This window comes from Suncus etruscus, chromosome 14 (assembly GCF_024139225.1).
Source record: "Suncus etruscus isolate mSunEtr1 chromosome 14, mSunEtr1.pri.cur, whole genome shotgun sequence".
NCBI classification, from domain to species: Eukaryota; Metazoa; Chordata; class Mammalia; order Eulipotyphla; family Soricidae; genus Suncus; species Suncus etruscus.
In genome coordinates this window covers 49304005-49448183 of record NC_064861.1, presented here as the reverse complement: position 1 = coordinate 49448183, position 144179 = coordinate 49304005, and positions in this window count along the sequence as shown.

Below are 144179 nucleotides of genomic sequence, written 5' to 3'. Positions count from 1 at the left end.
TTAAAGTTGTTTTGGGGCTTTGTGTTCTAGTTTTACAAAATCTTATCTTAGAGGGCACTTGAGCACACAAGGCAGTTCTGTGTCATTATTATCTCCTAGTGAACATTGTTTTCTGAGTTTAATTCCTCTTCTGCATGTGCCAGACATGGCCTTCTTCCCTTTTGCTCACAAAGTTGTGATAACTCCCAATGTTGACTTTATGCCTGTTTTGCAGGAAAGCTCTTTGCAGACACAAGGAGGTGTTGGACATATTTCCCAGTTCTAATCCCATTTCCAGTTCAAATGGAAAGGCACTTGGATGCACTCGTTTTCAATCCTGACTAGCCAAGCTCACAACTCCCAGTGGATGATATAGCCTCTGACTCCCAACAGGATTATACTCTTCTCTTCTGCATTGCAGGAGACTCCTATTTCTACTTTGTCTCCCTATATCCCTTGGTTCCTCATTTCAGCAACTATGGCCCCATGTACTTGCACTATAAAAACATACCAGGAAAGCATTATTTGTTGAGTGAGTGGAACCACTTACTATCAGAAGAACAAGCAGGAACATTTTAAGATAGAGCTTTTCCATGCAAATTTCATTTGATTCTTTTTTCTCACACTCCTAAGAAGCTTCCCCATAAGGTAGGTTCCTTTCACTGTAGCGGACTCTTCCACTATATTGTTGTGCTATTGCTATGTTGTGTTGGGAATTTTACTGGGCCATGCTCTCAGAATATTTTTTGTTCTTACTTCCTCATGGATCACACATGCTTTCAGGCCTTTTCTGGCTCCAATTCTACCCCCAGAAAGCCCTTTTCTCCACACCCATCATGTGGAACCCTTGGAAATATCCTTTTCTTTCTTCCAGGCTCATGTAAATGTTATCTGCGCTACTCCTGCAATTTTTCTCTTCGGTTCAGATGTTTCTCTGTGCCATACATCAGTGACACAACTTATGTTGAGTTTTACAACATTGGCTACATGGGTCTGGGTCAGTTACTGTCTTACTCAATGATATGGTGATGTACATACTGGAAATGGTGTTAGATACTAAATTGAGCATCTGAGTGTTCCTTGAACAAGTCCTGATTGGATTGTCAATGATTGAGGTCATTTCTGATTGTGGTGTCAGCAGCTTGTCCTGAAGCAAAAATCTTCATGCCCTTGGGATCAAGCCTTGGTACACTGACTTTGAGTCTACTGAGGTGAAAGGTGTCACCAGGAAGGCCCCACCTCTTCATTTGGCCAGTCAGTAACTGAGATCTAGTCAGTAGTATCAGTGCCTGTGTGGGTGGGTGGGTGGGGGAGTAAGAGTCTACGGATGCCTTGAAATACTATCTAAAAGGCCTTGAAATGCTGCCGCCCAGAGTTGAGTAGACGCTAAAAAGCCTCACTCACTGGTTATGCTTATGGTTGGTCTTATTGACCTCACTTTTTCCCAGTCACTAAATCAATAACATGGGAGCCATGTTAGTGTTCCTTTGTGAAGGTTGCCTTGGTGCCAGCACAGGGAGATGGAACACGGAGAAATTAATTCTATCAACACATTAGTGGTGGCTTTACTGTGATCTGTAAAAAGGATTCTGAAGATATCTGGGTTCAGCGGGCGGGGAAAATGTCTACTACGTAAGAAGTGGAAGGTGGTGGCTGGCAGGCCATGTATTTGCTGGCTGACTTTAGGCACAGAAAAAGGAAAGACTTTACTGTCACAGGAGATACATTTGAAAGTTTCTAAATAGGCTCTGAGTTTAATTCTAAGTAGCACCCAAAGTCCTTTCTTATCCCTCATAGTAAATAAACACTGTCAGAGCATGGACTCATATACTGAACATCTTGTATATGTGCCAAGCACACTTACACAGACAAATCTCTCAATCCCTGACCCACCTTTTGTTTCTACTTTTAAGCCCTTGGCCAACTTTCTTGGAATGTGGTGGGGAGAGGAAATGGTTAAGCATCTCCAGAGGCCCCTAGGCCCATTTTGCAAATGAGCATTTCTGTGTTAATAGAACATTTAAGGAAAACTGCTCACTGTCAATTGATTGTATAAATATTTCATCTGGAGCGAGTGGCAGCAAGGAAGATCTCTAGAGGTCTTTCCTGAGAGTGTGGTGGGGGAGAAAAAAAGGGTGCTACTGGGGAAGAAATAAGACACAATGGGGAGTTCCCCACACTTGATCCCACGTAAAAAATGGTTCCTTCGCCTCTGTGCGATCTGAAGCCGGGGTGTTGAAATCCATAATGGAATGAGTAAATTTGGGCCGCATAAATTTGTCTGCCTTCCCCAGGAATCCCGCCGGCCGCCCAGCTAGATTAATGGCCAGGAGCCTCGCACATAATGAAGTGTGCTACCCTGGCACCCGCTCATGAATTTATTATGGTGTCCACAATTGGGCTGCATGGCGGAGACATCTTTATAAATCCTGCATTTAGCGCGGCCAAGATGAGCACTTCACTCCTAATGGGATGCCTGATTTATCACCAGGGGCCCTGCTCCTCAGCTAGGCCCCTCCCCGGCACTTCTGGAAGGAAATACAGGTCATCTCACTGATGGAAATGAAATGTGAAGGTAATTAGAGAATGCCAAATGGAGATGGGGCAGGGGCATGGCGCACACTTTAAATTTGTTGGTCATCCTTTTCCTTTGAGCAATTATATCAGGCTGATTTATTTTTACAGTTCATAATCACTTAACTACCTGTGGCTGGAAAGTTTTTTTTTTTTCTTTAACCTCAAGCTTTGGAATCAAAGACAGGCTTTTGATTTCTCTTTCAGAGGACAGTCAAAGGGGAATTCAGTCAAGGGCTCAGCATTGCTGAGCTGTTTTGTAGCCTGAGTAGGTGACTTTTGGGAGGCCCTAGCCAACTCTCTCTTGGGGGTACCCCGTTGTGTAGCACTCTGGCAGGTTCTTGACAACATAATGATTCACTTTTCCTGGAAAGTCATAGGGACTAAGACATAACAGGTGAAAGGACAGAATAGGGGATGTTGGGGCACAGGCCACACAATGGGGCACAGGCTCTAATCCTGGTTCCACCCTTTTCTAGCCAGCTAGTTTAACACATCACCTTTACTTGTCTAAGCCTTAGCATATACATCTAAAAAGCATTTCCCTAAGGCTGATATGAGTTTATATCAGAAAATGTTTGCAAATGCATAGCATTGTCCCAAACCCTGTGGATCCAACCTGGCAATATTAGATACTATTATCTAATATTAGATAAATATTAAGTTATTAGCCATCTACTCCCTTCAATTAGAAGAATCCTTATTAAGTTTGAGAATTAGCTAGGGATGTGACTGTACACTTAAGGCTCCGCTTTGTCACCAGGTCTCTCTGTTAGTGTAGAAGGTGATGTACGAAAGAGCATTTTACCACCACAGAGTTGGAGAAATGAGGAGAGACTGCCCAATCGACAGAAACAGAGAAGTGTTCTGAACTTGAGTAGTATTTTGTAGGTGCCATAGTAGGGAAGATTTTCTGAAAAAGAGAGTAAGGCCTTTGCCTTCCATGGAGAAGGTCAGTGGTTCAAATCCCGGCATCCTATATGGTCCCCCGAGCCAGCCAGGAGCGGTTTCTGAGCAAAGAGCCAGGAGTAACCCCTGAGCCCTGCTGGGTGTGACCCAAAACCAAAACCAAAAACAAAAAAAGAGAGTTCTTATACTTACGTATCCATTAGAGTGTTCATGACACTTTTGTTTGTAGAAACTTATTTTATCTACACAAAAATATTTTGGGAGGTGCTCTTCTGATTACTCTTCTAATGGTGCTTGAGGAACCATTTGCAGTACTGGGGATTGAGCTGGGATCAGCCACATAAAGAGGCAAGTGCTATCTTTTCTTTCTGACCTTTCCCCAACCACCTGTGTGCTGAGTTATTTACAGGCGAGGTGCTAGGGAACAGAGAAGGAGAATGGCTCTCAGAACAAACACAGAACTCCATGAGCTAGAAGCAGAACATGCTGATCTGCCTGAATCGTGGCAAGGAAGAGGCTTCATATCAACTGGGGCACACATTGCTATATACTATTAAACATATTAATTTAAAATCATACTGATTTCTCAATTAATAAAAATTTAATAACTAAGAATAGTTTGGAGATGCAAGCCACTGGGTGATATGGTATATGCTTGTGCATATACCTGCTTGTGCAGGAATAATAAGGTGTTTTTGTTTTTGTTTTTCTTTTTGTGCCACACCCAGTGACCTTCAGGAGTTACTCCTAGCTCTGCACTCAGAAATTACTCTTGGATCATATGGGATGCCTGAGATCGAACCTGGGTTGATCACTGCATGGCAAACACCCTACCTGCTGTACTGTATCACTCCATACCCGTGATATAATGTTTTAAATATTTTTCTCTTCATTTTGGTTTTAAAGAGTTATTGTTATGGTACATATTTTTATTTAGTTCATTATTAACTTCAATTAATTGCTGTTCCTAGCATGTCTTGTATGCATCTCAACGCCTTTTGATTATTTTTTGTGGAAAATTCTCAATCATCATGGTTTGATAATTTTTTTTTCCTTTTTTCTTACTTTATTGCTTTTGGAATGTTTCTGAACTAGATATCTTCTTCCTAAATACCTTCCAGTTCATCAGTTCTCTTTTTAGCTATGCCTAATTCTAGTTTTCTGTTAAATACATTTAAAAAATTCTTAATGTCAGTTATTGTATTTACCAAAAAGAGAGCTTCTATTGGTTTATTTGATGTGGAATCTAGGTTACTATTTAAACTCTCCATTTATTAATTTTACTTTAAAACAGGAAGCACAACCATTTAAAATTCCATGTTATAAACTTCAAATCTTGATTACCAATGGGTCTGTACTTGGTTATTTCTTACTCTTTTGGTCTTGTTTCATAGAATATCCAGTAATTTTTAAAAATCTAGTACCATGAATCACAAAATTATTCATAATTAGGTTTCACACAGATGATGCTTTAAAACTAATCCCTTTACCAGCATCCACTTTCTTCTACCAGTGTCTCTAGTTTTCCTCCTATCTACTAGCCTATCTCTATAGCAAGCACTTTTGTTTGTTTGTTTTTGGAGAGGTATACCAAACAATACTCAGGGGTTACTCCTGGCTCTGCCATCAGAAATCACCGTTGGTGGACTTGGAGTACTATATGGGATACTAGGGATAAACCCAGGTCAGCTGTATGTAAGGAAAATACCCTATCTGCTGTACTAGCACTCCAGCTCCAATGACAGACACTTTTAAAATAAATTGAAGCACTGTGGTTTACATTATAGCTACTTATAAGTTTTTTTGCATAGCACTTCACAACTTTCTAACACCCTCTCATCCTCCCAAGTGACCACTTCTGCTCACCATTGTCATAGTGTTCCCTACCTTCCTACTCTCCAGTGACAACTTCTTACTTAAGATCAGTTCTCATGTCCTTTTATATTGTTGTTGCTGATGCTATTATCTTTGGGTATTTGTTATTGCCCTACTATGTTTCTTATAGTCTGCATATGAGAGAGCTCAAACTGTATTGGTTTCCTTCTCTCTGAATGTGAAAGCTGTGTGGAACTGAGGCTAAGGGAGTAGTCCTGAAGATTCAGTTAATATCAGGTTTCAGATAAAGACTTTAGAGAGAAAATCTTGAGGATGCTCAATGAGTTCAAAGAAATAATGGTGAAAGTAGTCTTTAAAGCACAAGACTGTATGAGAGAAGAAATGTCCAGTGATTTTTGTTGTTGTTGTTGTTGTTGTTGTTGAACGTTTGGGTATTATATGTTTTACATTTTTGCATAGACCTGTTGCTATTTGGGTTTACTTTTTGGCAGTCAATTAAATAGGACAAGTTACCTGCATCCAATAAGGTACTGAGAAGCCTTAATTCTAGCCTACAGCCCCAGTGTCACCTTCTGGAAAGACAGTAGACAGGTCAGATTCATCCCAATGAATTTATCATCTTTTTGGGATTCTGAGACTTCAAGTTTTGGTCACTTTGAAGCCTTCAAATAGAATTTTAAAAAGTTCCTATTCAATTTTCTACTCCCATGGAAGGGTGCTTTGATAAAAAAAAATATACATAGCCAAAAGTAAAGAGATCTGACTTCCTTTTACATAATTGTGCAGTTTTTCTTTTCACAGTTTGGTGCTAATTGTTTGTTATGGGGGCACACCCAATATGTTCAGAGGTTGCTCCTAGCTCTGCACTCAGGAATTACCCCCAATGGGTTCGGGAGACCACATAGGCCCTGCAGGGGTCTCAAACTCAATTTACTTGGGGGCCATAGGGGGCAAAGTCAGGGTGATCCTTGAGTGCAAAGTCAGTAGTAAGCCTTGAACATTGAGGGGTGTGACCCAAACAACTAAAACAAAACAAAACAAAACAAAAAAAGATTTCTCTAGGGCAGGGCCACAATATGTTGTATGGAGGGCCGCAAATGGCCCTCGGGCCTCGAGTTTGAGACCCCTGATAGGGGATCCAACCCAGGTTTATCTTGTGCAAGGCAAATGACCTACCCACTCTACTATTGCTAATTTTTATTGCGATCTATGCTCATAGTAACTGAATATAATTGGTACGTATAATAATAACTATGCTTATTTTTACCTATTTCTTGATTTTTATCTTTTTTGAGGGTTGGACCACACTTAACAATGGTCAGGAATTACTACTGGTTCTACACTCAGGAATTATTTCTGGCAGTGCTTCAGGGACCATATGGGATGCCAACAATTGAACCTAGGTCTGCTGCATGTAAGATAAATGTCCTTACTGCTTTACTATTGTTCTGGCCCTATTTTTGTCTTTTGGGGCCACACCTGATAGTCCTCAGAGCCTAATCCTCCCCTAGTGCTCAAAAGTGACCCCTGGTGGTGCTGAGGAGGGGTGCATGTTTAGTGCCAGAGATTTGAACCAGGGTCATGGCCACAGCAGCCATATGCAGTAACAGTACGTTGAAAAGCAAATACTCAGCCCCACATAGCCTTTAGATGACTGAGCTCTGGCTGGCAGCTGACAGCAACCTCAAGAGACACGAAACAGAGCCAGTCTGCTTAGCCCCACTGGGTGCCAGACTCCAGTCTCTGTGTGCCATGGTACATGTTTGCTGTCTTCAGCAGCTCAATTCTGGGGGGATTTGTTAAACAGTAATGGATAATTGATGCAAAGAAGGTTTACAAGAGTCACACACTCATAGGATATGGCTGAGTGGAATTAATTTGGACAAATAAGACAAAATCTATTTGTGGAGAGAAAATCAGTCTAAACATTTCCACTTAAAAATCAGTTTCTGTGTTTCCAAGGACTGACTCAGAGGAGAAGGAAGGGGAAGAATCAAATACTAAAGTCTGAGCTTCCTCACAGTGATTCCTTAAGACCTTTTCTTCCAGGACTACAATCTCCTGAGATTCAACCTTGGCTGGCAGACAATAGGCTAACGGTAACTTCGGTGCTGTGATTACAAAGAATGGCTTTTTACTGGGAATCTGTGTGAGTTTAGAAGACCTCTAGATAAAGTGTGACCAACACTCTGATTCCAGGCTTGTAAGGTTCTCATCAAAGAATTTAGCCTCGCCGTTGCCAAACCTAGGAGCAATGCAAAGTGTGGATTATATCTGCAGTTTACACTACGGTGTTCGGTCAGGGACATAGAGGGTGTGGAAGTTCATCAAGAAATGCCTTCCTGATTTGAAATCAGAAACGATGCTGACAGGCAGAGGGTTTATTTTTGTCCCACATCCAATTCTGTGCTGAATAATGTTGACTATCAAGATATCCAGATTCCCTGGGATCAGTTGGTATTAATATCTCCATTTGCAAATTCTGTGAGTTCTTCAGTGACACGCTGGAGAGAGCAGCTCCACTGCAAGCTCTATCTGCAGCAAGGCTGCCTGGCAGTGCAGTTAATGATTTGGTGGTCCTGGGGGAATTAAAACTTGGTATCCCACATCTTGAGAGTTGTAGAGCTTTCTAAAAATTGCAGTTTTATAAATAGCTGAAACTGTGCTTTAAAAAGAATTTTAAGTGAAATGTTTGAGAACTCTCTGAAGGGTTTATATTAAATCCAGAAGACAGGCAAATTCCCCAAATTGGCAACTTACTTAAGGACCTCTAGCTTCACATTATTTTTATTGATCCAAAATGACCCTAGTTAGAGGGCTTTATCCTTCTTTTAAAGCACTAGAAGTAACTAGGTTATAAATATTCATAGACACACAGGTATATGGCATTATGTAGGCATACATATAAACAAAACATAGATGTTTATACTTGAGGCATTAATACATGAGTATACATACATGCTATTACATATGAACTTATGTATGTACATTTGGTATCTATAGCATTTAAGAAAAGACAAGGTGATATTTTGGGTGTGCATAATAGCATTGGTGAACACATGATATTTCATGTATATAAAATTCTTTGATAATATATGTATATAACAGGATTTACAAGTTACAGTGTTTAAGTTAAACCTTGTTTTTCTGTTGAATTTTCACTCTGTATTTGGTGAGAATCACTTCTCTAAGGAAGCCAGAGAGCTTTGATGTCATGCCTCTGCTCTGAAAGTCTTGTTCAATTGTACCTAGGTCTCTTGTCTAAGAAATGACTCAGATGGAAGGGACTGTTTCATCTTCAGCACCACTGACACTTGAGGTTAGATGGGCCTTTGATGTGGGGCTGTTCACACCTTGGTGGACAATTAGCAGCACCGTTAGTCCCTATCCATCATTCCAGGAACATTCCTGCTTAACTTCCCCTTCAGCCTCTCTGTGTCATGATAAAAATGTCTCCATTTATGGGTGAGAGAGGTTGTATAGCAGGTAGGCGCTTGTTTTGTACATGACCATCCCTAGTTTGAGTCCCTACACTTCATATAGTTTTTGAGCACTATCAAGAGAGTGAACACAGAGTGAGCACAGGAGTAAATCCTGACCACCACTGGATGTGTTACAAGAAACAAAACCAAACAATGAAAAAGAAAAAGCAAAGCTTTTGGCACATAACTGCTTTTCTTTTTTTTTTTTTTTTTTTTTTTTTTTTTTTTTGGTTTTTGGGCCACACCCAGTAACGCTCAGGGGTTACTCCTGTGCTCAGAAGTTGCTCCTGGCTTGGGGGACCATATGGGACACCGGGGGATCGAACCGCGGTCCGTCCAAGGCTAGCGCAGGCAAGGCAGGCACCTTACCTTTAGCGCCACCGCCCGGGCCCCATAACTGCTTTTCTTGAAAGGATTTTCCTTCTTCTCTTAGGTCTCTGCTGCCTTGGCACTCATTACTCAGGAATCATTTGCTTTTTAAGCAGAAAAAATTTGTTGAATTCTAGATTGCAGTAGATATATTCTAGAAATGAAAACTTTTTAAAAAATGACAGCTTTAGAAATAGATTAACTAAGACCCAGAGGGCGTCCCATAGGCCAGGGGATAGAATTTGCATTTCCATCTGATTGACAACTGTTCCCATCCTCTCTGTGTCATACATACAAAAGCACACAAATGTATATGCACACATATATAAACATACATATGCACACACTCACATAACACACACACACACACACACACACACACACACACACGCACACATAAACACACCCTTCCACCACTTTCCCCGTCTCAAGGAATCTGTAGGGACCAGAACTAACACCAATTCAAGGCAAGAAGGGAGGCGCTGTTTCATTGACTAATCAAATACACATAAAAGCTCTTTCTGAACTATAATTACGTTTGTTCGCTCTTTGGGTTGATTTATTTTTTATTTTAATTGTCAGCCCTGCTCCACCATGATGCTAATAGAAATGTTATTGCAGCCAATATGCGCTAAAATGATGTCTAAAGATTATTAATGAGAGCAATAAGAAGGTGTCTTCATAATAAGTCAGCATTAACGGAGTAATTCATTTTACCTGATGTAATTGGATTGTAGCGTTTCAATAGCCTGGGACTTCCTCCTAATTGGGATTAGCTGCAGTTTCCTCCTTTTAGGAGAACATTTAACTCTTCCTCTTCTCCTTTCCAGTTTTTTTTATGAAGTAATTAAATGTGAACTGTTGGGCATTTCTGGAAAAGGAGCCAAGGTCTGAGTAGATGCTGGCACAGATGGGAGGGAAGTTGAAGGCTCTGCTGATTGGGGCTGAAAACTTTGTCCTCCCCCTTCCTTTGCAAGCTTTCCTCTTTCTCCTCTTTCATCAACATCTCCCTCCATCTTATTCTTTTTCCCCCATCTTATTCTTCCTCCACCCCCTGTTCCTCCTTCCCCCTCCTTCCCTTTTCTTTCCTACTCTTTCTTTTTTTCTTATCCTTTTCCTACACCTCTCCCCTACATTCTTAGTCCTGTTCTTATTTTCCACCACTTCTGTTCTCCTCCACATCTTTCTCTTCAGTTTTCTCAGCTCCTCCTCTTCTCTTTCCAATCTCCAGGATTCTTTTTCTCTCTTTATCTCTCTTTCTCTTCATGAATGGTTCTGCTTCTTATGTTTCAGGGCATAGCAGTGAGACTGGCATCTTGCTGAGGGGACAAGGCTTACAGGCAGCCACCTGGAAACACGCCACCTACATAATCAAACCATCAAGCCTAGTAGATCACTGTGCTTCCTACCCTAATGGTAGATGTGGATTAGAATTATGTGCACAGGAAATCATCATTAATAATATTGTTAATCATAGAACCTTAATAAAATAATTAAAAATATTATACAACAACAAAAGTAAAACAGATTCTCTAGAATTAAGGAAACAAAAACCACATAGTCAAAGTCTTGTATAATGTGTCAGATACACTTTTGGCTTTGATGGAACCAAGTCAGAATCAGGACAGAGTACAAATACCTCTGTACCCCAGGCTCCTCATTGAATAATATGGGTGAGAGGCTACTGCAACATCTTTGTCCTTTCATCACCATTCTCTTCTTTACTATACAAAAATCTATATCCCCACTGACTTTCTTCCACCATGTCCTATACATATTAATGTCCTATACCTGGTTATGTTTATTGGATGTTATTGTTATGCACACACATTTCCCCCTCATAAAGATGAATGATCTTCCTGAAAAGCTATGTGTAGACTCTTACATCAACTTAAATTTACATAAAACTACTCCTTTCTTGTTTTTGTTTTTTTTTGGCCACACCTAATGATGCTCAGAGGTTATTCCTGGCTCTGCACAGAGGAATCACTCATGGCAACTCAGAGAAATCATATGGGAATCCAAGAATCTACCCCAGGTTGGCTCCTCGCAAGGCAAGCATCCTGCTCATTGTGCTATTGCTCTGGCCCCACTTCTCCTAAAGTTTGTGCTACATCGTAAGTAAGCAAGCCGGATTAGCTGTCCAATTTACAAGTTGTTTCCCAACCTGTCAAGTCCTTTGATTCTATTCAGGAGTTCCTGTGATCTTTGAACATCATCTGGGAAGAAAAACTTTATTTCCAGAAACTGCTGGACTCCGGAATTGTCATCAGGCACTTTGCATTGACGATTATATTTAAGTGCTCTGATTTTAGGAAGGAAGATCCTCTAGATCTTCATTTTTCAGAAGAGGAAATCAAAGCTTAGAAACTATTTAATTATCCTGCCATACCCTCTACTCAGGGAGCCAAGAACATTCAGAAAGATTTCCCAAACATTATGGTACAGGAAAAGATCTTAGAAGGTGTGAGGGCAGAGGAATTTTATTAAATGATTATGTATAAACTTAATGTGAGTTAGGTAAATGAAAGAGGAAAAATAAACTAGCACATTAGATATTTTCAATGTAGATTCATTTATGTGTGAAAGAGGATCAGTAAAAGGAAGGACATTATGTAAATATTATGTATGATATACCATAAATGGGCAAATTTCTAATCTGTGGAGACATTAGAATGTGCTGGAATTTGATTTCTTTCTTGGATCAATCCTGTTCTTAGTCATAAACAAGAAAAAGTAAAAGCAGAAATAAACAAATTGGTCTCCAGAAAATGAAGAAAACCCTATACACTGCAAAAAAAAAAAAAAAAAAAAAAAACGAGACCTAAAATAAACACCATCCCACTGTTTGGGAGGAAACATTTGTGCACTATTCATCAGATGAAGGGCTAGTATCCAAGATATTTGATATACTCACAAAGCTAAAAAGGTGGGGGAGGGGGAATATGGGGCATTGGTGGTGGGAAGGTTGCACTATTGAAGAGGGTTGTACATTTTATGACAGAAACCCAACTACAAACATATTTTTAACTATGATGTTTAAATAAAGATATTATCAGATGTAAAAAAAAATAAAGCTACTGAAAACTAGGTAGAGGAGATGAAAAATATCTTAAAGATAAAAAAGATTTGTCTCCCCTCCAGGGCATCCATAATGCTGCTCTGACACAAACATGCGCCAGTTCTAAATTGATAACCTGACAACGCGGAAATGGGAACAACTTAATCTAAGAGCAAGTTGTCCTTCCTCACCAGCCAACAATAAGATAAAATCAAGACATGTCACCCTTTGATCTGAGCAAAAACCAAGATCGCTATCTACAGATGACTGGTTGTTACAACCAGGACTGGACAGTACACATCCCAGGACCACCACCACCACCAACAACAAAAAGCTCTAGCCTAGCTTTTGGTCTAGGTCTAGGATCTGTTCAACAAACAAGATCTCCAATTCCAAAGGTCGGACTGAGACAATGGCAACTGAACGGGTCTTCCGGAAACATAACGAAAGACTCTATCTCAGGTTCCATCCTAGGAGAAGCATAATGACCAAGACCACCAACTACAGAAGATGGATTAAAACGACACTGAAAAAGCAGAACTGCTAGAACCACAAAGAAAGACTTCATCATAAGCTCCATTCCTTGAGCTGTACAGACACCAAGATCTCTAGATACAGAGGTCTGATTTTACCATACATGACAAAGCAGAAGTCTCCCATACACCACAAAAGCACCCAGGGGAGAGTAAATGATCATGCAAGGAGTCTATAGTTAATATAGTATACTTTAGGGGTGGAGAAACCCTGTATCTCCTAGGCCAAGAGAATTCCCTCTATAATATCCCCAATAGTTACTGTGCCTATGCAGGGGGAAAAAAAAAAGCACAAAATAATCATTTTATCCACATATATATTTATTGCTTGAGTGATTTTTTTGACTTTTATTTTGGTGTAGATATTGAAGTTGATGTCTCCAATTTTATTTTATTTTATTTTATTTTTTCTTTCTCTTTTTTTTTTTTTTTTTTGCACTCCAGCATGGTTTGATTTCAGGACCAAGACTATTGTGTGGCGCTTGACTTTATTGCTGTAGTGCTCAGTGGATATTTAATTTGATATTTCTTACTGTATTGTTGTGGTGTTTCAATTACCTTTTTTCATGTCCTCTCTCAAACTGAGGTTGAAAGCCTCTAGAAGGACTCCGCCCATTTTCAGCTTTTTTTAATTTTTTTAAATTTATTTATTTATTTTTACCCCATTCTATTGCTTTTCTTTCCTTCAAACAAAACTCAAATTATCTAGCTCCGCCTCTCAAATAGAGGGGAAACAAGGGAGGATACCAGGATCAAACAGATATGTGATCACTAATAGTAAGCTAGACAAAGAGGGGACCACCTACTCTAGCAACCCGGGGGGGGGGGGTGATATGGGTTGCAGGAAGGGAATGGGATGGAGGAGCACAAATTTGGTGTTGGGTATTCCCCTGATTCAATGTTAATATGTACCTAAAATACTACTGTGAAAGATATGTAAGCCAATATGATCAAAATAAAATTTAAAAAATAAATTAAAAATATCCAAAGCAAAAAAGATTTGTCAATAACAGGCATATGAACAATGTTTATTATTACCATTTATCAGGTAAATTAAAATGACAATGAGGGATCACATCACACCAAGAAAATGGTCTATAGCAGAAGGATCAGAGACATTAAATGTTGGCTTAGATCTGGTAAAAAATCTTTTCACTGCTGGTGGATTGTTACCTGTTTCATCCACTTTGGAAAATGGTATAGATAGTTCTGATAAAATAACAAATAAGGCTTGTATATGATTCTGTGACTGCATTCTGAAACATCTATTCCCCAAAAACAAAAACATTATTTTAAAATTATATATACACACACCTATGTTCATGCAGCATTATTTAGAATAATCATTAACTAGAAGCCAGTGTTTTACCACAGATGAGTAGAAAAAAATTGTGGCATATATACATGATGGAAGACTACTAATCTATGAGAACAAAAACCAAAATTGTGGTTTTCTGTAACTTGGGGTGGAATTGGGTGGTACCATACTATGTGAAGTGATTTAGAAAGTAAAAGACAAATATTGATGATACATAAGAGTATACATTAAACAAGAAAGAGATTAGATAATCCCTAGAAGAAGCAAGTTCTGAGGCCTGATGAATAGAACTGAGAAGTGAGGAGGCTAATGTGGTTGGGGATGGGGCACTATTGGGACAGATATGGAGGGATTGAAGTTGTAGCCCACAGGTATAAAATAATGATCTCAATATTATGCTGTTATGCAACCCCAATACATTTCAACTAAAATAGACATACAAATAAGACATTTACTGATAATAATAGAGAATTTATTTTAAAACTACAAAAGCAAATATACAGCCATCTGCAAAAGAAGTCAACAGTACCAGATTTAAGGAGTGATTGGAAAACACTATCTGTACCTTTGTGGCAGCTCTGTGGTCAGGGACAAGGCCTTCATGCCACCAAAGATGGTCAGGCAATACTCCACAAGCAGTAAAGCTCACAGCAGCAGCTCCTCAGACTGATAAAAAAATTCATATCGGGCCAGAGAGATAGCATAGAGGTACGGTGTTTGCCTATCATGCATAAGGACAGTGGTTTGAATCCCAGCATCCCATATGGTCCCCTGTGCCTGCCAGGGTGATTTCTGAGCATAGAGCCAGGAGTAACCCCCAAGTGCTGCCAGGTGTTAACCAAAAACCAAAAAAAAAATTCATATCATCATAATTGTCACTATCATCATCACCACCATCTTATCTTTTTAAATTAAGATTCTGTGGCTTATAATCTACTAATGGTTTCTCACAGGCCTAATTCCAAGACTGTACACATCACCAGTGTACTTCCTCCTTCCCCCAAGGGCCCCAAGGCCTCTCTGCCTTCCCAACCCCTACTCACAAATCAATTGTGTGGATCAGGTTTTCCCATTGCATTAATTGACTTTAAACCTTTGTTGCTATTTTGCTATGTAAATTTAAGTCCCATATAGAAAAGATCATTCTGTATCTGTCTCTTTCCTTTTGACTAACTTTACTCAGCATACCTCTAGTTCCATCTGTGTCGCTATAAATTATATGATTTTGTTCTTTCTTAGAAATACATAGTTTTCAATTATGTGTATGTGTCTATATACCACAACTTCTTGATCTATTTGTAGTTGGGCATTTAGTGTTTCCATATATTTGATATTGTACTAAGTCCAGCAATGACCATAGATGTGTATGAATTCATTTACATTATTGTTCTTGTGTTTTGGATATAGATGCCAAGAAAGTCACCACCATATCTTGACAGCAGTCAACATGTACAGAGTGGGCATGAATGCCAGACACAGATCTGATGTGCATTAAATTAGTTTTCATCTTAGACTTGTGTGCCAGGCTTCCTGGAAAGTACAGCTGGCACTTAGAGAAGTACCATGTCCTCTCTGGGCTTTGCAGCTATTTTCTGGAAAGAGCTAGAGAGCAAATATTTCTTTTTTTTAATATATTTTTATTTAAGTAACATGATCATAGTTGGGTTACGATCATAACCAGAACACTCCCCTTTCATCAGTGTAACATTACGCCTTCCCCCTTCCCATCCCCTGCCTGTATTCGAGACAGGCATTCTACTACAGTTATTTCAGATGTGGGTGCTATAGGATTGCCACAGTCAACATGGAGTCAGGTGGCCATTTCCGTGTTCCAATAAAGCTTTATTAGCAAAACAGTTTGGCTGAATTGGCCCAAGAGTCCCTGAACCCTTAATTCAGGCTCATTGGCCCATGTGTGGTGTTATCTAAAGTTTCATGTTCTATTTTCCTGGTAAACAGTTCTCTCCCCTGAGCACCCTTCAGGGTCCTCTAAATAAATTTGCATTTCCCTGACCTCAACATTTAGGAATTCTTCAGAAGAATGAGAAGACTCATCAAAATCAACAAGCCAATGTTCCATCCCAATTCCCTAGTTGCTGGCTGTTTTGTAGGTGCACTCAGGTGCTGATCCTTCAGTCTACTTGCTGGAGTCAGAGGTCAGAGGTCAGGACCCAGAGGCCATTTCTAAGAGATCCTTCCAGCTGTGTCTTGCCTGGGTTGGTCATGAAGCCTGAGTCTCAGCTACACTCTGCCCTGGACTCATGCTGCCTTTCTGAGTTTGTCAGCAGTAAGGCTCCTTGCTCTGACTAGACTGATTCAGCATTGGTCTGTCAGTCAGCACAGCTGGCCAACAGGACAGCACACATAGGGTGGCTGACACAGCAGACAGATCTTTTCACAAGTTTAGAGGCTTGATGTGGAAGCCACGGTGTTGGCATTAGAGGGTTCTTGGAGGCGGCCTCTTTCTCTGGCTTGCAGATGGTCGCTTTCCCCCAGTGTCCTCACAGGGCCTTCTCTGAGAGCACAAAATCCTGGATTTTCTGTGTCCACATCCTCTCTTCTTATGAGGATGATAGTCAGATTTGATGATTTCCCCTCTAAATATAGATATGGGGATGGAGGTAGTCATAGTTCAGGCCACAGCAACCTGGTCCATTCTAAAACCCTCTTGAAAACTATGGACCCCAGGGGGAGTAGAGCCTTCCACCCCTGTCTCATGTTGCCTTTTCATCTATGACATCACCTGTGCTTAGAGATCTTGTTCCCCATGGTAACTGAAGCAAGGATATACCACCCTTCACCCAAACACCTCCTCTAAGCTCTCACCTTTTACTTCAGCCCAACATCTTCCCTGGGATTTGGATCCAGGAGAGGGAATCTAGACCTGTCTTTTTGCCTTTGATTTTAGAACAATATTTTAGGTGAGAACATTTAGAGTTAGTGGGCCTGGCTTCCAATCCCATAAGAATCTTACATTTCTAATAGCTTCAGTTCACTTATCTATAAAATAGGAGAGAAGTTACAACTACTCCAAAGTTTGGAGTAGAAAATATATGTATTTTTGCTGGTGTTTTGTTTTGTTTTGTGGTCACACCTAGTGGTGGTCAGGGCTTACTCCCACCTGTGTTTGTGGAACATGGGATTCTGGGAATCAAACCCTTACACAGGTCCACTGCATACAAGGTAAGTGCCTTATCAACTGTATTAGCATGCCAGCCTCCTAAATTCATATGCAACTAGTGGGTAAAATTATGACACTGACGTATCAGTTTCTGTAGATGCACATAAGTGCCCTTATGTATGGCTCAGAGGCTGAGAGTCTGGTATAGGAAACCCACCAAAGTGAAGAGCAAAATCCTGACCTCTGGATCCTGCTCACAAGGCCTATTGGGGACTCTTCTTCCCTCCTCACTATCCTCCCAGAGGAAACATCGCCTCATCCCACATCCCTGGGGTCATGTTGGCTTGATGGATATTTTTAAAGGTGGAGAGGTAGAATATAATAATGTTGATTTTAGTTTTTGGCTGCACCATACCCAGTAATGCTGCTACCATTCCTGGTTTAGTGCCTAGGAATCAAATCTGATGGTGCTTGGGAGAACATGTATGCCTGAGATCAGAGTAAGTATGCCTGCATGTGAAGCCTATTCTCCAGCTGGGTTGAGTTCTCTCCCTAATCCTGACCTAATATTTTAAAATATTATTTTCATTTCCTTCTAATGTTCCAGATACAAGGCAAGTATGGTATGACAGAGACTTGAACTAGAGTGCTTAATTCTTGTCCTCCAGAGTGTCTTGTTGGGCAGTTGCTTATCATATGTGAACATGCTGGTAAACTAAATTCAATCTGGGCTAAGCTTTCAACTACCTCTTGTCTGAGAAATCTGCTTTTCCTCCTCAAGCCCAGTTTACTCATATGTCTACAGGGATCATATTAGAAACTAACATGAGGGGTAAATAAGATGGTTTGTAAAAAATGCCTAAGAGTTCACACCTGATAGATAGTAAATAAGGTAAGTCAAAACATCTACTCTGAGCTTGATTGCATCAATTAAGAGGCCAAGATGTTATGTACCACGCAAAGAAGCTCAGTTTTTAAATGCCTGTTGACACATGCATGTGCGCTCTCTCTTTTTTCTCTCTCTCATTCTCTCTCTCACACACGCACATGCACACACACACACACACACACACACACACACACAAACACATAAGAGTTAGAAACTCTGACCTAGTAGGAGAGAAAATTAAAACAGTTCAAATGCCACATGTGGGTTTGGATCTAAAGGCTCAACTTTGGGTCCTTGTATCTCCTGCTCTGGAGGTGGGCAGAGTGACGAAAGTGACGAAAGCATTTCTTGGAGGCCATGCATGTGGAGGACAGAGGAAGCTGGTCTGTCTCCTCGGCCTGCATTTGGGTAGAAAAACAGGAATTAGTGTCTGGGACCATTAAGATGCCAGGAAGAATTCTCTGCCAGGCCAGAGCTGGGTCCTTTCCAAAAGCCACTTGCAAAGACAGCAGGAGAATGTGGTGGTCAAAAGCCAGCTCTTGTGTCGGCAGAAGGGGACTCTGCTTCTTCCCTTTCCACCAGCCTAGGGGACCAGTGAGGTTCTCTGAGCTCTGGCCATGGAGGGGACAGGGCAGTAGGTTATCTCTGGGTCTCCATTCTGAGAAGAGGCCCTTCCTTCAGGGTTGAGGCAGGGTCAGCAGTGTCTGGGCCGGGAGAACATAGAAGGAAGTGGTGTCCCCGCTCCCTTGCCGGCCCCCCTTTCTGCCACAGCTGTGAGGCTGAGCCTCAGATTGCCCGCTATTGATCCCCCCTCCCATAATGAACTGTAACAACAACCCCATTACTCTGCGCTTGCCCATTGGCTAAGGATAATATAAAATTAGCCAGCGCGCATGGAGCCTCTCAGGATCGATTTCCCTACTCAGATTACTTGTTACAAAAGAATAGAGCTGTCTCCCCTGTAATTGAACAAGTTAACTCCTTGTCTCATAAAATGTAAGCCAGTATTGATTGGTTGTTGTGGCATACAGAGGGGGGCTGGCAAGGAGTGGGGGGCACCTAATGTAGGATGCTTCTCTGCTTCCCCCACCTCCTGTTGCCAATCCCCTTTGGCTTTAGAAGTTGGGGTATTCTTGTTCTGAACAATAAGGAGGAGGAAAGGGTCACTGAACCCCACTGTAAGACCTCCACCCCATAATTCACACACCTAGTGTGTTTATGCCAGTTAGGACACCAGGGATTTTTAATTTACAGACAGGATTCAAATCCTAACAAATGCTCATCATGTGACCACAGGCCAGATCCTGACCACCTGAGGTTCCATTGATGGAGAAAGAAGCAGGAAGCACCCTAGAAGAGAATTTAGTCATTATGAGTGATCTCATGAGACTAGGCATCCTAGGCTGGGTCGTCACTAAAGTTAGAAGGTAGTTGGTGCCTTTACTTTTGGATTAATGTGTGTTAGTTTTAAAAGCATAAAGAAAAGTATCAGAAAGGAAGATTGGCTCAAGTAGCCAGAATGACCAAAAAAAAAAAAAAAAACAGGCTAAGTTACATCCCCAGATCCACATCATTCTCCAAGGACCAAGGAGCTGAGTAGCCCCCAAATCAGAAGCATGTGAATGCATACAAACACATGCACACACACACACAAATACACACACCATATTCATACACAATTTTCAATAGGCTGGGAAAGCAGATTCTTTAGTAGATACTCTGGTTCCAAATATCTTTCCCAATGTTCACCTGTAGACAGACCACTAGTGCCATGATGGGCCAGATTCTGCCAGCATAGCTTGACACTTGGAGCATTATGACTATGCCAATCCAACAAAGAAGGTGTCCTGGCTGGCCACACACTCACCAGCCCCACTTATTCTGCCCATCACCTGCAATCTGTGACCAAAGAGACTGCCACCTGGCTAACCAAGGCTTTGTTATTGGGGTTGGGGGGTCACTTCTGGAGTCCTACACATCAACCAGCTTTGGCAAATGGTGTGTGTTTACGGTGCTAATGTCTTACTAACTTTGGCTGCTGTGACAAAGAGATAAAGAAGGGGATAAAGAAGGGGGCAGGAGGTAGTGCAGAAAAGAAAACAGCAGCCTCAGAGCCTAGTCTGGATACCTAGACATAGAAAACAGTCTCCATACAGAATGGGCCTGCGTGTGGATATCTGTGGCTACCTCTACAGCTGGAAGACAAACAAGCATTCTGGAACTCTGTTGGTCAGGCAGCTGGGGAGTTTGTTCTAGTAACAGAGATGTTAATAACTTCAGCTCCTGGTGTGGAGTTTGCTTTTTAGAGGCTGACTCAATTCTCAACTACGGGCCAGAATCTCTTGCAGAAACCAGTATCTTTTGCTTAACTGCCTTCCAATGAATGCATGGGCAGCAGATGTGGAGATAGGCTCTGTTCCTGTAGTAAGAATTTTGTTTCTTGTTGGTTTGATTTTTGTTACTTGGGTTAAACATGGCAGTGCTCAGGGCCTACTCCCAGCTCTCTACAAGAAGTTGCGGGTTGGTTCTGGTTGTGTTTGGGGTCAGAGCCTCAATTTTCGGAATGATAACTACACACTTTATCCCACTGAGTTTTCTCTTTGGGCTGGAAAAGAAGTACTCTGTCCCACCCCGAAATATGCCCCAAGCAGGGTATGATGTCTTCAGACATCATCCAGTGAGCAGATAAAAATCTCATTATCAGACAAAGAGCTTGGGTTTAAAATACAGGAGGTACAAATTTTATATTTGAGACCACTTGCCTCCATTGCCTGTCCTGATGAGAAAACAAGACAGGTGAAAGAGCTGGTTTTAGAAGCCAGCAGATGGTTGCCCTATCTCCTGGGTTATGGGTCATTGTGGTTCTTGATGGTCGTGGCAGGCCAGATTTGTGTCTTAGAAGCTGAGGAGTTTTTCTGCTCTGCTTTAGAGATGGCAGAATATTTTTCTATGAAAAATTAAAATAATCCCAAAACACAAAAAAATGAAAATAATAGTAACCCCCTATTTTGTTACCTATTTTTTTTTCATTTAGCCTTACACTTGGCACCTTTTTTGATCTCTGAATGTACATTCAAAACCATCTTTTGTGAAAATGATGCAGACAATGTTTTCCAAGTTGCTGCTTGTACCTTACTGGTAGATTTGGATGTCAAGTGAATAGGTCAATATTGATATTTGAAGATAGGTAAAATAGAATCTGGTGATGTGGTTCAGTGGTAAAAGGCCTGAATATTGCAATCCCACACCACTGTTGTGGTTTCATAAGTGTATCAACAGCAAAGAGCATCACATCCAGGTATGCAAATCTCAGACATCACAACAATCAAAGAAAGCGTAAAACTAGAATAAATAAATCAGAAAAGAATAACATCATATAGAGTAGAAAGATATTAACTCATATTGCACATTAAAGATTTTAAAATAAGATTGTGTTGTTAAATGTATCAGTATATATGGGGATATGAGGTTGTATGCATTTCTTTTTTTTTGCTTTGTTTTACTTTTTCAGTCACACCCGGCAGCACTCAGGTGTTACCCCTGACTCTGTAATCAGAAATAGCTCCTGGCAGGCTTGGGGAACCATATGGGTTGCCGGAATTGAAACCACCATTAACCTGCATGCAAGACAAACACCCTACCACTATGTTCTCTCTGGCCCCTGTATGCATTTCTTAAGTGAATTCTAGTAAAAAAAAAAATTTTTTTTAGGACATTTGCTGTGCTCTCAAACAGCTTTACTCTGTTAATCCATCCTCTACTCTGGGATGTACATACTAGTTTGTACATTCAATTTTGTCCAGCTCTCTAGTCTTTACCCTTAGGATTTCTAATGAAACTAGAATGTGTCATTAAGCTGTTTCCAATATTAATATTTCTTTTAGAAAGAGGGAACCATACACTATTTCTATTGATTGGTTGGGTATGAGGTTCTTATTTACCCATACTCTGACCACAAATTAAAAATAACTTTTAAATTACTTTATTTAGAGGCCGGAGAGATAGCATGGAGATAAGGCATTTGTCTTGCATGCAGAATGATGGTGGATCAAATCTCGGGATCCCATATGGTCCACGTGCCTGCCGGGGAGATTTTTGAGTGTAGAGCCAGGAGTAATCCCTGAGCACTGCCGGGTGTGACTCAAAAACCAAAATAAATAAATAAATTACTTTATTTAAACACCATGTGAACAAAGTTGTTCATAATACAGTTGTTTCTGATTCTCAATGTTCTACTCCCAATCACACCACCAGTGTAATATTCCCTCGACCACTGTCTCTAGTTTCTTTGCAAACTTGAAAGGCACTAAATAATTCACTCTATATTGCTTATTACAGTTCAATGGTAATAAATTATGGAAAAACTTCAGTAACAGAAAATTTTTTGTTACATCTCACAGTGGTATCATTAAATCATTTTCTGAAAGTTTTCTAAATTGTTGCTAGTTGTGTATTCTGGGTGATGTTTTTGTTTGTTGAGCTTAGGTGACTCCTATGCAACTTTAATACCTAATTTAGTTTGTTTCTACTGGTGTATCAGTATTGAGGAAATTGGAGGTGGTGTGCTCCAGGAATTCCAGAATATGCAGAATTGGGCTAAGTTTACATGGCTGTGCTGTGAGTTGTGAACGTGACTGGTAGAACTTCCAGGAAATATGTAGAGGCAGAGAGAGGCTGACCATCCCTATTTCGAGAAAACCTCAGAATTTTTATCCCCCAAACTGGTAAGCCTGTATATTTTGTCAGTTAGGTGTCTGTAGTAGTAGAGGACTGAAGTTGGGTCATTGGCTTGGCAGTGACTGTGGTATGTGCCTGCACTTTCTGGGGCTTCAGCAGGTCTGGGACTCAGCCTGGCCCCCTCCTGAGGGTCCTTTAGTGTTTTTAGCTATGAGACTGGTGTACCCATGAGTTTTTGTAGCTTGTCTGGCAGCTCTTTCGAGAATAGTGTGAGTCTATGGAGCAGATTAACTGCTGATATGATGGTGACTGTGGGATGTGGCTTAACCACCAGGTTTTATTATCAATATTTATTAGGCTCAAATGATTAAGAAAAGTATCTTGCCTGCTTTGCAATTTGTTATACCCCAGATCTGTGTGAAGTGTCCAGTTCACCATCTCTTGGGATTCTTTGTTAACCTTCTGAAATGATTGTTAGTATTGTCTGATTTTGCAAATGAGGCTTAGAAAGATTCAAATTCTGGAAGGGGAGAGTATTGAACTCCAGTCTGGTTGTAAAGTCACACCCTTTACTGCTGATCTGAAGGCTACTGTTGTCATTCATAACCTCCTCCATACTTACTATGAGCTGAGATTGGAATTTTCCAGATGCATATCTAATTGCACTCATTTAAACGCTTTGAAATATACTTTGGTGATTTTTCAAGAGTAACTCAAAGTGCTGGAGCATATGCTTTGTATTTTCGTGCAAAGGTTCAATTCCTGGTGCCACATGGTCCTCCCAGCACCCCAGTATGCAACCCCGCTCCCCCAACAAAGCATTTCTTAAATTGGATAATGCATTCACTAGGAGTTTTCTTGAAGGATATACAAAGTCTGTATAAACATACTGTATCTTACTGATGCTTTAATTTAACCGAAAAATTTGAATTTATATTTAAAAAACAACCATGAATTTATCATGGAGCACATTTCTTCAAGTTAAAACACAGAATTTCAAAAAATAAAAATACTATCTTATGGCAGGCAATTATATCAATCAGTAAAAGACAGGTTATTCTATAGTAAGAAGCAATTTCAAAAAGGCAGTGGCTTTCAGCATTTGGTCTTTTTTTGTTCCCCAATACATTTTGTCTCTTGCCTTTATAGGATCCAGGTGAAAAGTGTACCCCCAATTTGGAATGGTGCTGGTCACTATGGGAAAGAAGAGTCGGCAGCCTGAAATCATGTCAGTGAATAAATACTTAACAAAAGTGACTTATGTGACATCTCCTTCAGCAGTTTGACCAGGGCAGGTCATCTTGTTCCATTCACCACAAAAGAGCAGAAAGAGCTATTCTACCATATAATAAGATGACATTAAAGAAAGAGGACTCTTGGGCCCGGAGAGATAGCACAGCGGTGTTTGCCTTGCAATCAGCGGATCCAGGACCTAACGTGGTTGGTTCGAATCCCGGTGTCCCATATGGTCCCCCGTGCCTGCCAGGAGCTATTTCTGAGAAGACAGCTAGGAGTAACCTCTGAGCACCGCCGGGTGTGACCCAAAAACCAAAAAAAAAAAAGAAAAAAAAAAAGAAAGAGGACTCTTTACGAAGTGAAACTAATAGTGATGATAGTTGTTTTAACTCAGCTTCCATACCAGACTATTCTCTTGTTCTTCGGTGGTCTTATTCGAGGAAGAAAAATATGTTATTTCATGAGTTATAAGAAAATAATATCAGGGGCTGGAGCGGTAGTGCAGGTCATAGGGCATCTGTCTTGGATGCACTAACCTAGGATGGACCACATTCAATCCCCCAGAGTCCCATATGGTCCCCCAAGCCAGGAGCGATTTCTGAGCACATAGCCAGAAGTAACCCCTGAGCATCACTTGGTGTGGCCCAAAAACCAAAATAATAATAATAATAATATCATAAATTCTACATGTACAATTACAAATAAAAAGCTAGGTGAAAAAAGATTCTCTTATTATTTATATAGTAAGATACAATGTGAACTGTCTGGAACTGTATGATGTTCTAGAGTGACAAGGCTTTAGGAACCGTTATTGTTCATGCTTCACTATTTTGGTTCAGCCTGCTGGTTTTAGTATGCCTGCCCAAGCTCCAGCCTTTGCACTTACATTTGGGTCAATAATAATGAATATTAAAATTATAAAAAAAATTTATTGAGAATTATTTTATATGTGATAGCATTTAAACCATACAGTCCAATAGTTCATAGTATGCTTGTACTTGTAAACACTGTTATATGTGTTTATTTTATTTATTTATTTTTAATTAATTTTGTTTCTTGGGCCACACCCACTGATGCTCAGGGGTTACTCCTGGCTCTGTGCTCAGAAATTGCTCCTTTCTTGGGGGACCATATAGGACACCAGGGGATCGAAACGTGGTTCGTCCTAGGTCAGCCCTATGCAAGGCAAATGCCCTGCTGCTGTGCCACCACACACAGCCCCTATCTGTTGATTTTAGAACAAGTTTGTCATCTGAAGAGGACACACTGTATATGTTAACCATTACCTCTACACACTTAAACTTTTCCAGCCTTAGGAAGAAAACTAAAAATTTGCTATAGATTTCCCTGTTCTAAATATTTGATCTGAATGAAATGAAATAATGTACTATGTGCCATTTTGTGATTGATTTCTTTCTTTCACATAGCATAACATATTCAAGGTTCATGAACATTGTAGCATACACAAGTACCTCTTTTTTTGCTATCTTGACCCATGAGATTTTTTTTGGATGCATTCATCAATTATTATAAAAGTATAATCTTTAAATGTATGAGTTATTAGGCTCAATTGGCTAAGTCCTACCAATTAATAGCACATGAATGATAATTGTTAGGTTTTAGAGCCAAGTAATATTCCATTGTATGGCATACAAGATATTTTTATTTATTAAGCAATTAATAGACTTTTTGGGTGTTTTCATCTTTTAGTTACTTTGCATTATGCTTCTATAAACATTTAAGTACAAACTGCATTGTGGGAAAATGTTTTCATTTTTCTATGTACAGAATGCAATTAATAAATGTTAAGGTGAAGTTGGTTTCGATAACTACAGACTGTCATTGAAAAATCTGCATTGTTTTACATTCTTCCCAACACTGTATGAGAACTTCAACTGTCCCTCTCTCCTCAATACTTATTTGACCTTTTAAATTTATTCTTCCTAAATGGAAAATGATATTTAAATGGGGTTTTAAGGTGCATTTTCTCCATAACTGATGATGCTAGGCAGCTCATTTACTGATCTCTTGCCAATTATTTTCTTGCAAAAATTTTTTTAAGAAATGCTTCTTTAACTCCTTTCTTCATTAAAAATATAGGAGATTCAAAGCAGAAAAGCCCTCTACACTCCTCTGTTCATTGCAACATGTTTCACAATAGCCAGAATCTAGAAACAACCCAAGTGGTCAAGGACAGAGGAGTGGACAAAAAAAAAATTTGAACATCAACACCATGGGATACTACACAGCTGTTGGGAAAAATTAAGTCATGAAATTTATTATACATGGATGGATATGGAGAGTATTATGCTGAGATAAATGAGCCAGAAGGCAATAGACATAGAATGATCACACTCATTTGTGAGATATAATAAAAAAAGATAGCATGGTATTAATGTACAAAGATAATAGAGATCAGGGCCAGGAGTACCAGTTCATAGTAGGAAGCTTGCCACAAATAGCAGAGGAGTCCAGTTGGAGAAGGGATCATTATTACAACGATAGTTGGAAACGAACACTCTGGACAAGAAATTTTGGTGCTGAAAGGAGATAAAGTGATACTCATGATACTTCTATAGTAACAGTAATTAACTGTGTCTAAAAAAGAGAAAAAGGAAAAAAAGGAAAAGAGAAAGAAGAAAAATGTTTAGTACAGAAATAGGTAGCAGGAAGGGCAGGAGGATGGCAGGGAGGAGAGCAGGTTGGTATCTGGAAATGTATGCTGAAGGATATTGTACACTATATGGCTGAAACATAATGATGGACAACTTTGCAATTGTGTATTTCATGGTGACTCAATTAAAGAATTTATATTTGTTACAGTATATGTGATTTTTGTTTGTAATGAGTCCTATCTATATCCCGAACACATGGCTTTTATGAGATATACAATTCGTAATTCTTCGGAGGTTTGGGACAACCCTCAGCAGCACTCAGGACTTACTCCTGGCTATTTGTTCAGGGATCAATCCTGGCAGAACTGAGGGACATATGTGATGCTGGGGATTGAATCAGGTCAGCTGCATGCAAGGCAAATTCCCTGCTACTGTATTATCTCTTCCAGATGATATAATTTGTAATTTTCCCTTTTAGCTGTCTTTCACTTTCTTTTTTTTTCTTTTCTGGTGTGTTCCATTTTTCTTATTTCTTAATATAATACCTTTATTTAAACATTGTGATCACAAACATGATTGTAGTTGGGTTTCAGTCATAAAAAGAACAGCCCACTTCACCATTGCAACTTTCCCATCACCAATGCCCCCATCTCCTCCACCTCTGCATTTGAGACAAGCTTTCTACATCCCTCACTCAATGTCTCTCACTTTCTTGATAATATCCACTGAGCACAAAAGGTTTGAATTTTGATAAAAAAAATTCAGTTTATCTAATTTTCTTTTGCTTTTCATGCAATTGGTGTTCTAATTGACAAGTCCACGATCATTACAGTTTTCTATATTCTATATTTGAATAATTTCATATTTTCACCTAGGCACATTAGGTATTTTCCCGACCTAGAGTTTTTTTTGTTTGATTGATTTTGGGCCACACCTGCAATGCTCAGAGGTTACTCCTGACTCTACACTCAGGAAATACTCTTGGCAGTGCTTGGAGGACCATATGGGATGCTAATGCTCTACCTTTTATATATTGCTCTGTATCAAGGCTTTTTGTTTGTTTGCTTGTATGCTTTGTTTTTAATGCTATGGGGTATGACTCCAATTTCACTCCTTTGCCTATGACTATTTAATTGTTTCAGCACCATCTATGAAAAGATGCCAGTTTGTATTTGACTGTTTTTGTCCCTCTTTGGAAGTAAGCAATTGCAGAACACAAGATCAAAATGCAAAACTCAATTGTATTAGATATACTTCAGTGAGCAATTTGAAAAAGGAATGAAACAATTCCAATTATAATAATACTCCAAAGGATAAAACACTCACAGAATAAAAGCATACTTAATGAAACAAAATATTAAAATAACAGTAAAAATGGCATGTTTCTAGATTGGAAGAGTTAACATGGATAGCAGATCTAGAGATTCACAGTAGTCTGTATTGGGCAGTGTGTATTGGTATGGGAGAGAGATGTGTACTGATAAATAGATGTGAGTCCAGACATAAATTCTTAATCAACTGTCCTTTTACTCTGTCCCATGTCACAAATATTTACATGTCCTCGGAACTCTGCAAGTCTCTCTGAGAAGAGTGGGAATCATGTGAGGAGTTCTGGAAATCTTTCTTTTAATGTTTTCATTGTGCTTTCATGTATTTTGAGAAGCTGTATTTTCCACCTGCCATGTTAATAGGATTTAAAGATGACCTTATCACATTTTATCTAAATCAACCTTTACAGAATGTTAAATGGCTGAAGATTTCTACCCTGAAGGAGGTGAAGGATTTGGCACAGCAAAAGCATGAACATTGGCCCTATGGTAACTTTGTTATGTTAACTGTAACATAAATATAAGTAAATAAATAAAATAAAGTCAATACCAGTCAAGCCTGAAGAAGGTAAGAAGAAGAGCTGTGACCTCTCCTACTTATATGGGTTTTGGGCGAATCACATGGTGAGGTAAAAATAATGGTTATTTAATAAGATTGGGAAGAAGTTGCTTCACAAAGCAATTGAAATGTTCAAAAAGATCACTTACCCGTGCATTTTCTTCTCAATTGTGGATACTCTCTTTTCTTGTGGGATACGTGTTGTATTGGGTTACCTAATGACAATGAAGCTAACAGACTGCCCATTTCGCATTGGCTCATCATTTAAAAGGTGCTCATTTTGTGCATGTGTATGCATTCACTCATTCACTCAACGAAAAACAGCTTGAGAGACGACCCTGGGGACTTAGGCCTCAAGCAAAGCAATCACATTGCCAGGACAGAGGCAATGTTCTCATGGGAAGATGCTGACATAAACAAAGAAAAAGCATATAGAATAGAATATCCATTATATCTTTGCCTGAATGTGTATACGAGGTCAATTCTTTTTCTCTTCATGGTACATGATTTTAAAAATGTGAAAACCAGAATCCTAGATATTTAAACATGCTTCTTTTATGATGAATGACACGTTGAGAAAAATTTGAGAGGTTCTATAACATGAAATGTAACTTCAGAATAAACACAGCTTACACTCCACCTCCTCCCCTTGTCTGGTCCTTCTGTTCTCTTCCTTGCACTAGTTTAAACACAATAAAATTCTAAGAACCTATATATATTTGGTTTTTGTGCCACATCCGGTGATGCTCAGGGGCTACTCCTGGCTCTGTATTCAGAAATTGCTCCTGGCTTGGGGGACCATATGGGAGGCCAGGGGATCGAACCACAGTCTGTCCTAGGTCAATGTATGCAAGGTCTTACAAGTTGTGCCACTGCTTTGGCCCCAATAATCTATATTTTTTATTGTGAACAGTGTGAGTTACTGATTATTATGTGATATATGCCTACTAACTTTTCAGCTCAAATCAGCATACACTTAATTCCTCAGTTTCAGAGGGTCTAGAATTCAGACCCAGTCTAGCACAGGGCTCACATGAAAAGATTGGAAAAATTTTGAGGTTTCATCTGAAGGACTGACGGGGAGTAGGATCCACTTCCAAATTCATCTGATTATGTTAGTTCCCTGGGAACTATTGAAAGGTTTCTGTATTTTTACTGTTGATTGAAGACCATTCTCAGGAATCGCCTATCTAGATCACTTCAACTTGTCATCTTGCTTCAGCACATAGGCAAGTATATTTATGTATTTATTTATTCATTTGTTCTTTAATTGTTTTGGGGGCCACACCTAGAGATGCTCAGGAGTTACTCCTGGCTCTGCACTCAAGATTTTCTCCTGGCAGTGCTCTGGGGATCAATATGGCATTTTGGGTATTGAACATGGGTTTGCCACATACAAGACAAATTGCCTACAAAGTCCAACTTATACAAGTTTAGAAAGCAATAGAAAGTCCTCTAGCAAGGTGGAATTCACATTCTTCTGTTATCTTCCCATAAAGACATCCCATTACTTTTGCCAAACAATTCTTTCTTCTTGTGTTGTGGGGGGGGGGGGGGGGGAGTCTCACAAGCAGTGCTCAGGCGGCCTGGGTGTCCTTTCTTGCTATTCTCTGTAAACTGGACAGACATTCAATTCAAAGACTAAAGGATGCACTGTTGCATAGGCCCTTCATTCTGATTATTTCTGGACCACCGTTAGCAGTGCTGAGGACCTCAGGGCCACACCTAGTAATGATCCAGGGACTTCATAGTTCTGAGGATCAAATCATGATCAGCCTCATTCAGGGAAAATTGCTTTAATTCCTATACTACATTCCTAGGCTTCTTTCTTTAATTCAATTTTTATGTTGAGATAATTGTAGATTTGTGTGCACTTCTACAAGGACTCATTGTGCTTTTTATAATAGTTTTCCCAATTAGTAAAATCCATAGCATTGCCCTTTAATATCATAACCAAGACATTGGTATTGGTGCTGTCCAGACACCAAATATTTCCATCCCCATGAGTATTACTATTTTTTGTTTTGGGGTCACAGTTGCTGGTGCTCAGGGCTTATTCCAGGCTCTATGATCAGGAATCACTTCTAGTGGGGCTTTGATTTACATAAAGCATACTGGGGGAACCAAACATAGTTTTCTCTTGCAAGTGCCCAACTCTCTGTGCTATTGCTCAGGCCTCAAGAATGATCTTTTAATGGACCTTTCTACTCCACTCCAACCACCAATATACTCCACTTTCATAAGTGTATCGCATTAAAATAGTAAATCCAGGAGAGGCGAGGGAAAATAATAGCAAATAAATGTAACCATGTCATGCATACATACATTTTTAAAAATCCTTCCTTTTTATTTTTTAAAAATGTTCTTTAGAAAGCAAATATTTTATTCCTAAATTCCTAAATTGACATGTTTTTTTTTAAAGTTGGCCTATAACTTTAGTTAAATATTTTTATGGTTTTATTTTGTAGGGGTAGAAGGGATTGCGTTGCCATTGATAGTGCTCAGGGGATCATGCAGTGCCAGAAATCAAACTGGGGTGATTTGCATGTAAGACAAGAGCCATAACCCCTGTTGTATATATTTTTTAAGTTATCATATCACCTCTTACATATAAAGCAATTTTATTTATAGAAATTCACTCAAATATACTGAATTAGATTGAATTAGATTGAATTAATTGGAAATGGACTCTGAAGTGGATACCTGTGTCTAGAAGGAACATTGACAGTTGGTCCCAATAGACACACCTGGAAGGAATGAAGGCAGGCAAGACTGGGCAGAAGAAGCTACCCTACCACACACTTGCTTCTGAAACCCAACCTCACTCTGCAGTTTCCCAAATTTATGGAAGGAAATGAGATACATACTTCTAATTCTTTGATTCTTCTTCTACACAGTAGAACCAACTTATAGATTCCTGCAAAGAAAATACTTGGGATCTTGATTAAAATTGTAAATTTGTGGGGCTGGTGAGGTGGCGCCAGAGGTAAGGTGTCTGCCTTGCAAGCGCTAGCCAAGGAAGGACCACGGTTCGATCCCTGGGCGTTCCATATGGTCCCACCAAGCCAGGGGCAATTTCTGAGTGCTTAGCCAGGAGTAACCCCTGAGCATCAAACGGGTGTGGCCCAAAAACCAAAAAACCAAAAAAACCCTGTAAATTTGTAATCTAAAAATCTACTTAGTTAAATTGATGAATATGTTATTCAGTCATTAAATATGGTATGGCTATATTTACTTGGGTACTCTTTGGCTTCTTTGATCCTTTTAAAAGTTTTTAACATATAGATTTCTACTTTTCCATATTCGGTTGGTTAAAATCAATGCATTGGTATCTACGTTCACAAGTTCATATGAAGAGGGAGCATTAGGAATAGCTTAGTCTGTACTTGTTCTGATCTTAACCTCTCTCTCTGCCTCCCATTCCTTGCATCTCCTAACATAACTCTAGCATTAGTCCTTATATACCCTCCATGCTGTCCTACTTAATGCCCAAGCTTAACTCTCCATCTGAAAGTAGATCACACATTTTCCCCATTTGTCAGAAACCTGATTATTCCTTCAGAAATAAGTCTCCAAGACCACCTCCTCCAAGAAGATTTCTTTGAGTAACTGGCAGAATCAAACTCTAGGTTTGTCCAACTCTACATGGCATTATTTCATTCTGCTTCTTTTCTAATTACGTGTTTCCTAATCAGTCTGATTTTTTCTATTGTATGACACTAGGCTGGTTCAATCCATAAAGGTCCATAAAATAAAAGAGCCCAGGGGTAGATTGAAGCCAACACAGATGAGATTCCAGGGGCAAAGGAATGAAAAAGCTGTGACTCCCACCTAACTTAGGACATGTTTCCAGAAGTTGGAATGGCAAGGTGGCAGGCAGGTGGGGTGATGAGAGGGAACTTGGTTAAGGGAAGTTGACACTGTTAGTGGGACTGGTGCTGAAGCACTGTACGTAGAAAAAGTCAACTACCAATAACTTTATAAATCACAGATCTTTAATACAATATTTTACAACGAAAAAGACAAAAGCCAGGAACCAGAGTGATAGCACACGGCCAACCCTGGACAGAGCCAGGTTCGATTCCCGGCATCCCATATGGTCCCCTGAGCCTGCCAGAAGCTCAGAGCCAAGAGTAACCCCTGAAAGCCACCGACTGTGATCCCCCCCCCCCCAAAAAAAAAAAACGAAAGTGAATGAATGCTCAGTGATGCTGAAGCCTCTTGCACACTGGTCGACTCCTGTCTCCTGGACTACGAGATTCCCAAGGGCAGAAGTGGCCTTGTTTTCTCCGACCCACTGCCAGCTTCCACCCAATAGACACACCAGAAGCGCTGAGTCCATGTTTGTCTGGTGAATCAATGAATGATAAATGAATGATGAGTGCAACGAACGTGCAAACGTCTTCTCTGGGCTGCGCTTTAATAAACCTTTCGTTATGCACTCTTGGAATTGGGATTTCACAGACCGTTCAGGAGTGACAAGCGTGGGCGCTCACAGAGGGCCAGCTTGAAGTAGGGGGGGAGCGGGGTGGGGGGGCGAGAAATGCGAGCGGGGCTCCCCCTGCCGGTGGAGGTAGGAATCGGGCGCTTTGGCCTTCCTTGGGGAGGTGGGTGGTGGTTGCCACTGCAGCGTCACACCCTTTGTGTGGGGCCCCATTGTGTGCCATCCATTGGTGAAAAGGTAACATTTAATTTAGGTCGTGCATCTGGGGCCTGCGAGGAGCCTTCATCTGGCTGTATTTAAATTTCTGCGTTCCACGCCAGTGCCTTTCAAATTGTTAAAATGCGTCGCCCTTGCAGCTTTATAAAACCTCGCCCCGGCCCAGCCATGCTTGACGAACGAATGAATGAGTGTTTCCTCGGGTGGAGTGGATTTGCCTGGTTCCCTCTTCGCCACTCGGGAGAGAGCCAGGCTGTCCCAGCCCCGGGCCCCTCCTGTGCCCGGCTCCCAGCAATTGTGTCTCTAATCAACTGCCCCTAAGCAGGTGAGCATTTATCTCAGTCAGTTACCCCTTATAATTACTGTATTGAACCTAGTTGTCTATAAAATGAATGGTTTGTTCAGACACTTTACCCAAAGAGTTCATTAGGGGTTAAACAAAATGCAATCCCATTTGCAAAGAGTATAATAAATTGTTTCATCTGTGAATTTAGCTGTTCTCCCTAATGCAGACATGGGTGTTACAGTGGCTTTCCCTTGATAGGGTTATGGGTTAATGAAATGCCTTTTCTGTTGCTTATTTTCTTCTCTTCTGTGCTGAGTGATAAGTAGCTAACCAACGAAGCTTGTAATTACAATCTTACAGAAACCGGGCCGATCTGTATATAAATCTCACCATCCAATTACAAGATGTAATAATTTTGCACTCAAGCTGGTAATGAGGTCTAATACTCGTGCATGCGATAATCCCCTCTGGATGCTGGCTTGATCAGATGTTGGCTTTGTAATTAGACGGGCAGAAAATCATTATTTCATGTTCAGGAAAAAATTAGGTTGGTGGGAAGTTAATTTTCTCACCGCTCTCTGAAGCGTAGACAAGAATTTAATGATTTAATCATGATTGTTAGCTCTTTTGCAATCAATTTGTAATGATTGTGTAGCAACTCTCTTCAAGGGAAGCTGCTTTGGAGAGGAGTTTGCAAACAGCCGTCCAGGGGGGCTGGCCGAGGAGGGACACGTGGCACCAAGCCCATTAAAGCTGCCTGCAGCTGACTGCAAGGCTGGGGGAGCACTGGCAGTCGAGTGCTCTGAGCTGGGTGTGGGGAGATGGTGCCTTTGCTCCGGAAGTTGAACTCCTTGCTCTAAGCAAAGGGCTTCTGGGCTCCTGAGCTTTCAGTCCTGAGGATTCTTATTGTGGGTATCACATGGTATAGATTCCAGTTTACAAAGTCATTTGAATCACAGGCTATTTGTTTGCTTTTCTTAGATTTATATAATTCTCACTTGGAGACTGGATCCTTCCTGGGAGGATCTGGAAGGGCTGACCTGCAGGAATGGCCCAGAAGCACCTGCAGTCTTACTCCATATGGTCCCTTTGGAATGTGGGACCTTTCCCAGTGCATGAGACACAAGAACCCTTGTGGAACCTGGAGGTTTTGCTTCCCAGCCACAATGAACACGACCAGGTGCTGATTACAGATGCTCTCTGCACACCCTCTTCCCACCTCCAGCCAGTTGAATCCTTCTCAAGTGAAAGCTGCCCTGAGCCCCCTCCCTTCACCCCCAAGCTCACCTCAGCAATATTACCCTTCCCAAATGACCAGAAGAACCTTTCAGTTTTGCTCATTTTTCTTGGATGCTTCGCTAATCCCTCAAAGCCAAGAATGACAAAGCCCGCCTACCTGCTTGAAGGGGAAGGTGGGGGGGGGGGAATAGTGAATTCTAATTAATATTTCAATACATTATCTTCCTGTATTGACTCAGGCTGCCTCCTGTGTGTTCACTTGATGATTTATTTTTCTGAGAGCCCTTAACACAGTTTCCCTCCCGATATTGAATTGTGTGATTATCACTTGGAGGTGTCTGGTTGTTCATCCAAGTCAATTCTAGAAGTTTTTATTAAGCTCCAGCTAGATGCTGAAGATTGCACAGAGGATATCCTGTGTGTGAGGCCAGGGAGAGGGGTGAGGAGAAGAGGTGATAAACAGTGTTAACATTTATTACTGCATTTTATTGAATTTTACTGACTCTATTCATTGTGAAACGCATCATTATTTTATGGACTAAGTAAAAAAGGCATTGCCAACTAAAGTATTTGCAGTGCTGTTTTAACCATTTAATTTTTTTAAATTTCATACCTAATGAAAGCACTCTTTACAACTGGTATAGACATAGATATCCAGCATAGATTATTGGTACACAGAAAGGAAAAATGTAAGCAAAGTGAATTGGCAAAGGTCTTTCTGAACCTTCTTCATGGTCAGAGACCAATGTTTCTGAGCCCATAATTTGGATATCTTTTGTTTTTATTTCTTAAAATAATACTATGGTATTAAAACTATTGCCTCTGGAATTTTTGCCTAAGCAGTGCTACCCTTGTGTAAATTATTATGCCCATATGCCAGTGATGTTATAATTGCTCTGGATTAGCATCAATCCCAGTTTCAGTGATGTCAGAATATAGGAGGAAACTCCCAGCTTTGTGGATAAAATGCACCTTGTGTCTGGTCTTGGATAAAGAGGTGAGGACCCGCCCTTTTTTTTTTTTTTTTTTTTGGTTTTTGGGTCACACCCATCAGTGCTCAGGGGTTACTTCTGGCTCTATGCTCAGAAATTGTTCCTGACAGGCTCAGGGGACCATATGGGATGCCAGGATTTGAACCACCAACCTTCTGCATGAGAGGCAAACACCTTACCTCCAGGCTATCTCTCCGGTGGATGAGGCTCTTCAGTGAGGTAGAAGAATTAAAGCCAGGGACCAGAGGAAGGTTATTGGGAGGGCTAGGAGAAGTCAGGGGTAGGCTACTGTGTTCTATTCTGAGGGAACAGAGCATAGCAAGGTAGACAGAGCTATGAGACCCAGAAGCTTAAAGTCATGTTATAGAATAGGGAACTAGCTAGAGTGCTTGATTATTCTTGAATAGTTCTAGAAGCTTTAGAATCACAGGAAGAAATAAGTAAGAGGTTGATGCTGGTGGTCTTTATAGATGAAAGCAAATAAGGCCACTAGCAAGTGATGTTTTTCAGCATACTTTCCACCAATGGCCCCTTTTTGAACTTGTTTCATGTTGTGATCCTCCTGTTCCATTGGTCAGTCCCTTATTTAATAGTATCATGCTGTGAGGTACCCTTCTCCCAATGCCCTAAGTTTCTATTAAAATGTTAATTTCACCTAGATGATCAGACTTACTCACACCTGGGAGGGGTCTACAGTTTGGAATAAAAAATATCAAAGGTGTTGAGGAGGCTGGTGGGGGAGGAGGAGGCAGCAAGGAAGCATGGAGAGCAACTGAAAGAGAGACAGAGAGCTCCTGAGAGAGAGAGGCAGATAGTCTAAGGAGAAGCAGCACAGAGACTGCTTGAAAAGGTTAGCATAGAAGCCATGTGAGAAAATGCATATGGCAGATAGGGCTGTGAAATAAAGTTGGCTGACTCCTATGACTCCTATTATTATAAAATTTATTATTATAAAATTATAAATTATAAACTGCCTGAAATTATTTCGCTGCCACTACCCTTCTCCAAACCCACCAGTGGAAAGGGTAAAGGTGCCGTGCAGAGAGAGGCCTTACCCCAACACTAGGCTTTTAGACCTTTTTATATTAATTAAAACAACACCATGCATGGAGAACAATTTAAGTAATTTTAGACAGTAGGCCCCATGGGGTACACAGGGGCAACATGAAACATGCTTATGTGCATGAGTATGGCTCCACTGAAGGATGACTGGGCTCAGTGAGTCAGCAAGTGTGTCTGCTGGTCCTGCTGGGCTCCTTCCGTGATGAGGCCTCTGTCCATGCTGTGCCACCTAGAGGTACCTTATTCATCTCTCTCTCCAAGTGCTGCCTTATTACAAAGAGTAACTGGGCATGAAGTGCTGCCCAAATTACAAAATTGCTTCCTGGCAAGGCTTTCTGCTCAGAGAGGTCACACAGCACTCCTGCTCATATCTCCCATTCTCTAATTCCTATGTCCTCTCTCTTTTATTTATTTATTTTTGTTTTGGGCCACACCCAGTGACTCTCAGGGGTTACTCCTGGCTATGTGCTCAGAAATCGCTCCTGGCTTTTTTTGTTTTGTTTTTGGGCCACAGCCGGTAACACTCAGGGGTTACTCCTGGCTATGCGCTCAGAAATCACTTCTGGCTTGGAGGACAAAAATAATGGGATCGAACCAAGGTCTGTCCTAGGCTAGCGCTGGCATGGCAGACACCTTACCTCTAGTGCCACAGCACCAGCTCCAGAAATCGCTCCTGGCTTGAGGGACCATATGGGATGATGGGGGATCGAACCACAGTCTATCCTAGGTCAGCTCGTGCAAGGCAAATGCCCTACCACTTGAGCCACCTCTCCAGTCCTCCTGTGTCTCCTCTTACCTTAGTCCTCTTTCTCTTCTGGCTCATCCTCCAAGGATTCGCTCAAGGGGCCCCTGAAAATCCTCAACAATCTGAGCACATGTTTTGCATGCAGGAGGCTGTACTCAGTATTGGTTTGCAAGACCATGAAAGTATAAATGTTATGGATATAATTTTATCACACTATACCCAGTATCAAAGAATAATAGTGTTTAAATAAACATTAGCTTCTAGAGAAAAATAGAGCCAATTTTTCTTTTATAGTTGTTGCTCTTAAAATCTAAATCAAGGTAAATAAAGGTGAGAAACACACAGATTTTAATGGAGTGATATGCTGCATCCTCAGGCTCTGTCTTTATCTGGAGCAAAGAAAGCTTCGGAGATGGGAGGATCTCACACATTTCTCATCATACTTTGGTAGGCATTTTCTTTCTCTGAAAAAAAAAAAAACGGTTCATCCTTGTGGATGGAAAAAGATGATTAGAGAGACCAGGTAAGAAAAAGGTGTCCTGAAGGAAGTAAGGGTCTTGCTGTGCTGGTCTCAGAGAACCATGGTAAGAAATAAGCTAGCAAAGCTCAGGGAAGAAATGAAATAATGGAAAAAGATTGTGAAATTTGATATGGCATTGAATAAAAAAATAAGCATGCCATAAAATTCAACCATGGAAGTTATGAGCAAGTAGCTTAAAGAAAATCATTATTAGGACATCAAAGAGAATAAAAACTAGAACCATGATGGGAGGTGACAGATATGGAAGACAGTCAATTAAACAATTATATAGCATCGTTTGGTTTGAAAGAATCTTGAAGGAAGAAAGCTAAGTTCAAGATGAAAAGCATTGAGGGAACCTTAAACTTTTCTAGAAATGTGCAGATCAAAAGAAAATAGCACAATGTTTTATTTTATTAAAAATATAATTCTCAAATTTATACCCAACCAAACTAGCCCACAAGTGTGAAGACCACACATATTTTAAGTATATAAAAACAAGGTAGAATCTGTGGAGGAAAAGAGGCCTCTTGAAATCCAGCTACTCCAGAGATAAATCAAAACAAAGAAATTCTGGAGTGAGTTGAAAATGAAGAACTGTGGGACTATTTACTCTATTTCACTGCATATACTAAGAATAAAGCTATAGGGATTCTAAGCATAGAACAGAATATACATGTTATTAACCTAAATTATGACATTAATGATAGTCAAGAAACATTGATATTTGAGGTATATTACTGTGCTACAACTTTGTTAACAAAATGCCAGAAACTGAATGTGACTGAAGGTGTGCATCTTTGATCTGAGTGTAGAGGTGCCAAGACCCAAACTCTGGCTATGTCTTTGACTGGTATTTTCTTTGCATGCAAACATGTACCTATATACAAAAGTATTCATCCTTATTTGTTTCTTGAATGTTTATTTTGGTTGCAAAATCTCCTAACCTGTGTTCAGGAGATCTAGGAACCTTGTAACCTTGTAGTAATTAGTAATCTTGTAGTAATTAACCTAGTAATTGTTGGTCAACTGGGATTTTGGTTCAATATAGCTACCTAATATTTTGTACAGCTCAGACCCTGTATTTCTAGGGATTATTGGGGTCACCCAGTTCTGGGGACCTCCAAGGCTACTCATAGAAATATCTAGGGGATCATATGGTGCTGGTGATTGAACTGGGGTTGACTTGACATGACCTAACTTAACTTTGTAATTTCTCACTGACCACTAATTCTCTTTCTTATATGGACAATAGTCATTTAACGTGGGGATCACTCATCTAACCTTATTTTAATTTGATTGCCTTCAGAAAGATATCCCATTTCCAAAGAATATCACATTTGGAGACCCTGGAGGTTAGAGTTTCAAAATATTAATTGGGAGGAGGGACATAATTGCCTAACAAGCCAAGAGAAGATGATGATAGGAAGGAGAGATGCAGGCAATTTTCAGTACTGTATAAAGTTGAAAAACATAGTTTAAAAGACAAAATATTCCAGTTTCTAAATGCTTTTTAAGACCTTTTCCCCTCAAACCAGTGGGGCTATAGCAGGGCCTATAAAGGGCCTTTGGCAGTTCAACAAACTTTTAGGTTTCTTAGTACTTTTTTTCTGGTTAAATTATATTAAAATTGATTTTTTTATCTTTAAAGTGAGAAAGCAGATCTTCCATAGGTCATTCTAGTGTAATCTTTTAAATTTACTTATTTATTTATTTCTGGTTTTTGGGCCACACCTGGTGACACTCAGGGATTACTCCTGGCTATTCGCTCAAAAATCGCTCCTGGCTTGGGGACCATATGGGACACCAGGGGATCGAACCGCAGTTCATCCTAGGTCAGCCACCATTCCAGCCCCATTCTAGCATATTCTGAGAAGTGCTATGTCAGAGCAGTGGTTCTTAACCAGGGGTGATCTTCAAACTCAAAGAGGGTTGATGGGACAGGCTCTTGGCAATCAATTTTGGGATTGGCTCATAATTTGCTTCTGGAATCAAGATTATTAAAAGAAAAGACTATAACATCTTTCCTGCATGAATAACTTTTCACTTCTGACAGCAAAGACTGACTGACCCAGACATGTACCCAAGTGTGGCAGTTCCCATCAATACAGTAACAAAAGGGAAGGTAAAGAAAACTTGGGGCTGGTCAGATGGCTCAGGCATCATCAGTAAAGCATCTGCATCTGCAAGAAACTGTGGTCCATACCTATTTTTATTTGGTGACTCAAACACAACCAAAGTGATAGATGGCCACAATACATAATGTATCTCCAGGGTCAAAGCATTGACCCAACTGGCCCCAATGCAAAGAGCACTTCCAATTCTTATAGAACACTATGGGATATTGAAGGTTCTCTATCAAGCAAGTAGGAGACAATATGTGTGTGTGTGTGGGTCACTCCAGTGGGTGCCTAGGCAGACTTAAGGAGAGGCTTACATTCTCAGGGAGACCTCTGGATCCTGATATCTACCTTAACCACACTCTCTTGGGTGTCTTTTTTTTTGGCCAGTACTCATCCCTACCAAATTCCTACATCCTCCCCGTGTCATCTTCCATTTTCATTCCTGAAGCTGCCTGCCTGCTCACCTCACCTAGGAGGACACCTTTCCTTGGCATTAGCTCCAGGTCCCCTTCCTGGAGCCAGACTTGTTCTGCCATGGGTCCTGAGTGCCTTTGAAGGTTTCCGGCAGCCCAGTCCGGAAGCCATACTTGAGGTCAGACGTGGGGGCCCGCTAATCACTCTGTTCTGCCAGTGTCCGAGTGCCACACAGCTTCTTTTCATGCCTATTTAAAGCCTCCGAGGGCCTTTCAAGTGCTCTTTGATAAATCATAGTAAGTGTTATTCTGGCCACTCCAGCGAGGTACCTGCTTAAGCCCTCCCCGTCTCCTGGCAGCTGCTCCCCATCACTGCATCTCACTGGCGACAGTAATTCATTCCACTTGAGCTGACAAGCCGTGCTCCCATTTATTTGCCCATTATGAGCTGTGTCACTCCACTTACCCTCTAGACAGCAAATGGCTTAAAAATGCAACTGTAACAAATATTCAAAGAGGACAAGAGAGAGGAGGAAGGTATTAAACCTTTGAATCATGAGTTTAAAAAACACAAAGAAAATGAATATGTAATGTGTTTGAATGATCTCAATCAGCAGTAGTGTCAAGGGAATGTTGTAGAAATGTCCTAGGTCCCTGGCGAAAGAAATTCTGCTTTTTCTTCTGCTCTTGAGTCTGAATTATCTGAAAGGGGACCAAAATCAAATACTGCTCTTGTTACAGGAAAGCTTTTGTTGAAGTGTTGAAGTGTATCTTTGAGAGACCTGGACTTTTCTTTCTCCCTGCTTATTGGGGCCACACTTCTATCACTTGAGACACACACCATAGCCCCCTGCTATTTGGGATGGTCAAGATTTTCAAGGAAGCTGAGCTGGACAGACAATGCCTCCTTTTCCAGTTTTTAAAATCGGAGTCTTTTAAGTCTATAACAGCTAGTGCTTGCCTCCCTAGCACCCGTGTGAGACCCAGTTTCTTGCTAAAGTTATCATTTATAAACAAGACAGTGATACTGAGGTTATGGTGAGAGAAAGAAGCCCTCATCTACTCTTGATGGAAATGTCAGCAGTTCCACTTCTACAAAAAGCAATATGGAGATGACTCCAAAAAAATAGGACTAGAATTTCCATAAGACCCAAAGATACCACTTGGCATCTATCCCCCAAATACAAAAGCATTAACTAGAAAGGATTTTGCACACCTCTATTTAATATAGCACTTAATACAATAAGTGGGAACAACCCAGATGCCCAACTTCAGATAAATGGGTCAAGAAGTTGTGGTATATATACCCAATGGGATATTGTGCAGCTCTAAGAAAGAACAACATACAATTTATTGTGACCTGAATATCATGCTGAGTGAAGTCAGTCAGAGATAGATAAATGATATCTCACATAAGTAGGACTTAAATATACACAGCATGATAGCAACAAAGTGCAAAAACATAACACAATAGAATTGATCCACATATCTAAGTTGGTCAGGAATCAAAAGAGAGAGGTGCTGGGTCTTTGAGGAAGAGAAGAATGATGTACACTGGTGATGGGTGTGACATTGAATTATTTAAATAGCATTTAAAGTATAGAGCTTCAATATTTAAAAAACAAATAAATACATAAATAAAGTTTCCATTCATGGACAATGTGATTAGTCACATTTTCACAAGGACAAACAGGGATTCAGAAAAAAAAGCACACTTGATAGTTAATTCCTGAGACATTTATGACTTGATATTCGTAATTATTAACAAACGTCACTGCCAGGGCCAAGAGGGCTTAGCTGGAACCCTCTGAACCACCACTTCAAATTCCCTTGACTTGACCCCTGCCTGGGGGTTGAGATTATCCCTGGTGCTCTCTGGTGGTCAGGGAGCAGCAAAGTGGGACTCCCTCTCATTGGGATAAAGTCAAGGAAGAGAAATTAATTCTTTCCATTCAGGGCCCTCCTCCCTATTACCTATTCATCAAAAATTGCCTGGTGCTTGTGCATTTTTCATTACAAGAGTCAACATTTGCCACGTTAATAAAGCAAGGGGCTGCTGCTCCCCTCAGAAATAGAATATGGAACGACACAGCCCCTTTGATGTCTCCCAGCCAATACCTTGTGTATCTGAATGAGGATGAAAGCATCCTGGGAGGGGCTGGAGTGGAGGTGCTGTGTGCCACTTCATGGCTACCTCCCTACCCAGACCCCAGCAGGGTCTTTGCTGAGAGAGGTCCTGGGAAGGTTCTTTCCCCTTGAGGTAGTGCCACTCAGTGCTTGGTCTTGATATCCATCCAGTGGCTGAGTAGCTGTCTCACACCCACATTGGGGAGTCAAAATGAGTTGTGGGCGTCTTCCAGTGTCTTGGAGTGAATATGTCAAAGAAAGAAAGAAATACCCTTCCCTGGGTTGGCTTTGACACATAGGTGGGCCATGAGCATATATGAGCTGGCACTACTGCTATAAGTCTGGTGATATGACATTCCTTTGCCATCAAAAGGACTGTGGGAAGTGTCTAAGCCATATCTCAGGCCCCACAGAGTTCACAAGCCTGTGGATAGAGGTACACATGCCATAGTAAGAACCAAGGTCCCATCAATCCTGGGTGATACTGCAGCAACAGCACCTAGACATAGGCTAGCCAGGGCCAGATGCCAAGCCCACAGCTGCTTCCTGATGGGATCTTGGAGCAAACACCCCTGTGAAGGACTCTCTGTTTTGAAATCCAAGTTTGCCATGTTCTATCTTTAAAAAATGTGCCAACCCAGAACCATCAAGAAATTATCCCCACTCTGGAGATATGACACAGTGGTAGAGCACTTGCTATTTATAAGGTCCTGATACTAATCCCCAGCACCTCCACCCCAAATAAAGAAGAACTACTCTTTGGCAGAATCTTCTGCCTGTGTCTGCACAGAGAGCAGGAGTGGATAGAAAGAAAGGCAGTGATGCTCTGATTCATCTGCTTGAACATATTCCACCACAGCTGCTTCTCTCTATATATCTGGTTTTAGGAACCACTTGACACTGTGGCTTACTTCTGGCTCTGTGCTTAGTGAGCATTCCTCATAGTATTTGGTTCACCATATAGGAATTTGGGTATGGCAACTGTGTCAGTTGCCTGCCAGCCAAGCTCCCTACCCACTGTACTATCACTCTGGTCCCAATTTATTTCATTTTGGTTTTGGTTTTAGGCCACATCTAGTGGTCAGGGCTTACACCTGGCTTTGTGCTCAAGAATCACTCCTGGCAGGGTTTAGGGGATCATATGTGGTACTAGGAATGGACCCAGTCAGGCATGTGATGGCAATTGCCCTTGCCTTGGGATATTGCAAGGCCATTTGCAAGAACTTGGGGTCTCTCCATCCCCAAGTTCTCTCCTTTTAGGTAGAGTGTAAAATGGCTCTCAGCAATGAAGAGGATGGTGAGATACTAGCTCTTCTAGTCACTGTCTTCTTGGTTTGGGGAAAGCTCTGTACTGTCTTTCAGTCTCTGATTCTTTGTAAAATAAGTTGATAAATGAGTCCCTCTCATAGAGCCATTGAGTTTCAAGATGAGGCCCAATGTGCAACACTTTGTCAACATGACTTTTGATGGTGGATATTCATCATCCAGTCCCTCTCCCTATGTGTTCCATGTATTCTGAAGACTGGGTTCATGGTTCATGAGTATAGCCAGAGAACCTGATGGCTGTGATGCTTGCTGAACTTCCCACTGAGAGCCCAGCAGACACTCACGAACATGCAAGTTCCTGGTCCTAGACTCCATGGCCCATGCTCAGCTGAGTTTGCCAGAGCAACAAGCAGGTCTGTTTGCAGTCTAGCTCCTTGGATATATATCTGGCTCTTTGCAAAGGCCTCTTTCTGGATGATGGAAAGTAGGAATGTGTGTGAACAGTCAACGGGGATAAAAGATGTAAAAGGCTCAGAGGGAAACTGTGGACCCAAAGAGGAATGAGAGCCATTGTCTGAAGGGCTCAGCACAACCCTTCAGGAAAATCTTTGCATCTGTCTGAGCCTTAGTGTTCTCATGGGCCCAACAGAACCCCATAATTTTTGCTCCTCACCCACAGTTAGGTCTATGTGTGTTCAGGAGTCAGAGAGAGATGGAGAAGCACCCTGAAGTGTGGGAATCCTTTTGCCTTGAGCTGGGATAGCTCTGACTCTCTGGGGGATGGCACCGGGGTCTCCTACCAGAGTACCAAGGAGAGCATATCTTGTGCCCTGTGACACTCCTGGCATCATGGAAAAAGCAATCAATAAAAGGCAGTTGTCAACAGGAGACTCTGTATCCTTATGATTTCTATTGTTCCTGCCTGGTCACCAACCCTGTTGTAAGCATTTCTTATCTGGAAGGTGGTTCTAACTTATCATCACTGTGACCTTTAAAGTGACAGTGAGAAATAGTAAACCCATACGTTTAGATGGATCAGAAGGATCCAAGAAATTTTTATTAAGACCCGTTGAAGGGAAGGAGATAGGCAGGAACAGGCAGGTGAGGGAGAAACCCAGGAGAGCCAACTCCAAGATGCAAGGCCCAAGCAAGGTAACTCCAAACTTTGGTGTTGTTCAAAAAGTCAAGTGAGGGGGTAAGCAGAAGACATGGTGGAAGAAAGGAGATCACAGGGGACCTTCTGGCCCTCCAAGGGGAATTTGAAATTTGATCTCTATGTGCTGCAGAGTCAGCAATATTTGCAGAGAAGGTTCCTAGAATAAAGTCTCATAGTCTTAGTGCTTTACCCTATGCTTTGCAAGACCCTATGCTGCAGACTATGATGCAACAACTTTACTACTTTACTGTTGCAGTACTGTTGAAGCACCCAGAGTCATTGTGTAAATAGAGTATGAGTCTTGATTCTAGAACATTTTTCTTTGCAATAGAAAGTGGGGGCTAGATATTACAGGAGACAAAGTTCTTTCCTTGCATAAGACCTTTTCTGGCCAACCCTAGTTTAATACCTGACACTGCCTTAATCTGATAACTGAGATAGAAATAGCCCCCTGAGTACCACCTGGGGTGGTACTAAAAATCTATTTATCCTCCAAAAGAATAGGAAGTAAAGTACTGACCACATACTATATTTTCCAATCCTAAGATATGAATAAAATTTAAATCATATCCTAATCACAGCACGGCCATTTCTGATTTACAATGTTAAAGGAATCTTGTCAACCATATCAAGATGATGGGGAGAGTGACACTTCCAGAGGGATATCTAGTTTAAGAAACTAATGTGGTGATCTAAGTGAGTATTGCCAGTCGATGGGCTCAGGAGTAAGTTAGAGAGCTGGAAAGTAGAGACAGACTTGGGTGCTCTTTTAAAGGAAGCTGCTGAGAAGGGCTAATATGAAGCTTTGGAGCTGTGTGTGTGGGTCAAACACAAGATGTGAACATCAGCACTGTCACCTGCACCTTTGTGCTCATCAAGGGGCTGGCAAGCCTGGCAGTCACTGGGTTCATGCAATAGCTTTGCACAAATTGCCTCTTCAGTTCAAATCACTTACAAAAGCCCAGGCTGCAATTATAAAGCTTCATAGCTTTGCAGCATCCATAAAAAGAGGTAATTTTAATATTTGGTTCAACTTCAAAGCAGTAACTTAGAATTATATATACCCCATTAAAATATAATGTTTTTCCCCCAAACTAATCAAATGGCTAAATCAATTGTTGGTGAATTGCCAGTGGCCTGAGGATCAATGGGAATAGAAAATGTATTCTATATTTTCCTTGTTACATGGAGTTAGAGTGCATATTTTATTAATGTTCATCCTTTGGAGACCAGATTTGTGCGCTAGCTAAAATAAACACTAAAATCTTTAGGGCTTGGTTGGATGGAGTGTGCAGAAGTGTAAGGGCAAAGAAAACTTCACAAGGAAACAGGCACCCCAAAGTCTTTTTTGGGGTAATGGAAATTGCCCAGGGCTGGGATCCAAGGGCCCGAGCCTTGCATCTGCTACTCAGGTGTTGAATGGGTTTGAAAGATATCCTTTCTCTTAGTTTCTCCATTTGTCAAATGAGGAGTGTGGACAAGTTCAGTGAAAGCAAATAGATTTAGTATGGATGTAGCTCAATTAGAAGATACTACTTAGAGATTTGCATGGGGGGAAACAAGGCTGGCCTCCAAGGGAGGGAGAGCTGTGATTGATGAGCCCTATCTTCCATGGGCAAGGCATATTGTAATCCAGATATTTAGGATCTCTGAAGTAAAGAGTTTCTAAGGCCCATTTTAGTCCAACAGGTTTAGTAAAACTTTTGTGAGCAGACAGTTTCCTCTGTCTTGGAGGATATTCTTATACCATTCTAGATAGTTCTTCACGCTCCAATGCCAGCTTTAGTTTGGAGCCTCTCTGAGAACAGTAGAGTCTTGCTCTGTCTCATATGTCAGTGTCAGACACAAGAGAGATTTCTCTAATTTTCCATACACACATTAGGAAGAAGCTAATAAGAGGGCAGGTCTCACCTCTCACTTCCTGACTCTCTTCCATTGAGCTAATACTATCCCCCAACAGTAAATGCATTGTTTGGTTGCAAGCAATAGTAACTGAGCTAGAAACAAAGAAATTGATTGGGAAACCCCTGGAAAGTTAAATGAGTTGAAAGGAAGGTTGGAGAAATAGCTGAGAATGATAGCACTGAGACTTTAGAATGATGAAATAGTTTTGTCTCAGATATTTTCTATTAATCTATATCCTGGAAGAAGAGAGCTTCATTGGCCAACTTTGGGCTCTTTTCTTGTGAAGTGATAAGAAGCATTGATTTCCAGATACACACAGTGCGAGAGAGCAGATATCCCCAAAGAAAATAATATTAAGTCGCAGCTCTGCATATTTTTCTGTCTTGACAACTCCTCCGAGACCCTGCTATCCTTCCTAGTCAACTTGGGCCTTTGGTTCTGCTGAACCAAAGTGACTGAATCTCCAGCAACTCACTATTTCCATTTCCTGCAATAACAAATCTACATCTACTTGGAGACTTGAAGTAATCATGTATCCTCTCCCAGAACTGGAGGCCAAAAGTCCAGCATTAATATTGGTGGATTATTTCCCCCTGAAGGCTCCAGAGAACACTTTTCCTTTCCTACCTCTGCTGACTCTTATTCCTTAGCATGTGGCTGCATGCACCCCACAGTCATATTTCCACCTGTCTGTCTTCTCTTCCTTTTCAGGCATCACCTGATTTTCTCCCCATTGTACACGTACAGTATAGGAACATAAGATATAATATCTCTAATTTAATCCCATCTACAGAGACCCTTTATTTCAAATAAGATTGTAATCAAGGGTTCTAACGATTAAGAAATTGACATTTCTTTTGGGGGGGTCCTTACTGTTCAACCCGCTATATCTAAACTATTTCTCCCCGTGATTTGCCTGCTTTTCTTGAGATGTTAGTGGGGGCCATTTTACATTCTGTTTTATTAACAGGGTAGATACATTTACTTAGATTTTTTTAAATGCCAGAGTTCTGATTTTGTGCTGGGCATTTTTACTTGTATTTTAGTTTTTTAATTACAAATAAAGCCAACCATTTCTTACCTGCCTCCACCTTTCATCCCAATCACAACCATCAGTAATTTAGTTCTTCAAAATGTTTTGAGGAAGAAAATGGCTCCCTAGTCTTCTGTTTCTATCAATGTAGAGATCTCTGACTCATTAGGCTAATGGTGTGAAGCATGGCAGTAGGATTTATAAGAGGCTCTCACTGACTGGAAAACCTGCACAATTCAATGTAACCAATCCCCACTTGACTTAGCCTGTGTCATTTTTTTTGGCCTACTGATAGAAGAATCATGAGAAAAAAATCCCTTGGGGACTGGGCTAAAAAAGCTCATAAGTGATTTTTCTAAACACCAGAAACTCTCCCTGCCCCTAAGTGACCTGCATATGCAGTTTGGACTTCACTATTTGGAATCTCTCCTTTTACATGTTCAGCTCAGCTGTTCGTGATGATCCTTCCACAGGTCCTTCCAGACTCTCCCAAAAGGTTCTTGGGATCAGAGAATGCATTTCCTGATAGATTCAGGAATTCATCTGGAAATTAGGGTACATGAGGCCTTTCTTAGAGGCTGATCTTCGTTCTAGTCACAATGTGATGATTATCAATTCTTTAGTGCTAAAGAACTAAATCTTAGGCTTAAGTTTCCCTCTGCAGGGCTGTGACCTTGATCTATGATGAAATCTCTGTGTAGGATTTGGAGCTTGGCCTGTGTATTTACTCCTTAATCAGAACTATCTTTCTTGGTACAACACTGGAATTGTTTGGAACCCCTATAGCATCCTGAGACCTAATGATGGAGTCAGAAGAGGAGGAACAAGGTAGAGTCAAAGATCTTTCCAAAGTTAGAAATTGCCCAACTCTAATTCCCTTAGAATTTTGGGTTTGTTATAAAATATGTATTCAAACATTTTCATAGTCAGGATTGGGAAACTGAGGCCAAAGAAGGAATCCCTAGGATCCCTTTAGATCCCTGGATACTTTTGCCAATAATCCAGGTGTGCTGTGTTGAACAGTGGATTGGCCAGATGAGTGAGAGCCTGTGCAGACAGCTGGGGAAAGGAGCCTACCAATTAGTCTGGGAAAGTGACAAGCACATGAAAAATGACCGAGAAAAGAAACTTAGACATTTCACAAGGAAAATTACACTTCCTCACCCCTCAAAATGTTCTGAATAAAGCATCCCAGCAAAATAGCTCTAAGAACATACAGCATGTTGGGATCCCTTCACAGGCTCCCTTTAAGTGTTTTCACCTGGAGAGAGTTGAGCTTTTTCCACTTGAAAAACTAAAAGGATCAACTTGATGGATCAAAGGAGATGCCTCCTTAGAAGGAGAATGGTTATGTTTTTCATAAAAGCATTCCATTCATTCACTGATTTACCCATTCAATAAGCATATTCTAAATCTTATTTCTAAGTACCAATGGATACAATGAACAACAACATAAACATAAAGCCTTGACTATACAGATTATGATCATAAAGTTGTTGATCATTGGGATAATGATGGTGACAATGGTAGCATAAATGTTAGCAATAATGACATTTCACTTCCATCAAGAGTGGCCCAGCTTCGTGCCACATTTCTTTATTGAGGATCTCACTGTATCTTTAAAACAAGTCTATGTCTTTTTTAGCTCCTGTTATAGAAATGGAGCCTGAGGTATAGGGGTGGGAAGGAATTCTCCATTTAAATCCATTTCTACGGTGCTGGGACTGTCAACTCAATCAGTTGGGTCTGATGAGAAAGACAAATGATAAATAATACTCCTTTAAAAATAAATATACCACTAAAAACTTCAGTTTGGATCCCATACAAAAGATAAGCACAACTATGTTCAGAGAGCCCATAGAGAGAACAACTTCCTACAAAAATTTTAGGGCACAAATGAAGGACCAGTAGATACTTAGGAGTTAGCAAAGAGAATGGGGAATGGATAATTTGTGCTTTATTTTGAAATAAATACTAACATCTTTCTTTTGAGTGAACTTCTTCACACTAGACTGCACATAATCAAACAGAGGAGTAGCAGAGCTTGCATGAGGGAGCTTAGAGGTCAATCTGGCCCCTACTCTCTTGGCTTCTTTTCTAATGTACTCTCATCTGACAATGCAATAGAAGACAGTGTGGAACCCATAACATGAATCTAAAGCTTCAGACAGGATAGGATCTGGACCTTGGACATATAAGATCCCTGAGAGGATTGGGGGTGAAGGCTTGGGAGCATCTGTGAAATCAAAAACACCTTTGCTACCCTGAGTTTACATCTGTGGCCCCTAACATTGTATATCGTTTCTGAGCCAGAAGGAGATGAAGCATCCTTCAAGAAGTCATATTATTGTCCTGCACTATTCTCACAGGGCCTCACTGTTTGATTGGGTCCCAACATCCCTGCTAAACTGTGTCCCTAGAACAAGTAGATATATTTAGTTTCTTCCATCTCCAAGCCACCCTTTCTGCCAGACTGCCATCTTGTTTTCATGGTACTTCCACACTTCCGTCCCTTTTTCCTAAACTGACAGACTAGTTGAGACTAAGCCCAAATTTTCTGTCTCTGTCTCAAGCTCTTCTAGAAGTAAGTGTTCATGCACATCTTTAAAACACACTTAGCGGACACCAGGGGCAAGGGAACCTGGAGGCTGGAGGACCCTGTTTGTCAAAGTGTCTCTTAAAGGCAGATTCTATGACTCTCTCAGAGACACAGTTCCCATCTATGATAAAAAGGACTTGAGGACCAGGATCAATAGTACAATAGGTAAGGTGCTTGCTTTGCATATGTCCAACCTGATTACACACACACACACACACACACACACACACACACACACACACACACACACACACTTTGCCTTCCTGGTTTTTTAAATTCTTCTATTGTTGATATTTCTATTAAAGAAATAATGGAATACAGTGTGTACTCAGAAAAAGACCTCTTGTGAAGCACTTTTAATCCTGTCAAAAATGACAAAATGCAATGTTAAGCAAAAATTCTGCAGTGCTCTTATTATGTGCCAGGTACTACTCTCCATCTCTTTTGATGTTATCTTTGAATCTGTGCTCTGATGTAGATGCTGTGATCATTACAACTTACACTCAGGGAAAGATGCCAGTACGTTGACCTATAAGGTTTTGTATATTTGAACTGTGATCCCACTAAAGACAATTGAATTCCAGAAAGCTTTGCTACCTTAGTATCTCTGAAAACTCAGCAATATACCTGGTAACAGAATCCAAGAAAGGCATTCAACCATAGCTACTCCTCAGGAATCACAACCACTTCTCTCCATCGCTGTGTTTCCCCAATACTGAGGACTGACCTCAGGAGCCAATGTCAGAGGTGATACTTGCCTTAAAGAAGAGTTATGGGGACAATAAATTTTGTTGTTGTTTTTATAATATCTTTATTTAAGCGCCATGGTTATAAACATGTTTGTAGTTGGATTTTAGTCATAAAATGTACATCCCCATTCACCAGTGCAACCTTCTACCACCAATGCCCCCCCCAAAAACAGTAAATTTGAACTCATCTTGTTACATCAAAAGAAGAAACAGATTAAAAGGGGGAAAAAGACAGGATTATTTGGGGCCAAAGACAGGGAACACTGGGCAATGGTAACCTTGCATGTGGCTAGGCCCTAGTTTGATCTCTGATACCTGGAAACATATATGGTCCCTCAAGAATCACTGTCTTGAGTGATTCTTAAGCAAATAGTACCTCCAAGTTTATCTCCAAAACAAAAACATAAATGAACAAACAAAAAAAAGCAAAAGAAGAAGGCCATGAGTTTTATAGAATTTCCATGCCGGACTCATTTGATTTGTTTCTCTTCCCTGTAGAAACAGTTAAGGTCCTGTAGGTTTACCGGTGATAACCAATAGCCCATATCTCAGTGACTCAAAAAAGCAAAGGTTAATTTTCCATTCACACTCTATACACTTCAAGTTATAGCTGTCTGAGGTGGCCTGTGCCTGCTCAAGCTGGGACCCAGAGCTTAAGAGTGTCCCTCTATCTTAAAACTGTAGAGATTAATGAGAAGGGATTCAGAGGGTATCTGGTAGAGAATAATTATTCTAACACACAAATGACATATGCCATTTTAGCTCATAGCACTTCTGGTCAGAGTTTTCAGATAGTCCCACCAAAAGGAGCTAGAAAGTACAATCCTAACCAAATTGTGCTGAAGATGGCCCATTCTAGAGAAAAGTCTTCCTTTGCCATTGGCTCAATCATGGTTTTGAGTTCTTCTAATCCTTTGAATGGAAGTAACATAAAATAATCTCATAAGGTTGCATATAGGTTCAATAAGACAAGGCCACATTGAAGACCTTCACCCCATGGCATGACCCTTTCACTACACTGAAACGAAGACCAAATACAGATAAAACTACCAATGCCCAGGGACTCCAAGTCATTTGCAAAACAACTGGGTTTTGAGTTCAGCCCCATGAACTCCTAGACCTGTGCTCACAGTGCTGCCCTTAGCTGCCTTTTCTTTTTTAGGACCATCTACCCATAGAGACAGATTCCCCATTCCTGAGGTAGCTCAAACTTTCCCTCATTCCAGGAAACATGACATGTTGCTCTAGGGCAGTGCTTCTCAATTATTTTCTGTCATGCCCCCCTAGGAAGAAGAAAACATTTTTCACGCCCCCCTCCCCCGCATGTCTGTAAATAGGCATACAAAGACACAAACACGGGACTTAGCTTGTTATGACAGTGTTTGCAGAGGTCAAACGTGCCCCCCTTTACGGAGCCTCGTGCCCCTTCTGGGGGGCGAGCCCCACTATTTCAGAAGCACTGCTTTAGGGGGTGGTGTTCAGAGGTCATAGAATTAACCATATGGTTAGAGCAGGTGCAGACTGACATTCCTGGATTTCTCAGCCTGGGTCTCTTACTCTGCACTCGGTGGAGGTACTCTCTTAACTCCCAACCCTCCAGCTCTTTCAATGATGTACTTCCTGATAACTAATGTGGGAGTATCTTAGACATTTTAGAAAGGTTCAGTGGCTGAGTTTAGGCTTTAGAGTACAGCCAAGAACAAAGACCCAGCCCAGCCTTGACTTGTGAAAGCTGGGGGAACTTTTGTAAGCTTTCATCCTTGTCTCCATTTTCTCATGTCAAAAGGGTATAATAAAAAGCCTTTGCTCATATTGTTTTGAATATTAAACAAGTTATTGTTGGGAAAGTGCTTATAGAAACACCAGGCGCCAAGAAGTGCTTAATAAATATTAGCTGTGTGCCAGGAGCCACTAGGACTGAGAAGGCCTCTGTTCTTGAAGACTGTCTAAACTTCTGGGACAACAAGTGCTTCTGAAGTACAGTCTGGGGATGATAGGATTGTATGGTATTCGGTGAGAGTTCAGAGTGTGGGGCAGGCTGGCAGGGCTGTAGGAAGCAGTGAGGTGGCCTGGTAATGTTGGAGTGCTCCACAAAAGAAGGTGTCAATGGAAAGAGTTTTCTGGGAAAGGGTTGGTGTTTCTGACACTGTTCTCTGGGATCAGTGAAGAATTGGCTTCTTATTACTTGGTCCTTCAGATCTCTTAAGATTGGCAGCCCCAATAATGTACAGTGCCAAAGACACAAGATGAATAAAGGCAATTAAAGGTCATGGCAAAGAAGACCTTGACCTTTAATTTTTGAGACTTTCCCAAATTTAGGCACTTGGGCAAGAGCCCCAGTTCTGTCATTCTTGTGTATGTGTCTGTGTATATGGGGGTAATGGGGGAAGATGCACATCCTATGCTGCTCAGGGTTTACTCCTTGCTCTGCATTCAGGGATTACTCCTGGTGGTACTTGAGAGACCATATGGAATACCAGGGATTAAATCTGGGTTGGCTGTATGCAAAGTATAGTGCCTTACCTGCTGTACTATCACTCCAGCTCTCAGCCACTGTCATTTGAGCTATGTGTCACTTGAACTAGGTGATCTTGGCTAAACTGTTAAACCTCTCCAAGGTTTACTTTACTTTCCATTCAATAAAATGGAGGTGATAATAGTTCTTCCTAATGGAGCAACTCTAAAGTTTTAATGAACTCCCTTAAACAAGACATCAGGACATAGAACAATGGTCGTTGTTTCTTTTCTTATTACGTTGCTTGCTTTGGAAAGTGGTAGGTAACCTGGGTTTTGTGAGAAATTGTTTCTGCCTAAGAACTCCCCATAATCCTATATATATATATATATATATGTGTGTGTGTGTGTGTGTGTGTGTGTGTGTGTGTGTTTTATAGAGTTTCCAAACTATGGTTAGTTCTACACACCTCTCACAAAGGATTTCAGAACAGGATTGCTTATATAGTTGCTTATTATGTGGTCCATGCTCCCTCACCAGTTCACGAACTCTTTTTTTTTTTTTTTTTTAGTCTTTAGCTTTTATTTTGAATATGTTGCTATGTAAATTAATTGTATATGCATCATTTTTTTTTCCTTTGTGATTTTTTTTTAATTTTTTTTTTTTTTTAATTTTTTTTATTTTAATTATGACAACAAAGATGCAAAGAAAGAGGACAGGGTAAAGTTACAGTGGAAGCCCAATCACCCATAAACAGGATTCTCAGTAGTCCCATCGATGCTATCCCAGCCTTATACTTTCAGCCAAAGAACATTAAGAAAAACAAAACTGAACCCATGTACCATACAATTACTTTGTCCCTCAAATCCCCCGTTGTAGTACATATTATTTCTTAGCAGCACACCATATAATCTAAAGATATTAGACTTATGTAACTCTTTAAACATTGAGGGCAAAGTACATTTATCTAGATCCATGCACATGCTTACTAATTTAAATTAACCTCAAAAGTTTTAGTGGGTTGTTTTTCTTAAGGATTGGAGTCAAGGGACCATAGTAAAAAACGATATTAAAGTGGCATTTGTTTGCATAGGCCCACCAAAACATAAGGGACATGGAAAGACAAATTATGTAGACTCCAGGATCTTTAATACAGAAGCATGATACCAACAACAGAGACTATGTGAGGAATGGAGGTGTATTGCCACTACAGACGATGACTTGAATTGGACAAACTAGTTTGCCTGGAGCCTAGAGTCAGTCCTGTGCCAGGAAACTTCAGGGGTAGGGTCTCCATCTATTTAGACCATAATTTGTCTTTCCATGTCACGAACTCTTCATAAGAGAAGTGTGATGAAACCACTACAGAGGTTGGGGGTAATTGTTAGGCCACATTCCCAATGATTTCACACTGAGATGCATCCAGGTGCATGCTGGGTAGACTTGTCTTATAAACAGGATGCAGACCACTTCAGTTATCATCACATTTGATGATAAATTGCATGTGATTCAAGCTGCATCCCAATCACCGGCATTTGGACCACTTGCCACTTCCTGGTGAATTGGGGGATATTTCTAAGTGGTTCTTTTCAACAGATCATTTGAGAAACTCTATAGTGAAACACGAATTTTGAGTGTGTAGATAAATCAGTCAGGCTATCCCAGGGAAACAAAATGTGTTCCAGGTGATTCAAACATAAAAAACTTAATAGAAAGGATTGATTACACAGGTTATGGAAAATCTGGGAAGCCAAGCAAGAAACAATGAACCAACCCAGAACCTTGCCACCAGAAGAAAAAGTTCTCACCCTCAGGGCTGGAGAGAGAGCAGGACCTGAACTCAGGATTCAGCACCAGTCATAGGAAGCTAGACCCAAGGCTAGGGTTTCCAAGTAAATGCTGCCATCATTGAAGAGATTGCATCACTAATCTAGATGTCACCAAAAGACTAAGAAAAAGAAAGAGAAATCTGCTAACCTGCTGAACAACCCCTGAAGAGGTCCAGCATTCTGTTACTACTTTCCATTAGTTTCGCCTATATATGAGCCTTGTAGAAGCCAATAGGCAGTGAGATTTGAGAGTGGGATAAGAACAGAGCATGGTTTCAAGAGCAAACAAGGTAATAACCATCCCAGGGGGTAAATTAGTCAGTTGTAAAAGACCCCAAATCAACTACTCATGACCCTGGATGGTGGTGGTTGGTGGATTAAAGGTTCTCCTGTCTTTGTCTTTTGTTATTAAAAAGAACAAGTGAAGTGACACTCCCTGAAGAATTGGGAAAGCTGAGGAAACTATGAAGAAAGGACAAAGAAGCAGGGTTATAGTCTCTAATTTACTTTCTTCTCAACCTTTCTTTATAACTTGCAACTAGAAAAAATGAATAATGTGTGATGGCCTCTACATTTTAAACTCAGAGTCCAAAGATGTATGTATTATGTAGAAGATTTGGGAGAACTTTTAAAGCACGGAGCAAGAATCCCATGAAAAAGCTATTAAAAAAAATGGAGTTGGGAGAATAGAAGAGTTGTATAAAGAACCTGCCAGGCAGGGATGCAAGGAGAAAATTGATATTAATGAAACATCATGAGTGAATTAAGACAACAAAAGTGCTCTCAGATGTCTATGGGGACCTCTACTCTCACTGGCTTTTGGAAAAAGTTAACATGTAAAACTTCCTCATAAACAAAAGTATTTTAAGAATTTCAACTTGGAGACATTCCTGGCTCGCGTTGTGCATGCAGTTGGGACTACCTTTGATTAATTCCTGCTGGTAATTAGGTCCGGGAGTATTTGTGCCAAACAAACCCAAGAGTTTCTTGAAGGAGAGAAGGCAGGGTACCCAGAAGAACTCACCTCCTGTGTTCCAGCCCTGGAGAGTGAGTGGGCCACTTCCGGTTTTAAGCTGGAGTCTTGACACTCTTGACGAGCTCAGGCCATTGATAGACTCTCCCGGAAGCCTCTTCATGTATGAGTATGAAATCTATCCGGGGCCACTTTTGTGTTCTTACTGGAGATCAGCCTCTCCCTAAATTATAGCCACATTTAAATCATCAAATGCCAAGTCTGAAAGTAGCAGATTGATCCAGATGTGGTCACCTGACTTAGGCAGAGCCAATCAGGTTCCTTCTCTACTACATTTGGAACTAATGTTTGCAAAGGCTAGTCAGTCTCTGCTTGTTGCTGGAACCTGGAAGCATAAACTCAGGAAATACTGCCTGGCTGACTTTTACAAAAAAAAGCTGGTTTTCAGAGAAAAAGATGAATATCAACAGAAAAGTAGTTCAAGGTGGTAAGACTAGATAGAAAACCTGGTCTATCTTCCATGAGGCACATTTCATGGTATTTTCATGAGCTGTGATAATGTATTTTGTAAATAGTTCCCCTCTTTGTTGATTGGGATAACTAGACTTTCTCCTCTCTCTCAAAGATTTTAAGAGTTTGATAAAATGGCTAGCCCCATGTCTTAGGATGTTGCTGGTGCCTGCTGGTGTGACTATAAACAATCTTTTCTGACTACTCAGTTTATTTTGAATACATCTATGCAAATAATTTCACTTTTTTGTAAGATATAAGAATAACAAGAGAAATTATGGTAATAATATGCAGGGACAATAGAGATAAATGGGTCAGGGCATCCAGCCCAGGGTAGAAAGTTTGCCACAGAGCAGTGAGTACAGTTCGAGTAGAGAAGGGTCTACTAGGACAATTATAGTTGGAATTTATCACTCTGTACAAGAATTCTGTGCTGAAACAAGATCATATCTTCTAGGGATAAGAACTCACTTTTTATAGTAGAAGGGTGCCTCCCATCCTGAACATGTGTCATGTGGATACAACCAGTCCCCAGGAGATTGGACAGTGTTAGTCCAATCCGAAACTCCAGATCCCCGACATAGAAATGATAAAGCTCCGGGGAACACCACCAGGAACTAAGCTCCATTGGGAGATTTATAACACTACTCTGGCACCAACTTGTGCCAGTTTTGATATGACAACGAGGAAAGAAAAACTTGACCTAAGACCAAGCTGTCCTGTCACATCACCTAACACTAAATGGAAATCAGAAAAGTGATCGTCCTTTGAACTGTGAAAAATAAGAGCACCAACAACAGAAAACTGACTTTGACAACTGTGACTGAACAGAGCCTACCTTCGGACTAATGAGGAAAACCCTACCCTAAGCTGTAGTCCAGAACACATAAAAAACAACAACAACAACAACAACAAGATGTCTTATTGCAGAGGTCCAATTTGGACAACAGAGACTGAGCAGAACCTTTGGATCCATAATATCCTAAGCTTCTGCTTAGGGACTGAACGAAAACAGGGAACAAGTGTTACAGAAGATTGAACACCACAACAACGATGGATAGGAAGCTCTAGAACCTAGAGACTCTATCCTAGTCCCTGACCTATAACCTGCACAAATACCAAGATCGCTAGCTACAGTGGCTTGATTTTCTCACACACAACCAAGAGGAAACTTTCCTGGCATCACAAAAAAGACTTTGGGATGGGGTAATGAGTATATATGGAGCTAGGGGTTGATCCCATGATGGTATGCTTCAAGGATGGAGAAACCCTGAGGCCATGGGAATTCCCTTTCTTCCCCAATGCTTACTGTGCCTATGCAAAAAAAAAAAAAAAAATGGGGGGAACGCCAAACCCTACCACTCCAGCACCCATACTTTTTCTTGTTTTGTTTTTATTTGTTAGTTTTTGACTTTATTTACCTTCTCTATGTTCTTCCACTTTTCTCTTTCTTTTTCACGCTTGTGGTTATTATTTAGAGATTTATTTTTATTTGCTGGGTCCATTTTTTATTTTTTTCTTCCATTTTTCTTTCTTTTCTTTTTTCTTTTCTCCTTTCTTTTTTTGGTAGTTGTCACCAAATTTTTTCTCCCCTTTTTCTTATTCTTTTTATCTCCAATGATGGTGGAATGGATGCTCAATCTACAACAAGCTGTAGTGGAGGACCAGTTGTACTAGCATACTGGGGGGTAGAGGAGGGAGATATAGGATACATACTGGGATACTGGGAATAGGGGCAGAGGGAGGACAGCACTGGTGGTGGGAATTCCCCTTATTCATTGTCACTATGTACCATAAATGAAGCAGTGAAAGATTTGTAATGCACTTTGGTCACAATAAAAATTTAAAAAAAATTCTGTGCTAAAAGGGAAGAAAGTGACAAGAAAGGAATACCTCCATTAAAAATAGTGCAAACTACCATGTCAAAAAGGAAAGAAAGAGAAAGAGAGAGAGAGAGAGAGAGAGAGAGAGAGAGAGAGAGAGAGAGAGAGAGAGAGAGAGAGAGAGAAACAAATTACCTGCCCTAGGGACAGGCCTGGAATGGGAGTTTGGGGGTTCTGAGGGAAACGGGAAATATTGGTTGGGGGAAAAGGTGCACTGGTGAAGATTGATGTACACTGTATGACGGAAACCCAACAGTGAACAATTTTGTAACCATGATGTTTAAATAAAGTAATTAAATGAATTAATTAAATGTCTCCTGGTACTCTATTCCATATAGGGATACTTTTGTGATTTGATACTTCCTCAAAAGTGTTCTGACCACACAGCTTTTGCCAAAATTTCTTTTATCTCACCACTAGAACCATTGAATTCTCCATTGCTTGATTTTGGGTCACATGCAGCAGTGTTCAGAGTTACTCCAGGCTTTTTACTCCTGGTGGTGCTTGGGAAACCATATTTAGTTCTGAGAATTGAGCCCATATCTACTGTGTTCAAGGCAAGTTATCTATCTTCTGTAATATCTCTGTAATATCTGCTGTACTGTCTCTCACCCAAGAACCATTTAATTCAATGTAGGTCCACACAGTATGTTTCATAAGTGATTTATTTTTATTTTTTTTAATTTAAACAACTTTATTACATACATGATTATGTTTGGGTTTCAGTCATGTAAAGAACACCACCCATCATCAGTGCAACATTCCCATCACCAATTTCCCAAATCTCCCTCGTCCCCAACCAACCTCCGCCTGTACTCTAGACAGGCTTTCCATTTCCCTCGTACATTCTCAGTATTAGGATACTTCAAAACGTAGTTGTTTCTCTAACTAAACTCATCCCTGTTTGTGGTGAGCTTCATGAGGTGAGCTGGAACTTCCAGCTCTTTTCTCTTTTGTGTCTGAAAGTTATTATTGCAAGAATGTCTTTCATTTTTCTTAAAACCCATAGATGAGTGAGACCATTCTGCGTCTTTCTCTCTCTCTCTGACTTATTTCACTCAGCACAATAGATTCCATGTACATCCATGTATAGGAAAACTTCATGACTTCATCTCTTCTGACAGCTGCATAATATTCCATTGTGTATATGTACCACAGTTTCTTTAGCCATTCATCTGTTGAAGGGTATCTTGGCTGTTTCCAGAGTCTTGCTATGGTAAATAGTACTGCAATGAATATAGGTGTAAGGAAGGGATTTTTGTATTGTATTTTTGTGTTCCTAGGGTATATTCCTAGGAGTGGTATAGCTGGGTCATATGGGAGCTCGATTTCCAGTTTTTGAAGGAATCTCCATATTGCTTTCCATAAAGGTTGAACTAGGCGGCATTCCCACCAGCAGTGGAAAAGAGTTCCTTTCTCTCCACATCCCCGCCAACACTGCTTGTTCTCATTCTTTGTGATGTGTGTCAATCTCTGGGATGTGAGGTGGTACCTCATAGTTGTTTTGATTTGCATCTCCCTGATGACTAGTGATATGGAGCGTTTTTTCATGTGTGTTTTGGCCATATGTATTTCTTCTTTGTCAAAGTGTCTGTCCATTTCTTCTCCCCATTTTTTGATGGGATTAGATTTTTTTTTCTTCTAAAGTTCTGTCAGTGCCTTATATATTTTGGAGATTAACCCCTTGTCTGATGGGTATTGGGTGAATAGTTTGTCCCACTCAGTGGGGGGCTCTAGTATTCTGGGCGCTATTTCTTTTGAGGTGCAGAAGCTTCTCAGTTTAATATATTCCCATCTGTTAATCTCTGCTTTCACTTGCTTGGAGAGTGCAGTTTCCTCCTTAAATATGCCTGTAGTCTCAATGTCCTGGAGTGTTTTACCTATGTGTTGTTCTATATATATCTTATGGTTTTGGGTCTGATATCGAGGTCTTTCATCCATTTGGATTTAACCTTCGTACATGATGTTAGCTGGGGGTCTAAGTTCAATTTTTTGCAAGTGGCTAGCCAGTTGTGCCAACACCACTTGTTGAAGAGGCTTTCTTTGCTCCACTTAGGATTTCTTGCTCCTTTATCAAAATTTAGGTGATTGTATGTCTGGGGAACATTCTCTGAGTATTCAAACCTATTCCACTGATCTGAGGGCCTGTCTATTCCAATACCATTGTGTTTTGATAACTATTGCTTTGTAGTACAGTTTAAAGTTGGGGAAAGTAATTCCTCCCATATTCTTTTTCCCAATGATTGCTTTAGCTATTCTAGGGTGTTTATTTTTCTTTTTTTCTTTTTTTTTTTTTTTTTTTTTTTTTTTTGGTTTTTGGGCCACACCCTGTGACGCTCAGGGGTTACTCCTGGCTATGCGCTCAGAAGTTGCTCCTGGCTTCTTGGGGGACCATATGGGATGCCGGGGGATTGAACCGCGGTCCGTCCTAGGCTAGCGCAGGCAAGGCACGCACCTTACCTCCAGCGCCACCGCCCGGCCCGGGTGTTTATTTTTCTAAATGAATTTCAAAAGTGCCTGCTCCACTTCTTTGAAGAATGTCATGGGTATCTTTAGAGGGATTGCATTAAATCTGTGCAATGCTTTGGGGAGTATTGCCATTGTGATGATGTTGATCTTGCCAATCCATGAGCAGGGTATGTGCTTCCATTTCCACATGTCCTCTCTTATTTCTTGGAGCAGAGTTTTATATTTTTTTTATATAGGTCCTTCACATTTTTAGTCAAGTTGATTCCAAGATATTTGAGTTTGTGTGGCACTATTGTGAATGGGGTTGTTTTCTTAATGTCCATTTCTTCCTTATTACTATTGGTGTATAGAAAGACCATTGATTTTTGTGTGTTAATTTTGTAGCCTGCCATCTTGCTATATGAGTCTATTGTTTCTAGAAGCTTTTTTGTAGAGACTTTGGGTTTTCTAGGTAGAGTATCATGTCATCTGCGAACAGCGAGAGCTTGACTTCTTCCTTTCCTATCTGGATTCCAATGATATCTTTTTCTTGCCTAATCGCTATAGCAAGTACTTCCAGTGTTATGTTGAATAGGAGTGGTGAGAGAGGAGAGCCTTGTGTTGTGCCAGAATGTAGAGGAAAGGCTTTCAGTTTTTCTCCATTGAGGACAATATTTGCCTCTGGCTTGTGGTAGATGGCCTTACATATATTGAGAAAGGTTCCTTCCATTCCCATCTTGCTGAGAGTTTTGATCAAGAATGGGTGTTGGACCTTATCAAATGCTTTCTCTGCGTCTATTGATATGATCATGTGATTTTTATTTTTCTTGTTGTTGATGATGTGTATTATGTTGATAGATTTATGGATGTTAAACCAGCCTTGCATTCCTGGGATGAAATCTACTTGATCGTAGTGGATAATCTTCTTAATGAGGCACTGAATCCTATTTGCCAGGATTTTGTTGAGGATCTTTGCATCTGCATTCATCAGCGATATTGGTCTGAAATTTTCTTTTTTGGTAGCATCTCTGTCTGGTTTAGGTATCAAGGTGATGTTGGCTTCATAAAAGCTATTTGGAAGTGTTTCCATTTGTTTACTTTCATGAAAGAGTCTTGCCAGGATTGGTAGTAGTTCCTCTTGGAAAGTTTGAAAGAATTCATTAGTGAATCCATCTGGGCCTGGGCTTTTGTTTTTGGGCAGACATTTGATTAGCTTTTTAATTTCATCAATAGTGATGGGGGGTGTTTAGATATGCTACGTCCTCTTCCTTCAACTGTGGAAGATTATAAGAGTCCAAGAATTTATCCATTTCTTCCAGGTTCTCATTGTTAGTGGCATAGAGTTTCTCAAAGTAGTTTCTGATTACCCTTTGAATCTCTGTCATATCAGTAGTGATCTCTCCTTTTTCATTCCTAATACGAGTTATCAAGTTTCTCTCTCTCTCTCTCTCTCTCTCTCTCTCTCTCTCTCTCTCTCTCTCTTTCTTTGTTAGTTTTGCCAGTGGTCTATCAATCTTGTTTATGTATTCAAAGAACTAACTTCTGCTTTCGTTGATCTTTCGGATAGTTTTTTGGGTTTCCACTTCGTTGATTTCTGCTCTCAGCTTTGTTATTTCCTTCTGTCTCCCTATTTTTTGGGTCCTTTTGTTGAGCACTTTCTAGTTCTATGAGCTGCGTCTTTAAGCTACTCAGGTAAGCCCCTTCTTTCTTTCTGATGTGTGCTTGCAAAGCTATAAATTTTCCTCTCAGTACTGTTTTTGCTGTGTCCCTTTTTTTTTTTTTTTTTTTGGTTTTTGGGCCACACCCGTTTGATGCTCAGGGGTTACTCCTGGCTATGTGCTCAGAAATCGCCCCTGGCTTGGGGGGGACCATATGGGATGCCAGGGGATCGAACCGCAGTCCGTTCCTTGGCTAGCACTTGTAAGGCAGACACCTTACCTCTAGCGCCACCTTCCCGGCCCCTGTGTCCCATAAGTTCTGATAGTTTGTGTCTTTATTATCATTTGTTTCCAGGAACCTTTTGATTTTCTCCTTGATTTCATCACAGACCCACTGGTTATTCAGTATGAGGCTGTTTAACTTCCAGGTGTTAAAGTTTTTCTTCTGTGTCCCTTTGGAATTCACAAATAATTTCAGAGCCTTGTGGTCAGCGAAGGTAGCCTGCAAAATTTCTATCCTCTTGACATTATGGAGGTATGTTTCATGTGCCAGCATGTAGTCTATCCTGGACAATGCCCCATGTACATTGGAGAAGAATGTGCATCCAGGTTTCTGGGGATGGAGTGTCCTATATATATCCACTAGGCCTCTTTCTTCCATTTCTCTTTTCAGGTCTAGTATATTCTTGTTGGGTTTCAGTCTGGTTGACCTATCCAGTGTTGACAAAGCCGTGTTGAGGTCCCCACAATTATTGTGTTGTTATTAATATTATTTTTCAGATTTGTCAACAATTGTATTAAATATTTTGCTGGCCCCTCATTCGGTGCATATATGTTTAGGGGAGTTATTTCTTCCTGCTCTACATACCCCTTGATTAATATAAAATGTCCATCTTTGTCCCTTACAACCTTCCTGAGTATAAAGTTTGCATTATCTCATATTAGTATGGCCACTTGAACTTTTTTATGGGTGTTGTTTGCTTGGATAATTTTTCTCCAGACTTTTATTTTGAGTCTATGTTTGTTCTGACTATTCAGGTGTGTTTCTTGTAGGCAGCAGAAGGTTGGATTGAGTTTTTTGATCCATTTAGCCACTCTGTGTCTCTTAACTGGTGCATTTAGTCCATTGACATTGAGAGAAAGAATTGTCCTTGGGATTTAATGCCATCTTTATATAGAAATTTGGTGTGTCTTTTGGTTAGTCTTGTATTAAATTAGGTCTTTCAGTTTTTCTCTTAAGACTGGTTTTGAGTCTGTAAAGTTTCTGAGCTGTTTTTTGTCTGTGAAACCATGTATTCTTCCGTCAAACTGGAAAGTTAGTGTTGCTGGGTATAGTATTCTAGGTGAAGCATTCATTTCATTCAGTCTTGTCACAATATCCCACCACTGCTTTCTGGCCTTGAGTGTTTCTGGTGACAGGTCTGCTGTAAAATTCATGGATGCTCCCTTGAATGTAATTTCCATTTTTGATCTTGCTGTTTTCAGAATTCTGTCTCTATCTGTGGGATTCATCATTGTGACTAGGATGTGTCTTGTGGTATTTTTTCTGGGGTCTCTTTTAGTTGGTACTCTTCAAGCATGCAGGATTTGATCACATATATTCTTTAGCTCTGGAAGTTTCTCTTTAATGATGTTCTTCACCATTGATTCTTCCTGGAAATTTTCTTCCTGGATCTCTCGGACTCCAATGATTCTTAAGTTGTTTCTGTTGAGCTTATCATAGACTTCTATTTTCATCTGTTTCCATTCTTTGACTAATTTTTCCATTGTCTGTTCATTTGCTTTAAGTTTTTTTTTCCAATCTCTCCCGCTGTATGGAGTTGTTATTTATCTCATCTTCTACAGCACCAAGTCTATTCTCAGCTTCTGATACCCTATCCCAGAGCTTATCCATTTTGTCATTTGCTTCATTTACTGAGTTTTTCAGGCCTGTTAGTTGACATGTTATTTCAGTTTGGAGTTTTGTGATTTCTGTCTTCATATTTTCTTGGTTCTTGTTAGTGTTCTGTTCAACTTGATCTGGTTTCTTTAAGTTCTTTGAGCATCTTTTATATTGCTTGTCTAAAGTCCTTATCTGAGAGGTTGATTAGTTGGTTGTTCATTATCTGGTCATCAGAATTGTCATCTTCATTCTCTATGTCTGATGCTGGCCTGCGTTGTTTCCCCATTGTCACACTTGTATTGTAGGTTTTTCTATGTGTTGTGGTGGTATTCATTGACTAAATGATGTACGCAGCCACACTCCTCTGGTCCACCCTTTCTGGGTGTGTCGACTTGCCTCCAAGGGAGGGAGTCCTCCATGGATGAAGCCTCTGAGCACGCAGCAGAGAAGACAGTCCAGAGAGAAATGCTGGGCTTCAGTGATCCAGCACAGTTCTTAGTGTGATTTTTTTTCTTCTTGTTGCGATGGTGTTCTTTCCTTAGAAAGAGCGCAAGGCTGCATAATGAAGTGGAGCAACCGTGTTCTTCTGGAGCCTCTTTTTTGCCCACTCCCAAGAGTTTCACGCGACATGACAAGAGATAGACCCACACAGGCAGCACTCACAATTTTTCACAGTCGGGCCACACTGAGCAGGCGTAGTTTCATCATAAGTGATTCTTATGTGTATTAAGTGTATAGATGAAATGACTGAGGCTCATTCATTCCTTATGGTTTTAGCAAAATTTTTTGGTTTCATGTCTATGCTTGATAATATATATATATTTAACATCAGTCCCAGGTAGATATCTGTGATCCAGCTTCAAGCTTTCTACCTGGTATCACTCCATCAACAGAGCTAGGACTTTCAGTTGAGCACAGAGCTTGCATTCCTGGTGCGCTTGCCTGCTTTGGAAGGGAGGACGAGGAAAACAGGAGGAAAGCAGGCAGTAGTTGAGATGTCTCTAATCACTACTAAGATCAAATCAACTTAAACTGCCTGAAGTTCATTAGGCATTTTGCTTCATTAATTTTGACTTGAAGTGGGAATTGCTGAGTGTTCTTAAACTACTAGTAAATGGTTCTGTTGGGCTGAAGAAAGATGGAAATAAGACTGGAGCTACTTCCTCTAGGCTGCTTAAGGGAAGCAGTCATACACACACACACACACACACACACACACACACACACACACACACACACACACACACACACACACTTTTCTCCAATGGTGGGCTTGCTAATAATATATTGTATTTAGTGAGTGATTAAAGTAGATCTTTGGGGACCAGAATTTGCCAAATGCTATTCCTAGCATATGGTAGAGACTCACTAAATATTTGTTGAATAAATGAATAAATGAACAGATTGATACTGTGGTAATCACCACATGCTCTTCGTGATTATAAAAGATTTGACAAGAAATATATTATTTTGAGGTTCAAATGGAAAGAAGTTGGGCTGCTTGTTCTCAGAACATGTCTCCCTATAGACCAGAAGAATCTCAAGTTTGGGTGGGACATCACCACTGATTTTACTTTCAGGGTTTCCATGCTCTAATCTGTGTCTTTGGGTTACATTAAGATGGGCATCACCCTGGATTAGTTATGACCAAAAATAAAGGCTCCTAACTTATGTCCTAGATAAAGGCACCCACCTTACCTGGCCTCTGCACACAGTATCTCCCTCCCCCACCAAAATACAGTGTGATTTTATAGTCTTGAAGACCCACCAACTAAAACATTGATTCTGATGTGATAAGTGGCTTAGTAATGAAGTCCTCTTCTTTTTTAAGTTAAATTAAATTTCTTTCACTCTTCCCAGCTATGCTCAGGGATTATTCCGAGCTCTGTGCTCAAGAATTGATTTTGGTCAGGCTCAGTGTATTATTTGGGGTGCTGGAGATCAAAGCCATATTGGCAGCATGCAAGGCAATCATCTTACCTGCTGTACTTTCTCTCTGACTCAATACTCTTCTTTTTTTTTTGTTATTTTTTGTTATTTTTTTGTTTTTGGGTCACACCCGGCAGCACTTAGGGGTTACTCCTGGCTCTATGCTCAGAAATCGCCCCTGGCAGGCACAGGGGACCATATGGGATGCCGGGATTCGAACGACCATCCTTCTGCATGAAAGGCAAATGCCTTACCTCTATGCTATCTCTCCGGCCCCAGTACTTTTCTTTTTAAAGTTCTTTAAAAGAACTTATTTCAAAACAGCACCTTACAGGACTAGAAAGTTAGTCCAAGTGGGGCTGAGTTCATGCTCTGCATACAAGAGGCCCAGGTTCAGTACCCATCACTACGTAATGTCACAAGTAAAGCTAGAAGTGATCTCTAAGCACAGAGCCAGAAATGGCACACAACAAGTGGGAAAAACTGAAATAACTTTTCTTCTAAAGTGCTCCTGAGTCCTTCCTTGCCTTATCTCTAATGTCCTTCTCATGGGCAACTGCCCAGTAGAAAAAGTCCACGAGGATATGAGTCAAGTGGGGCTTGAAGGAGCAACCAGCACAGACAACTCTAGTCTGGGCCAGAAGCCATGTTTGCAGAAACTTGGAGGTGACTATTACAAATAGAAGGAGCTGAGGCACAGGCATGGATATCTGCCTCCATAGAATAAAGGAGCCCCTGAACTTGACCACCTCAGGGTCTTTCATCTGAGCTGCCACATAGCCTCTTTGGGGACATACCCTAAGGGATGGTTCTGACATGTTTGCTCTGTCTGCAAGCCTCATTTAATCGTATTCTTCTTACTATCATGGAACATAGCATCTAGCTTTCATCACCCACCACCACCTGGGCTATGTATTTTCAAACCCTTTCCACCCTTGAGAACATCACAACTTACAGATTCTCTTGACTCACCAGCCTGCTTCCTCGTCTTTTTGTCTATCCCCTCTGTGTAGTTTGAAGGGTTTTTAGCTCCCTAGGACAGAACTCAGCTAATGGGCATGCTTTAGAGAAGGGGTCCTCAAACATTTTAGACAGGAAGCCAATTCACTGTCCTTCAGATCATTGGAGGGCTGGACTATAGTTTTTAAAACTTATGAACAAATTTCTATGCACACAATCTTATTTTGAAGTAAAAAAAAAGGGGGGAACAAATACAATATTTAAAATAAAGAATAAAATTAAATCAAAAACTTACCAGTATTTCATTGGAAACTATGGGTCTGCTTTGGAGGGCTTTAGCTTGAGGACCCTTGCCTGAGACTGAGAGAAGGACCTGAGAATCAGAGTAAAAAATCAGAGAGGAGAGTCAGAAAGTGAGCCACAAATTCCACACATGCATATTGTGGACTGAGGATGAGTCTGCTGCTAAGCAGGACAGGGAATGGTAGCAAAAACACCCAGTGGGCCAGATAAATGTCCTCAGCAAACTGCATGTGGCCTACAAGCTGGGCCGTAGTTGATAACCTATGCTTTAGAGGGAGTATGACTTCAGAATTGGAAGGATAATACTCCCAAAGAAGCCTCCCAGCCTCGAGTGAAATGATCTGGAGGTAGTGAGGACCCACAGACATTGTCATGTTCAGTCCTGATTTTGTGTATAATAATTGAGAGATATAATGTGGGAATGTCAGGGTTCTTCTCTCTTCTTTTCTTTACCCCCCGCCCACAAGGGAGTTTTGAGCCACACTGAGCAATTTGGCTCAGTGCACTATTCCTTGTTGTTCTTCAAGCCCCTCATTGGTGCTGAAAGGGATCATATGTGGTACTAAGAATCTAACTTGGTCAACAAGGCAAGAGTCTAATCTCACTGATCCACATCTCATTAAAAAGATCCACCTTACTTATAATTTCTCAAGACTCCCAATTTTTTCTTCAATCCAGTTTGAGAAGTTTTGTGAAGCCTAAATGGCTTCAAGTTAGGAACATCAGGTATTTAGAGCCTTGAAGACATCAAAGTGGAGAAGGGCGACACAGGGGCCGGCTTTCAAGGGCTGTCATTGGAGAAGATCAGAAGTTCTCTCTGCCACTCGGGCCTATATGAGCTCAAATATTCAGAGATCTGAGGTCCCTAAAGACTTAGATGTGCCTGTCATGTCTCCTACACACTCCATATGTTTTCTGCCCTCTGGAAGGTAAAACTTTCTCTTTTTATCCTTATTTTCCAGCCCTGGCTCTGAGGTTGTCTGCAGACTGATCTCAAGGCATTGGTTTGACCAGATAATTGTGACTATTTGTATTTTGGGATCCCTTTACTGCCCACAAGGCAAAAGTATCATTTTCATTGTAATAGGATTCATATTTTCAGTCTATAAAGCTCATATCTGGCCACATGGACCTACATCCTACTAGTAGGGTCCAGGTCACATCCTGTGCTGTTTCTTACATCTGTCCCATTTCCCTCTCTTCTAGTTCTATTTACCTCAGAGACTGTCCCTCTGAAATAGGATTTAGAGACCTAGGAGGGGAGTCTAGAAAAACCTGTGCAAAAGATGAAGGCATAATATGAAGGGAAGAAAAATGTGTTCCCACTGTGGGGTGGACAAAACATCAGGTCCATGGGGTCACATGGACAGTCAGAACTCTGCCTGTGTCTCCGTCAACTGAAGAAATAAAGGTATTTGTATACTAAGTGCTGTGAGCCAACTGGCAGGGGAAAGAAAGAGCTTGTAAGATGCCCTGGTCTCTGGCTTGGAGGAGTTTGAGCCACACATCTGGAAGAGGTTGACTTGCCACCTTCAGTTTAAATCCATTAAGCAGGGTACCTCTCATTCCAACCTCTGAGTAAAGTTCTTTTTAGGGCTATGTTAATGAAATGGACATCCCTGAATTTGAGGTGCGGGGATCCAAGAAAATGGCTTATCACCCTCAAAGAGAAGCAGTAGTAGCCTTGAAAGGTCTTGTGCTCCCCAATCCTTGGATAGGGCAGGAAAGTATCAGCATCCTAGATCCTGTCTTTCCTCCACACCCATCCAGCCCATCTGGTCTTTCTCTTTTCCTTCTGGAATACTTCAATTCCTTGAGTCCTCTGCTTTTTTGTTCATTCTAAGACAAGCCAGCCAACTGGTTTTGATGGTGAGTTGTGGGGGGATTAATTTGAGGGGAGGGATTAACAACCCGTTTCTAAGTTAGAGCTCCAGCTCTGATTCATTAGAAATGATGACTTTTTAAGTACTTCCATCTTCGCTGGCATCGCTGTGTTGACCAAAGGAAGAATAGCAGACACCAGACAATGGGCCCCAATCTGCCCTCATGGCCACAACATTTCCTGGAACCAAAGTGTGGGTAAGATGTACAAATGAGAGGTGCAGGTTCCCTGCCAGCCCTGCCCAGAGGGGCGCTAATCTTCTCCATAAACATGCTTTCTTCTAAGAATGTGCCTTGTAAACCCTGTGCAGACGGCTGTTGTTTTCAGATTATAGAGCCTGTTGACAGTCTCATTCAAAAGATCTACAGTTTGGGGCTTTTAAACTTGGGGAGTCATGCCTCCACCCCCAGTCCCTGCTGTATTCATTTTACTAGAGATGCCAGCCAAGGGCCTTTTCGATTTTTTTCTTTTTATTTGTTTGTTTTTGACTATGATTATTGTACAGTGGACTTGGGGTCAGGACTGCCTGCAACCTTTTCTGCATCAGTGTACTGTTTTTGGCTATTTCTCATCTTTTTTCCCTTTCTTGGAGACTGTAAACTTGTTTCTTACAGGCTGGAACACAAAATGCACTCAAGAGTTCCTGCCTTTGAGTGTATAGTTGCCCTGAGGTGTGTGGTGTCTGGGAAGTGGGCAACTCCACAAAGACCCAAAGCCAAGTTTGCAGGCATAAAAATGGATTGCTTAGTACACAGGGCTTAGTACACAGTGTATGCCATGAGCAAATCACTTAATTTCTCTCTGTGGATGCTTCCTTGTTTAGAAGATGGGCACTGTGTCTTCATGCAGAGCAGATCGCTCTGCATTTAATGATATGCTGAAACTAGAGGATGCTCCACATCAGCCTGACATCAACAAAAGAAATCCACAGAATTCAGAGTCTTTAAATATAAAAGTCTGATACCAACTATAGCTAAAGTGTGAAAAAGTTTCACCGGGACCTTGAGAATGACTGGAGTTGGATAGACTGGTATGCCTGGAACCCAGAGTCTGTCTTATGCCAATAAACTTCTGGGGTGAGGCCTTTTTGTAATCAGGTCAAGGATTTTTTTTCCCATTTTCTCCATTTTTCTGGACCTATGCAAACATTGGCGATTGCCACTATCACACCTTTACTATATTTTTTTACTCTGATCCTTTAAGGAAAAAAATACAACTTACTGAACTTAAAAACAAATTACTGTAGTAGAATGCCTGTCTCGAAAACAGGCAGGGGATGGGAAGGGGGGAGGGGGTAATCTTGCACTGGTGAAGGGGGGTCTGGTTATGACTTTAACCCAAATATGATCATGTTACTTAAATAAAAAATATATTTAATAAAAAAAGAAAGAAAGAAAAAAGAAGATGGGCACTGTGATCACAAAGACCTCGTTGTTCTATTATTAAGATGGAATGAGATATTGCACAGAAAAATTTTCACATGTTACGTAAGAAAAGTTTGAAATGTGAGTTTTTGCCTTTGGTAGTCATCATCATGATCCTAATTGTCATCAACAAACATCAGCACCATGACCATTATTAATATTGTCATCATTATAGCATCATCACTACCATCCATCACCATGTCAAAATCATCATCATCACCACTACTCTCCCACCATTATCATCATCACCACCAGAATCACTATAATCATCACCATTACCTTTGGTACCTTAATCTTCATTACCATAAGCACCATCATAATCACCTCTGCCTTCACAATCACCATCATTACAACCACCATTACCATTGTCACCAATATTCGCTGGACTTCCAAGAAGTACCCACAGTGAGTAGGTCCTCATGAGGAGACTGGGCCCTTACCCTTGAGAAGGATCCAAAGCAGCTTCTTGAGTCATAAAGATCTAGAGATGTGCCTGGGAGAATGGAAGAATCTGGTCAAATCACAATGCCTGGTGAGGAGGGTGATAAGTCAGAGGAGAGGAGGGGATTTCGGGATGAGGGATTCAGGACCAGTGTGCAAGGAGAGAAGACCATGATATTCAGGGATTTATAGGTGACATACATGGATGGGCCTGTGTAAGAGATGCTGAGAGGAGGAAGAATGATGAGAAAGATTGCCAGGTTCAAGTAACAATGACTTATACTTTGTAGCTCCAGGAGTGGGAACTTTAGGGGTGAGGAAATCATGCATGGGCCTGACACCGGAGTCTTTTTCCACTAGAGTGTGGTGTGTGGAACTCAGAAAGAATAGCTCTGCTCTCCGGGAAGAGGCCTACTTCTCAGGAAAGAAAATTTTCTTTAGCTTTAATAAAATGGCCCCACGGCTACAGCTTGGATGTCCCATTTTTTAAAAGTACATCCTTTGCTTTGACAGCAAAGCTGAGGCCACGACGAAGATGCCCAGAGAAAGGGAGGGGGACTTTAATAGATAGTATTGAATTTGCTGAGACCCCAGCAATTCCCCGAGAAGGGATCATGAACGGGGTCAATTTGCCCTCGACCCAAAGACATAAAGTTGATAATCAGCTGCCACGGTCTATGGGTGAGATGAATTCCACTGTAGACCTGTTCAATAAATCTGCTATTAGCAGGGAAAGTGCTTACATGCTCTTAAAAAAATTAAACAACAAAATAAGAGCGTTGATTGACAAGGCATCAATAAAGCCATGTGTGCATACAGTTGACCTCAACCAGCCTCACAGCTACCAATCTGTGTTTATTAGAAATCAGTTCCTATAAATAGTTGGTGGCAGAGAAAACAATGAGATGCTTCTAAAATGGTAATTGCAAAAAGATATTTATTTACTACTCAGCTTTTGATCCAGTGGATTTTGGTTGTTGGTGGCAGCTGAAATATGCAATGTCCATAGCGAGAAATTGTTCTCAAGAGGTAGCTGATAATTTTTTCAATTTCACCTTGGCAGCAGAAATACTAGTTTTTCACTTCATATATGTTCTTTCATTTTGCTGACCAACTGAACCCCATATTTTTTCAGGGTAACAATAATGTGTTAAACAATAACCAGGAAAAGAATACAAACAGTGCCTTCCCCATACTTTTAAAAGGTTAGGGTTGATCATAAAGTCTAAACAATGAGATACAAGTTGGGATTTTTATGAAAAATTATTGCCCGTCTTATGTCTGTTCCATCTTATTTGGAAGGTGAGTGCATATCAAAAAGTCATTTTGTGATTATGTAGCAATCTAAAACTTTGTATCTTTGTAGCAGTCATGTTCTGACTATGAGATTATGAACTTGAAGGTAAATGGTGCTCTTAAGGGTATTGGATTAATTGTACTGGTGAAGGAGGGTGTTCTGTTTATGACTGAAACCCAACTACAATCATGCTTGTAACCATAGTGCTTAAATAAAGATTTTACTAAAAAATACAGTGCAAGGAACATAAATATTTGTGGGTTTAATGGATTTGTGTCACCCTTACCTACCCTTCTATGGTTGCTGTTGCAATGAATTATACTTTGTCAAAGTGCTTGTGCTCTCAGTTTAAAAAAATAAAGAAGGTATTGGAATAGAAAGACAGATGTGGCAATAGTCCCTGACATTGTGACAGAGTCAGTTCCAGCTCTAGGCTGCTCTTTTATATAGACTCTTTTTTTTCCCTTTCAAAACCCATAAGTTAGTGAGACTATTCTGTGTTTATATCTCTCCCTCTGACTTATTTCACTCAGCATAATAGATTCCATGTACATCCATGTATAGGAAAACTTCATGACTTTATCTCTTCTGACAGCTGCATAATATTCCATTGTATATATGTGCCACAGTTTCTTTAGCCATTCATCTATTGAGGGGCATCTAGGCTGTTTCCAGAGTCTGGCTATTGTAAACAGCACTGCAATAAATATAGATGTGAGAAAGGGATTTTTGTATTGTATTTTTGTGTTTCTAGGTTATATCCCTAGGAATGGTATAGCTGAGTCATATGGGAGCTCAACTTCCAGCTTTTGGAGGAATCTCCATATCACTTTCCATAAAGGTTGGACTAGACAACATTCCCACCAGCAGTGAATAAGAGTTCCTTTCTCTCCACATCCCCACCAGCACTGCTTGTTCTCATTCTTTGTGATGTGCGCCAATCTCTGTGGTGTGAGGTGGTACCTCATAGTTGTTTTGATTTGCATCTCCCTGATGATTAGTGATGTGGAGCATTTTTTCATGTGCCTTTTAGCCATTTGTATTTCTTTTTTGTCAAAGTGTCTGTTCATTTCTTCTCCCCATTTTTTGAAGGGGTTAGATGATTTTTTCTTGTAAAGTTCTGTCAGTGCCTTGTATATTTTGGATATTAGCCACTAATCTGATGGGTATTGGGTGAATAGTTTCTCCCACTCAGTGGGTGGCTCTTGTATTCTAGGCACTATTTCCTTTTAGGTGCATTATATATATTCTTTAAAGAAGAAAACACAAGACTTCTCACCTACATAAACCACTATAGAAGAATCAACTGTTTGTTGCAGCTCATATATCCCAAACATATACAACTATATTCCCAAATCTTGTCTCTATTTTATACTGCAGTTCGAAGATCATGTGCCCAGCATGGCTGATATTCATTGTAGGGAAAGCAGAGCAGCACAACAATTAAGAGCAGACAGGACAGTTCTTGAACAGACTGGAGAGCACATCTAGCTGCCTTTTCCTTGTGCTGTGGTCTTGGAAAATCTCTGTAAACTTTGCCTGATCAATAGTAAGGTGAAATAGCTCTAATTCAGTAGGGTGTTAGCAACCTTCTGTGATGAAAGAAACAGCTGTTTTGCCCCAGGTAGAAAATATGGAGCAGGCCCTCACTCTGTGGAAGGTCACGTCACTTTTCCTGAGCCAATCACCAAAGACTTGGCTAAAGAAGGTCTAAAAAACTGATTACCATGAAAATAACTCAAAATAGAGCTGAGAATTGGATGAGGAACCCTGGACTACCCTGCTGGGTGGAGCTCTTGTGAATCACCTTCCTAGCCACTAAGGTACTGTCATTACACCTTCATTCCAAAGTCTTTGCTGAGCACTGCTAGGAGGAGGCAGGTACTGAGTAGCTTCCACCCACTGTCCTACTTCTCTGCTAACTCCCCTGAGTGGGTTGTATACCCCATTAGATAGGGGGTGAGAAAACAAGGCTCCTGATTGCTCTGTATCTCACCCTTCTTACACAGTTCTGCAAGTATAAAAGAGAACCTCTGTCTTCCAGGCATTTTGCTGAACCTTCTTTAAACACTAAACACATTAGCAAATGAGTACCAGGAGCCTTATTTTTCAGAGGAAGCTGAGACTCTGAGCACTTTATTCATTCATTCTTTCATCTATGCAGTAAGTGTTGATGAAATAGGAGAGCTTCTTTGCCAAGAGGCAGAAGGGCCCACAGGCCAGGCCAGGCCAGCTGTCGGCCCTGCATGCCCTGATCTCTTGTGTGAAGCATTGTTTGGCCTCCCTGCCCTGGCCTTGGGCCTGAAGGTAGCAGGCTAGTGGGGTTGGCTGGCTGCCTTCCCAGAGACCCTGGTTTGGCTCTCAGCTTTTCCATGTCAGTGGCCTGACACTGATTTGTCTCAATCTCATTTTTGCTGCCTCGGGAGTCAGTACAGGCACCATCTCTCACTGTGTGCTGTTGAACAGTCAGTCCCCCAGACTGCACCAATTTGAGCTCCCACTGAAGGTCTACAGGCCTGGTGGATCCTACTCACATCCCTTTTTACCCCTTAGGGGTCCCAGTGCTGGCTGCTAATTTCTCAAACGTGGATGCTTTTTTCAGGAGCTACTTTCCAAAACAATTTTCCTTCACATAGGTCAGTATCCTTGGCCTCTTCCTAAGAGGAACCTATAGCCAGAGATTTACAGAGTTGGGAGACCACAGCTTAGCCTAGAGTCAGCTAGAGTAGTCTCTGATATGTTTGCTCCAGCTGTAGAACCCAATGAGGTATGAAGCCAGCTAATCACTTGATTAGTGATTCCTTTACTCTATCCTTCTTCCCTTATCTAACTCCTGAGAAAAAGGAAACATTCAAATCTTTTGGAGGGGGCTCTGCTTCTGGAAACTTGAATTGCTTCTAAGGCATCTGGAAAAAAAAACCCTTTTTTTGTTTGGGGGCCTCATTCGTTGTCCTCAGGGTTTACTCCTGGCTTATGTGCTCAGGAATTACTCCTGGCAGGGCTCAGAAGAACATATCTACATATGCCAGGGATCAAACTGGGTTTGGCCACATACATGATAGTACATTACCTACTTTATTAGATGTTTGGCCTTGGGAAAAACATCTGAAATCATCTACACCATCCTCACCTTTTATATAATCCTACCCTTCTAACCTTAAGCATAGGCATAGGTAAGTCACATAGAACCTCAGCTATCTCCTTTGACCAGGAATGCAGAAGCTTCCCCAGAATTCATCCCTTCAGCACACTTCTATTTTGGGTTTATTTCTAGAACTTGAGCACATGTTCCTAGCTGCAGGAAAAGTAGGAGAAACAGAGATTAAGGTGATTCTGACATACATACATGACTACATGCTACATTACAGGGACTCTGGGTACATAGCCTTCTGGAACTGAGTCAAAAAGAAGGTAGAGTATAGGGAAGAGAAAAGAAGAACAGGAGAAAGAGGATGGAGGAGAAGGGAAATGGAAGGACAAAGGGAGGGGAAGGGAAGAACTGATATTGAATTGATCTTGCATTTATTTATTCAACATCTATTCCACAAAAGTTGATTAAGTGCCTTCTCATAGTCTCACTCAGCCATTGCTGCCAGAGGGGTATTATCCAAGGCCTTTTAGACTCCCACCCCAGACTGAAAACTACCCTCAATGAGGTTTCCAGGAAACCCAAGGAAGGTCAATGATCCTTTACAGGGATCCATGACTGTTTGCAAACTTTTGCCAAAATCAAGGTCTTCTCTCTCCTTCTTGGCAACTAGACGCAAACAAATCACAGAGCCCAGAATCAGTCATGGGAATTTCCCTTCTGTACAGGATGGTCTATCCCCTCTTCCCTCCACCCCCTTTAGGTGTGACTCTATCAGCAGAAGAGCTGGTAAAGAGCCGCAAAGCCTTCCACACATGCCTCCCTTCTCTGCCTAGGTCCCTGGAGGAGAACCACAAGGCCCCTTTCCCATCATCTCTGATGATTGAACCAAGTTCATGTTCAGAATGTACAGAAAGTTATTTGGGCCAAATTTCCATGTTAACTGTTCAGATCAGAAATGCTCAGTGTCAGTTAAATTTGGGTGGATTATAAGACAACACAGTCAAGATCAAGAACATGTGTCCTGATTTGATTTAACCCAGAGAAGAAATGCCTTTTCCCTTCTGCTCAGCTATAACATTCTACATATAAAGATACATACACACTTGCTCTCTGCCAGAAATGTCAACTGCTTTTGATCTCTCCCTTTAGATATTAAAGTTTCCCCAGCTCGCCCCTCTGCTTGGCAGGGCCCTTAAGGGCTTTCAAAGCAATAAACAAGCCTAGAGCTGCTGAGAGGGTGGAAGCTGTTTGGCTTTTTTGAGCTGGAGCCCCATGGCCCGAAGGTCGTGTTTAATCAGCCTCAAGGTTTTGGTTAACATTGACTTGGAGTTTAAAATAGCATTTCAATAACCTCAGCCCCTACAAGGGCGGGAGTCCAGGAAGGAGGGAGACAGCGGCCATAGGTTTGGGGGTTTGTGTTTGTTGTTAAGATTCTGAAGCAAATGAGCTGTGCCTGGCTGGTGGCCATGGTGCAGAGCTGCCCACCTTGTCCAAATGCCAACCCAGGTCCCGGGTTCCCCCGCTATAGCACATCTTGCCAACTGGAGAGTGGAGGTGTGTTTCTCTTCTCTTCTCTGATACTGAACAGAGCCTGGTCTTCAGAAGATGGCTCAGGACACTCATGTGTGTTCCTCTGTCCTGCCTACAGCCAGTGGTGGGGGAGAGCTAAAGACTTTATAATCTGAGAAAGACCTTTTAAGTCATTTTATGCCTTTTGCTTGAGGTAGGTGATGGAGGCTGGTGATCCAATCTCTCCTTCCTCTTCTTGCCATCATCCTAGTCCACCTCTAGAACCTTGTAGTAGTCAGGTTCCATCTAAAGCATAGGAGCAATGACTGGATGAAACTATTCTTTCAATTCTTGCACTATAAATACTCTCCTCATTATGCTTAGAAATACACTTCTCAGGCCAGAGAGACACTCATGATGCCAGTGACTGTGCTCTGCATGCAGAATGCCTCATTTTACCCCTGCACTGCCCACTCCCCAGGAGCCCCCACAGAGCTATGTGCTGGGAACCACCAGAAACACTGGATCAGACCCCAAAACAAGACAATAAAACATGCCCTTCTCTGGGTAAGAGACAAAGTATAGGGTACATAGTGCTTACCTTGAATGCCTCAGACTCAGATTAGATTCCCAGCACACCATATATGGTCATCTGAGCCCAGCCAGTAATGATTCTTGAGTGCAGAGGCAGAAGTAAGCCTGAAACACTGCTGGGTATGGCATTATACCCTTCCTCACAAATGCCTTTGGTTAAATAGTGAGGTCATAGTTCACTGACACAAAACAATCACCTTTTCCTAAATTCAACTGGAACAGGGACAGTCTGCAGTGACAAAATGGCCTCTGTTCCTCCATACTTCATCCCAACAGGAGTTCTTGTGTCTCTTGTGAAAAGTTTGGGGTTTGCAAAGCCTATAGGCATATGGTCTCCAGTAGTAACATAGACTCCCACCTGCTCCCTCCATCCCTGCCTCCATGACCAGGGCTTGATAATAGAATGGTCAGGTTTAGCATCTCACTGAATCACTCCTGGGGCTTCTGCTCATATTTCACCAAACTAGCTCTTGGTTGCAAGAGAACTGGGAGAAAATAAGCCACTTATACTTTTTTGGGGGGGATTTGGTTTTTAGGTTAACCCTGGCAGTGCTCAGGGGTTACTCCTGGCTCCATGCTCATAAATCACTCCTGGCAGGCACGGGGGACCATATGAGATGCTGGGATTTGAACCAATGACCTTCTGCATGAAAGACAAATGTCTTACCTTCATGATATCTCTCCAGTCTCCACTTATATTTTTGAGGTAAGTACTCACCTTTGCCCCTTGAGTCTGTCTCCTGTCACCCCCTGCTCTGCATCTTGGCTACTTAGACCCAAACACTCATGGATTGTGTAGGGATATTCATTTCTGAACCTGATGAATGGAAGGGCCAAATCCATGCTGCTGCTGATGGTGATCATGGTAATTATAATGGTGATGATCGTGGCCATGATAATGATGGTGATGATGACAATGGGGATAAAAATTGTGCCGTGATAATAAGAATGATGGTGGTAGAGGTGATAATAGTGGTGATGGTAATATGGTGATCATAATGGTGTTGATGGTGGTGCTTCTCTGCTGATGGTAGCTAATATTAATATAGCATTTTTTATGTGCCAGGTATGGACATTAAAACTTGGTATCACAGTGTGAGATCAGTGGATTCATGAGCCAGTTACAATTTTGAATTCCCTTCTTCCCTGGCTTTAAGCAGCCACTCATCATCACCCAGGAAGCTTAATGTCCCCTGCTTTCTGGCACCAGGATACTGTTCTGCTAGTAATGCAGGAATTACCAAGCACCACTGAGCCTCTACCAGGGAGTATGGCTAATTGATTCTGCAGAAGTGGGGACTACCAGCCACAACAAGACCCATACTTCTCTCTCTCTCTCTCTCTCTCATTCTCTCTCTCTCTCTCTCATTCTCTCTTTTGCTATTTGAGGGAGTTCAGTAACCAATTTTACTCAGAAATCATTCATGGTAGTATTCTCAGTAGTTCCAGTGATGGAACCTCGGTAAATTGCATGCAAGATAAGTGCATTACTCCAGTACTGTCTCTCTGGTCCTTGATTATTTTGATTTTTTTTGGAGAGGAGAGACATGCCTGGTGATGCATAGTGGCTATTCCTGGCTCTGTGATCAGGAGTGATCCCTCATGGTGCTCAGAGGATCATCAGTGATACTGGGGACTGAGCTGGGGCAGCATGAAAGCAAACGATTTATCCCTTAAATGATCTCTCCCTGCAAAGCCTCAGACCTCTCAGGAGCACCTAGAGCCACAGGCCTCCCACATGACTTCTCATGCTGCCCCCATTCCCATGTGGCTCATCTCAGGACATAACCAGGGCCTGTGCATCTCATACAGGCAAGAATGTGAGGTAAGTAAGCCCATTCCCATGCTATTCTAGCAGTGGACCCTGGCTCCCAGACACAGGGAATGGAGCCTCTTGGGTTCTGTCCTTGTCTCATAATACCCTGGTGTATTTGGTTTTCATTCAGCCACATAATAAGGTCCATTAGAGTGTGAGCAATGCTGAATAAGGGGGTGCCAGGCATTTTCATTGTGAAATTTCAAGCTTTACTCAGTAACTATGTATGTGTGAAGGAATCTTTGGGATATGGAGGATTGGAAGGAGATAAGTAGCTTAGTTTTTCAGCAGCTGGTAGAAACAAGCTCTGTGTTTAGTCCTGACAGTTGGATAAAATAGGGTGCTCCAATACATACCTTTGAAGATCCATTCGATTTTTTCTGGAAGGAGATAGATCATATTAAGAAGGGGGAACTGCTAGAGTAGAAGTTAATGCAGACTATGAGGACTCTTAGGGGTTGTCATCACTTCAGTTGGAAGGAAGGTAAGGAAGACTACAGTGGGGAAGTAACAAGTAACTAAAGAATTCCAACCTGCTTTGGCAAGAGGGGGCAAAGGGGAGAGAAGAATATTTAAGGGGCACAGGGAGAGAGTAGTCAATCTGCTTACTGGCCCTAACACAGGAACAGGCCATGCACAGGGCCAGGAAAGATGGGCCAGGAAAGGGATACTTAAGTTTTGGACTGAACACTTGGGGACAGTCACAGGTGGGCAGCATTTGGGTCCCCCTGAAGGAGATATAGAAATGGGATTTATACTGGAATGAGGCCCAGAGCCATGGAAGATGGGCTGTGTGAGGAGAAACAAAGGCTCCAGATAGCATTTGTTTACTTTCTGCTGCATTGTAATCAACAGCAAACTCAGCAGATTTTCATCTTTTAGGAGCCAGAAGGGGGTCAGGGATTGGGATCAAGAAGTGAGGTTGTCAGCTGGACTTACATGCTTACCCAGGTCTCAGTTTCTCAAGTTGTTGACAGAATTCAAGAATTCTTGTGATGGGGACCTCATGGTCCAGAAATGCCAAGACTGTTGAGCTAGAGCTGGTTAGGGGTGGCCCAGTAATCTTCTCTTGGTTTATTCAAGACTCTGTGTCATCTGTGTCCTGGAAACTTTGGGATGCATACTTTCCAAAGGTGCCCCAAATACACTAGGTGCCTGAGAACTCAATGTGCTGCTCTGAGAGACAGAAACCTCTCAAGTGACTTCTGCTTATTGTTACGAAGAGTGGGATCACACACATGCATGCTGAGATTCAAGTTTGTTTGAGATTCTGTTGTGTCTGGTGCCTGCTGGGGATGAAGCTTTTTCCTGTGCCATTCACGCTTTCCAGGGAGAATTGTGGTGTTCATTGAGTTTTTACTTCTGGCCACAGTGCTCTTACATCTGTTTAGCTGTAGTGCTCACATGGCTGACTCAGCCTTTAGCTATAAGGCTAAAGCTCGCCCCTGGCTGCTGATGGTCACAGAAGGAAGGGCTGTCAGGACTGTGCTCAACTCATGTGACAGCACTCAAACTCAAACTGAGAGCCCCTTTGAGATGATGTCATATCTTCTGGTAATGGTTAGGGCCCAGAATTGTGTTTGGGACCATACCTTGAGAGACCTAAGGCAGAGGGATTTACTCAAAGTCAAACCAAACAAAACCATAGCTACAGCATGGAGTTAGGAGATTCAACACCTCTGGCTGGTCCTCAGACACTGAGTTTGTCCCTGCAGCATGTGGGGAGGCCTGAGCTTTATTGCCCCATTGAAGGGGGGGCCACAAATATTTTCTTTGAGCACATGGAGACAGATGCTCTCAAAGCCTGTGGATTACTTCCCTAGCATGAGTGACATGTTAATTAACTTTCCCTATTTACCTCTGGAAATACAGGGTCTTGTGGTGGTCTGATGCTTCCCTTCCTTGCAGTCTGTCTCCCCCAGTCCCACTGTTCTGATCAGCCTTGGATACCCTTCTGGCTCCAGGAGAGAAAGTGGGTAGATCTCCAGGCTGGAGCTAAAGGGAGAAGTGTCATAAACTATTGCCTATCCTCAGGCTACCATGAAGGCAGAGTGAAGAGAGGCAGCAAGAGTGCAGCCACAGCTATTTAGTTCCTTCTAGCTACTTGGTCTTGATCTCTCTAAAATTTAGTTCCCTCATTTACATACTGAAGAAATATCTCAAAGTTATTGAAAGGTTTGAAGGATACCTGGTGTCTATCTTGACCATCCTCATCCCCTGATGATGTGGGAAGAAGCAAAGTGTCCATATAAAAGGCTTTATTTTCTGGCCTCTCTTGCAGCTAGATATGACTCATGAATGGTTAAGTGGAAATTATTGGTGGAGAGGGTACAGTTTTTGTAAATATTACAGAGTCTGTCTCTAGAGAACTTGCTGTTCTTTCCTCCCCACACCTATTTTCTGGAATACAATCCTGATGGTTGAAATTCCAGCAACCAACTAGCAGGGGTCCTCAAACTTTTTAAACAGGGGGCCAGTTCACTGTTCCTCAGACTGACTATAGTAAAAACAAAACTTATGAACGAATTCTTATGCACACTGCATATGTCTTATTTTGCAATGAAGAAACAAAACAGATACAAATACAATATGTGGCCCGCGGGCCATAGTTTGAGGACCACTGATCTAGGGCATGATCTTGAGAATGAATTTGTATGCTAAAGATATGGTAGAACAAACATATGTTGTATATATATATATGTGTGTGTGTGTGTCACATGGATATATCATGTTTATTTTTTGCTTACATCAAGGGTTATCACACTCTAGCACACACCACTCTCTGCATGAAGGGCTGATTGAAACAAGGATACTGGGGCTCCATTCTCAAGAGTTTCAGACTCAGAAAGTCTAGGTCCCTGAGAATTTTATATCTGACACATCACAGGGGAAAGTGATAAGATGGGGGCAAATGTCACATTGTGAGAACATTGTCCAGGATACAAGGCATCAGGTTTTCTACTTTATTAAGATTAACACAATCCCAACTTACATACAAGAAATCATATTATGGATAAGAGATGTGTTTTTGTATTGGAAAGAATGGACAGAAAAGGAATTGGCCTGTCTTTTCTCCTAGAACACATCACAGAAATTCCTGGGTTGGGAGGGAGGACCAAGCTTCTGCCTTGGCCAGCATACCTATCCCACTGTGGAAAGCTCAGACCCCAGAACCCTGCAAAAGACAGGTTGTTCCGAGATCTTTGTGAAGAAATATGAGGAGCCCAACCTCGTGCCCAGGTAATCTTACTAGCATCTAATTGTCCTTTAAGTTTCCCAGGAACTAAGCTAGAAAACTACCTGTGAGAAAAATCCCTGGAAAGCAGGACATATCTGCAGAATAGGTCCTGAGCTGGAGCATGTGTGGTCTTTCCATTGGCTCTGCCCACTACTTCTTGGGGGAGGAGCTGGAAGCTCATAGAGGGTCAGGACCTACTCACAGTCAGAGAATACACCTGAGTCCTGAATTGGGCTTTGACATCATCTGTCTATAAATGCCCAGCTCTGGATGCTAATTCAAGGCTGCCAGGCCTGTGGGCCCATACAGCACTATTCCATGGACTGGAAAGCGGTACTATGGAAGCTTGGGGAGTGAAGGAGAAAGAGATGGACCATCCTAAACTTGTGTCTGGGACCATCTACAAGCAAGCACTCACAAGTGGAGGGGGGGAACTCCTGCTTGAGCAGTTGGCTGTGCTGACCTCCAGAGGTGGGTCAATGGGTGGGCACCACCAGCTGCTCGAATCAAACTGGGAATTGGGGAACTCAAAAAGCTATTCACTTTTCCCACTGAGCCCACATTTTGGTGTTCAAATCCCACATGCTAGCTTGATTTCTCTAGCCTGGGCAGATGGAAAGGGAAGACGTACTCCTGAGACCCTTGAGGAATTATAGGCACAGCTGTGGTCACTTGCCCCCTTCAGATCAGCAGAACTTGTCAGAGGTGAGGTATAGAAGGCTTGAATAATTCATGGGCTGCTGCAGAACCTGGGGTCTCAGTGCTATAAATGATTCCAAGGGACTCACTAAAGCACACATGAGCACCCATTGCTCCATGCCATGAAGCTTGGGCAAAGATGCAAAGAAGCCCTGGAGAGCTATGGATGCCATACTTTTTGCAATCTGTGCCCTGGGCTTAAACTCTGACTGAGAGATGGTGGCTAAGAACCCCAACTCTGTGAATCAACTTGACCTCTTACCAGTTGTGTGGTCTTCGACATGTGACCTTAATTGTGGTGATCACATTACATTTTTTTTCTATGTCTGATGAGACCAATTCTCAAACTTAGAAGACTGTACAGCTTTCTGGGCTTGCTCTGACAAGCAGGGTCAAGGAAGGGAGTTACACCACAGAAATATTTTTTTCAATAGCTCTAGAGACCATAAGTCCAAAATCTGGGTGTCATCAGGACCCCACTCCCTCTGCAGATTCAGCGGAGGACTCAGCCTTCCCTCCTAGCCTTAGGCTTGGGGTCCCACCACTCAATCTTTGGCCCTACCTTCTTTCAGACATCTTTTCTCTGTTCTCTGTCTCTTAAAGAAACTCACTTCTCCATATGGGACAGACTAGACCAGCCAGGAGAAGCATGTTCACTTCAAGGGACTCAACTTACACTGGCTTTGATCTTTTTCTCAAATCATCACTCCATCATCATCAGCTGTGAGTCAGAACAGCTGAGCTCTTGGACAAATTGTTTGGGGACAACTTTAACCCTCTACATGGCTCTTATAAGAATTATTGATTGGGGCCAAACAGATAGTACTGTTGGTTGGCCTTGCACACATGGGTGACTCAAGTCTTATCCTTGTATTCTTGTAGGGTCCTCCAAATCCAACCAGGAATGATCCCTGAGCTCAGAGCCAGGAGTAAGCTCAAAAACCAACCAAGCAAATTTATTGAACTAATTTATTTACTTACTATTTACTAAGCTTTAATTCGAGAACCTGGTGCAAAGTCCTGAATATAGTAGTATATTTAGCAAATACCCATACATAGCAGTATATGCTAATATGTAACATACTCATGGAAACACTAATATATCTATAATAATGCATATAATTCATCTATCAGGATTGATAGTAAGGTGCCCGTTTTGTAGTGAATCAGGGTCTCAGTGGGATTAGAAATGAGAATGAGCCCATGGTCTACTGTACATTTCTATGCAGTCCTGCTGTATTTGGCCCTACTGTACATCCATACTGCATTTATTCCTGCCATAATCAACTTTACTGTACTCAGTACTACTATACTTCTCTACCACGATAGGCCCTACTGTACACCTTTACTTACACTCCTGTTGTATCCCAACTATATGTAGCTTTTCTGTACATCCCTACTGTATAGGCCCCAATGTTATCCCTATTGTACGCCCCTACTATACTCTGCCCTACTCTACACCCAACTATATGCAGCTCTATTGTACGTTTCCATTGTTTTCCATATTGTACTGAGTCCTTACATACATCCTCTGCCACACTATCCATCCCTACTGTAGTCAGCCATACTAGAATCCCTACTATCCCTAGCCCTCCTGAGCAACCCCATTATACATAGCCCTATACTTCCCTACTGTTCTTAGGGCATGGCTGATATTCAATGAATTGTTTTCTAGACAATTGTTTAGATTGTCTACCACCAGCTCAAGTGTGACTTGGGCTTCTCTTACATTTTAGGATCTTGACAGCTATAGGGATAGGCCACTCGTGCAGGCACTGGGAAAGTGACATTTGTGACTGAGCACACAGCAACTTCACTTTGTGAACCTGAGCAGGAGCTGTGGATGGTTGGGGAGGGGTCCAGACTGCTGCTTAGGACATTGGGGAACTTCCAGGTTCTGAGCCCTGTCTTGCTGCCCCCCAGGGCACACAATCACTGTGGTCTGTTGAGAAATATTTACGAACCTTTGCACTGTGCTTGAGGCCTGGTATCAGGAGGAGCAGGGACAAACTGAAAGGGGGCAATCAGAGCAGAGAGGGGCTTTTGAGCCTTCAGGCCAACCATGAGGATGAAAGAAACAAACCTAATATTCAGCTCAATGAAGTGTGTGTGCCAGCCACTAACTTAGGATTGTTTGTGAGTTGTCAGATTTAATCTTCACATCTCTTAAGAAAACAAGGCTCAGAGAGGTGTAGTGGCTTGCCCAAGATCACACAGCTGGTAAATCCTTCTCCGCCTGTGGCCTGGAACATCCTGTGTGGTCTGGCTCCAGCCTGTCTTTGACCTGTTTTCTTCTCCTCTGTGCCCAGTTCCAGCTCCTGCCACACTACACTGGGGAGACAGCCCCACCCACAGCCCTTGAGGCTTTCTCCACTTGCTGTTTATGTTGCTTCTGCTCAGGCACTAAACTGAATTTAGATTCTGTAGGCTGCAGCTTGGATGTTACCTCCTCAGGGAAGTCTCCCAGAGTTGCCCTGTCCACAAAGCCTAGATCAGATGCTTTAGGTAGTCTAAGACATAGCCCCTTGGTTCACCTGGGATTTGGGCTACATGTGGGCAGCTCAGGAGTAGACTAGGGGCTTTCCATTCCAAGTGGCCACACCTATCTCTCAGTCTCTTTCCATTTGGGGAATCTTGTCAGATCTTCATGTATTATGATGGGGCATTGAGGGGTTCTGTATGCCAATTCTGGGGTTAATATGGTCTGAGGGTTTAAAGCCTATATTAGCTAGAGAAAGATAGAAATCATAGCCTCTGGAAGAATATGAACATGCCTGCAAGCATCCTTAGGAGGTCAGGTCCCTGTAACCAAGAGAAAAACCCTTCTATCTTTTTTTTTTCACTTATTTTGCTCCATCAATGCTTCTTTTAAAAATGTATTATTTTTTATTTTTTGACTGGGATTCTGTGGTTTATATTATTAATAATGATTTCTCATGCACATAACTCCACACCCATCACCAGTGTATTCCTCTCTTTCTTCCAAAGATCCAAACACCTGTTGCTCAAATCCTTCCTCCTTAAATCAATTGTATGAATCATGTTGCCTTTAGCCCTTTGTTGCTACCTTGCTTTATCTCTTTAAGTCCCATATATGAGAGTTCATTCTGTATCTGTCCCTCTTCTTCTGACTGACTTCACTCAACATGAAAGCCTCTAGTTCCACTCATGAAGCTGAAAAGTGCATGATTTTGTTCTTTCTTAATTCTGCATAGTATTTTAAATAGTATTTTATTGTGTACATATTCCCAACTTTTTGATCCATTTATCTGTCATTGCACCCTCAATGCTTTGTTTATGTTTATGTTTATGTTTATGTTTATGTTTATGAAGTGAGATAGTTTTTATTCAAGCTTATTCAGAAAGATGTGAAGAAAGAGAAGTTTGAGTGAGACCACAGGCTTCTCCAGAGTGGAAATAAGAAACAAGCGAAGAAACAGAGATAACAAGCAAGATACTTGTTCAAGGGACATGAGCTTGAAGTGCAACATCCCTCAATGCTGTTTGAGCTCAGTTTCTAGGTGACCAGCCGACATCTGAATCCTTGCCTTGAGCTCTGCTTTCTGGAGTCCTTCAATTAAGACATACACCTTCACATGCCATATGGTTTTCTACTATAGACTGGTGTTGTGATGATTTCACTCAAATCACCTATCTTCATCTACTTTTGCTCATTTAGGTAACCAGCCTCCCATTAGGGTCTCTCACTTCCAAGGATGTGTAGTCTTGTGCCTGCCTTCACTGGGTATGTGCAGTGAGGGCTTGTGAATTTAGTGAGAGCCTTACAAGTTAGGGCATGTGAATTTAGAGACTCAGTCACAAAAGATATTACTCTTTCCCCTGAGCCCTGAGATCACTCTGTCGAGAAGGCCTAGAGTTTGAAGCTGACTTTCTTGTGGAAGAAGTGGCAGTAAGCTGGGAGTTGGAGGTGGAGAGAGGTGATCTAAGCATCCTTCCTGCAGGCTCATGCTTTTTTGCCTGGAATTCCTTCTCCCCATCTGCTCAACATCTTCCATCCTATAACAGCACATTCTTTATCTGCCTTAGTGGCATGGGTAAGAGAATGGACTCTCCAATTAGATACATTGCATGTATCTCTCTCTCCACTCAACACTTCCTTGATGAATGTCCCTGGGATCTTCTCCAAAACAGTAGAAACACAAGGCCATCACCCTTCTGAGCATTTGGAAAGATTCCAAAATTTAGGTGTGGCCAGTTTTCACTGACATCATACTCCCTAACAAAACCACTTCAACTTGTTTTATGCCCACTTTCACGGGACTTGAAACAAAAGCCATGTCTTCTTGCTCACACTCTGGAGACTAGTTGGTGATCCTGGTTCAGTTCTGTGGACCATGACTTCAAGCTGCAGTGCACCTGAGTCTACACCATTATTATCTCTTCTTCCTGAACTCAATCAGAAGTGACTCAGAGGGAATAGTTTCTATCAAGGTGATGGCAAGAAAGCCAGAGGATAAATTTGAGTCCACACGTTTCCAGATCTCTGCCCACAGATGACTAACTAGGCTAAGTTACCTGTCTGAGCTCAAGTTCAAGACAGCGATGCAGCTCTGGGTCACTGCAAGTCATGTGATGAAGCCTGGGCACGAGTCAGAGAATTTTGATCAATAAGCTCATGGAACATGAAACATTCAGAGTATGCGGGCACTCTTCAGGTGCTCATAAATTTTGTCTCAGATATTACAGAACTATTTTCATTTGTGTCTAAAGTGTCCCCTTTGCAATATAACCTCCAATTCAATGAGGATTATTTTTTTTTACACAAGAAAGAGTGGTTCAGAGAGGTTAAGTAATTTTCTCAAGGATACAAAGCTCATAAGTAATACAGATATCTGGATGACTGGTTTTCTTCCATGATTTGGGTCACTGCTCCCAGGTCACCTCTCAAAGGGCTTTCCCCTGATGATCTGTCTGAAATAGCACCTCCTTTCAAATACTGCTACTCTGCTTTCTTTTACTCTGTAGCAAATGTCACCACCTAGCATACTAAACACTTGATTTCATGTCAATCTCCCTTGTACCTCTCTGTTCACTGCTGTAAAGCTGGTTCTTCAATCAGTGTCTGGCACACGGTGAGAGCACAATATAAAGATACTGAACAAAGGCAGAGTCTCAGACCAATGGAATAGAACTGAGAGTCCCAAGATAAACCCTCAGATGTATGAGCAGCTAATCTTTGACAAAGGAGCTGGGTGCATGAAGTAGAGCAAAAAAAAAAAAAAAAAAAGCCTCTTCAACAAACTGTGCTGAGAAACTGGATAGCCACATGTAAAGAAAAGAGAAAGAGAAGAAAGAAAGTGGATCCATATAGCATACTATATACAAACGTTAATTCAAAATGGATTAAGGAATTCAATGTTATACCTGAATTCATAAAATACTGTGAGGAAAATATACACAGAGATATGTAAGTTGTGATATCAGTGTCGGAAGAGTCTTCCAATGAGTCAGTGCCATTGGCTAAGACACTGGAAGCAAGAAAAAATAATAATAATAATAATGTCAAACTAAAACTTTGGTGTACTGTAAAAGAAATTAATAAAAAAAAAGCCATACTACATAATAGAAGATAATTTCCCAACATATATCTGGCAAAGGGCTAATACCAAGATTTATAAAAGACACATGAACAGAGAACTTTATTTAGAGATTGGGAAAGCTGCAGAAGGGATACTTAATCAAAAGAGACATACAGATGGCCAGTAGGCATATGAAAGGGTGCTCTTCATCCCTTACCATTAGGAAAATGTAAAACTGAATCACAAAGAAATATCACAACAGTAAGACTGTCATATGTCAAAAAGAATGGAACAATGGAGATGAGGATAGAGAAATAATACAGTGAATAGGGCACTTGCATGTGGCTGACCTGAATTTGATAACTAGCACCCTATCAGTGCCCCTAACCCTACCTAGAGAAATCCCTGCACACTACTGGGTGTAGCCTCCCCTTCCAAAAGCAGAACAGAACAGAACAAAACAAAAGAGTAGAAACAACATTACTGGCAGGAAGTAGGAAAAGAAGCTCTCACATACTGTTGGTGGGAATGTTTCTCACTCAACATTTGTGGAAAACTACTCAGGCTTCTCAAAAATTAGGAATAGGGCTTCTATGTGACCCAGGGACTTCACTTCTTAGCATTTACTCTAAGAACCAAAAGCATGAATTCAAAATATGTGTACTCCTGCCTATAAACCCCGGAGAAGTAACCATTATGGTTAATATCTGCAAACCATGTAAGTGAGAAGATAAAGAAATTGTGCTATACTGGAGCTGAAGTGAGAGTACAGTGAATAGGTGCCAGTTTGATACCTGGCACCACATACGGTCCTCTGAGCCTTGCCAGGAATGATCCTTGGGCACAGAACAACACTGAGTATTGACCCAACTCTCTCCCAAAAGGAGATTGCTATCTACATAAGGAATATTACTCAGTTATACAATAAGATGAAATTCTGACATTCACTACAGCTTGGATGAAATTACAGAGCATCATATTAAATGAAGTGAGTAAAAAGGAGAAAGACAAATATTGAATATACCTGTGGGTATAAGGAAGTACAGCATAAATATAAGCAATAGTCAATGGTGACAGACCCTGAGACATCACCCTGATACAGAGCCTGCAAAACTTAGTTTGGTAAGGGTATTGGAGTAAGAAGGGACCCAGAGACAATGGTGGAGACATGTTGGCACTTTGGTGGCTTGGTGGGTTTATATAGCAACATCATATTTGAAAAATCAGTGTTAATAATATTATAAATCACAGTGCCTATATTTTTCATTGCATTGATCAAAAAACTGTCATGAACTGTAACTTTCTGATCACCCAGTGAAGCACTAAAGCTAGATTCTATTTTATTGAAGGTAAGGTGACTTCCCAGGGTCACACAGCTGGCAAGGATTATTTCTGAGTTTTGAAAGCATGTTTCTGACTGGTCCCCATATGTCTTACACTTTGCCACCTTGCTTAGTCGCCCCAAGATAACTTTCCTGAGCCTGCCATAATTCTGTGCCCCACTCCTTCTACACCCAGCCCAGCAAGAAGACCCTCTAATATATTTTGAGGGGCCTATTATGAGGCTGGTTCCAGAAAATTGATCAGTCCTAGCCTACTCACCAATGAAACTGTGCCCCCTGGATAGTGCCTCTTGTCTGCTTGTCCTTGTCCCTAATGCTAAAAAGACCCTTGGTAATGGGGTGGATGAAGTCAGGGCCAGATCAATCAGTCTCTTCTTTGACTCCTGACTTCAGACATGGCAACTCTGCTTAATTGAGATTCTCAGCAAGATGCCCCTTAACATACTGTTGGAACAGTGTGGGTAGGGCTAGAGTACCCAGGTACCATTTCTGGTGAATATGCCCATATAATATACTGGAAGGTCATTCATTACTGGTGGGCATGACCAAAGCTCCTCAGAAATAGTGTGACAGTTTGCTAGAAAGGTGTGGATTCATTGATATCAGACAGATAGATCAATACATTATAGGCATAATAGATGATATATAAATAAATGATAGACTAAACAATTCTCAACCAGGGACTATATGGCTCTATCTGGGATCCAAGGATACTCTAAGGGATAAAGTATATATATATAACAATCTAGAGAAGTGGTATAGCTCTAGATCCAAACCATAAACTCAATAACACTGAAAACAAGAGATCCAAACTTCAATAACCAAACTTTAAAAAGTGCCTGTGAAAAGTGAGTGGTATGGGAGGAAACTTGGGGACAGTGGTGGAAGAAAGTTATCACTAGTGGTGGGACTGGGGCTAGAACATTATATGCCTAAAACTCAACTATCAATAATTTTGTAAACAATGGTTCTTTAATAAAATTAAGAATTAAAAAAATTCTTTGCAAAATGAGCCATGGCATAAGACTAGGGGCCAACCAGTAAAACAGAGAAGCCATGAGATAGAAACATGCTTACAAGGCAGACACAGAAACATCTTCATGGATAAAAGATGATGGAAAGATGATAAATGACGGAACAGAGAGATGATGGTGACAATGGTCAAGTGCTAAATGGATTTAGCTTGGAACCTAGCAAATTGTTAGGTATTTACAAAAGAAAGGAGAAGCACTCTGTCTCCACAGGAATTTAATAAAGCTCATCTATGAAGGTTCAGAGAATTTTTCTTTCTGGCAGCAATGGAGGCAGCGTCTGTCCTTCCTGTGGTCATGGCTAACTTGAGGTCTTGCCAGGCCCCCTGGAAAGAAGGAAAGTCCCATGATAGGATTTCAAAGTACCATATTTTCCGGCGTATAAGACTACTGGGCGCATAAGACAACCCCCTAATTTTGCAGTTAAAACATAGGTTTAGGCCTATATTCGCTGTATCAGACAGAACATTCCTGTGCTGCAATTGTATGTACCACAGTGAGCCAATCACAACAAGCAAAGGTTCAAAGGTTATACTGTAATAGACTTCCTCTCTGATTCTGGCCAACCTGAGCAGGCTTTTGACGGTGTAGATTCGGATCCAGAACATTGTCTAATTTACATGCATAAAAAGCCTGCTTGGATTGGCTGAGTTAGAGAGGCAGTCTGAGCAGCCTTGCAGTGATTGGTCCCTTATCATAGGCACCTTTTCTGGCAATTCCCTGGTGGCGGCAGTTAATCTCCCCCACTACATGAACCAAACAACACCCCATCCTCGGACCCTCGCACTGAACCACCAACACGGTTAGGTTGGTTTTCCCAGAGTGGCCTCCAGATCTCCTGAGTACTGTTTGGGAGTCCCCAAGAAAGAGATTTGGAAACTCTGCTGCCTGATTTTTATTTTGTTTTGTTTAGCGGCATATTGAAACAGTTTTCGGGATATACTCGACCCCCGATTTTAGGTTGACTTTTTTTGTTTCAAAAGTCGTCTTATACGCCAGAAAATATGGTATGTCTTGGGTGCTCTGAGAGGCCCTGGGAAGCAGTAGCTGAGCCCCAGGCCTGTGTCTAATGTCCGTTGGGTCCCCCCAACACCACTAAAGGTGACCTCTGCTCTCTCCCTCTGCTTCTCTCCTATACCCATCACATGTTATAAGCCTGGGCCCTCTAGATGGAGGCCACAAGCAAGACTGTTGAGAGAACAGGCAGCCAGTGCTTTGGGGAGGGGTCAGGCCCCCAGTCCCTTAGGTCCCAGTTGGGACAGGATGTCTTCTAGAGCTGGGGTGGGAAACTCAGGACCCTCCTAGCCTCTCTGCTGCATGTTTGCTTCTTGCAGGTTTTACTGCTCAGCCTAGGTACAAGGAGTTTATGAAGGGTTTCTTTTGATGGGGAAATTTGGGGGTTCAATCTCAGAGACCATATCTCTGTGCCTCAGTCTCCCTGTGGAAATGCCAGCTATTGTTTTTCAGCCACCCATACGTGCCACCATGAGCCCAGGGCATGGAAGGATGAATAGTTCTTGGGGGTCTCTGACCCCACGGAGGTCACTACCTCACAGCAGTAGCGATGGGATCCACACAAATGTAGTGAAAACAATCCCAAGGTGCATGAGGTGGGTCCGCCTGGAAGTTGAATTTTCCAGACTTCCTGGACAACTTTTCTTTGACCGCCTAAGCCAGAGGTGCCCCATGTCTGCCCTTGGGCACTTGTGTAGAAGAGATGGATCCTGCCCTGGGCAGCTCCTTCTGGCTTGATGGTACCCCAGAAGAGAAGAGGTATTTGGGGCTAGGATCAAGGTGACCTGAAGCTGGCAAAATCAATGTATGTTCACACATGGATTTTGGCACGTGTGGCCCCATATGACCTCATGCCTATGTTGCCTGTGTGGATCTCCAAAAATGTGCATTGCTGTAGAAGTGTGAGGTCCACACTGGTCGCATGCATGTGTGTATAAGTGTATGATTTTGAGGTGTGTGTGTGTGTGTGTGTGTGTGTGTGTGTGTGTGTGTGTGTGTGTGTGTGTGTGTGTGAAGTTGCACACAGAGCCAAGACTTCAGCAAAAAGTCACTGTGTCTGAATGTCCATGAGAAAATATGGGTAGGACTGTGCGGTCAAGATCTGGACCGCCACAAGCCTCCTCCTCTTGTATCTCCCAGAATGGCTCCCCATTGAGGAGCAGAGAGGTGGGGCCAGGCCACATCTTGCCGGTTCTGTCCAGGCAGCACAGCGCCCTCTTCGGGCCGGGCCGGGCAGGGCAGGGTAAGGTTGGGTAGGGCAGGGCAGGGCAGGTCCCTGTTGGCCGCAGCCCCCCAGGAAGATGCGCGCTCCTTTATGTGGTGGCCCCAGGCTATTTCTGTCTTGTTTGGCTCATCCCGGCTGGGTGTTCCTGTCCAATAATGCTGTTTCCCCACCCGGCTATTTCGGCTGAGGAATGTGCTGTTTGTGTCTCAAGCAGAAACCTGAAAACCCCCATTATGGTTAGCTGTCCTGTGGCTTCCAGCGGCCACTCATTTATTTAGGTTCTTCCTGCTCTATATTTGTCTAAGGATGACATGTTGAACTTGGAAGGTCCCAGGAGGCGGCGGGTGGCAATGGGCCCCTTGGGGAGACTGATGGAGGGGAGGGTGTGCCTGTCTACCTACTCTGGGGTGCATTGGACTGATCCCTGGCACACTGTTCTCTTGGGGCTCCTTGCCCACTTTGGACTATCCAGTTCTCTCTACCCGGTATCGTGACAACACTGCTAGCCAGTCCCATTGTGCCCACACTGGTCACAGCTGCTAGCCTCCTCCTGCCCACATCCTATAGTGTTTCTAGATATAGCTGGGTTGTTCCAACTTACTTATCTGAATGGTCTTGTTCACTCCATCCATTTTGCTGCTTCACTGTCTAGGCAATCAACAGTGGGGCTTTATCTCACAGGTTATTTTGTTTTCTGTTTTCATGGCACACAAACTAATGAAGTGGTTAGTTTCATGTTTGGTGAAAGAGGACAGTGGTATTATGGCAGATGGCACCTTTAAAGAAAGACCATTTCATTAGGATTTAATAAAGGAGCACAAAGATGTGGGGAAGTGGGTAGATTTCTGGGTCCTTCTGAAGGGGGTTTCTACCATTCCAGACCTCAGAGGTGATAGGTAGAGGGGAGTGGATACAGGGTACCAGTACAGGGAGGGGCATCTAGATCCAGGCAGGCTATTGATACCCCCCTAAGAGAGGGATGACTTTGGGCCAATTATTAAATGACTCTGTGCCTCAGGGCACAGACATGTGGTCAAACTTCAGTAAGGACAGATACATTGAGTGACCAGAGAACCCGACCCTATGAGGTAGCCAAGTAATCAAGCTGTGGAACTAGATCATATATTTCCATTTCAATAGCCCCAGCAGATCTGGTTCCCATCTAACTTCCAAACTCCAAATTCCACACCCCTACAAATTAGATTTGTTCTGCAAACCATTTGCAATGAATATCACATGAAATTAATTTTCTAATTTGTTTAAGTGAACACAAGTTGATTTCTGTTATCATCCTGAACCTTTAGTCTATAGTGACACTGCAAAATAAAAGTTGGGGTCAAGTTCTCCTTCATTAAAGGCACCAGAGATGAATTCACTGCTGCTGCATGTCAGTCCCTCCATCCCACCTGACCTTCAGCAGACTAGATTAGAGATGGCAAGTTACCATGGAGATTTTTTGGATTGACACATGAGCAAAGCATCATGAAGACTATACCTACCACCCAGCCCTTCTCTCTCCCTCTTTCTGTTCCCTTGCCTGAAATCTTTTGGAGAAATGGCTTTTCCACAATAACTTCCATAGCCCTCATAGGCTTAACAGAAGCCTTACAACCATAAACTCTGGCCCTATTCCCCCAATAGAGGGGTGCAGATGATGGAGATGACTTGAGTAGGCCCACAAAGGGGATACAAGGGTTGTAGTAGCAAGGGCCTGGGTGTGATTCGTAACCAAACTGCAGCACCTACAAGTCTCTGAGTCTAGTGGTTATTGGAAAATGATAGGCCTCACACTTTGCTCGTGCAACTTTGCATCCCAACATGCTGTGGGGTTAACCAAGAATCTGCCACAAGCTGTGCCAATGATGAGGGGCCCAAACCCACAGCAATTCGTAATTAAAATGTAAGGAGAGGAGCAACAGCAAACCAGGAGTAGCTTGCAGCCATCTCCACGGGACCTCACGGCCTGTGGAAGCAAAAACGTGTGGGGCAGTGTGCCCAGCTGCTGAGGGTGGCATGGCAGCCTGATTTCTTTGCCAAATGCTGAATCAAGTTTTTAGGAAACCTTTCTCAGAGGCTGAGTTGTGTTCATAAACATCAACATTTAGTAGGCCTCTGGATCACTGCATGTATTAGCGAGTGGATATTTGTCTATAGAGTTGTATATCATTACAAAAAAGAAACCTCTTCCCTTGGAAAATCACTGTTACAAAGCCTTGTGCTTTAGCGGGAAGAGTTGGCATGGGAAGGCCAAAGAACTAAGTTTGAAAGCTAGCAATGCTACTCAGCAGTCAAATGCCTGTTTGGCATGTGAGAAGCCCTGGGCTTGGTCCATGGCAATGCGAGAAAAAAAGAAAAAATAAAAATAATAAATCTGAGTTTGAGCCTTAGGAATGTACAGAGTCTTTCAGTCTTTTGGGAAATCATAGTGGGGTACTGGCTTGGCTGCAGCAGGCTGGCTCAACATGAACAGAGCTGAGCAGTTGTCTCCTAAGAAGTCGAAGGGGTCATGGCATGAAGCTTTTGCAAGCTGATGGATTCAATGGCTCAGCTAACCCCTTCACCATTCTCTTTCTCACTATCTACTGTGTTTTTCTAGGCCTGGCTTCATCCTATGTGTGTTATTCTGAGAAGCAAATACATTGGGAAGTAGGGGAATGGGATTTCGCTGCAGGGTTCTATCTAGAAAGGGAATGGGTGATACTGCAATTCAAGGATGGCTTTGAGGAGGCAGTAGAGTTATTGCAAGCATATGGGGTGCCATACAGGGGTAAGGAAGGAGCCCCAACAATTGAGACTCTTTAAGTCTTAAGTCTCCATTGGAGGAGTCTCAACATCCTGGATCCAACATCCAAGGCCAGCATTTCTCTCATCAGGCAATTGACAGCTCTTCTTTCCTGGTTGCCTCTATTCGAAAGCAGGTAGTTTACAGACAGAGTTCATAAAACAAAGGTATAAGGATGATGCTATCCCTTGGTTAAAGAGGAACCTTTCTGGCAGTGCTAGGGGAAGGTAGACAAAATTTAGGAAGAGTGTTGCGGCTGCCCTTGAGTCATACCAAAAGGGGGTCATCTGAACTCTGCTTTCTGCACAATTCTGAGTACCCAAGTCATAGCAGCAGGATCTTGGACTTGGCTTCTGGTGCATCTGCTGATGGGCCTGGCTGCCCCATCAGACATGAAGGGATTCATAGCAAACTCCATATGACCTTGGCCTAGTATCCGGTCCCACCTCCTTCCCCAAAGAGAGTGTCGGGCAGCCTTCCAGGATGGTTTTTATTCCTCTTAATAGAGAAATAGGAAATGAGCCTTAAGAGAAAGTAAGGAGTTATTGCTGCACTTAATCGCTTAAAAAAAATCTCTGGGGCCAGCTATGAGTTCATCCCAGGTGCTGATCCGGGTGCCAAGGAGAAGTAAGCAGATCCCATCAGTTTCAAAATCTAAAATGAATAAGAGCTCTAAAATGGGGTTTGAGGCACACCCGTGGAGGTATTAGGCCTGGACTCAGCCCTGGGCATGCCAAGTCTCTTGGGATGGGGCTGTGCCTCTCACTCATGGAGGATAAAAAATAGTGGCAAGGATATCTCTGGTCCAGTTCTGTGAAGATCTGGCAGGAGTTGGTGGTGATGAGTCCCACCTACCTAGACAGAAAAATATGTTCTAGGCTGGCATTGATGGCCCTTGCACTCTGTGGGTAGAGACTTGGGTTTAATCTAACATCTGCTATTTGTAAGCTGAGTGACACGGAGTAGTATTTTTTCTCTGAGTCTCAGTCAGTGCCTTTTCATCCCCTCCCTCTCAAGATCCATATTATTTATAGGACCTCACACCTAAAAATCAAATTGAAAAATAATATTAAAAGTGCTGGAAAAGCTTTGAGATTTTATGAGTCAGGTTAGGTGAGGTTGTGCTGTCATGACAAACAGATCCAGAGTCCTGGTGATAAATGATATCCTCCATTCCCTATCATCTCAGACTCCCAGCTGATAGACTTCAATGTCTCACTTCAAGATTCCCTGAGTTGCCGTGGCACAAGTTCAGCTGGATTGGCCACTCCAAACTGTAAATGCTTTAACCCTGAAAGGACTCAACACTGTCATTCGCAACCCTTATTCAGAATGAGCATAGGGTCTGCCTACTGGCAAAGATCCTGGGGAATGGAAAGAAGGCTGCACATATCTGTCCAACTCTCTGCCACAAAAGAGGTTTGCAATGAAGAAAAATTGCTGTTATTTATAGTTACATTAATGAAAAAAAACCTTTCTCTGACTCCCTTTTTCTGGGACCAGAACTTTAAAATGGCCTATGGAAGAAGATTCTATCCTGAATGCTCAGGAAAAGAGCCAGAGAATAATGTTTAGAGGCAAAAATATGGGTTGAGGGGCAGCTGCCTGTTTCTCTGCTGGAGACATTCTCTGCAGTGGTCACTGGCCAGAGTCCTAGGAGGTAACTGCCTAATGCCCAGTCATTCAGATTTTACCCAGGATCTCACCCACTCTTCCAGGATTCTTTCCAAAACCACCTGTGAACCCTCGGTTCTCAAACTCTGGCTAGAAACCAGCTTTGTCAGAGATGATAGCAGTGAATCATGAGAGAAAGTGAGCAGTCTTGAAAACAAGCATCGCCCCCTCAACGACAATTTAGCAAATCAAGTTTGAATATGTTCTAGAAAACAATAGAATGTATGTCAAATCATTAGGAAAACAATCCAGGCAGGAAAGAAATGAAATCATTCATGGCAAACATTCAAAGGCATTCCTGGGGAGATGCCACCTACAGCAACCCAACTTGTCTGCATCTTGTTCAAGGAGTCCATATATCCAGCTCTTAAAGTATGGCAAAAGCCATTGGCTTGGAGGAGTCCAGTGCTCCTCTGTATCTAGCCATGGATGCAGGGATGAAAGCCTGTAACTTGCTGTGTGCCCTGGTATAGATGCACACTTGGTAGGCAGAACCTGCCTTGCCCTATTAAGGAAACCCTGGGAATAGCCTGCTTAGCTGGATGGGAGACACAAGACATGCTGAGGCCTGGCTGGTAACTAATGAAGACCCCCATTCTTGACCAGGGACCACATCTGGAAATCTATCTCCATAGTGAGGAAAGCTCATTCCAGGACACTGCCTACTTCCCACCCCAGTCCAGAAGGATTTTGGATTTTTCTATTCCCCCTCTCACATCCTTTGCCCGCCCATAGCCTCCACTCCCAACTCACATGCATTTATGGCTTTTGCCTCCTTGAGTCTATATTAATTAAAGAGCAGACTCAAGTGAGAGCCAAATGTCTTATTTCATAACTTAGATAAGATTTGATATTTTAATTTACAAGCAGAGCGGAGACTAGGGTCTGTCTGTAGAGAAAGAGTCAAGAAAGCGTCTGAGTTTCAGAATCTGATATCTCACGACTCTCTGAGTTGCCATAAATTCTGATAAAATGTCTTCCCAGCGGCAAAAGATAATTTTTATAAGCTTTTGGAAGGGACTAATAAAGCAGTAATCTACCGTCTTCCATTATTTAAAGACCTGGCTCGAGGGATGTGATTTGTAAGGGTTTTTTATGTATAAATATATAGACCTATATTAATTATGTGTCTCAATCCATCACCCTCTCTGAGAAAGAATCATGCCAGCGCCTTGGCTTCCTTGGGACCAGCCCTCCTCCTTGGCTGCTGCCGCAAGGCTCTATCTGGGCCCTGGCCCACACCTCTCTGTGCCTCCCAGAGAAAACACAAAGGTGATGACACAAACACTCTCCATAGCTCTCCTGGTCCTGCCTGATAACCTTTGGGTGACAATTTGTGTCTGACAAACACGATTCCACTGTGACAAGGCCTGGTGGCCACAAGGGCAGCTTAGTCATTGTCTGACAACAGACACAGGTTTGAGGGTGGCTGGGAAATCCCATCTGCCCCTTCCCGGAGCTTCCTAGCTCAGGGCTTATCATGCAGGTCCCACTCGGAACAGCCCATAAAAACTGGCTCAAGCTTAGACTCAAGACAGCAGCTCTTATATCTTCTTCCAGGAACCCGGACCCCTGCAGGGGAAGACAGAGAGGAATTAGGCAGTGGCAGGATTGTGTGGCTTATGCAGTGAGAGCATTTCATGCCCCATAATGCTTGTGAGATGCTCACAGGCACCATTATGGGCAAGTCCCTTCTCAGAAGCCCCCCTCTTTCCCTCAAGCCAAGAGCCCCTCAGTTCTGGCATGGAGCTTCATGAAATTATTTCTGGAAGGAATAAGTGGTATCAGCTTTGTGACATCACATTCCACAGTGGCCTTTTGTACTCTGAGCCTATAGGGGACACTGGGGGTAGCACTTCACCTACACTCTTTTCTCTCTTCAGCCTCTGAGGCTGTGACCTCCAGGTCTAGAGAGGGAAATGGACTGGGCCCGAGTGAATAGCTGCCACAGAGAACATATGTCCAGGGACAGACCTTTGGATTTAGCTGGCTAAGAAGCAGGGGACTAAAAGCTGCAGGAGACAAGGTTGGCAGCAGAGAACAAAACAAGAGGCCTCAGTGACAGATGAAAGTAAACTGCAGGCCCCTCGGATCTAGACTTGAAGGGAACAAAGGATGGTTTTGACTCAGTTGTCCAGGCCAAGTCACTCCTGTTCCAGTTTTAGGCAACATCTGTGCTGTGTGTTGGTTGGGATGGGAGTGACAGAGATGGGACACCTAACTGATTCAGCTCTGCTCCTTCAAGGGGCTTACTTAGCAAGCCTGAGAGATGGAAGATCCCCACGCATTCATTTGTAGATGAGAAAATGGGTTTCTAAGACATAAGCCACCAGGACAAAGCACCACAGAGCACAGCATCCTACCTGCAGTCCCCAGAAAATGTGGATCTCAGGACAGGGTCCAGCACACTTGGATCCTGGTAGTGAGCTTCAGGACTTGGAATTGGCATCTTTCTGTTCTGAACGACAGAGACAGAGAGATAGAGACAGAAAGACAGAGACAGAGAGATAAACAGAAACAGAAAGAGAGGCAGAGACAGAGACTGTGAGAAAGATAGAGAGGTTACTGGTGCCTCATTTAAAGACTGGATGTTGTAGATCAGGGACTTCATTCTCATTTACCCACAATTCCTTTCTCAGAGGCTCCGTGTCCACATACAGCCTCACCAAAGGTCAGCAGGTGAATTGAGAAGTTGGAGCTGACACAAATATGGAATCCCCAACTGACCTTTAATTTCACCCTCGTTCAAAAAAAAATCACCTATTTCTAAGCCAAAATGTTGCCCTTCTCATTGTCTCCCAACATTCTAAACCCATGAGACCTTTCCTGGGCTAGCTGAAGATAGTGAAGACATCAGAATGTGGTTGGGATTCTTGACCCTAAAATCTGATTTTTTTGGTAACTCTTGGAAAAGCAGTGGCATCATCACGGAAGATCAAGTATCCACATGGCCAGTGTCACTCCAGCTTGGCAATGGCTTATCTTGCCTGCCGCCTATTCTGGTCACACATCTGGCCCTTGGGCTTGAAGAAACTGAGGTTCTAGGGAGCACCCCAACCCTCTAGGAGCTGCTTTGTGTAGGCGACAGCTCAGTGTGGTTCCTCTTTGAGTCCAGGGCTGCCTGTCCATGATCCAGCTGCTCGCTCCCTGCCACAAGGTTGAATAATTCACATGAAAGAGGATTAATATACAGTCAGGAAATTCAGACACTTGATATGGCTTCTAAGGGTCTCTGCTTGTATATGAAAAGAGGGATCATCCCTGAATATTCACTTTCCTCCCCTCTGGGATTTGAAACCCATCCCCCAAAGGCCCTGTTTTACTGTCCATTTGGACTCTACCCAGAGAATCCAGAGGGAAGAGGGAAAGCTGCTTCCGGGCTACCCCATGCTGGCTGCAGACACCTCCCCAGGCTTCTCTGTGAAGGGCAGATCTTGAAGTTTATTTATTATTGAAAACTTCATCTCTGAATCCTTTGCTATTTTCAGTTGTCGCCTGAAGCCTCTCCTACACCCCAGTTCCTGTGATCATTTGTGTTAGAAAGTTTCCTCTCTTGGCCCAGGAGGCTGCGGGCCTGTTACCCCACAAAGTGGCTTAGCCCTGGTTTAAAAAAAAAAGTGAGCTGAGCAAAGGTAACAGATTCAACATCTGCTCTTGTAACTTCTCTATCCTTCACTGTGTGATCTGGGGTAAATGGCTGTTCCTCTCTGGACTTTTTTGTTTTTGTTTTTGTGGGTCACACCGGCAGTGCTCAGTGGTTACTCCTGGCTCTAGGCTCAAAAATCGCTCCTGGCAGGCTCGAGGGACCATATGGGATGCCGGGATTCAAACCACCGTCCTTCTGCATGCAAGGTAAACACCTCACCTCCATGCTAGCTCTCTAGCCCCCTCTCTGGGCTCTTGATTTCTCTTCTATAGGAGGAGAGTTTCCCTACCTCAGAGAAAATGTCCTATGCTCATGGATAAGGAAAAGTCTTTGATAAATGCCCAATGGCTTGGGGCTGAAAAGATAGTATAGGTCACAGTGGTCCTCAAACTATGGCCCGTGGGCCACATATTGTATTTGTATCTGTTTTGTTTCTTCATTGCAAAATAAGATATATGCAGTGTGCATAAGAATTCATTCATAAGTTTTGTTTTTACTATAGTTAGACCCTCCAATGGTCTGAGGGACAGTGAACTGGCCCCCTGTTTAAAAAGTTTGAGGACCCCTGGGGAGATAAGGTACTTTTCATAAATACTAATGGTCATTCCAGTTCATTCCCCAGCATATGGCTCCCCAGTACTGCCAGAGGTCACTTCTGAGGACTGAACCAGGACTCGCCCCTCTGTAGGGCTGGGCTTAAAACCTTTAACTCCTCCACCAAGATAGAAACAACATAAAATTAAAATGGCAGGTAAGTTAATCAAGAGTAGTGGGTGAGTTGGTGAACAGTGTGCCTAAATGAGGCAATGTAAGGTGAGGTTAATAAAGGGACTTGAAGGCCAGAGTGTTAGCATAGTAGGTAGGGCATTTACCTTGCATGTGGACAACCTGTGTTAGATCTCTGGCATCCCTTATGATCCCTGGAATTTGCCAGAAATAATTTCTTTGTGTCTCTGGGTGTTACCCAAAAAGAAAGGGACTCATGGAATGGAGGGAAAAGCTTAATGGGTTGAGCACATGATACACAAGTCGAAGGCCCAGGTTTAGTCCTTGGCACCACATGCCCTACTGCTAAGCACTGCCAGAAATGGCCTCCAACCACAGAGCCAGGAATAGCCACAGAATGCACCCACCCCACCTTCCAAAAAAATGATTGAGAATGGTGTGACCGTTTTGAAGACATGGACAAAAATGAGGGCAGAATACTGCGTTGTATTTGTGAAGGTCTAAGCAAGGGAGTCACTGTTATAGAATTAGGGTGCACAGCTGTGTAACTAGGACAAGCTAAGAGGGGGACTGGCTTTCAGGAGAAGATGCAGCCAGTCTGCAGTGGAGGGAAAAAGCTGCAGGGATGTCTAGTCAGTATGCTTCTCCTTGGATCCTTGCAATCCCATTCAGGTTTTCCACTGGCCCAACCCAATCAGAATCAAGAAGGTAAGAGAAAGAGCTCATAGCTAGCAATCACAACACCAAAGTCACAGAATGGAGATGGGATCTGAAGGGACAAGTGGTTGGCATGGGGCCATTTGGAGAGAACTGCCAGTCTATAATTTTTAAGTGCATTGAATGCCAAATCAATACTTTGCATCACTTTTACTCTTCTCCCCAGTCATACAGCAAATGACTCCTCCCCCCATTTTATAGATGAACAGCCACTAAATGGTGAAGGCAAGAATTGAACCTAGAACCCTGATTCCTTGTAGGTATTGTGGAGGAGGATACTTGCATTTCATTTCTAGGATCAGGGCACCATATGCATGTGTTGGGCTCTGGTTACTATTTGTGTGTCTATTTGTGTTACTATTTGGTAGGTTGGCCATGAGCCTGTGGAGGCATGAAACATGGCTATAAATACAGTTTCCTTAGGTGAAGTTGGGGGGGGGCAGAATGAATAAATGAGATTTGGAGTGAAGTGGCAGTTAACCCCCAAATCCTGCAGAGCTTTCCCAGGCCTGAAGTTGGGAGACACTGAGACTAGAGATGAGGCTCATAGAATCTAGAGGAGACCTTACCCAACTTACTGTTGTGTTCCATGAGACTTTGCACTGGTAATTTCACTTTTGTTTGGGTGTTTACCAAAAGAAGCAGAGAAAGAATAATTTTCTCATAAGGTGGTGGGGTTCTCTATGACACAATATAGAGAGCACCAGGGATAGGGAAGTGTGAAGATAAATTATAAAAAGAGTTTAAAGCCTTCATGCCTCAGAAAAGGTCAGCTAAGGACCAGAAGTGCCTGCTTTAGACTAATCGTGCAAGGGAGCAAATAGAGATGAGCATGCCAAGCTACTGATGCTTGCGGGTTTGTTTGTTACTGCAGAAGGAATAAGCGTGGCTCTATGAATCGAATCCATTCTAGAGAACAGATTTGCAGAATGCGACCTCAGGACTGCCTCCAGAGGGCCCCTGGCTCCAAAGGAAAGCTCCCTTAAGCAAGAAACTAAAATTAAGACCAGGAGAATTCAGTCATGTCCCAGAAGTGGGCACTCCCAAAGGTCCACTTCCACAGGAAAGCATCTGTATAGTTGGAGACCCATTCTCCAACCACCCAAAGAGACCAGAGCTTACATACTCAGTTTCTACCCACTGTGACTTAGCTCCAGGCTCCAGGCTGCCATGAGCGGCTACAGAATTCAGTCAGCAAGAAAATGATGTCCAGTGTCCTTGTTTTCTTGTTGCATATTGATTGAAGCGCTTAAAGTCTCCAATGACAAGGATTTTCTTTGGTTTGGTTTGGGGTTTTAAATTTACCCCACCCACTCTCCAAAGGAGCCATTTTCCGTTGAGTAATTGAGACCCGTGGCACTTCCTTTCCCCTCCACTGCCAGCCCCGCCACGCTCTGCTCTCCCAGGATGAAGCCCCAGAAGAAGCAGTGGGGCCGCCGCCAGTGCCTCAAACCATGGCCTAATTCAGCGCTATTTGATATTCCTGCAAACTCAGGACCCACACGATGCGCTGGGACATTGTTTGTTTTGAGAGCACATTTCCACCCCCTTTGTACTGCGAGCCTGGGACCAACTGACATGCATGTCTTTCCTGCAGATCTGGAGTTTGCAAGAGTTGGAGGAAAGACAGCTGGAAACCAGGTCGGCTGGCCACAGTGTCAATGCCCATGATGTGTGCTGGTTGCTACATGGCCCACAGGGAAATTTAGAAAGAGAAGAGAGTGTCTTCATCTGTGAGAAATGTTAGTTTCAAGGGTGAGAAAAGACTACTATTCTAAAGCTAATAGCGGGTTTTCTCCTCCATAATCAGTTCAGTGACTCAATAATGTGATCAGGCTCCAAGCACTGTTTCATCTTTCTGTCCCACCATCCTGAGTTGACTTTGGCCCATAAGGGTCTGCTTCCCGTCTTCCAATAGTAGGTGACTCTAGGAATCTCACCTCTGTGTCCCAAAGAAAGAAGGGTTAAAGCTGAAGACTTTCTTGGATGAGTATCTATGTTTGTATTTCATTCTCTCCTCATTCTCTCCTACCTTCTTTCCTCCTTCGCTTCATCCTCCTTTCTTCCCTCCTTCCTGCTTCCCCCCCTGCCCTTCTCTTCCTTGCTTTTTCCATTTTTTCATCCTTTGCTTCTCTCCTTCCTTCCTTCTCTCCTTTTTTCCTTCTCTTCTTCCTTCTTTCCTTCATTTCTTTCCTTTCTTCCTCTTTCCTTTCTTCCTTCCTTCTCTTCTTTCTTTCTTTCTTTCTTTCTTTCTTTCTTTCTTTCTTTCTTTCTTTCTTTCTTTCTTTCTTTCTTTCTTTCTTCTTTCTTTCTTTCCTTCCTTCCTCTTTTCTTCTTTCTTTTCTTCCTTCCCCCTATCTTCCCTCCTTCCCTCCTTTCCCTTCCTTCCTTCTTTTCTTCCTTCCCCCCTCCTTCCTTCCTTCCTTCCTTCCTTCCTTCCTTCCTTCCTTCCTTCCTACCTTCCTTCCTTCCTTCCTTCGTTTATTGATTAACTATTATATGCCAGGTTCTAAAAATAAAGCAATGAGCAAGGTAGGCACAATACCTGCCTTTCTGAAACTGTCACTATTGAAGAAAATACATTGAACAAGTATTTATTTCTATCTTGACGGTTAAAGCTATGAAAACATAGACAAGAACCAAGCACAAGAGCCAAAGAGATGATGAGCGATAAGGATGGGCCTGTCAGTAGTGGGCATGAAGGTGGACATATCTACTATAGTTAGAGGTGAGGAGTCAATGGCTCACTGCTACTTTCTCTCCAGAGAATATTCAAAATTGTTTCCTTATAAAGCCTAAGAGATCTCCTTGCTATTCCCCTGGAGGGATAAGATTTCAGTCAGTGCATCCAGTGAGGGTAACAAAGCCAGGTCCCCTAACCTGAAGCAGGATCTGGATTCATTTCCTCTGCAAAGTTTTCTAATCCTAATTAGGCTAAGTCCAGACTCTTATACCCATTTCATCTTGTTCTTACCTCACTTCCTTTCCATTCTCTTTTACAGGGTCTTCCTGGGACAAATTCTCAAGACAGCCATTTTATCTGTTTCCAAGGTGCTTTTCTATACCATAGGATCTACTGCTCCAGCAGAAAGAACTGCTCCTACAAACACTCTTGTCCCAGGAGAGGAGAGAAGCAGTTTGGAAAAATTGTCATCAGTGCCCCAAGTGAGAGGGCTAAATATGGAGCCCTGTAGCTGCCTGTATACCCTGCAGGACCAAAGTTTCTATCCTCATTTCTCTCCTGTTCTGGGCCAAGGGAACCAGTTAGAAACAACCTGTTCCTTTTAACTGTCTTGATTTTCAGAGGGATGAGCAGCCGAGCCTGGAGGATAAGGAATAAGGCATCAGGGGAGGCCAACAAATGCCATGTTGACAAGAAAGACCTGAGTTTTGCAGGTTGTGGATCGATTGCAATGCATAATAGAGAGACTTGGCTCAGAGCTCTTGGCAGCCCCAGAATCATTCTGAGTCTTCCTGCCCTGCTCCAGACATCTCCTTAAATTTATTGCCTTTACCCCATGTAGGAGGATCAACTTCCCTCTGGAGGAAAGGGAGCATGGGCTTTGAAGACAGACTGTATCGGTTAGTTACTGCCACACCAATGCTGCATAACGAAAAGAATCACAGCAGCTTCTAGCAGTAAGAATTGTTTTAGCTAAAGCCTCATAGGCTGCCTGAAACAGGATCCTTGCCCTTTATTCATGCTCACAGATTTATTGTTTGATTGTACTGCAATCAGAAGATCTTCAGGGCCATAATAAGATAGCACTGCTTTAGTGGAAGATCTGTGAACTCAGTTCCACTGTCCAATTATCCATGATCTAGTGAGCAAGACAGAGAATGTTTCACAAGAAAATAGAAACTTGAAATCTCTGGAGGTTTAGACTCAAAATTGGCATGTTGCCATTTCTATCTCATGATTGACCAAAGGAAGTCATGGGATTGAGTCAAAAAATCAAAGCAGAGAAGAGAACCCACCTCTTTACTGCTGTAAAGTCACATGATAAAGGGTGAAGAATAGGAACTGATGATGAAATCTGGCCCATACTGCTTCTTTGGATTTCTGATTCTGCCACTTTCTAGCTGTGTAATCTGGACCAAGTCATTTAATTTCTCTGAATTTTTGTTTTGTTTCAATCTCATTTTAGTTCCTTTGGCTGTTGGAGCAGAGCTCCATGTCTAGAGTTTTATACAGACATTTGTGCTCCTTCTGGAGGTGGGGAATCCAAGATTGGGTGCCAGCAGGATGGGCTCTGTGGGGGAACCCTGCAATGAATGGGTCACATGTGGCTTCTTCTTACTCTTGTCTCACAAGCACTTGAATCTCTTCTGGATCTCACACCTCCCTTGCCATCAAGAGAGTACCTCTCACCACTACCTGATTCTGCTCTACAAAGCCTGGCTCCTAATACACTCCCTCCGGAGTTAAGTTTTAGCATGTAAGCCTATGAAAGATGTAGCCAGGCCATAACTGCTGACCAATCTAATGTTTTCCTGGTCTTTTTTTCATAACCCAGTACATTTTTAGGAAGGAATATTTCTTGAAATGCATTACTCAGCAACGTTTTTAATTTCACAGACTTGTTTATTTTTTTTTCTCCATTAACTTCAAGTGAAACGCATTTGTTCTATTGCTCTTCTTGGAGAATTGGGCATCCCCAGAGCCCATTTTAGTAGTTTGTGTGGCGCTATCTGATTTCATTGGTCTATGTATAAGAGGACTCACATGCATCCATGTGAACAATGGTCATTAGTGGAACTACTTTATAGAATTACCTTCTAATGTGGAGAAATTTTAACATTTATTATATCTTTAATATAAGCAGGCATATATTTATTTTACAATAATACTGAATTATTGCATTCCTTGTGAGTTCCAAGCCAATGGAAAAAGCAAGGTCGCAGCTTAGTTGATCACAGCTTATTCCTCCTGAAGCATATAGCAGGCAGTCCGACTCTTGTCCAACTTTTTTCCCTCCCTTTCAGCTAAGTTTGTCTCCTCTGAGTTCGTTCCTCTTTGTTGTCTTATGACATCAAGATGTCCCTACAAAGAAGTAGGTCAGCACCATCATTGGTCATTCTTTATGTCACAAGGAACTGGTGGCCATGGATTAAGCCAAAAGACTTATCAAAGCCTCCATCGCAGATTCTTAACCTAAAATCCAATCCTTTTCCTTCCTTCCCTCCTTCCTTCCTTCCTTCCTTCCTTCCTTCCTTCCTTCCTTCCTTCCTTCCTTCCTTCCTTCCTTCCTTCCTCCCTTCCTTCCTTCCTTTCTTCCTTCCTTCCTTCCTTCCTCCCTCTCTCCCTCCCTTCCTCCCTCCCTTCCCTTCCCTTCCTTTCCTTCTCTTCCCTTCCTTTCCTTCCTTTTCTTCCTTCCCTTCCTTTCCTTCCCTTCCTTCCCTTTCTTTCCTTCCTTTCCTCCTCCCTTCCTCCCTTCCTCCCTCCCTCCCTCCCTCCCTCCCTCCCTCTCTTTCTCTCTTTTTCTTTCTTTCTTTCTTTCTTTCTTTCTTTCTTTCTTTCTTTCTTTCTTTCTTTCTTTCTTTCTTTCTTTCTTTCTCTCTCTCTCTTTCTTTCTTTCTTTCTTTCCTTTCCTTCCTTCTTTCTTTTTCTTCCTTCTTACTTTTCCTTCTTTCCTTCCTTTCCTTCTTTTCCTTCCTTTTCTTCTTTCCTTTCTTTCTTTCTTTCTTTCTTCTTTTTCCCTTTCTTCCTTCTTTTCCTTCCTTCCTTCCTTCCTCCTTTTTCTTTCTTCCTTCTTTTCCTTCCTTCTTCCCTTCCTTCCTTCTTTTCCCTTTCTTTTTTCCTTCTTTTTTCCTTCCTTCCTTCTTTATTCCTTCCTTCCTTCCTTCTTTTTTCCTTCCTTCTTTCTTTTCCCTTCCTTCTTTTTTCCTTCCTTCCTTCCTTCTTTTCCTTTCCTTCCTTCTTTTCCTTTCCTTCCTTCCCTCCCTTTCCTTCCTTCCCTTCCCTTTCCTCCCTTCCCTTTCCTTCCTCCCTTCCCTTTCCTTCCTCCCTTCCCTTTCCTTCCTCCCTTCCCTTTCCTTCCTCCCTTCCCTTTCCTTCCTCCCTTCCCTTTCCTTCCTTCCATTCCTTCCCTTTCCTTCCTTCCCTTTTCTTCCATCCTTCCCTTCCTTCCCTTCCTTCCCCTTTCCTTTCTTCCCTTCCCTTCCTTCCTTCCCTTCCTCCCTTTCCTTTCCTTCCTCCCTTCCCTTTCCATCCCTTTTCTTCCATCCTTCCCTTCCTTCCCTTCCCTTCCTTCCCCTTTCCTTTCTTCCCTTCCCTTCCTTCCTTCCCTTCCTCCCTTCCCTTTCCTTCCTCCCTTCCCTTTCCTTCATTCCCTTTCCTTTTTTCCTTCATTCCCTTTCCTTTTTTCCTTCCCTTCCCTTTCCTTCCTTCCCTTTCCTTTCCTTCCTTCCTTCCTTCCTTTCTTCCTTCCTTCCTTCCTTCCTTCCTTTCTTCCCCTTCCCTCCCTCCTTTCCTTCCCTTTCCTCCCTCCCTTCCCTTCCCTTCCCTCCCTTCCTTCCCTTCCCTCCCTCCCTTCCCTTCCCTCCCTGATTTCTCTTCCCTCCCTCCCCCCTTCCCTCCCTTCCTCCCTTCTTTCCTTCCTTCCCTCCCTCCCTCCCTTTTTTCCTTTCTTTCTCTTTTTCTTATTCTTAGCTCTGTACCCAGAGGATCAGAATTTGAATTAGGATTGACGGCAAGCCAGACAAACACCTTACCCACTATACTATCTCTCAGATCCCCTGTTGGGAAGCTTTGTGTGGGAGGTTAAGAGGCGCTTCCTCCTGGCCCAGACCATGATACTTCTGTACTATCCTTTCTACTAAGCCTTTCTTGAGATCAGCCCGGATCTCAGAAACTATTTAAAGGATCCTCCCACTGGAATCTTAGAGCACCTTTTTTGAATAACAATCAGCATTGGGAACATTTTTTTAAAGTTACTAATATTAATTTTACAGAAATAAAATCTAATTGAATTCCTGGCTTTCCCCATTAACTTAATGTTATGGACTTTTAACGGCTGTTTTAATTAGGTATTCCTAGTAATGGGAATATGGCTCAATTTTCAAATGAGGGCCTAAGCTGCCAATATTCCCATTTGGACTTTTAATTAAGGTGAGGAAATATTAACCAATTACATTGTGTTATTGCCTGGGCTTTTTGTTGGAAGGTGGGGTCACAATAGACCTGGCATGGGAAGACATGAGGGTAAAGGAGGATGGGAGTTGGGGTTGGGATAGAGGGAGTGAGAATCAAGCCTCCTGAGAATGGATCTTATAGGCTCTTTCATACAGAGATGCAGTGAAGACATGCTTCTAAATACTTGCATTTCTCAATGCTTATTTGGGTTGGTGAAATTTTTAGTTGTCAAGTATATCCATTGGCTTTAGCCTTGTAACAAAATAACCCACTAGCACCCCATAAAGGCTTTTAAAATAATGTGTGGTGTTTTTTTTTTGTTTTGTTTTTTTGGTTTTTTGGGCCACACCCGGTAACGCTCAGGGGTTACTCCTGGCTATGTGCTCAGAAGTTGCTCCTGGCTTGGGGGACCATATGGGACACCAGGGGATCGAACCGCGGTCCGTCCAAGGCTAGCGCAGGCAAGGCAGGCACCTTACCTTTAGCGCCACCACCCGGCCCCTAATGTGTTTTTTATCCTTCTGTATCAACATTAACTTGAGTATGGCTTCTGGTCTCATCAGGCATGGTATTGTCTGGGCTGTGTTGGGCTGTGCATCAACATTAGACTCACTGAGATTGGCTGGATAATGATGATCTCCACTGGCACCTTTGTTAGCTCATCCTCCAGCTGCCTGACCTAGTTCAGAGGGTCTGGGAGCCACAGGACAAGCCCCTGAAGCTTCAGTGCTTTTCACATCCCTTCCTTTGTCACATCTGCTTCTGTCACAATGGCCAAAGCAAGTCATGTGGTAGAAGACATTATCAGATAAAGAAAGTGTGAGAGACTCAGTCCACAGGTCCTCCTACACTAGTCATAAGAGGAGCATGGCTGCCCCAACCCCGAAATGGTATATCAGAGGTCCCTGATATAAATGCTTACAGCCTCAGCACAGGAATGAGTAAATCAGACAGCAGGTTCTGGGGCCTTTGCCAACTAAAAATCTCCCTTCTGCTCAAGTCCAGTATGAGCTGCCATACAGGGACTTCAGTCCTAGGCATAAGTCTATCCTGGAATATGGCCACATATTTGAATTGAGTGTTGTAAGGGGGAAAACTAGGGAAAATCTTGATGTGATACCACTAGTAGGTTAATGGGAAGAAAGTGTGAGCAAATCCTTCATACAAAAAGAAATTCAAAGAGCCTAAAGGCTAGATGAAGGAGTAACTGGCCTTATCAGCCCATAAAGTCTCTATTGAAGTCTGAAATAAGAGACAGACCATATCAACGTCTAATACATCCAGAAACTACCTGGAAGAGTTGAATCCATGTATTGACTATATGTGCTCCTTGACTCAGGAGAAGCATGTAAGCACAGATGACTCAAGGTCCAGAATGAGCTTGATGGTACCTGAGCAAAGTGCCCCAAATTGGATATAACCCAAATTCCAATCAGCAGGAGAAATAGGTGGCTCTATGTTTTGTAGGAGTCTAGGAGCCCTCAAACAGCCAAAAAAGCACCAGTGCTAAGCTAATATACAAAACCCCAGACATATGAGGTATGAGGCTGAGCAGAAATAAGGAGACAGGAAAGCATGAGTCCCATATAGAAAGTACAAAACAAAGGGCATGTGTTTAGAGATATGTGTGACTGTTCTGAAAGCTATGACTCACCCAAAAGCCTAGATGGTGGTTTTTCTCAGATAAAGGAAAGTGATTAGCAAGAGACCTTGTAGGGACCTAGGAGATACAGTAATGGGTGATGGTCAAAGTGTGTCTCTCTTTCTTTCTTTCTTTCTTTCTTTCTTTCTTTCTTTCTTTCTTTCTTTCTTTCTTTCTTTCTTTCTTTCTTTCTTTCTTTCTTTCTTTCTTTCTTTCTTTCTTCCTTCCTTCCTTCCTTCCTTCCTTCCTTTCCTTCCTTCCTTCCCTTCCTTCCTTCCTTCCTTCCTTCCTTCCTTACCTTCCTTCCTTCCTTCCTTCTTCCTTCTCTTTCTTTCTTCTTTCTTTCTTTCTTTCTTTCCTTTCTTTCTTTCTTTCTTTCTTTCTTTCTTTCTTTCTTTCTTTCTTTCTTTCTCTCTCTCCCTCTCTCCCTCATTCTCCCTCTCTTCCTTTCTTTTCCTCTCTCTCTCTCTCTCTCTCTCTCTCTCTCTCTCTCTCTCTCTCTCTCTCTCTCTCTCTCTCTCTCTCTCTCTCTCTCTCTCTGCTACACCGGTGGTGTTCAAGGCCTCTTGGCTTTGTACTCAAGGATCACTCACAGCAGAGCTCAGGGAACTATATATGCTACTGGGGATTGAACCCTAGTCAGGCATGTGCAAGAAAGACAAGCTCCCTACCTTCTATATTATCTCTCTGACCCCAAATTCTTGTCCTAGAGGTTGATTCCCAAGGCTAAGATAAGAGTGATTCTCAGTGGGGTAGTTCTGTTCTTTCACATGGTAATGGGTGGAATTTCTTAATTTTTTTTCACAAGTCGTTGTGGTTTGGGAGGCACACCTGTCAGTGCTCAGACTACTCCTGGCCTTGCTTTCAGAAATCACTCCTTGTTATACCCAGAGTGGAATAGGGAACTGGGTTAGTTAGCTCTATTTCTACCTCCTTGAGAGTTCACTTCAGGGGGGTAGGTGCAATCCTGACAGGTAACTGAGGAGCTGAGAGAGTGTTTCCAGAGACAGGATGTGGAAGCTTTGGTCTCTGAAAGTGAAGGCACAGAATCCAGCTCTGTCACTTGCCCCTTTTGTTCTGCTGCTTCCCATCTAAGCAGTAGGCAAGGCTTAAAGAAGAGCCACATCTACGGGCAAGAATGGTAAATACTTTGCAGCCATGTCCACCTTCATGTTGTCCAAGAGCAGACACCATGATACATTCCCCATTGTTTTTTGTTTTTTTTTTTTATCAATAGCAGGTCCCAAGCCAGTCCCTCCTAGTACCCACAGTCCCATATTTGGGTATAGTATCTGTTCTGCCACCCCTGCCCTCTGAGAAATGGGAGTGTGGCACCTGCAGGTTCTAAGTATGAGTGGGAGCATGGTGGGCAGTGCCCATTTGGCCCTCACTCCCTTCATATGCTGTTAATTTTTTCTTGTATTGAGAAGACATTTTCAAAGTGGTGGATTCTTCCTGATATTATTCATCTGCACTGAAGAACTGAGTTCTCTGGGTTTCAACCTTGATTCTGGCACCTTCTATGAGCCCTGAGCAGTCCTGATACCTTCTCTATCTCACTTTCATTGTATCAAGTGAGGGTGATTGTAGCATGTTCCTGATCAGGACCTTGTGAAACACCAAGAATATCCTCTGCACATAATATGCTGCTCAGTGTCCTTACTTTATGCTGCCCTGTCATAACCTATCATTTTTTAAACACACACACATACACACACACACACACACACACACACACACTCCACAATGGGCTTCTCAAGCCTTTCTCCTTAGAGGCAACTGCTGCTCCTAATTTCTTAGATCCACCTGTAGAAAAAGTATTCATTCAAGCACTGAGCCTATGTGTGGATGTGTGTGTACATGTGTGGATGTGTGGGCATGTGAGTGCTTAAACAGCACACACATGCAGGTTGTCGGAAAGCCTCTCCCTTTTCTTTCCTTCCCTACATTCAGGAGTTCATTACCTGCACATTAGGTTTGCAGGAATCATGGTCTGATTGAAATATTAAGGAGATCCCACCCCTAAGGAAAGAATCACATAATGACAAATCCTTCAGGAACCTCAGTTCTAACCCATGAATACTGTTCTTGACCCTGCTAATGGCCTGTAAAGGGTTTGTCCCCAACTCACCATGAACCTTCAAAAGCCTCTTCTCTCTTTGTTCCCATCTGTTAAATAGACATAGTGTGAGAATTTCTTGGGAAGCAGAAAAGACATCCTAGGTCTGCTAGTGTCTGAGAGGTCACCAGTTTCAGCCCAGGACAGCAGGGTTCCGAATGGTTTAGGCAACCAGAGAAGAGCTCCATTACTTGAGTAGCACTGGGAAGGGGTGTGTGTGTGTGTGCTTGGGGTCCCTGAGGCATGGCCAGGAGCCTGATCAAGCCAAGGCGTGAAGAAGCAAATGTCCTAGGATGGACTGAACCGAACCCCCGGGCATTTGGAGACGCCAGGCAGGCAAATTTGGTTTGTGTTGGACGCCTCACAGCCGCCCGTGGTAACCGAACCAGTTTTTGTTTGTTTGTCTAAATAAGAAGACAGAAGCTCAGGGCTGCCTGCCTGGGAGGGCTCCACAAACAGGCCCTGGGCCAGGGGAGGCAGCTGGGGGACTGCGGGGAGGTGGGGGGGGGGGTAGGGATAGTGGAAGGGCCACCTAGAGGCCAGGCTCACCCAGCCTGCAGGGCATTTGCACAGTGGGCAGCAGGATTGGGGGAGTAGGAGGGCCAGGTTGCACTACTCATATAGAAGAGGGAGACCAGGAAGGAAGAGGCTGGATCAGCCCAGCAGAGGGAAAAGAGTAACCTATCTCCTTCAGCCTGGTTCTGCCCTGCAGCCTCGAGCCCCAGCCCCAGGCTACAGCCTGACCAGAGCCTCCCAGGAGGCCTCTGCCCTGCCCCTCGGACAAGTTCTAGGCGATACAGATGAGACAGATGAGATATTTGAAAGAGCCATTGTTATTTATAGATCAAAAATAGTTCACTGCCTTACGGGCTGCAGCCCATCACTGTTGTTCTAAGGCTTCATGGAGTGAAGGTGCAGATACCAGTTCACATACAGACCAGGAGATAAACAGAAAGACACAGTAGATTAATCCGTTTATCTGAAGTGGCCCAAGGATAAGTCATCCTGACCTTTGCTTTGCCCTTTGTGCTCCCTCTTCTCCCAAGCACGGAGATTTTGAGAAGGTCCCAGGGTTGCCTCTTGGTATAAGGAATCACTTCAAGAAGGATCAGTTCTGGGGCCAGAGAGATAGCATGGAGGTAAAGCGTTTGCCTTGCATGCAGAAAATGAGTGGTTCGAATCCCAGCATCCCATTATGGTCCCCTGAGCCTGCCAGGAGCGATTTGTGAGCGTAGAGCCAGGAGTAACCCCTGAGTGATGCTGGGTGTGAACCAAAAACCAAAAAAAAAAAAAAAAAAAAAAAAAAAAGAATGATCAGTTCTCCAGAGGGTGGAGAGTGTTGATCAACGACCAGAGAGTTGCAAAAAGTGAGCTCTGGTGCTGGGAATGTCTGCAGTAGGACCTTCCATGCCTGTTGCTAGGGTGTGATCTTGTTGACATTATTTCCCCCAGCCTCAGTCTCCTCATCTGACAGTGGGGCACATGAGTTTATTGGTTGGGCCCCTCTGTACCCCAGATCTTCCAGGACCCGATACCCTAATATGCAGGAGAACTATGGTAGGTGCTCTTATCTTTCACCCCTTCTTCCTCATTCTGAGCTGTGAGAAGCCAAAATGTTTTAGTCCCTAAATATGGATCAAAAAAGCTCAAAAACATTTATTTATGCAGTCTTTTCTTCACAGCAACAAAAGTAATCTAAGCTCATTTTTATAAAATTTAGAGATAAAAATCATAGAAGGAAGAGAGTGCCCCAATCTCACCACTGAGATGACAGTGCTATTATTTTATTTTATTTATTCTGTCTGGAGGCCAGACTTTTGTGGTGCTCAGGGCTTACTCTAGGCTCTGAATTCAGGTTTCACTCTTGGCAAGGCTAGAGATACCGAAAGGTATTGAAGATAAAATCTGGGTCAGTCACATGCAAGGCAAGTTTCTTACCTACTATACTATCTCCAGCCCTTGTAGTACTACTGTTTTATATTATGTGGTATGATTTTATTTATATTTGCAAGGAAAGTATTCTGAACTCAGACTAGCTCCAGGCAAAGGGAATTGATGACCTTGTATGGCTCTAGCATTCAGAGATAAAGCTTCTCAGGTGCAAGGCAGGGCTGGTCCAGGGATGGTCCAATAATGTTGGGTGGTGTTTTTGCCACCCTTGGATCAAAGCTATGCATCAAGTGACTTCAACAACAGAGATGGATTATCTCAGAGTTCTGGAGTCTGGAAGATGGAGGTTCTGGTAGCAGTGATTTCCTGTTTTGCAGGAACAATGGCCACCAGCAAATCTTATTTCCTTTCTGAACAGAAAGAGAAAAAGAATCTCTCTCTCTCCTCTCTCTCTCTCCTCTCTCTCCTCTCTCTCCTCTCTCTCTCCTCTCTCTTCTCTCTCTCTCTCTCTCTCTCTCTCTCTCTCTCTCTCTCTCTCTCTCTCTCTCTCTCTCTCTCTCTCTCTCTCTCTCTCTCAGGACTCAATTTAGTTGGCCCAGGCCTAAACCAATCACCATGATTCCAATTGACCAGGCCTGTACCACATATTTGTGTAGATAAAGTCAGCTGCTTGAGACCATGACCTAAAAGTGACAAAGGAGCAGTCCCCAGAGGAAATTGGGGTGCTGCTTTAGGAGGATAAAAGAGCATTAAGTAGGTAAAAAACAATACTCTGTTCAATACACTTTTGAAATATTACTATACACAAATTGATCTCATTCCCCATGGTCCCCTCAAAGTATCCAACATGTTTGGGAATTTAGAAAATCACAGATATCAAATCCTCACCCAAATGCTAGGTCTTTGCTGTACCCAGGATGACCTTCTGGAATTTTTCCCAAAGGAGGTTCTGCCATTCAACCCTTTTAATACAACTTCCCCCTTATTCCAGCCTCAACCCCACAGTTCACCCCTAAAACTCAGATCTTCCGACACACTTGTTGTCTCTAGAGCATATCAAGAAGGATGCCTTCAGATCTGGAAAGTTAGATGCCAGAGCCACTGAGTTTGGGACTGGGTGAGAGCAGTATAATTGTCTTGCACTTAGCCAACCAGGATTCTATTCCAGGCACTCAATATGGTTCCCTAAATATCACCAAAAGTGATCCCTGGAAACAAAGAGAGAAATAAGCCCCAAGAATCACCGGATGTGGCCCCCTACGACTATAAAGATTCACCGAGCCTCAAAGTATCTAAAATGGAAAAATGCTTTAAATTCCATTCACCTCCAAATAAAATTGGAGCACTGTCAACCTGGAAAGATGAGGCTTTCCTACACTTTCTTATAATTTCCCACCCGGTCACTGCTGGCCTCATCTATAGAGGAAGGCTTCTAATCTCAAGGATGGGCTGTGTTGTCAGTCGAGAAGTCAGCACCCTGAGTTTTTTTCTGGGGAGCATGACTCTCCTGCTGATGGTGAGGTTAGCGGGGTCTGGTGTTGCCTTGCAGCTGGTCTTGCAGGGACTTGGTGGAGTCGGGGAGGAAGGATGGAGACACAGGCAACTTTGCTCACCACAGCTGTGATTTGCCCATGATAAACTTTCCTTCCTGCCCTTGCAGCAATGATTGCAACTCTCTAGCCTGCCAGAGCTAGCTGTCCATATCACAAGCTGTGAATTCCTTACAATCCTCCCACTTCCTTTCCTCATGCAAGTCTCTTTCTATTTCTGAGAGTCAGAGACCCTCAGCAATCACTGCTCTTAAACCCTTTCAGTTCTCAATTTGACCAGGAGCTCCTGAGGCTCATGTCTGTGCTTCCTCTTCCTTCTGGTTGAGTGGCTAGATTGTATTCCTCAGTTTTCCTGGTAATCGAGAGACCAGACCATGTATGGGCCCTGAAATGTGGGCATTAATTGGCATGTGCCACCTCCAACCCTGGTCTATAGAAATGCAATGTACTGATCTATGAGAGAACTTGGGGGTCCTCAGGAGATAAAAAAAAAAATCCAGTACTTGTTGATTCAGAGGACAGGATCATCTCATCCCTACTTTCAAACTCCCCCAGGGATCCAGAGTTCTACTTGTCTAACATCAGGAGCATTGAGGGCCCCTTGTAATAGCAGTGGTGCTGTCTCTATAAAGCATACTAGTCTCCTAGCAAAGGATAAGGAAGGTACCTGTAATATCCTGAAGAGCTCCCCAAAAGCCTCTTGACTTATTAGCAAACCTCCTCCCTCTCCCATAATAAAAGCCAGAGCTCCCCTCCCCCATCTCTTATAATGGAGAAAAGATCACATTTGGAAGGATCCAAAGATTGAAGCAAGTCTGACATCAATTTCTCTGTACTCTTCTACTAAAAGTACAGCCTTCAGTTGCCGAAGGAGTGAGTGGATTTTCATGGGGAACTCAGGGATTGAGAAGTGACTTTCTGATGTGCTGGGGTCTTCCCTTCATAGTTCACTGGGCTGGGCCCCTTTTCCCAGAGCACTCTGGGAAGATCCTTCCTTGAGTAGTGAAGCAGATGTTGATTTGCATATCTGCATGTTTCTGGTCTCTGATGAGATTAGGAGGTGCATTTTTAATCAAAGCCTCCAGCGAGGCTGGGCCCTGGGAGGCTCACTCAAGGGGGGGAGAGGAAATGTCACCGCAAAGGTGGTGCAGGCCTGGGAGCCAGAGACTCTGGGAGTACCAAGCCATGTTCCTAAAGAAGAGGCGGATCTGGCAGGGCTCTGGGGCTGACAAAAGGACCTAACCGAGGAGTTGGGGGGAGGGGGTGCGCTACCCTGACTCCAGCTCCACAAGCCCTTTGACAAGAGCTGGTTTCACACAGGCTCTTCTTGTCTATAAAACAGAGGGTTGTGTAGAGCAAATGCCTAGATCACCATGACTCGAGAGTAGAAGGAAGATGGAGAAGGAAAGAAATTGAGGGTTGAAGAAGAGGTGGACAGAAGTCAGATACATAGGTAATGCAGAGAGTGATTTGGTTTTATATTCAAGCCCAAAGTTAACAGCACTGAAATCAGGAGATCCAAACATAACAACCACACTTCAAAATGTGCCTGGAAGAGGCAGATGAAGGGAGTGAAGAGGGTGGGGTCCTGGAAAGGAACCTACTGATACTGGTGGGGGGAATTTGAGACTCCTGGATTGGTGTTAGAACATAGTATGTAAAACTTTGCTATAGGTAATTTTGTAAATCACTGTGTCTTGATAACAACAACAACAACAACAACAACAATAATAAAAAAGGGTTGGACTGATACCATTAGATTCACTGACTTTTTTTAAGGTTATTTATGTCAGAAAATAAAAATGCATGGAGATTTTTTTTCAGCTTATTTTTGGGGAGTGGATCTTTTGGACTACATCTGGCAGTCCCCAGGGGTTACTCCTGGCTCTGTGCTCAGGAATCATTCCTGGTGCACTCGGGGAACCATATGAATTGCCAGGGATTGAACCTGGGTAGACCATAAGCAAGGAGTGTGCCCTATAAGTTGTACTATTGCTCTATCTCCTCTGGGTTATTTTTTACTAAAACAATTAAAAAAGGAAATAGGAGAAATGCTTGGTGAATGCTGTTACCTAAGTAGGCAGATGGGATAAATGGTCTGGCAAGGCTTTGAGCAAAAATTGGCCCCAGACCCCTAGATCTAGTAGGGTCCTATTCCTGGAGCAAGTGAACTTTCCTACACAGTTGCCTGAATTTTCAGAAGAAGGGCCTCTTAAATGGCCCTCAGGGGTCTTAGCTTGGCCAACCTAGCTGAATGGTTCAATGCTGGGACCCTAGGATACAGAGCTTCTTGGGCCCTGTGGTGCTAGGCACACTGGGGTCACAACTGCTAGTGTGAGTCTCCAGGGTTAGATGAGTGGGACTGGAGATCTCATGGTGCTGGGGATCTCAGGTCTCACATGTGAATGCCTGGTCATCAACCCCTGCAACTGTCTCCCTGCTCCAATTCTGCCTTTAATTGAAAGGGGATATTAGAAAGGACTGTGGATGAAATTGCTGCTTATTGACTTTTGTGGAGGTCAAGGTAGAGCACCAAGGTAAAGCATCCCAAAGTCTTTGAAGAGAGTAAGTTGCATCTTGTACAGATTTTTCCTGAATACATCCAGTGCTTTGCACCTTTGCATTGACCAGTTCGCTGATTGCTCCTTCTCAGAGTTTGTTCTCCATTCACATGTCTGTTCCTAGGTATCTCTTGTCCCTAGCCATCCAGGCCTCACTGGCCTTTCCCTGGAGCTCTTCCCTGTGGCTTCTTTGTCTCTATAGCCCTACTTAGCCTTGAGCTCCTCTTTTTGTGGTGGGAGTTGTGCTGTACATGGGAAGATGTTTAACAGCACTCCTGGTCCCTACTTGGTAAATTCTCCACCAGCCACAAGTAATGGCAATTAAAAATGTCTCCTAGCAATGCCAAATGTAAGCTGGGGGCTGTCTGCCTTGATACATGCCACCAGCCCACCCTGTTTTATTACTCCCTATGGGATTGGACACTGCTTGTAACAGATTTTGTAATTAGGGGTTCATCAGTCATTCATTTCCCACCACTGGGATGTGAGGGTCTCCTTGGAAGAGACTCCAGCTCACCTTGCCTCCAGGATGTCCCCTGGTCTTCAAGAGCAACTGACTTGACAAAGAGTCCTATGACTGCTTGTGAGGATGAGAAATTATTTCTTTCTCCCCTTTGTCTTTTTCTCTTCCTTCCTTCCTTCCTTCCTTCCTTCCTTCCTTCCTTCCTTCCTTCCTTCCTTCCTTCCTTCCTTCCTTCCTTCCTTCCTTCCTTCCTTCCTTTCTTCCTTCCTTTCTTCCTTCCTTCGTTCCTTCCTTCTCTTTATCTTTCTTTTCTTTTCTTTCTTACCTTTCTTTTCTTTGTTTCTTTCTTACTTCTGTCTTTCTTTTTTCTTCTTTCTGTCTTTTTCTTTCTTATCTTTCTTTTCCTCTTTTTTCTTTTCTTTCGTCTCTTTCTTATCTTTATCTTCTTTCTCTTTTTCTTTCTTTCTCTCCCTTCTTTCTCTTTTTTCTTTCTTTCCTTCCTTCTCTTTCTCTTTCTCTTTTTCTTTCTTTCTTTCTCTCTTTCTTCTTTTCTTTCTTTTTCTTTCTTTCTTTCTTTCTTTCTTTCTTTCTTTCTCTTTCTTTCTTTCTCTTTCTTCTTTTCTTTTTCTTTCTTTCTTTCTTTCTTTTTCTTTCTTTCTCTTTCTTTCTTTCTTTCTTTCTTTCTTTTTCTTTCTTTCTTTCTTTCTTTCTTTCTTTCTTTCTTTTTTTCTTTCTTTCTTTCTTTCTTTCTTTCTTTCTTTCTTTCTTTTCTTTCTTTTCTTTCTTTCTTTCTTTCTTTCTTTCTTTCTTTCTTTCTTCTTTCTTTCTTTACTTTCTTTCTTTCTTTCCTCCCTCTCCCTCCCTCCCCTCCCTCCCTCCCTCCCCTCCCTCCCTCCCTCCCTCCTCCCTCTCCCTCTCTCTCCTCTCTCTCTCTTCTCTCTTTCTTTCTTCTTTCTTTCTTTCTTTCTCTTTCTTTCTTTCTTTCTTTCTTTCTCTTTCTTTCTTTCTTTCTTTCTTTCTTTCTTTCTTTCTTTCTTTCTTTCTTTCTTTCTTTCTTTCTTTCTTTCTTTCTTTCTTTCTTTCTTTCTTTCTTTCTTTTTCTCTACTAGGCTCCAATCCTGAGATTCACACATGTAAAAGCAAGCAAGAGCTCTTCAGCTAGACTCAGGCCATAAATTTTGATAAGGGGCTGGCTTACAGAGAGAGAAGAGCTAATTGACCCGAGCAACTTGTGGCTCCTCCTTGTCCTGTGGATGGAGACTACACACACACTGCTCTGGTCCCTGAGGATGCCAGCAGGGACACCCCTCCTTTTCCAGCACCCCCCCCTTTTCCAGTATTTCCTGATCAGCCCTGGCCCTCTCCCAGGTTCCCTCTTCCCAGGCTCCCCCCTCCTCTTTGCAGTAGCCCTAACCTCCCCCCATTCTGGGAGACCTGAGTAACTTCTCTCAGTATCACTTCCTGCCTCAGACACTTCTGGAGCCAAGCAGGTCAGACTCCAGCACCCCAGGAGTTAACCATCTCCACCTCAGCCTGCACTGTTCATTGTCAAATGGATTTTGGGGCCCCACCAGCCCTGAGTGCTGGGGAGCCTAAGCCGGGCCGGGTCGACTAGAGGTTGATTTTTCTGCTGACTTCCATCTCCCAGCTGAGCTGGTTCCCAGGACAATCTCCGGCCCAGTTTTCCCTGCTCTCTCTCCCCGTATAAAAACAGCTTTATCTCTAAAGAGCAAATAACACCCAGCGCTCATAACAGATGCCAAGAACTGTTTCTGTTTTGATTTTTGAAAATAAAAATTCAACTGTGTTCAATAAAATTCAGAAGCTGCTTCCCTCTGTGGAAATTAAAGGAAGCCAAGATGCCGGCAAAGCCACCGACCTTCCTAATTAAAGCTGAAGCAACGGCGGGGATCCGCTTCCTACAAGCAGCCGCTCTCGCTGAGTCGAGAACAAAGCCGGCCCCCATCAATATTTCATTCTTGCTTTTCTTCCACCATAACAATGCTTGTGTTTCTGAGCGTGCCCCCACCCCCAAGAAAAGACATGCAGAGCTATGTTAATTAGGGTGTAAATAATTGACGCCTCCCATCTCTCTGTGTTTCCGGAAGTGTGCAAGGCTGGCTTGTTTGGGGGACTCTAATTGCCTCCATTTCGGTCGCTGTTTCTATCTGTCCATCTCAGTCTAGTGTGGCAGGTCTGAGCTCAAAGAAAGGCCAGTCCTTCTTCCCATAAATGACTTCCTTTTTAAGTGTGGGTGGTTTCTGTGTTGGAGACCAGAGTCTTGATAAAAGGTGTTAACTTGGGGCCTACTTAGAGGAAGTGAACTCTGCACCAGTTCCTTCGTGGGCCAGAGGCCAGGCCATCTGCCTACCTCCCTCTGCCCTCCTTCTGGGCACATGCTTTGGATGCCTGACCTGCAAGAAGGACCTGGGAGATACCGTGTTTTAAAGGAAGAAGGAAAGGAACAGAGGAAAGAAAAGAAGAAAAGACCATAGAGGGCTGGCAGAAAGGAGGGAGGATAAGTGGGTGGGTAATGGGTGGATGATGGATGAAATTAAAGATGGATAGATGAATGAATTTATGGATGATGGGTAGGTATATAGAAGGAAGAAAGAAAGGAGAGAAGGAGGGAGGGAAGGAGGGAGGGAGGGAGGGAAGGAGGGAGGGAAGGAGGGAGGGAGGGAGGGAGGGAGGGAGAGAGAATGGATCAGTGAATGTTTGGAAGTAGATGGATAGACTTGTCTTTTGGTATGTGGTTATTTATCTTCTTTAAGGTGGAAAAATAAAAATAGCAGTTGATACACAGATCCCTATGTATAGATAACACCTTGGTACCTTGTTCTATAAGCAGTTGCAAGAGGCACTGTGATGTGGTGTGATGGTGAAGACCATGAACCCTTGACCAAACTGTCAAGGTTCAAATCTCCATTCTGCCATAAACTAACTGACCACATTTATTGGCCTTTGTGTTCCTCTGTTTTCTCATCTGTAAAGCAAAGAGAATGACAGTAGTGAGTTCTTTGCTGTGGGCATCAAGGGGCTGAAGTGTGGGGGTGTTTACATTGGTGTAAGATAGTCTCATTGTTTTTTGCCATTACAAAGAACAGGACTGATACCATGACCTGCAGTAGAGGGAGAGGAAGACCATATGGAACCTCCTGGGACCACAATACATGGAGGCATATAGAGCCAGGGTCAGGAGTCTTGGTGGCAAAGATACCCATGCTCAGCTCAAACTCTAGCAAGTGCCTTCTGGGTGCCAATAGTAGGGGTAGGGGTAGGGTTATGGTCATGCACTATAAGCTTGGCAGTCATTCTTTCACACTTGCTAATCCATCCATATTTTCTTTGGATGAAATACTTCATCCCACCTCACCTCCATGTGAGCCTTCTTGGATCAATGTGTGTTTCACACCAAGGCATTAGCCTTACATGGGAACTAGAAAGAAAAAGTGCTCTGAGTACTGAAATTCTCTGTATCAGGAAACAGCTTGACAGCCATCTTGATACCACAGAAGAGCACCATTTGGTGGAAGGTGATATCAGCACAGAGGAGAGTGATGTCAACAAGAGGGAGGTACCATTAGCATAGGGGAAGATGCCATCAACAAAGGGATGGTAACATCAGCATGGGGAGGTGATGTCAACATAGAAGAAGATATCATTACAGGGGATGTGAACAAAAGAGAAAGTTGATATCTGCACAAAGAAGGTGATGTACATGCTGAGAGGTAGGAGAGTCACTGCTTTTATTTCTTTAATACGTTTTTTTTTGTTTTATTTTATTTTATTTATTTATTTTTTGGGGGGGCCACACACTGTAGTGCTCAGGGGTTACTCCTGGCTATCTGTTCAGAAATAGCTCTTGGCAGGCACAGGTGACCATATAGGACACCGGGATTCAAACCAACCACCTTAGGTCCTGGATCGGCTGCTTGCAAGGCAAACGCCGCTGTACTATCTCTCCGGCCCCTCTTTAATACATTTTTAATTAAATCACTGTGAGATAGTTACATAGTTGTTCATGACTGAGTATCAATTATAGAATATCCAACACTTATCTCTGAAGCCTACCCCACCCCCTAGATTGCAGGTTGTCTACACCCCTTCCTGCCAGGGAACTCTCTGCCTTGCTGAGTCCTTATAGTGACCATTAGACTAGCATTCAACTGTTGGGTGCAGCCTAGAGAAGGAAATGAATGAGGTACCCAAGTCTGAGACATTCACTATGACTGAAGTTACTCTGGAGCTTTTGCTCATGCTCAGACCTCTACTGGAATGTGTGCTCAACAGAAACCCTCTACAGTGCTGAAGGTAGTGTTGAAAAGCCCTTTGCTCCTGGATATCCTTTTGGATCTCCCTCTCTGGGTCTCTTCTTCCTAGGACACATAGCTGGGGTCCCAGTCATCTGCTTCCTGTTCTGGGTCAAGAAGATGGTGATGCCCAGGACATGCTTCTATACACTGGGGGCCTCTGATATACTTGAAATTTGCCAACTCTGTGAATTAGCTTCTTCATTTAATGGTCTTTTCTCTTCTTTGTCTCTCTTTGGTCACCCAAGGGGAATCCATAGTGGACTTCTGCTTCTGCTTAGAGTCCAAGCTCTTCCCATCAGACCTGTTCTTGGCACATTAGCAAGGTTTGTTGGGTCCTCTCAGGCCATAAAATCCATCTTCTTCCTCTTGTACTCTGCAGGCTTTCAGGCTGAAGGGACCAGAAACCTTGTTATCATGGGCCCAGAAACTCAATGACAAGACTCAGTCAACTCTGTTCTTGAACTTTCTGGTTGATCCTCAATCTTAGATACTTGTTCCCTCTTGGGATGGCTGCATTTGGCTTCTCTCCCATTGACCCATCTCTAGTTTGTGGTGAGACTCTGGCCCCTAAATTTCTGGATGTCCAGCTTTTAAAAGACAATCAGCATCTCTTGGATTAGCAAGATGGCAAAGGCCTGTTGCCTGGTGCTCATTGTGCAAAGAGAAACCAAAGCCTAGGCAGCTCTGGCAAGAGCCAGCTAAGCTCTTACTGCAAAGCTTGCTGGGAGGCTTTCTAGTCAGCCTCTCACAAGCTCCTCAGGACTCTGGGAGGGGGCATTCTCTTCATCCCAGGTTGTGGTTCCAGAGGGAAGGCTCAGAGATCAGTGGTGACTTTGCTGAAGGCACATGGTAGGCCCAGGCTAGCCCAGGTACTCTAGTACTAACTACTTGGACTTGTCTCTAGTCTCCCCAGGCAGCTTTAGAGGTCCTGTCCCCACTCCTTCATGCCTGGCTGCTACCCCATGAAGACCACTAAGAAGCTGTCGCTTTATTCCTAAATCTCATGAGTCCATCCAGACCACTGGAATTGATCCCACACTGATCATACTTGATTCTACAAATACCCTCATTCTTGCTCGGAAACATTCTTCTTGATAGCTTCCACTGAGCTTCCACTCCCTGGTTCATTTTTATCAGCATCTTCTGTCTCCTTCCACAGCTCAGAATTGAATTGTGCCATTTTCTGGAGGTAAGGTGATTCCTTCAGCTCCCCTGCCTACTTCTTTTTATGCAACTCTCTCCTTTTGGGCACTGTGTGGGCTTCCAAGGCCTTGCTGGCCACTGATAAATTTTCAATAAAGGCTTAGACAGCTCAACATAACCTCAGGCTGTATCCAAGATCTCTGAATCCCTGCCATAGTACCACCCAGATGGTAGGTAACAAGGCCTAGGTAGATAACAAGTCACCTCCAACTTTGTGCCTCCTAAGCTAAGCCCCAGGTTGTGGCTGACACCAAGCACATATTCCAGATCCAGGCTGACCAAGTGCAAGTTCTGGCCTGGAATTTTCACTCAGCAACTCCAGGCCAGATACTTGCATACTCTGTGCCTCTGTTCCTCTACCTCTAATACAGGAATGAGGATAATATCTGTATCATGAGGTGGGGAAAGAGAGTTCCTGGACTAAGAGAAAATCTTATGACTTGTATGTGGGAGACCTAGGCTTGATCCCAGCCTCTCCTGGCTCCCTAAACATGGATAGAAACAAGCCTTCAAGCAACAAACAGAGGGTACAGCCAGGTGTGGTCCAAAAATCAACCTCCAGGGGGGGTCAGAGGGATAGCACAGCAGTTGGATGTTTGCCTTGTAAGCAGCCAATCCAAGATGGATAGATGGTGGTTTGAGTCCTGGCATCACATATGGTCCCCTGAGCCTGCCAGGACTGATTTCTGAGCCCTGAACCAGGACTAACCCCTGAGCGCCACTGGGTGTAATCAAAACAAAACAAAATGAAACACACACACACACACACACAAAACTAACCCCCAGAAAGGTCCTGTAGGTGAAGCACCTTGAGGCAGTACTGCCTTAGAGAGACTGGATGTGGAATCATCACTAAGCCTATCTCATCTTCCCCTCAGCAAATGCACAGCACTTGCTATATACTACCTGGTACCCAAAAGCCCCCAGCAGAAGTCCTTCTTTTTGGCCCTCCCTCTACCATCTTCCTGTCTCCACCTCTTCTCTCTCCTGAGTTCATACCTTCTGATTGGCATAGCATGCTGGGGCTGGACTCCAGGGGTGTCACCCCATTAGGGCCTCACATATTACCTTCTTTTATACTGCCCTTGGTCCCCATGGGCCAGGGCGACACTCCTAGAGTCCAGCTCCAGCATGCCATTGGCCCTAAGATAGGTCTCCACATCCCAACATGACCACCAAAGCCTTATCCAATTTTTCCTCCCATTCTACCTTTGGTTGCCTTATCACTTGATATGGGCTCTTTGGACATGCTGCTCCTTCAATCTGGAACATTCTCCTTCTCCCTCCCCTTTCTCCACTTCTTTTTCCTAATTCACAGTCCCAACCATCTAGGGAAAGATTTATCTACCCCTCTTAGGTTTTCCACTAGAATTTCTACTGCCTAGATACCTCTGGTTCAGTCTGGGAAGGTCTAGTCTTATAGCTTGGCATGCCAATCTGCTGACTAAGAGAGGCAAAGAACAGTAACTCATGATCTGCAATCAGAAATGTGGCTGAAGATATACCTCTTAGTATCACTCAGCTGTGTTGAGAGTGAAGGTGGACATGGCCCTGTTCAGCCTTCCAAGGCTTTAGTGAAGGGTTAGGAAGATTTCCCTGAGGCTGTACTTGTTGCTGGAAGCTCCAGGTCTTCTGAAGTTCTTGCTTTCATGCTGGCTAAGAGTGATGGTGAGAGGATGCATTACCACAGTTTCTTATAGCTCTAGAATATGGCACACATCTCATTCATGGGCCCCTGGTTCATCAAGACCAGAGGTAAAAATTTTTCTCTTCAAAAAGGCCCAGCTTCAGGCTAGGGAAATGGCTCCTGGGGTAAAGTTTATGCTTAGCTTGTGTGAGTTTGATCCCTGACACTGCATGTTTCCCTAAGCTTTGCCAAATATGGGAGTCTTGGTGACTCCTGAGCACTCCTGGGTTTGAGTCTTATTAATTATTTTTTAAAAAGAAGTAATAGAAAGCACAAAAATTACTCCAACAGTGAAAATAGAGATGGAGTCAAGGCATTGTTAAATGGATTTATTATTAAAATGAACTACAATAAGAATAATTAAAAAAGAACAAGAAGGAACTAAAGAATGGTTCAATTTCTCTTTGAAAGGACTTTTCTCTTGATTCAGGGTGGCCTAAGTAGCCTCTTCCCTTTGGCTAACTCAAAATTAACTCACAACCAATGAGTTGTATTGGCAGTATCTCTTCACCTTTTCCAGATAACATCATCTAATTACAGAGAAAGTTTATTGTATCCTCAAGACTTATCTGTGCTTCAGAGCAAGACCAGCATGGGCCAGCACAGGCCATGAAGACCACAAGACAAGAATCCTGGATTCCTCTTCTAACAAGCATAGATTGTTTGCTTCTTAACATGGCATTTACAGTCCCTGAGCCATGGTAGAGATAAGGGCTCCTGACATTTTACTTAGTATATGAATGAATGAATGAATGAATGATGATTAAATTAATATATACATATATATATATAAATTTATCAAATGGCTGCACAACTTATAGCTTCCTACTTTGGAAGGACAGAGGTGCCCTAATTCATTACATAATCAACTTTCTGAAGTTAACTTCCAATGCCACTTTCCAGGGCACAGATAAAGCTGAGACACAGGGAGCACAAGCCTTGCCATCCTCAGGGCCTTTCTGTATGATTCACTGGTGAAAAATCACTTGAATAGAGGCCCACATGGAACAGAAGTTCCAATGCAGTGTCTCCCAGGTTACCCCAAAGTGAGAAGCCCTCTTCCCTTTGCAAGTTGCTGGTTTGCTTGTTTCTTGATGCCCAACATTGACACATATTGCATCCAGCTGGAGCCTGTGAAGGATCCTGTGGACATGCTAACTTTGAGCAGGAATCAGGTACAGACACTGTGTGCAGTGAACTGCAAAGAGCCACTTGCTGAAAGGCCTCTTGCATTCTTTATTTGCATTGAAATATTTATTGGGACGCAAAGCATCCATATTAGATATGTCAGCCCTGCAGGCAAGCTTGCTGGCAGAAATCTGGGTGGCCTCTCTCCTGGGCACAGCCCTCTCCAGTCAGTGAGTAACTCATCTGGAGAACATTTTCCAGGGACCCAGCATTGTATTGCCAATAGAGCCCTTACCTTCAAGTGCAGAATGTAGAACCCTGACTTTGGTGAGTGGAATAAGAGAACAGGGATATATGTGTTTATTGTGTAAGTATCATGTGCTAAGCATCTACTACCCATCACCCCATTTGAACAACCCATTGCTCCCATAATTTTTGTGGTGGCAATTGTGTATTCTGTAGAGTTAAAGAAAGGTTTCAATGGTCTGCTTTGCATGAGGGAGGCCCAGGTTTAAACCCTGGCACCATATAGTTCCCTGAGTACCACCAAGAGGAGCTTCCAAGCATAGACCTGGAGTAGGCTTTGAAGCTCAAAATCAAAATAAACAGAAGAGGAAGAGGAGGAAGAAGGAAAAAAGAAGAAAGAAGAAGGAAGAAGAAAAAGAAAAAAGAGGAGAAAGAAAAGAGGAGGAGGAGAAGAAGAAGAAGGAGGAGGAGGAGGAGGAGGAGGAGGAGGAAGAGGAGGAGGAGGAGAAAGAAGAAAGAAGGAAGAAGAAAGAAGAAAGAAGGAAGAAGAAAGAAGGAAAAAGAAGAAGAAGAAAGAAGAAAGAGGAGGAGGAAGAGGAAGAGGAAGAAGAATAAGAAAAGGTGGAGGAAGAGGGGGAGGAAGAAGAACAAAGGGTCAGCAAGAATAAGTAACTTGCCAAAGGTCACACATAGCTTCTTAATCAGAAGCCCTAAGTCTTTGCACCAGGCCATGTGTATTAAGACTGAAGTAGGCAAACATTTATAATCTATAGTGTGTCAGGATAGGCAAGAGACTTTGGGTTAAGGGAAGCAAGGAGAAAAGAGTTCTGGGTTAAGGGAAGCAAGGATAAAAGGGTTCTCAGCCCAAACCAAGATGCTGATGATATGCATTACTATATTCTTCTTCAAAGGCCTTGGCTCTATGACAGCCCCCAGATTAAGACTCTTTCCTGCTTTCTGGAGTGACTATTCCAACATGCACCTGGAGGGCGGGTGAGGAGATAGGGGCTCAAGAAGGGAAACTCATCCCTGTGAGGGTGGTTGAGCTGTGTCTTCACCCTAGCCTTGGCCCCCACATGCATCTTGCAAATGCTTCCCTGTAACTCCCATAATGGGGACCTGCCAAGTCGACACCTATGGGTGTCAGCACTCCTCCATATATATGCACCAGTGTAAGCCCTGTTTTATTACAGGAGTGGTTTACACGGGTGTCAGTGAGCTACATAGCCAGGGAGGGGCAGAACTGAAAGTTAGTCTAGGATCTGGGGACCCAGAGCCAGTCCCTTTAATCTTGTGATCTCCTATATCCTGCTAACTCCCTGGGGCCCTGCCTTTGCCTGCAGACTGTGCAAGCACATCAAAAAGGTGAGCTCGCTTCTTAGATTCCAAGGCCAAAGTGATACTGTCTAGAATTGCCCCTACTCTACTTCATTGGTTTCTTGGGATTTGGCCTCCTATTCTCAGGCAGTCACTCTAGCTACAGCCTTTTACTTTGTTGTGTGTTACTTAGGAAGCTTTGTGTAGGAGCCTTGGAACCCAGAAAGTTCCATCTCCCCTTCAGTTTCTCTTCCCACAACCAACCTCTAAACCTGTGCTCTATTTTCCTGTCCAGTGGCCAGAAAAATAGTCATATGGGTGCAGAGTGGGTCACTCGAGAAATGGGACAGCTGGGACTGGAATGATGGAAACATTCTCCAAGCTTCACCACCCTGGGGTTGGCATGCTTTAGAAAGGAAGTGAGGTGGATGTGATGATGAGTATTAATTAGAAAAAGTACCAAAGTAACAAGTGTGTATGCATTGAAAAGTCACTTGGTTCCATTAGGTTGAATAAAGAAAAATCCCTTCTCTTCCTTCTCCTCCCCACTTGCAACCCCCATTCCCCAGAAACATCTTCTTCAGCTCTTAAATCTCTTCTGCTCTTTACAACACTCCTCTATTTATTCAGGGGCTACTCCTGGCTCTGTGCTCAGAGGAAATCCTGGATGGTGCTTGATATACTATGTAGTGCCAGGGACTCAAACCTGGGCTCAGTCAAACACAAGGCTCAACCTTTTTGTGCTCTCTTCAACCCTACGCTATCATTTACTAGCTTTCCTGAGAGCTTATGTCTGTACAACAGATGATACATATTGAAGTGTATAATTTGCTCAAATTTACCATGTATGAGTACTGTCACTCCCAACAGGAATATGAGCATACCCATCACCCACTGCAGCATTTCCATTCTTGGCAATTTCTTCCTTTTGTCTCTCCCTTATGGAAGGGGCCCTACCCATTCTCAAACAACCCAAGAGCTTCTTGCAAACATGTTTGCATTTTCGAAAATTCCATTTACATAAAGTCATCTTGTATATATTTAAATTTGATTTTTTTCGCTTAGTACAGTTATTTTAAGATTTTTTTTTCATATTGCTTCATGAACACATAATGAATGACCAGGCCTTACTGATGATCAGAACACCTTGGTATAGGTATACAACCATTTGTTTATCATTACTGTGATGGATATTGCAACAGTTTTCTCTTTTCAGCTATTAGGAATCCAGCTGCTCTTGGTGTGCATGACCAAGTCTTGTTATGCACACAGACATTTGTGTCTTTTAAATGTTTAGAGTTAGAATCACTCAATCATGTGATAAGTGAGTGCAAAATTTTTTTAAAGAAATTACCAAACTGTTTCCAAGTGGTCAGACCATTTTACTTTCCCACCAGCAATGTCTTAGCTCAAGTTGTTCTACTCTGACACTGTTAAGTTTCCCCTTTTACTTGGAGTCATTTTAACAAGTTTATAGTGAGATATCATTGTGAGCTTAATATGCTTCTACTAATGACTAATGCTGTTTAGCATGCTTTCATGTGCTAATTTGCCATCTGTGTATCTTCTTTGGTGAAGTATCTATTTAAATCTTTGGATCTTTTTAAAATCGGATTTCTATTCTTTTTAGTAAGTTTGGAGGGTACTTTATATATTCCGAGTGCATATCCTTTATTAGACATATGGTTTGAAAATATTTTCTCAGTCTGTGCCTTACACTTTCATTATCTTAGTAATGTTTTTCAAAGAACAGATGTCCTGAATTTTGATGATGCTCAACTGATCAATCTTTATCTTTCATGGAACATGCTTTTGATGCCCTTTTAAGAAATCTATGCTTGACCCAAGGTCACAAAGATTTTCTCCATTGTTTTCTTCTAGAATTCTATAGTTATAAGTTTTACTTATATTTATATTTTTATATATATTTACTTATATTTATATTTATTTTAGACCTATGGTCCACTCTTAGGTCTTCAATTAATTTTTATACATGGAAAGTTATGAATCAAGGAGCATTTGTTTGAAAATGGTATCCAATTACTCTCCATCACTTAATTGAAAAGAGTGCCCTTTCTTCATCAAATTCTCTTTGTACCTTTTTTGAAAATCATCTGTCTATATGTGTGTGGAACTATCTATACAATCTGTGCTTTGTTTCATTGATCTATTTGTCTAACTTTATTGATTACTATATTGATTACATGATGTCATATGTATAAGTCTTCCATCTTTGATCTTTATTTTCAAATGTGTTCTAGTTATTCTTGATCTTTTGCATATACCTATGATTTTTATAATCAGTTTGTGAATATTATTTCATACAAATAAATTATATTGATTAAAGATCAATTTGGGAAGAGCTGACATCCTAAAATATTGTATCTTTGACACAACTATTTATATATTTAGGCTTTATTTAATGCCTTTTACTAAATCGGTACATAAAATTCATAACTTACAATAGGTTTACTATTAAATATTTTATATTTTAGTGCATAGTGAATTTTTATTCTAATTTTTTCAAGTATTTATTTAACTATATAAATATATAATTTATTTTGGCATTTTATGCTTGAATGCTTCAACCTTGTTACACTCACTAGTATTCTTTACTCACTAGTACTTCTTTTGTATATGCCAGGGACTTTTTTCTACAATTACATCATTTTAATATAGGGAGTTTTATTTTTTCTTCTCAAAATGGATATTTAAAAAATACTTTTCTTTTGTTATCACACTGGTTAGAAACAGAATAGTATTAAATAGAAATAGGAAGAGTGAATATATTTGTCTTGTTTTTGATAGAAGAAAATCAATCACCGTTTCACCAATAAATATGAGGTGAGCTATGGGCTTTTGTACATGCCTTTATCAAATTGACAAAATGTTCTTCTATTCATAGATTATTACAAAAATTTAAAGGAAAAACAAGCTTAGTTAGAAATTCTTAGATAGAGGGACAGAAAGAGCTATAATATATGCTCAAGAAAGAGCATAGGCTTCTCCAGCAGCGGGGAGAATCCCAGTTCACATCTCAGCATATAAGTATGAAATCATAAAAGTCCACATCTCAAGAGGAGAGCTATGGGTGACATGTACATGCATGTGCATGAACTGGCAACACACATATGTGCTAATTATAAATTTTAGGAAATAGAATCAATATTGGATTTTGTATATGTATTTAGCATATATACTGAACATTTTTTAAGTTTGGATATTTGTGAATTGCATGTCTCCATGTTAAAAAACTTACATTCCTGGGGTGAGAGAGGTGGCACAAGTGGTAAGACATCTGCCTTGCACACGCTAGCCTAGGACGGACTGCTGTTCGATCCCCCCTGCATCCCATATAGTCCCCTAAGCCAGGAGCGATTTCTGAGAGCATAGCCAGGATTAATCCTTGAGAATTACTGGGTGTGGCCTGAAAACAAAAAGAAAAATGAGAAACATCTTACATTCCTGGGATATAGCATTCTTGGTCATGATGTATGGACCTTTTCTCCTTTTCCTTTGAAATTTTTCTTTTTCTTTTTTAGTTTTTGTGCCACACTGGTGATACTCGAGGATTGATCCAGGCGCTGTGCTCAGGAATCATTTCTGGAGAGGTTCAGAGGACAAAATGTGGTGCAGGAGATCAAACCTATGTCAGCCATGTTCAAGGCAAGAGCCCTGCCCACTGTACCAACTCTCCAACCCTACATGAATTTTTTTAACAAGTTTAATTCAAATTTCCCAAACTATAAAAATGTTTGTCACTATGTTTATGAGGAAAATGGGTCTGTGGTCTTTAAATAATTTCAGTCTTTAATGAAATTAATGGGACCAGAGTGATAGCACAGCAGTAGGGCATTTGCCTTGCATGCAGCCAACCCAGAATGGACCCGAATTTGACTCCCAGTATCCCATATTACCCCCTCCTGGAGCAATTTCTGAGTGCAGAGCCAGGAGTAACCCCCAAATACCAACAGGTGTGGCCCAAAAACAAAAAAATAAAAATAAATAAATAATATCATTCTAATTTAGGATTGAGGACAATACAAAGAACTTGGGAAGAGTTCCTTTGCTTTAAATTTTTAAACCATTTTTTATAGAATTGGTATTATTATTTATTAATTATTTACTTTGTAGAATTTATCAGTGAAGACTTTGTTGCCCTGAAAATTTCATTGCATGTAGAATATTTTACTAGAATTCAATTTCAAGGACTATGTCTATTGCCAGTATCTGTTGGGTTTGAGTGGACTTTGATACTTTATATCTTTCAAGTCTACTTTATTTAAACAGTTTAATTCATTGTCATAAAGTTATTCATAATTATTCTCTGAATATCTAAGAAATTGCCAATACTAACCTGATCATTTGTACTTTATTTTTCCTGGTCAACCTAACTAAAGTTTATACATTGTATTGATTTCAAAAGATTTTTCTTATTCATTTATGGGATTAAAAAAAGATAGTATGATAATAATATCCAGAGACAATAGAGACTAGGGCCAGGAGAATTAATCCATGGTAGGAAGCTTGCCACAAATAACAGGGAAGCACAGAGAAGGCAGAGAAGGGACTGCTTTGACAATGATGGTTGGAAATGATGACTCTGGCCAAACTGGGTATTGAAAAGAGATAAAGTAAAAGGCATTATACTTCTTCAGTAAGTATCAGTATTGCAAACCACAGTGTCTAAAGGGGGTAAAAGAAAGAGAGGAAGAAAGGGAGAAAGAAAGAGAGGAAGAAATAAAGAAAGAGAAAGAAAGAAAGAAAGAAAGAAAGAAAGAAAGAAAGAAAGAAAGAAAGAGAGAGAGAGAGAGAGAGAGAGAGAGAGAAAGAAAGAAAGAAAGAAAGAAAGAAAGAAAGAAAGAAAGAAAGAAAGAAAGAAAGAAAGAAAGAAAGAAAGAAAGAAAGAAAGAAAGAAAGAAAGAAAGAGAAGAAAGAGAAAGGGAAGAAGAAATGAAAAGAAAAGAAAAAGAAAAGAGAAGAAAAATGTTCTGCCCAGAGGAGTCAAATAGTGGGAACATGGTGTTAAGAAATGTGCTCTGGTGAAGGGTATTGTATATTGTATGACTGAAACTCCATCATGAACAACTTTGTAACTGTGGGAAAAAAAGCTCAACTGTATTATAAACAACCTTTTTTTTTTTTTTTTTGGTTTTTGGGCCACACCCGGCGTTGCTCAGGGGTTACTCCTGGCTGTCTGCTCAGAAATAGCTCCTGGTAGGCATGGGGGACCATATGGGACACCGGGATTTACCTTTGGTCATGGATCGGCTGCTTGCAAGGCAAACGCCGCTGTGCTATCTCTCCGGGCCCTATGAACAACCTTTTAATCATAGTGTTTAAATAAAGTAATTAAAATTAAAAAGAAAAGCATAATTTTAAAAATCAGCTTTGGTGCTATTTTTTATTTCATTGATTTACACTTTAGACTTTATTGTTTCATTTTTTCTGCTTATATTTGGTCTAATTTTTCCTTTCCATTATTGTTCTAGCTTCTTGAAATGAAAGCTGATGTCATTGATTTGAAACTCTTCTTTTTTAATATAAATGTTGATGGCTATAAATTTCTCCCTATGCTTTTAAATGCATCTCACATTTTATATATCTTTCATTTACATTCATTTAAAAAAATCTAATCTTCTTTTGATTTCTTCTCCAACCCACAGTTTATTGAGAAGTATGTCATTCAGTTTTCAAATATTTGGGGGTTTTCCAGATATTTTTCTGTGACTGAATTCTAAAGCAATTCTGTTTGGTCACAGAAGACAGTGTGAATCTTTTAAAATATATTGATTCCCAGATTATAGTCACTGAGCACAAGCCATATGTATCCCCTGAGAACTGCCATGTATGGACCCCATACATGGGGGTATTCCTGTATCCCAAATAAATAAATAAAATTTACCAAACTTTTTATGGCAAAAAATATGGCTTATCTCTTTGAATGCTTTGTGTGTATTTGTGAAAAATATGTACCCTAAATTTATGAATGAATATAAATGAAAAGTTCTCTAACTTTCTATTAGGTTAAGTTGGTTGGTTAATGTCATTATTCAAATCTTATACCGTCTTAGTGATTTTCTGTCTTTTTACCTCCTGGTTTATTGAGAATGGGGTGATGAAATTTCCAACTTAAAGTGTGGGTTTACCTATTTTTCCATGCAGTGTTATCACATTAACTCCATATACTTTGAAGGTCTGTTATACTTAATGTATACATGCTTAGAATTACTGATGTCTCTTGGTAAATGATCCTGGTATCATGATGATATAATCTTTGTCTTTGGAAGAACCAAAATAGTGTTTAGTCTGGGGCTAATTATTCCCTGCTCTTGAGATAAGACCTTTGTGAGGACTCTCCTCCAAGTTCATGAACTACACAATGAGATTTTCTGTTTTGACAGGTGGGAATAGGTCTGTGTGAGATCCAAATATCATTCTAACACCTTTGAATAGTTCTGTCCCACTTCCAGAAGTTTTTTCACACACATGTACTGATCCACATTCTACTGAACACTTTCTGGGGACCTTCTGTTCATTGTATGCAGTTGTCCCTACTCTCATATTCTTGCACTTGAAGTTGCCTACCCTCCCTTAAGCTTCCACTCTACCTCTTCAAACCTAGGAGTTAGACCCAATGGTTAGACTCAGAAGCTCTCCATGCTCTTAGCTGGAGTCAATGTGAAATTACTTCACTGGGTTCCCAACTCTCTCTAGTTTATCATCATTTCAGTTGGCATAGATTTAGTTTGTATTTTGGGCTAGATCTACTCTTACATTCTGTATTGTCATCTCTCTCTCTCTCTCTCTTTTTTGATTGACTCATAGCTACACAGAGAATTTTTTTTTTAAAAAGATTCCCCACCCTTTCACCTCCACACCTCCCCCGACTCCCCACCTTCTCAACATAGCTAGTCTTAACAATAATGCTATTTTGTTCTCTGTCTCTTTTTGTAACTTTGCTGAGATGAAGAAAATCCTGGCTTAATATGACAAATCAGGAATATGGAAGAAAACAAATTCTATTCCAGGACTTGGAATAAGTACAAAATCTATTCAAGGGCGTGCTTTTATTTTAGGGTAAATTTGCTGTAAGTCCCAGTTTCCAAGAACCTATATGACATTGAGTAAGGACTCAGCATCGAACTATGGTTAAATAACATTAAATATTCACTTCGTTGGGACTTTGATCATATTACTCACAGCTAAGTCATACAGCAGACAGGAACTGATTCTTTTATATCTTTTAGTTCTCCATAGAGTTACTATTTGTCTTGTTGAAAAATTCACTTTCTTGTCTAATGCTTTAGTCTTTTAATAAGAGTTTCCTCTCAGAATAAGAGTAAGCTTGCTGTAGCTGGAGGCACGAGGGCACTCAATGAGTCTGGGTTTCTCATATGGCAGGAAAATTTTGGCAGTCTGGACATCCAGTCTCTATCCTAACAGCACGCTTTCTCTCTAGGCCCCCATACTCTGGGAAGGAACTTGAGAACTACCCTAGATCCTTGCCTCAAGTTGAGCCAGGTCTTAGGCAATACTTTACAGATAAAAGAAAGCAGACATGGGATTCAAAACCAGCCTGACAGCAGAGGCCAAGTGGACCAGGGTAGGCCAGATTGGTACAGGGGTCAGATTTTGGTCAAGATGGGGATAGTCCAGAGGAATGGAACAGTCATTGCAATGTCTCTGATGGGAATCTAAGAGCCAAAAGGCCTGTATGTTGGAGCAGAGTGGGCCAGGCTGGGAGGTAGAAGTAGTGTCCTTCCAGGCCTTTTGGATGACCTTGGCATTGGAAGGTTTTGGGCAGTTAAGTGACTGGATTTGACACAGGGCTGTCCCACAAATTGGGAACCTCAGCACACACATATTTGTGTTTCCCAAAACCAATAATCCTTAGTCAGTGCCAGAGGCAGAGGCCGGAGTCTCGGACTGGTTCCCTCCCAAGGAGAGAGCACTTTGGTGCCATTCTTAATTCTGGGAGCCTCGTATACCCTCAGCCCTCCCAGATCTCTCTGTCTTTCTCTCCTAATGTACCTTCTTCCACTGTCAGAATTTCTATATTTCTACTTTTCTGCCCTTTTCCTGTCTGGTCTGTATGTTTTTATATCATTGTCATCCAAAATATACTCCTTCTTCAGGGTTGTTTATTTAAAGTTCTCTTGCAGTATTACATAATGTACTTACGGGACACTGGAATTTTGATGTCACATTTTGTGAGAAATACAGACCCATGGAGGTCAAGGAGAGAGCAAAAGGTTATCCTAAGAATCTGAGCCATAAAAGTGTCCAGAAGCCCATCCAGTCCAGTGTCCAGAATCAGCTGTGAGGCCTTGTGGAATATGCTGGGTAGAAATATGGCTTCCACCCAGGTTCCCTGTAGGTTGCCCAGACCCCCACTCAATGAATGCCTGTATGAGGCACTAATTTTTCATCTTGCTAATCACTTTGGGATCTCAGAATCTCTTCCTTCAAACTTTTGTTGGCCAACATGGCACATGGGGGTAACGAACTGAGGGCCCTATATGATGATAGGATATCTCATATGTGAGGCTCTGTGCCATGGGCATGATCTTGTCGGCCCTCTGGATGTTGCTAAACACACTAAACATGATGTACCTCGAGGACTTTGTACCACCTATTCCTCTCCCCCAACATCAGGGCAGTTCCTTTACCAAGACTTCCATAGCCAACCCCTTACTTTTTTCTTTTCTTTGCTCAACTGTCATCTTGTCAAAGAAACCGTCACCAAGCACTATATCCAAAACCTCAATCCCATCAATCTACCCTCTTAGCTGGCTTATTTTTCTGATATCACACTCTCATTAATAGACAAGGTCTTGTGGGGATGCAGAGGCACATGTTACTGAGATTTTAAAGAGATGATACAAAGTGGAAAGTTGATAGTAGTGTGGGCTGTTGGGATGCTGCTGATTTAAAACAGTAGGCACTATGAGCATTCAGGCCAGAAGAGGCAGAGAAGGGTGGTTTCATAGCTGGGAAAGAGCGTATCCTAAGAAGAGCCTCCACTGGTGACCCTGACTTCAGTGCCAAATGTTCAGCCAGAACCTCTTCTGGTCAACTTCTCAGAAGTCAGAAGATGAACAAGTCTAAGAGATGCCACCCATGGGCTTCAGCCTCCTTGGGTACATAGCAAGGGGAAGAGGACAGAGAAGACCTGTATGGAGAGGGGGATACTGTGAACTTAATATTTATGTTTCCCAAAGTCCTCTGTTGAACCTTGGTGCTCACTTTGCAGTTTTGAGAGATGAAATGCTTGTGAGGTTTGGACCCTCGTGAGCTAGATTCATGCCCTTGGTAGAGTCCCCAGATTGTTGTCTCACTCTTCTACCTTCTGTGCGTGTGGTGAGAAGCCAGTCGACTCTTCCAGAAGAGCTCGAAGAGGGCCTGCAGCAGAACTAGAACCTGTGGCACCCCATTCACAGACTTCTGGCCTCTAGAATAGCAAGACATGAAGTTCCATTTTAATGTTCCCCATCCATCTAAGAAGAAAGTTTACATGAGCTAAGTAGCCTATAACAAACACATTTGCTTGATTTCCTAAAATGATCAGTATCTCAAAGTAGAAGATCCCCGAGGACCCATATTTATCTCCCAAGAACCTGGAACATTTCTGGGCATTGGTGGCATTGCTCATAAAGGGTCCTTAATGGAGAGATGGAGCTGTGGGCAAGGGACCTGGGAGCACCTAAGTGAAAGGCTTTGATGGGGCTGGATTCACTTAACAGGTCTCAGAACTGAAGGCACAGGCCTGATGTCCTACTTTATGGCTCCCACCACCCCCCAACCACAGGACATCTTTGTGCAGACCCATCCCTGATACCGGAGCAGCCTTGAGGGGAAGGAAAGCCAAGTTTGGCCCCTTTTCCTATTCAGGTTCAGGGGCAGAGGAGTCTAATAAGCTGGTGATATTGGCTGAGACCTGGTTGGGGGAAATAAGGGAATCCCATAACCAGGCTCCCATCTGGATGTCACAGCCTGATAATCTGCTGACCTTGCTGTGAGGTGCAAACTGTCCCTCCTCAGCAACTTTGGGCCTGCCCTGGACATACCCAACAGTACTTGGGAAAAGGGGCATCCAGGTTCTGATCGCCTACGAGAATCCTCTTGGGTCCTTTGGTTGGCGGGGGAGAACTCAACGTGGGATTCCAGGCCTGGGGGAGAGACTAGAGTGCCCCCCACCAAGGCTGTGCGATGGGAAGGGCTCCCATCCAGCCCATGAACCAACTCTAGTGCAGAGACACTTCCAAGAAGGCGCCCGAGCTACGAAGTCCATTCCTCAAGGGGTCTGGAGGGATGGTGCCGCTGTCACTTCTCCTTCATAAATTAGGTTTCACACCTGCGTTATCCTGATCATAAAATAAACCGGGACGCCCCCCCGAACATGTGCCTGGCGTTCTGGAGGCACCTCCCTGCGCCCCCTCCCATTCTCCTCCTCTGAGATTCAGTCCTCTCTGCTGGTTGCTGCAAATCAAGCAGCCCCCCTCGTATGCCACCGGGCTCAGCTCCTCCAGCGCGTTTGAAAACTTCCAAAGGCAGGCAAACTTTTTCTTTCTCCCCGTCTGCGCCGAGACCATAAAAGCCCCTTCTCCGCCTTCCCCCCACGGGCCCGCCGCCTCCCTCCGTCGCGGTAAAGGCCCCGCATCTCCTCCGCAACAACGTCGCCAGCCCAGGCGCGAGTGGAGGAGCAGGACGCGCTAATGGATAGGGGGGGAGGCCGGCTCGGCAGAGGAGGAGACACAATGGATAAAAGAAGGCAGCGCCTCGGAACAGGAGTTGTTGTGGCGCAGAAGAAGAAGAAGAAGAAGAAGGGGCCAAGTCTGACTTGAGAGCAACAGCTTAGAGCAGCGGCGGTGGGATTTCCTGGCCGAGCTTCGGCGGGCAAATCAATAAGCGGGGCCGCTGTTTGGAGAGGCCGCAAGAAAGGCCACTAACGAGGCCAGATTGTAACAGTTCTGCGAGCAGCCACAATGCTCACCTTACACCGCCGCGGCCGCGCCTTGCTAAATAATAAATCACAGCGGCCGGCGGGCGGCGCCGGACAGAACGCAGCGCGTTTGACTGCCAAGCAGACCCGGGGCCATGAATTATTCACCGCCGCGCGGAGATAAAACACGGCCGCGGGAGGAGGCGCAGCCCTGCAAACAGGTGCCCCGGCGCGGAAATCTTGCCTTTTGATTACAAGTCTGGCTTTGCGGAGCGGGCCGGGCCCTGGCCCCAGCCGGCAGTTGCCATTCGGGGGGCCTTGGGCGCTTGGGGCGCGGGAAAAGCTGGGATTAATCAGGGGCTTGCAGCCCACGCCCCCCGCAAGAGCGATTTGCCAGACTCCGAGGCTGGGAGCAATTATGGGCAGGCCCTGCAGGGGCTGTGGCGGGAGAGCACCGCCTGAAAAGGGGTCGGTGGGGTGCGAGTGTGTGTGTCTGTGCGCGTGCCTCCCTCCGTGCGCGCGTGCTTGGGATTGTGTCTTGCACGCGGAGTGTGTTCACGAGTCGTGCGGTGGTGTGCATGGGTTCATGTATGGTATGTGTGTGTGTGTGTGTGTATGCTAGGTGGCAGCAGGATTGTGTAGGATGTGTGCGTGCACACAAATACATACGTCCATGCTTCTCCCTACCAGCACATCTGTGTCCCATAGATGGAGCACTTCCATGCTTGCACGTTTATGGTGTGGCTGATAATAAAGCTAACATAGTCACACGCATGCACTTGCCTCTGCAGTTGTGTGTGTTTGCATTGTACAGAAGCAGCAGGTTGGAGGAGTTCACCATAAATACACACGTGTGTGTGTGGGCTTTTGCAGGGCTTGCCCTGGTTGGTGGGGACTCAGGCCTGTTCTGGTGAGATGCCTACTCTAGGTGTAGAAAGATATATAGATGTGGGCTCGCTTTGGCACCTGCATATGTCGCTGGGATGGTCATGTATGGATGTGTACGGAGCCTCTGAGTGTGCATGGGGTACGTGGGCCTTCATATGTGCTTGCTGACCTTTGGGAGATCCATGGTGGACCACCTGAGGTGTGTGTGTGTGTGTGTGTGTGTATGTGTGTGTGTGTGTGTGTGTTTATGCAGAGAGAGAGAGAGAGAGAGAGAGAGAGAGAGAGAGAGAGAGAGATCTGTCTAGGGTTGTGGCTACACATGTGCCAAGGTGCTTCCTGGCACTGTGATGACTTGAGTGTTATGTTTTTATGTTTGCTTCAGCCCATGCCCTGGGACATGATACTGTGTGTTCATCTGTAGACTCAAACACTTTGTATGTCTGTTTGAGCCCATGTACATCTCTTGGCAGCTGGGTCAGCTACATGTTTGGGCCAGCCATGCCATCCCACTCCTCCCAGTTCAAGCTCAACTGTGAGTAAATCCAAAATGTTCCTTGTAGCCACAAGTCAATCACCATCAACACTTCTCCGAAGACTCAAGAGCAACACTCATGTATGGTGGGTTTTCTGGGGAGTTCCAAAAGGGGCTCAATACCAGGCACTGCCCTCCAGAGATTCTCTGAAACCCATTCTAAATACTACTATCTTTTCTCAAGGAACTGTGGGTTTGTCCCATCTCTTTCATCCCCCTCATTCCCTCTCCTCCATGTCTTCCTTGCTGCATCCACTTTTACCTAAAGTAAACCTCGCAAGCACACCAAGCCCCTTTGAAGCAAACAAAATTTATCCTTCGCCCTGGGTTTCCTCAACCTGTACTGATCCTCCAAATCTCAGTTTGAGAAAGTGACAGTAGGGAAAAAAGATTTAAAGATCTGGTTTGTTTCCTCAACTGTTGCTGTTTTAGTAGGACACCATGTAGCAGTGTTTGGAAGTTGATCTTTATTTATTCAGCAAACATTTCCTGCCTCCCACTCTGCTCCAGCAGTAGGAGATGCCACTGACAGAGACAGACCTTAGATTCCAAGAGCCCAGGAGAACAGCAGGACTGAGATCCATACACCAAACACTAGCCACAGTATGAAGGTTGCTTCCCTAAGACAAGGAAATGCCAGGAAGCTTGGAGAGACAGAGATGCTCCAAGTTTGGAGA